Source organism: Polyodon spathula, chromosome 30 (assembly GCF_017654505.1).
Source record: "Polyodon spathula isolate WHYD16114869_AA chromosome 30, ASM1765450v1, whole genome shotgun sequence".
NCBI lineage: Eukaryota > Metazoa > Chordata > Actinopteri > Acipenseriformes > Polyodontidae > Polyodon > Polyodon spathula.
In genome coordinates this window covers 4,165,139-4,308,542 of record NC_054563.1, presented here as the reverse complement: position 1 = coordinate 4,308,542, position 143,404 = coordinate 4,165,139, and the positions used below count along the sequence as shown (strand labels likewise).

General features: G+C 38.4%; 10 protein-coding genes across 18 annotated transcripts in view; 5 read left to right on the top strand and 5 right to left on the bottom strand.

Moving 5' to 3' along the window:
* fam168a (family with sequence similarity 168 member A) overlaps positions 1–24,592 on the bottom strand; it is a 63,892-nt gene extending 39,300 nt beyond the window's left edge. For 2 of the 6 annotated variants that reach the window (XM_041233005.1, XM_041233008.1), the window contains exons 1-2: positions 24,216–24,592; positions 5,854–5,960 (exon numbers count right to left, since the gene is read on the bottom strand). In XM_041233005.1, the coding sequence (XP_041088939.1) occupies positions 5,854–5,924 (71 nt within the window). In that variant the 5' untranslated portion in view covers positions 5,925–5,960; positions 24,216–24,592. The remainder of the gene's footprint in view (positions 1–5,853; positions 5,961–24,215) is intronic. The other 4 variants (XM_041233006.1, XM_041233010.1, XM_041233011.1 and 1 more) reach the window with 4 other exon arrangements.
* A 3,669-nt stretch (positions 24,593–28,261) lies between these two features.
* Positions 28,262–38,551, top strand: plekhb1 (pleckstrin homology domain containing B1). 3 transcript variants are annotated; one of them, XM_041232727.1, is made up of 6 exons: positions 28,262–28,519; positions 28,910–29,062; positions 29,856–29,958; positions 30,306–30,345; positions 34,546–34,822; positions 35,241–35,314. In XM_041232727.1, exons 1-5 carry the CDS (start codon positions 28,483–28,485, stop codon positions 34,816–34,818), a joined length of 606 nt encoding a protein of 201 aa, XP_041088661.1. In that variant the 5' UTR covers positions 28,262–28,482; the 3' UTR covers positions 34,819–34,822; positions 35,241–35,314. The 3 variants fall into 3 exon arrangements, with proteins under 3 accessions (XP_041088661.1, XP_041088664.1, XP_041088663.1); XM_041232729.1 differs by having other exon boundaries at positions 28,277–28,519; positions 34,546–34,648; positions 35,241–38,551; XM_041232730.1 differs by lacking the exon at positions 30,306–30,345 and having other exon boundaries at positions 28,267–28,519; positions 34,546–34,648; positions 35,241–38,551.
* A 4,594-nt stretch (positions 38,552–43,145) lies between these two features.
* rab6a (RAB6A, member RAS oncogene family) lies at positions 43,146–69,130 on the bottom strand. Of its 2 annotated transcripts, none has more exons than XM_041233319.1 (8): positions 68,775–69,130; positions 52,604–52,662; positions 51,667–51,720; positions 50,768–50,873; positions 47,948–48,059; positions 46,632–46,725; positions 45,337–45,403; positions 43,146–44,354 (listed from the first exon to the last, which is right to left on the bottom strand). In XM_041233319.1, the coding sequence occupies exons 1-8, from the start codon at positions 68,842–68,844 to the stop codon at positions 44,290–44,292; spliced, it is 627 nt and encodes a 208-aa protein (XP_041089253.1). In that variant the 5' UTR covers positions 68,845–69,130; the 3' UTR covers positions 43,146–44,289. The 2 variants fall into 2 exon arrangements, with proteins under 2 accessions (XP_041089253.1, XP_041089252.1); XM_041233318.1 differs by lacking the exon at positions 50,768–50,873 and adding an exon at positions 50,582–50,687 and having other exon boundaries at positions 68,775–69,127.
* Positions 69,131–71,411: 2,281 nt separating this feature from the next.
* Positions 71,412–77,851, top strand: mrpl48 (mitochondrial ribosomal protein L48). The gene is made up of 8 exons (XM_041233316.1): positions 71,412–71,570; positions 71,896–71,948; positions 72,421–72,452; positions 72,734–72,822; positions 73,890–74,059; positions 74,933–75,035; positions 76,556–76,645; positions 77,622–77,851. Exons 1-8 carry the CDS (start codon positions 71,550–71,552, stop codon positions 77,694–77,696), a joined length of 633 nt encoding a protein of 210 aa, XP_041089250.1. The 5' UTR covers positions 71,412–71,549; the 3' UTR covers positions 77,697–77,851.
* Positions 77,852–82,643: 4,792 nt separating this feature from the next.
* On the top strand, positions 82,644–87,481 carry LOC121302624 (proteasomal ATPase-associated factor 1-like). The gene is made up of 12 exons (XM_041232629.1): positions 82,644–82,744; positions 82,841–82,881; positions 83,075–83,178; positions 83,568–83,657; positions 84,194–84,292; positions 84,525–84,675; positions 85,304–85,498; positions 85,616–85,707; positions 85,865–85,980; positions 86,263–86,345; positions 86,816–86,898; positions 87,239–87,481. Exons 1-12 carry the CDS (start codon positions 82,698–82,700, stop codon positions 87,314–87,316), a joined length of 1,179 nt encoding a protein of 392 aa, XP_041088563.1. The 5' UTR covers positions 82,644–82,697; the 3' UTR covers positions 87,317–87,481.
* Positions 87,482–88,625: 1,144 nt separating this feature from the next.
* Positions 88,626–92,662, top strand: dnajb13 (DnaJ heat shock protein family (Hsp40) member B13). The gene is made up of 8 exons (XM_041232642.1): positions 88,626–88,848; positions 89,189–89,292; positions 89,694–89,855; positions 90,261–90,418; positions 90,935–91,048; positions 91,229–91,342; positions 91,427–91,503; positions 92,013–92,662. The coding sequence occupies exons 1-8, from the start codon at positions 88,781–88,783 to the stop codon at positions 92,164–92,166; spliced, it is 951 nt and encodes a 316-aa protein (XP_041088576.1). The 5' UTR covers positions 88,626–88,780; the 3' UTR covers positions 92,167–92,662.
* A 739-nt stretch (positions 92,663–93,401) lies between these two features.
* LOC121302632 (mitochondrial uncoupling protein 2-like) lies at positions 93,402–98,363 on the bottom strand. Its single transcript, XM_041232643.1, has 8 exons — positions 98,222–98,363; positions 97,680–97,841; positions 96,349–96,552; positions 95,467–95,677; positions 94,781–94,978; positions 94,540–94,641; positions 94,251–94,431; positions 93,402–93,874 (listed from the first exon to the last, which is right to left on the bottom strand). Exons 3-8 carry the CDS (start codon positions 96,472–96,474, stop codon positions 93,760–93,762), a joined length of 933 nt encoding a protein of 310 aa, XP_041088577.1. The 5' UTR covers positions 96,475–96,552; positions 97,680–97,841; positions 98,222–98,363; the 3' UTR covers positions 93,402–93,759.
* Positions 98,364–100,462: 2,099 nt separating this feature from the next.
* On the bottom strand, positions 100,463–104,795 carry LOC121302752 (mitochondrial uncoupling protein 2-like). The gene is made up of 8 exons (XM_041232913.1): positions 104,667–104,795; positions 103,875–104,008; positions 103,268–103,486; positions 102,572–102,779; positions 102,189–102,386; positions 101,880–101,981; positions 101,186–101,366; positions 100,463–100,838 (listed from the first exon to the last, which is right to left on the bottom strand). The coding sequence occupies exons 3-8, from the start codon at positions 103,391–103,393 to the stop codon at positions 100,727–100,729; spliced, it is 927 nt and encodes a 308-aa protein (XP_041088847.1). The 5' UTR covers positions 103,394–103,486; positions 103,875–104,008; positions 104,667–104,795; the 3' UTR covers positions 100,463–100,726.
* Positions 104,796–105,244: 449 nt separating this feature from the next.
* Positions 105,245–131,462, bottom strand: c2cd3 (C2 domain containing 3 centriole elongation regulator). The gene is made up of 33 exons (XM_041232912.1): positions 131,260–131,462; positions 130,154–130,423; positions 129,611–129,768; positions 129,172–129,383; positions 128,758–128,948; positions 128,222–128,363; positions 127,686–127,844; positions 127,403–127,550; positions 127,031–127,179; positions 126,675–126,899; positions 126,261–126,373; positions 126,047–126,165; positions 125,496–125,621; positions 124,825–125,319; positions 124,425–124,576; positions 124,088–124,331; positions 123,569–123,752; positions 123,058–123,241; positions 122,295–122,467; positions 121,680–121,815; positions 118,960–119,228; positions 118,250–118,330; positions 117,447–118,067; positions 116,745–117,065; positions 116,403–116,541; positions 115,784–115,848; positions 115,078–115,283; positions 114,361–114,494; positions 113,980–114,117; positions 113,263–113,480; positions 112,235–113,129; positions 111,321–111,429; positions 105,245–107,912 (listed from the first exon to the last, which is right to left on the bottom strand). Exons 1-33 carry the CDS (start codon positions 131,309–131,311, stop codon positions 107,772–107,774), a joined length of 6,969 nt encoding a protein of 2,322 aa, XP_041088846.1. The 5' UTR covers positions 131,312–131,462; the 3' UTR covers positions 105,245–107,771.
* A 1,233-nt stretch (positions 131,463–132,695) lies between these two features.
* ppme1 (protein phosphatase methylesterase 1) lies at positions 132,696–142,083 on the top strand. Its single transcript, XM_041233250.1, has 14 exons — positions 132,696–132,940; positions 134,048–134,141; positions 134,679–134,771; positions 135,054–135,111; positions 135,652–135,703; positions 136,212–136,366; positions 138,013–138,103; positions 138,685–138,750; positions 138,872–139,034; positions 139,928–140,054; positions 140,432–140,476; positions 140,755–140,819; positions 141,270–141,337; positions 141,724–142,083. Exons 1-14 carry the CDS (start codon positions 132,852–132,854, stop codon positions 141,740–141,742), a joined length of 1,185 nt encoding a protein of 394 aa, XP_041089184.1. The 5' UTR covers positions 132,696–132,851; the 3' UTR covers positions 141,743–142,083.
* The last annotated feature ends 1,321 nt before the right edge of the window (positions 142,084–143,404 follow it).

Sequence of the window (143,404 nt, the reverse complement as noted above, 5' to 3'; positions counted from 1 at the left end):
TTCGCTTTGACCCAGGTGAAGTCTATTTATTCAGCCATCACCCTATTACTGTGCTTCCTGTCTCTCATATTGGGGCCTCATCTGGGTTCGGTGTGCAATCGAGTGCAGCGTAAAGGAATATCCGCTAAAAAGAGTCCTGAGGGCATCACATGATTTGAAGGCGTTTGCCAACCAGTTACACGTTCACTTCCAGAGCTCGGCAACTCTACGAAATCAACCCACTCTGACCTTAACCCAACCCCAACATTAAGCGACCCCAGCCCTAAAACCTAACCATTAAGAATCATCTGATGCCCTCAGGGCACTTTCTAGTGGATACTCCTTTGTGCAGTCAAGTGGGGTGCATGAGGCCCCAATAACTGCTGCACAGAGGGAAGTGAAAAATAGCTAGGTGACAGGATAAATTGGCTTCACCTGCTGGCAATTGAAAATACTGTGCAGTGTGGGGAAAAACTGAACTATATATATATATATATATATATATATATATATATATATATATATATATATATATATATATATATATATATATATATTTTGTGTGTGAATTAAAAAAAAAAAAAAAAAATACTACTAAAAATACTACTAAAAAATGCTACTGAGCATCTACACCTTTGTTTTTGTTTTCCACAAACAAATATTGCAAACATTGTCCTGGGATTTTGAGGACAAGCTCTTTCATCCAATTATTTAATTGCAATTTTAAGTGGAAAATGAACTCTATTTATAATTATTTTTATTTGTTGGTTTCTTTCTCACTGGTGTTCGTGGAGGTTTACTCAATTACATACGATTCTCTCAAATTTGGCAGAGCACTGTTATCAACTTCAGATTCCATCTTCCAAATCACTCCATGCTGAAATCATGCCAAGCAAAGTCCATGTTCCCTACTGTTGCTTCCTGCTTGCTGCAGTCTGTTGGATCTTGGCAGTCTTATTTAAATAAAACTGTGTTTCAGTGTTACAGTTGATCGGCAGAAATAGTTGGCACATTCACACCAAGATGATAACTTGGATGAAGTAAAAAGAAAATGTATGATCACTATTAAAACATGTGTTCCAAGCTGCCTTAAAGTCAGCATCAGCACTGGCTATTAGAACAAAACTGTAACATATATCCACAGAGTGCAGTTTACTTGCAACAGCCCCTTCGGTTAATACATGAATACTGAGCATCAAAAGACACACATCACTTATATTTGAGCATCAAAAGAAGCGTATTACTTATATTTGAGCATCAAAAGAAAATTATCACTTATATTTGGACAAAATTCACTAGATATGATCGAAAAATGAAACACTCCGTTTTAGAGCAGGTGCAGTGACTTTTTATTGTGCTGATTAACAACTGACATCACGAAAATGCTGCAAAATGATCCGTCAGTCTTGGGCAGGTGTTGTGACTCTTGGTCTCCCAGTTTGTGGCCTGTCATTGACAGTGTCTGGTTATACTGTCTCGCCAGGTTTGAAATTGCTGGCTGTGAGCACCCAAGACGACAAGCCACAGAACACTGCCCTAGTCCAGCCTCCAACATGCCGATTGCACGAAGGCGCTGCTCTCTTGACAGATGTGGCATATTGTTTTTTTCCTGCGATTTTCTTTATTGCTTTGATTCAAGCTTGCAAATCAACAGCTGAAATCACTCCATATCCAGTGTCCAATCAACTGTCTCACTAATTAGGTGATTAAGTGCATGTGCTTCAGTCACAGTCACTCAAGCGTGCCCGAAAATAAATGTGTTACAATAGCAATGAGTTTCTTTTGATGCTCGGTATATAATTGTACCACGTTAAAGTGATTGCAGCTAACGAAATCACTCCATAGGTCTTAACTGTTGTGCACTTCCATTCTTCATATATAGACTGTCAGAACAGGCCAGCTTTGCAAGATACACATATCACTGTAAACATGTTTTTATTATTATTTTAAAACATGGCATCTGTATTAGACTTGGTTAAGGAAAGCTGTCTGATACTTTCAGATAAGCGTTGCACTTGCTTGGTCTTTTCACTTGGTTAACCTGTCAATAACCAATCAGCTGCTTGCACTATTTACTGACAAGCTTTCAGCCAATAACATGCTACAACCCAGAAGATACTGCTGAGGGGAAAGGTCCCATAAGTGCAAGTACAACATATTTCCTTTATCCTATACTAACAGATATGTTTTAAAATGAACACATTCGCTAAAACATGTGTTTCTTTCAAAACTGCACCACTGAGAACTATGTACTTAATGGTGCTAAACAGGCAAGATGTATGGGATTATGTTGTTAGCTACTATTACAATAACTTTTCCTTGTATGCTACAGTTTGAAATTTCTCATAGCCCATAGATTTCATAAACAGTTTCATTTTTTTTTTTATTTTTTTTTTTTTTTTTTAAATAAACTTAGTCGCCACCAATGTATTTTTTTTACCCCATTTTTTCCTCAATTGCGGAATCGCCAATTCTATGTATTGATCTCAGTCCAACGCCGTAACCCCTACGCCTCCGAAACATGCCCTGCCATCTTTTTTCACACTGCAGGTCCACAGCGAAGCCATCATCAGACCTACAGTGCCGGTGGACAACACAGACCTGAATGGCTCCACAGCAGACCCTCAGACGCCCTGCCGGCGACAGGAGCTGCTGGTGTGCCGTGAACCGAGGATTACCCTGCCGACCTGAGCCCTTCCTACCCGGGCCACCCCTGGGAACTCCCGGTCGGCAAATGACGTAGCCTGGATATGAACCTGTGATCTCCAGGTTATAGGGTGCATCCTGCACTCCACACAGAGCGCCTTTACCGGATGCGCCACTCAGGAGCCCTGAACAGCTTCACCCTTCTGAAAAATGACATTAAAATGATATTATGACTGAAGGAGATAAAACTTGTTAAATGGACTGGATTGTCAACAACCTCTCGGTCTTGCTACATTCTTAGACTCATTTCTTACACTGTACAGAACCACAACAGCATCCGGTACTCTGCTCCCCCACTGCGTCACCACTATCTGCTCCTGCCCGCCTTGCATGTTCGCGTCACATGTCTCCCGAGCGCCTGCCTTCATTTCTATTTTACCCATGCATGCCCAAGGTAATTATCTGAAGCCTGGCTGCTGATCGTGATGGCACCAGCTTACTGTACAACTGTCAAGAGACTGCAGTCTATTGGGAGAATGGCAGGATCCAATTTTTTTTTCTCTCTTTCTTCCAGAGGAATACATAATATAATCCCCATCTGGTTTTAGAGCAGTTGTTTATTTGAAAACCATCATAAATCTCCAGTACTCAACATACAAAAAAAAGCAGCAAAAAGCTTCATATATGAATACGTGTGTGTGTGTGTGTGTGTGTGTGTGTGTGTGTGTGTGTGCGCACCAATGTCTTTAAAGCGGCAAAGTCAGTCAGGTGATATAATCTTTTAGGGCAGGAAAGTACTGTATACAAGCTAAGCTGTCAAAAGGCTTTGGTTTCTGATTGGTTAAATATATACACTTCATATTTAACCATTGCATTATTCTCTGAATAAACTACTACAAAATGAATGTCTTGGAGTGCACTTGGAAACCAATGCTGACAAAGCCTGCGCATTAAGGGCACAGCTGAAACAAAAGCACGGTCTGGAATGGCCTGTTAGTGGTCTGGTCCTCTTTCCAGGGGTCATACTCCACATATGATGCTGTCTCTCGCACAATAGCAGATAAATAGCTTTCTTGTCCCTCAGAAGACACTTAGATCATTCATTTTGGGTGGCCTAGTTGCATATCCAGCACAACAGTGACCCTCAGGGACTTACTTTAGCCACCTTTATTTATTTATTTTTGTGTTGGTACAGCTTTAAGTCAACATAAGCAGCAATCTCAAGAGAATGCCATGAGAACAGCAGAGGGCAAACATTCTATCTAGATATTTCCAGTGGCATTACTTGGATACATTTGTGTACAAAGTGATAAATTAGCATTATTCTTTGATCAGAGAAGTGACATTTTAACCCAATTCTTACTACAGTATTAGTTTAATATAAATTAACAGTGTGTGGTTCCTCTGGTACCGTGATTAAACACGTTGCGTGTGTTTTAGGAAACTAGGGTATACATGCAGAAGTGAATTATGTACATCCCAAAGACAACTGTCTTTGCATTCTTACGTGTCTCGGACAACTTTAACCTTTTAAATATATCAAGTGCTTCATTAGTGGCCAACTTTAAACCTGTCTAATGGAGCTGAAATTCAAACCACAAACAGATGCGTGGAAAAGGTTGCAAGGGCAATCAGATCTGCCTGGCACATTCTACACCTGGGTCAGTTACCAAAGCACTCAAGCTCATCTGGAAACCAAAAACATTACAGGAGCACAAAAACGGAGCTGAGCCAATTGTTCACTTCTAAAGGCTATATAAAAACTAAGTTAAAAGTACGGCGAGTTCTATGCATTTTTACAGTAATAAAACACTGTTTAATCTAAAAAAAAAAAAAAAAAAAAAAAAAAGATATGCTAAACTAGTATATTCTGGTCATTAGGTCATATGTGGCATTCCCCATCTTGAACCAATTGCACCTGCTGCAGTTAACACAAACTGTACTGGTGTATCCGAGAACTACAGTGCATTTCAATTCATTCCAGACCTGAAACCTGCACATCCGCGTTGCATACATCAAACTGTGAAGCACATGTCTGTTAATTCCCCGATAGATTCATATTCTTGATAACTGCATAAGCTTCAATGGAATTATTAACAGAATAATCTACTGTAATGAAATTGTAATGGAAAGGAGACATGCACTTTTAAAGTAGTTTAATATATCTGAGAAGACTTCAGCAAAGTCTAAAGCACAGTAAACCTCATGATGACAGCTTTTCAAAACCTCGAGGCGGGTTAATTGACTGAAGCAGCAGCAGTGAGGTCCCGTGGTCCCTGCAGGTGGAGGAAGGGTTAGAATGGGGGGGGGGGGGGGGGGGGGGGGGGGGCAACTGCACATAAAATACAATCAATTTCAAGTTGCAGCGCTGGATGTAATTGTCTCAACAGTTACACATGCAATCTAATTGTTTACTGCACCAGTACAGGTACGATGTGCAAAAAAAATAATAATAATTGAGAGCACAGCACAAACTGGGAGGCTAAATTAGGACCATTCTTCGTGTGTCCAAGGTGGTTTGACTGCCGATTCAAAACCTGGTGGTAAGTTAGCCTCAGTTCTTGCTGAAGTACTTGCAGTGCAGTGAGACCAAATTAGGGAATACAACTTTGCAAACAATTTTTGGTTGGACAGGAAATGCGACACTAAAACATTTTAAAACATTACATCAAACACAGCATCTAATTGTTCAGATAACAATTAAACTGAAAGGGAAAACAAACAACTGCATTTAACACAAGCATAAAAGATAACTTCTAAAAATGTACTGTGTAGTACAGGAGGCTCTTAAAAAGACCCTCACTTGTCAAATCCACCATATGCACAGCAGCATCAATCTGATTCTCTCCCAATTTTCACCAAAAAGTTTCATTTACAGGGGAGTTGACAAGTGCAGATCCAGCAGTCTGACATTCACAATTATGGATGCATTCAGTTCTTACAAGTACCAACGTGTCCTGGCAATACACTAGTACCACCAGAAGAGTCTGGAAAACGCTCCATCTGTGGGGTTTAAAAACTGTTAAAAACAATATAGATGACATGAATCTAATCCCACATCATGTGTTTTGAATGGGACTTTCATACTGGAAATCCACAATATATATTCAATTTTACATTTTCTTGTATTTCAGGGGCATTGGGCAAGGTGGCTTTCCCTTGCATCCTGCTCCAGTCCCATGATATGCAGTGTCGGATATTAAAGCATGTAAGTGGTTCTACACTAACCTCTTCAAGTTTTGACAGCTTTCAGGTTGGTACAAGAAACTGAATTTGTCAGTAGGGTGCCCGCTTGCCATTTTCGGAAAAGCTAATGTAGGGAATGGATATGCAATCTGAAAAATACATCAAGAGTTCATGATTATAACGGGCATCATCAAAATGAACACTTCATATGTTGGTACAGTAATAGCAGTATGACATGTACTGGATAAAGAGAGACGGTATTGTAGTAAGAGCTAAGGAAAACTCATGAAGCTAACCTAAACTAAACAGTGCGTGTTGAAATGAAATACACAAGTAAAAACAAAATGAAGTTGGGATATTTGTTGCTAGTTTTAGGACCTTCCAGGACTGGTTCCACCATCTGTGCTAACCCCCCTCACCTCCAGCCCTCCACCAAGACATTTTAAAACCCAGACTCTTTACGAACTCTTTCAAAGTAGTTTGGATATTTCTGAAAAACAAACATTTTAAATCTGTGTGCTAGTACTGTAAATGATGATTTCTGTCACACACACACACACAATGTAAGTTACCTGTTGGCAAATTGCTTGCATTATTTCAACCAAACTAAATGAATACATTCGTTCTAATTGAACTGAATGTAATCAAATGCTAGAAATACAACATTTAAGTTATTAAAACAATGTACGTTACCATTCCATTCATGGGAACAGATATAAAAATTGACCTTATTTCATAAAGATTAGAACATTTGAAAGAATGTTTATATTCAAAGTATGTGTTTTTGGTAAAATAGTTTTGTGAATTTCAAAACTATTTTATTCAGAAAGAGTAAAAAACATCTTAAAATACAGGAGAAAAAGTTATTTTAGCCTTCAGCACATATATATAGTACATTACAAACCTGGTACAATAAGGCAGCATACATTCAATACTCCCGGGCACTGGCAAACATCATACCCCCCCCACACCCCAAACAGATTAAAACAAGTTCTATAAAGGGTACAAAACATTCATATCACACCTCTTCTCAAAATAAATACATTTAGCTTTGTACACTACATGACACCTAGCCAACAACACAAGAGGGTCAGTGCTGTGCGTGTGCTGTGACTGGGACGACCTTGGGCCGAGGCGTTTATTTGAATAAGATAACCAAACCACCAGAAGCCTTCAGGAGTAGGAAGGCTTAGAGCTCAAAATCCAATCAAGCAGTTACCATACCGTGTTCTATAATGCTATCCTTCCTGTCGGCGCACTCCCCTCCCCCCTTCATAACGCACACCACACCTGCAGCAAGCAAGATCATTAAACCCCATTAAAATCCCATTTGTTTTAACAAATGTTTCATAAAAAAGACAGAAAGTCCTGGTCTCCAGACAGTGATAAATGAAGGACAAGTGAAGTGCATAGCAGCAGCGTCTCCTCAGTCCTCCTCCTCCTCCTCCTCCTCCTCCTCCTCCAATGCCCTGTGCAATCGATATTCCACTGCGTGGATACGACTATCGCAGCAATGCTACATTTAGAGAAACTCAATTGATCACAACTTTGCATCTAAATAAGTCTCTGTGTGAATGAGGTGAAAGAGTAAGATTGTAGAGGTCAGCTTCAGATCACCACCAATTCTCAAAATCAGTAAAAAAAAAAAAAAAAAAAAAAAAAAATACCAAAGAAACAAAAAACAATTACTTTGCAGATTTGCATATGACAATACAGTTGTATTCATTTCAGATAATGCAAATCTAAGTGGTTATGCAAAGTCATGTAAAAGTTTTGATTAAAATATGACAGCAAAAAGTGACCTTCATCTCTGTAGCCGCGGCGCATTCGCTAGCAGAAGCTGGGCCAAGTGATTCACAAATTGTAACCAACAACAAAATTAGAAACAAATGAGACATGGAATTAATTCCATGTGAACCGGCCATATTGTTCATGTAGTTTTTAAACCTTGTTTTTTCTCTCCTTTGGACAGTGGGGTTGATTTTTCTTAAATTTTGTCAGATTTTACACTAAACAAGGCAAAGGCTAGTAACAGCAGGAATATGAAAATTGGACAGTGCTATATTTAAATATCAATGTATTTATCAAACATGTCTTAAAACCAGGGTTGGCTGATTTAAATCAAGTCGATCTAAATCACTGATTTGAATCACGATTTAAAAATCACTTGATTTTTTTTTTTTTTTTTTTAATTGTTGATTTAAATCATTTTTTCATTTACTACCTATTTTATATAGTCAATCAAGGAAAACACATGAAAAGTATGTTTTAACAACCTTTTATTAACTCGAACATCTTAAACTCTTACTGTCTATATAAATAAACTCTTAGGGCTGTATTCTGATTATAGCACAAAAGCGAGTGCACAATTGAACACACTATAAAAAGCGAAGTAGTCCTAAAGCAACAACTGTGTGTGTTCGGACTGACATAGAAAGAGGAAATCAAAGAAAGAAAAGTAAGAGAAGAATGACAGGGAGGGGTGAGGGGTATTTCTCTCTGGAGTACTCCATCGCTTAATTCTTATAGTTCACATGCATTTATGAATTAATTTATCATCGAGTAATTTAGTCTGGTATGTAATATTTCACAAACCACCATTTCCAACATCCTTAAATTTACAGTTGCGGTACAGTAGAGCTACAGCTAACATACTACAAAAAATAATAAACAATAAAAAAAAATGAAATCTGACTTATTGCTCCTTTAAACTGTTACTGTGAGGGAATTTTATTCATGAAAGCATTTTAACTGGATAATGGTCAATAATCATCATTAGAATTTGCACGATAATCAATGTCAAATTCAGGGTTCGATTTACAACTCTAGTATACACATTACAACTCCTCCTGCTGGAACTGGAACCAGATACTGTGTTTGTCCCATACCTTAACTGTGCCCTTTAGATTTAAAAAATATATTCATCTTTATTGAAACAAGCATGAGAGGAATTAAACGTTCACAATCACATTAACATTATTCTGATACAGTATGCTTCAATCAATTGAACACTGTAGTCTTAAACTGTCTATATACTTGGTATATAGTATTAATTGTGGACAGGCTACAGTGCAAAAACAATAATACACAAGGTCCTGATACAATACAGATCACATCAGGCAGCCCGCTAGACGATACACATTGAACCAGATCAATAATCATTATTAACTACAGATGAACTGTTCTGTGAAATCCCAGCCAAACCCACATCAAGTCCTGATTTTAGAACTACATTATTAACAAGTACAGTAGTATTAAAATTATCAGGTGACGGGTGGCAATAATCATTCAATCTATTTTATACAGCACCTTTCACAGTAAACCACTATCACAAAGCGCTTAATATAAAGGTCTTTATAAAAGTCTGCTTATCCAGCCTATAATCCAGATTCATCAACACACTATTCAAATTACAAAACTTTCATTAAACCCTCCAACTGTAGTTCAGCCAATTCAATGGAAAAGAGCCCTGAATGCGACCCAAGACACGGGTTTGAACCCAGGGCTCCGGCAGCTACAGTGCGTCAACCAACTGAGCAAGCCAGCAGCACTCCCTCATTGGTCATTACAAGAGCCTAGCCTAGTGTAAAGTAGGAAGCAAAGGAAGGTTACATTACACAAGGGAGCGCTCTCACTCTCTCTGCTGCAGTAATACGACAAAAACTGAACTGGTTACTACTTTACAGCTTTATGAAATGGGAAAGTATCTCCAATTTAACACCAACTGACCTACTTATCGCCTGGAAGGCTGACAGTTTTAACTTCCATGCAAAAAAAAAAAAAAAAAGAATGAGTCAAACAAACAGAATAAAAAAAACCTCAAAAGCTTAAATAAACACTGCCTGTACACACCAGCTGGTCCCTTATCCACTCCACATCACCACACCTCCAGCAGCCCTCCCCCTTCCCCACCCCAGTGTGCCGCATAAGAACAAAAACTGCAGTGCCCTTGAATTCCATTAAGCAGGAGTTGAGTTCTGCAACGCCCTCTCTCTCTTTTTACAGCACGTGTAGCTCAGAAAGGTACAGTACTGTCAGAATGCACTGGTACAGAACAGAACAAGCTCACCGGGATTCAAATCAGCGTTGTTTTACTGAAGGGTATTGTCATTCTAGGTCACTGGCACACACTGTAGTGGCACTTGCTGACGGATGCACACTATTTCTACCATGTACGATATGTGTGCGCCTGGAAATAAACGACAGATATCCGTGACAGCTTTTCCCCACTGCTACAGTAGACTTCAGTTTCTGGCACTTTGCTTCCAAACAAGATGCTCTAGTGCTGAAATGTCAGCTGGTTTTAGGACTCATACAATACATTACAGATTCAAGCAGTCTAACACACATAGTACTGTTAAAGCAATCTTTAAAAAAAAAAAAAAAAAAAAGTAAAAAAAATTAGTGCTTTTATTGCCTGCCCACACAAAGCAATGATCACGGAACGCCACTGTAATGACGTGCAGGCAGGCAAAAAGAAAGCGAGGTGGTGTTAAATCACAGTATCAGACACACGGCTGCCAGAGAAGGCAGCGGCGGAGCACACTGGTAGCACGCCTCAAATCACAGCAGAAAAAAAACCCTAAGGTCAGCCGCCCCGGCTCGGAGCGACAGATAAAGCAATGATTCAGAACGCAATTACACGGCAACCCTATCTGACAGGTAATAAGCCCCACTGCAATATTGGAAGCTCTACTGCCGTTCAATGGAACAAGCAGAGAAAGATGCTGATGCAATATAATGAACGTTTCCACCGAAATAAAATACAGGCAACAGAGTGTGTGTGTGCACTCGTGTGCACAAGAGGGGGGCTCTTACAGTATAGGAATAAATGCAGAAAACAAGAGATACAACATGCATATTAATCCAAAGTGCCAGTAAAATGTTGAGGTTACAAACACATTTGCAATTATTGATGAATATATTGTAACCCAGCATCGGCACATTTAATTTTCATTAGTACTTCAACAATACATATAGCAAAATCATCAACGGTTTTTAGAGTGAACAAAATTGAATCTGCAATCTGATGGTTTGCAAAAATGATCTTGGAAATAAATCCCAGAATATAGTCGAGTAGCAAGTACGAAGCCAACATCTCAAAGTGTTTGGTCTTTGTCATACAGAAACTAATTAACCACAATATTGCAGCCAAATATGGGGATAATATTTTCCTACAACTGAAAATACGAATTTGGCATCTCCAGTGGTTTATGATACAGTATTAGCAGCTGAAACACAGGCAGCAGACTTGCAACACAATATAAGCTCCTTTCATGTTTAAATACTAAAAAGATTCCCAATCAGTGATTCCTGTGGGTTCACAACTTCTAGTTAGGAAGGACTGCCAATAAACACTCTGCTGGTAGCTACCCAAACCAAATCAAGCTATGTGCCTATACCCAAGTGCAAGCCAAAGGAAACCATGGAAGGCCAATTAAAAAAGAAAGTGTGAATTTATTTCTGAGAAATACTGGAGACTGAATTCAGAGAAAATGAAAAGGTTTGCTTGTACAAGCCTTTTCATAGCAGATTAACACCTAACATGTACTGGCGCACGCCATTTTTTATGTAAATGCAAATTACATGTCCAACATGTATTCTGTAAAATTTGCCTAAGGACAAACTGCAAATGTTTCATAAGAAAAATGTTGACTTTATACACTGTAGCCTTTCTGGAAATCAGAGTTGCCTGCTAATTTTCAGCTTTGGAGGAACTGGAGGTGTTAATCATTGATAAATGGGGACTTGTCCCTAAAGAATCACTAAAGACTGGCAGACTGGTCACTTGAAATCAGTGCCATACTAAGCCCGTTTCACACTGGCACATTCTACCCTGGTCCCGACCAGGTGTCAAGCGGATCGGGTACTCTATTTCACACTGCTTTTCAGAAAGCTGGGTTGACCTGGGTGACAGACGCAAGTGCACAATGCACGAATCAATGCCCTGGAAGCAGCTTGTTAGATGCCTCCATCCAAGCTTCTCTGGATTGAAAGGTCAGCCTACATGTTGATTAGCGCAAATGTTTCTTCATTCCTGCTGCAACCTGGCTCATGCTCTGTCTCAAAATCAACAGAAATATAGCTAACAGAATAAACAGAAAAGTTTCTTGCACCTTCACAAAGGCGTGGCTGTTTGTTACTTCCTCAGCTCACGAACGGCCAGCGTGCATTTAGTCTCAACCCAAGTCAAAGCATGTTGAAGACCCACATCGGGTAGCCAGAACACAGGTAGGAGTACCAGTGTGAAAGGGGCTCTAGATGCACAAACATTTATGCAGATCATCTCCTGTATTATATAAGACTTGCATTGAGATCAAATGTAAGTACTATGAAACAAACTAGATTTAAAAGAACAGGATGCATCAAAGGCAGCAAGAATACTTTGAATTGAGAGCCAGACCCAACACAAACTTTCCTGAGGAATCATAAATAAAATGTACTGGTCGGGTATGCAATTTATCACATCTAAATTTAATTAAGTGAGCGCTGCATGAACATATTAAAATAGCTTTCTCTCCCCACTGACTCCCAGCCCACACAGAAATAACATTAACCATGTAATGCAGCTGGTGTAACTTTTTTTTATAATTAACAAAGCACAAGTGTGACTGTGGCAGGGCAGAGGCCTGCCCCTGTAAATAGTATGTTTTAATTTGCCTTTTATAAATACATTGTTTTGATTTGTTTAAAAATAAAATGTATTACAATGCTATAAAAACAAAGTGCGTGCTAGATGTGGTAGGGCTGGCAGGTTTGACTTCCCTCCCTGCCAAAATGTAATGTGCAGCAGGTGACCAGGTGTCAATTGAATAATCGCTAATCAATTAACCCCACTAACCTGCCTTTAAAAAGGGACGGCCAGCCCTTTGTTCGTTGTTCTTTTGTCTGGTTCTGTTCTTAGTGTAACAGTGTGGAAACTCATGACTATGTGGATATCCAGGGAAAGTGAACCCTCACCTCCCTGTGTAGCGGGAGCAGAGCACGGCCTGAGCCTGGCCACCTTTTGTTTCTTAGTAGTTTTTGTACCATGTTTTGTTTTGCCGTTTTATATATCTTTATGCCCATTGTTGTATATCGCCTTCCGCCCTAGAGATACCACTGCTGGTACCCTAGAGCTGGCAAACAACCACTGCAACTGCCCGTGATAAAACCTGGACGCCTGAGCTGCGTTTTCAATCTGAAACCCTCCGTCTCATCTCTCAGTGGATACCCACACACTAACAAAGCACCCGTTACAGGGATACATCAGGGCCCTCTATCAACAATTTCATTGGATCATTTTTTCCCCCCATTGCTTGTACTGTGCCATTTCCAAAATGGAGCATTATTTGTCAGCCAGATATATACTCCATAAACAGCTTTAAACTAGTGCCAATTACATTACTTCATGAAAGAATAAGGAGCAATATATATTAGGATTCCATTTCCTTTGTAAATATGTGAATACAGTTGCAAATGCAGCGTTTCCATTTTTCTGTGACATCAATTAACCACACCTGACCTTGGTTAGGCAAACATTCCAGTGATCAAGCGCCCATGTACTGTATTACAGGACTGCTGACTCTTTAAAAAGGACAGCGCCAAACAAGCCTCCAGAAGGCTGGGTCTTGGCTCCATTCTGTGATGCTGATCCTAAAAACCTGGAATCAGCTGCTCCTGGGAAATGCAATTTAAGCATTTTTAAAAAATCAGGAACAAATAGGCAGCTTGTTCCGAAACGAGTCCATCGTGGATAACCAATATAAGTGAATGGTGCACTGATCCCTCTGCTGGCAACTGCACAAGACCCTTTCAGATGCTGATGGCAACTAGGCTGGCACAGCCTAAGATCATTCTAATGCAGCAGCAGCAACACCACCATCACTCAGTGCCTGCAAATAAATATTAGAGCAATATTTGGGTTTAACAATATACAAGTACAATTATAAAAGATTTTTGGTAAACGTATGATTTCAACAACCATTATTTAACAATTCTGTTTTTATAGAGCTATACAACTTAGTACTGTACACTTCCAGTCAACAATACAAAGATTAAAGAAAAAAAACTCAACTAAACCAAGGCTGGCAGTATCCACCAGGAGCAGACGTTTAAATTATTCATTAAAAGTAAAACGCGGCGGTCGCCCTGCCGGCTCGGTGTAAACGCGGCAGTGTCAGACATGCACCGCTGGAGCCCGAATCAAAGGCTCTGCTGTTTCTACAAGCACTCTCCTACCACCAAGACAAGGCGTCGCGCGGCACGGTCCACACATTTTCTTACTGCATGAAAATTGAATTTCCTTCAATGGAACCCCCCTCCAGACCTCTACTTTCTTCTTTCTTTACCCAATCAAAGGTGAAACAACTCATCATGTATTGACAAAATTATTCTTACTAAGGTGGTCAGGCATCCGCATACTGTACCTCACCAAAATACTGATGTGCATCCCATCAAGATTCAGTAAATATTTAGTATCATGACACTGAACATAACTGGTGTTTACAGCTAGTCCCTTCCTTTAAACAGCCACAGTTGTGCCCATGTATTAGACTGCAACAATCTGTGGCGACACGGATCACAATGGACCTGGCACTGCCTTTCAACAAATACTGGAGTAAACTAAAGATAGAAGCTTTTCTGATCTCAAAGATTAAAAGCATTAATGCAATGGCTAATAAAGTATAGCTGTATTAACTGGTCAATATACTATACAGTGTTACATGGCAGTATAACACATCACAATAACTACTGTGGTACTGAAAAACCATGATTCCTTACTTTCAGAAAAACAAAGTACTTACAGTAGTATACTAATAGATGCACAAATACTACAATATACCAACAGCAATACTCAATCTCACCCTTTTCTCTCAAAAGAATAAAAAAACACAACATCAAAAGTGCACAATACTTTCTAAAGATCAAAGGCTGTGAATTAACCCGATACCTCAATGTTAAACCATGCAACCGAGCACAGCACATTTTCACATGGCAACTTTGCTTAATCGCAAATGGTAATTCCCAACCAGATGAGACAAACGTTTCTAAGCAATGTCACTACAGTGAATTCTGTATTGGACACACACGTCTAAATACAGCCTATTGTGTCCAATGCACAGTCTTTCTGAAGTTAGAGCTTTCAATCTGGGGAAAGCGCAGATGATGGGCGACGTGACCCAGCATATGGAGTTTATCAAACTAAAGCTCAACCGAGTCACTCTCATGCATGATTGGTGTAAACATAAACCATCCACTATATAAAAACTGAGAGCAAATCCGAGTTTACCCCTCAGATGCGGTTGGTATTGTCGCTAGGTGTGCAGGATTCAGATAAGGAAACGGACAGGGCATTTAAATATCTTGCTCCTACAGTAAGAATTTAATGATGTGCCCATACTGGAGAACAATGCAACGGGGGAGTGTTTAATGTTACCGATAGTAATGTTAGCAGTTGCTTCGCTCTAAACACTGGCATCCCATGGCAAACCTGCGCGTGAGTGACTGCACTGTTGACAGAACATGTCCAGGAATGGCTTGTCAGAAACCACCTGCCCTGTCCTAAATAGAGCACAACGCAAAGAAACACAAAAGACTGATATGTACTGCACATGACAATACTGTACATGACCTAAAGTCATCTACAGGAGGATTAAAAATAGCTAAACAAGTTTCAATTTACTGGTGTCTACAAACAATATTGTAACTTGGTTCAGAAATTGTCGGAGAACTATTGAGTGGGCGCAGACACAAGCAAAGCCAATTTAGTCAGCTGTCTGCATTAAACCTAAAGCAGACTTCATTTTAAAGCAAGACTTATCGTAGACCCAAAGAGTAGATGCATAGACAGCAGATACAAAGGGGTATTACTGCAGAAAAAGAGAGTCTGCTACAGTTTTGATCACTAGAGATTAGATATGTTTTAGATTGTAAGATTCTAGAGGAGTTTTTACACTGTAGCTTCCTTGAATTCACTGTTCACAAGGTTGTTCACACAGCAACACAGAACAGCCAACAGGGACTGGCAGGCTGGCGAGTGGAAAGAGGCCCAGAGACAGACTGCAGTTAAAAAAAAAAATACTAATTTTATTATAAATAACACAAAATAAACGCGCACAAGGGCAAAATAAAAAATCTTCAAACACAAATAGAAAGACAACTAAACAAAACTTACAAAGAAAATAAGGTTTCCAGGCTGGGCAATGCCTTCACTGGATTCAAACTTTCAAAAATACAAACAACAAAACACCAACCTGCTTCCTCAATTCCCTCCTCCTCAATGAGAAGCAGAGGCCTCCTTTTATGTCAGGTGGCTGGGCGCTGATTGATCGTTAATTAAGTTAATCAACTAATCAACTCCAGCCACCTGAACATAATAAACCCAGGTAGGGGAAATTAACCCCACCCCTGCCAATTTAACAAGGGCAAAGCTTTGCTCTGCCACAGGGACATTCAATACATGTTCCCCAAAATCAGGCAGTACCGTGTGAAGTTACATATCAAGGGCCAAGTTCAACTGAGGAAGCAAGACGGTTTCTCATCCTCTATGCGTGCACCTGCAGTTAAAATTCAAATTTATTTTTACTGACCAAAAACGTGCAGTACATTCTTTTAAGCGTTAAACAAGGAGGCTACTGTAGCCCTCGCTAGAAAAAAACATGATCTACACTCTAAGAAATAAAGTTAAGCTTACCACTTCAAACACAGCCCAAAAAAAACGCTTCCAAGCTACTTTGCTTACTCAAATTTCAATAAATGCAGATTTCATTTGGGCAGAGGACTCCTCTGTTTTGATGCAGAAGCAGGCGAGGGAGGAAGCTTTCTGCAGTGACGTCGATGCACCCCTAAGAGGCACCGATCATTATAAAAAGTGGTCTCTCAGTGTATACAATAACTAGGTGGTCTGAATGATGGAAACAGAAAGAATAACACAACTCCGTTGAGCCAGAGGGAAAGTACTCTACGTGGATAAAGGAACAACATGTATCATTTACAACCCTCACTTCATTATAAGCTTATTACCATCTAAAGATATATCTATTAATAGCAATTTAAACCAGTGCCTTTTGACGACTGGAATAAGAACTGCACTATTTTCGGATGTAAATAATATTTGACAATCCCAGCACTGTGATACAAAACAGTCAATTTGTATTAAAAAAAAAAAAAAAACTCCTTTCTATTTACAATTAACAGAATACATAAACGACTATCAAAGGAAACCAATGCATCCATGACATCTGAAATAAACCATACATTCTACAGTAAGAGTGCTTCTCTCCTTTCTTTAAGAAAGGATTTGATCATCCCAGCACTGGTTTAATCCCACTCATATGTGCCCCTTTTCATATTCTAAAAAGACTATTATAAATCAAAGCCTGGCACTCTCACAACCACTACGTCTGTTTAGTAAAGGCCATTACTATGTGAACAATTGTGGAAAACCAACATTTCAGTCAACAGCCAAAATCCCTGAACTCTGCTGAGAAAATGAAGCAAGCATTCTCTTGGGGGCTTTTTTTGCGCATGAAACTTTTAAAAAGGGGCTGGCGTGCACTCTTTGTCCCCACCTTCCCATTCCTTTTTCTAATTCTCTTTTTGGGTTGGCTTTGTCCCGTCCCAGCTACTCATTAAAAGAAAGGTTTTAGTTACTCCTTCCACCACTTCACAGGACTCCCAACACATTCCTGCTTGATTAGTGACATTACTCAGAAGCAACTACTTACTGTAGATACATTCATTGCTTGTTTCTTTTCTTTATTTAAAAAAGCTACTCTGATGGTGATGTTCAGTTTAATGAGATTATATATATATATATATATATATATATATATTATATATATATATATATATATATATATATATATATATATATACACACATATACACACATATATATATATATATATATATATATATATATATATATATACATATATATATACATATATATATATATATATATATATATATATATATATATATATATATATATACACACACACACACACACACACACACACACACACAATCATGTATTATAACTATAGCATATATGCACTGCTTGATCAGAAAGCAGGCTCCATGGCTCCCGAGTGGCGCTCTGCATATAGTGCACGATGGGCCCTATAGCCTGGAGATCACAGGTTTGAATCCAGGGTATGTCATTACCGACTCTTGGTTTATAGGCCTAGGGGGTGGCGTAAACAAGGGAAGGCAAGGGAATCCTTTCAGATCTGTGTTGTCCTCCGGCACTATAGGTATGGTGGCTTCGCTGTGGATTGTGGATGACGGATTAGCAAGAGCACATTTCGGGGAACGCACGTTTCAGCCTCCGTTTCCCCAAGTCGCCGGGGGGTTGCAGTGGTGAGCCGGGATCAAAATAACAATTGGGCATTCCAAATTGGGAAGAAAACCAGGGTAAAAAAAAAAAACATTGGTGATGACTAAATTATATATATATATATATATATATATATATATATATATATATATATATATATATATATATATATATATATAAAAAAAATAAATAAAAAAAAAAAAAAAAAAAGCAGGCTCTGTTGACTGTAGATTTTTCCAAACTTATTACCGGATGAATGCCCTTCTCCCATTCATAAGCTTTAAGTTCTTACGAAACATCACTCTACAGTGAACAAACCCATGCTGCTCGACCTACAGCAGCAAAACAGGCTGCACACGAACAGCCTCTCTTACTGCTCACAAAATAGTGCAGATTTTTTTGTAACCTTGAATATCCTCTCCACAGCAAACATCTGGGGCCCATTTCAATAAAAGCTCTGCGATTGCGCTGTGCCTGCGAGCGTTTCATAAAATACATCTTTTGCGATCTGCATTGAGAATCAGTAATCAATTACCGTATTCCTTCGAATTTAAGGTGCGGCCCAAATTTCCCACCCTCAGACTGGAGGAAAAAATCAAAATAAAGCATTTACAAAGATGCACTAACTCATAAAAAAAAACAACAACGGATGGATACAGTTTGCAGGCATCTGCTGTCACACAGAGCATCACAGTTATGCCCTGCTTCTCATTTCCAGTTGTGATTACTCGCACGTTTTTGTCCCTTTTTGTGAACTGTGGTATTGCTTGGCAAGTAGAAAAATACGGGGGTCTGATTAGAACCGAGCCTAATAACGAAACGCTGCTGCTGTGGAAAACAGGAAGGCATGCTCAGACCTGAGCTGATTGGGAGGTCCTGATTGGCTGGGAGGCGTGCCCATGGAGCCTACATCTACTTAAACACAGCTGTGCTAGTTCGAGGGTTCTTCACCATGGCTTGCTTGGTTTACATCAAGGACGAGAGCGCTCGCTCCGCAGGATAACTACTACAGAACCCTCCAACTGCCACGCTGCTGTTTGTGTGCTCGGGTAGTCAAGTCTTTTGCTGCCGATTTTAATACATGCACCACTATACTATAATTAAGGCCATTTTTTTGAAGAAAATATTGGTTACAAAAAGTGCATCAAATTCAAAGGAACACAGTACGTAATTACATACAATGGCAGGTAAGCCAAGGAAAGCCGGTTTTTCAAAAGAATGGTTGGTCAACACAAATCCCTTCTATTAGGCAAGTTGTCAGGGAGTTTAGTCACAAAGAAAAGTGGCAGATGATCATGGATGCAGTAAACACTGTCAAGGGAGAGCAGAGAACAGTAGAAGAAATGGACAGATCTAGTGAGCAGAACAAAATTAAGAGAGATAAAAACTACCTCAAACAAGGAGGACTTTCTTTTTTTTAATATAATTGGTGAAGTAGCTGTTGCTGGTATTGAGAGACGATTGGAAATCGCACAAAAAGAAATGTAGACAGCGAAGCTCTTCCTGCTGGCTTTAACCCAACGTAAGCAAACACATCTTTTGTTCGTTATCCATCTATCTATCTCATTTTCTGGGCAACTTCTCTCACAGACAGACCGCCCACCTTCAATCATGCCGATAACAACCAGGCGATCTTCAATACACAAGCGGGGCATGGTCGTATCTTTCGCTGTTATTGCGTTAATTAAAATCGGATCTTTTCGAATGGCTATTTATACAGATTCTTAATCACCTAATTTCTGGCAATTTTAACTGAACTCAAATACCAAACACTAAGCACCTGGGGTTTTTATGAAATCACATGACTTGAGCTCAATATTTTGTTATCCCAATTCTGCTCAATCAATCAACAAACCTGTTCACTATTTCAAATGGAAATAACATTGTGGATGTGCCCAATGAGCTATTGATGTAAAACTTAGACTGTTGTGTTTTCATTGTGCTTCACTGTGTGTGTGTGTGTGTATGTGTGTATATATCTATCAAAAGGCTTTTTTTATAGGTTTAATTTTTATTTAAGTTTGCTTAAAATATCTTTAAGTTGGGTAAGAACTGATTATTAAAATACATTTAGATTTGTTTCTGTTTAAAACTAAAAATTTGACCAGCGCTCTAGAGCCCTGTGTTTTTTTGCAAATACGAAATAAAACAAATAAAACGAAATGCAACAGACAAAACGAAAAAATCATTAGAAAAGCAAACAGAATTACATTTAATTGGGAGGTTTATACAAAAAACACTTTAAATAAATACTTGAAATCGTAGTTGTCAAGGCTCAGCCGGTACCGGACACGGTCTGAAGGGAAACGCAAGCTCTGACTAGCACTTGAGCAGATGTATAATTTGGAGCGAGTCGTTTGAGAATTAAAATTGTGATGAAAGAGAAGAGACTTTTGTTTCTAAAATGCCTAAACCGTGCCTAACAATTAAACAACGCTGCAAAGAACTTGAACACAAGGGGGCGTATGCAGTTCACGGTGACAAAACAATGACGTGCATTATTTGACGTGCGGTCGGCTGGAATGCGAGTCGAAAGACATCGTCATTAAGCATTCACCGTTTACTCCTTTTGCGGAAAACATGGCTTGTATTTGTTTGCTAATTCTTTGTTTCATTTCAAGTGCTGCAAACTTTGCATTGGAGCACATGCTGTTCTGGTTTTGAATGAATTTGAATGAATGAATCTGCTTTGCTTAGTGTTTAAATACTGAGAAACTCCAAGCTTGTTCTATACTGGAGCCCTTCAGTGCAATGGGATTGAAATAAAATTTATATTGCGCTTTAAATGGGGGATATTGCTATATGTGCAATTATTATAACAGCCTCACATTAACAGAGCAATATAAATATGTATTATATATATATATATATACACACACACACATATTATTTTATCTTATTTTATATTTAAAAATAGGCTGTCCTCAGCTCACCGTGCACTAGCGACCCCTTTAGTCTGACCGGGTGCCTGCGGGCTTGCCTGTAAGTTGCCCGGAGCTGCGTTGTCGTCCGACGTTGAAGCTATGAGGTGGCTGCATGATGAGTCTGCAGTTTGAAAAGAAGCGATCGGCTGACGGCACACGCTTCGGAGGACAGCATATGTTCAAAAATTGCAAATGAGATCCTACACGAAGCAACTGACAATACATAACAGGGACGGTTTGTTTCATTAGCTAGCCTATAAACCAAGAGAATAAAGTTTATTTTTTTGTATTTTTATTAAAACATACATAAATACCTTGACAACTTCATATCAATGAAACTGCATAGATGAACCAAATAGACCCCCAATATTGTTTTGCGAATGAGATCCTTTAAATCTGTTTGAAATGTTGTTTTTCTTGCAACAGCAGTTCAAAATGGCATACTGGCTTAATATAATCCCGTCTATAATTGCCAAAATATCTTCAATGGCCGCTTATAGTGGACAACATGTCACTTGCTCTTTTGTTCCCCAGCCACAGTTGTAACCCGTAAACAGCAATATTGCAGGATTGGCAAAACTGAAGAGAACTGCCTGAAATACTATGATTGCAAATGCAATTCGAGACAGCCACCAAAAAAAATAAAATAATAATCCCCAGAATGGTTCAACGGCGATGTAAGATCTATAGCAGCCCTTCAACTAACTAGCCTGTATTCTGGTGGGAGAGGCTGGGGTAAATGGAGTTGACCCAGGGTCGCAGAGAGAAAGCTGGGATGCAAGTCAATAGCCTCCCGTCTTTAAAACTAAGGGGGTAATCACAAGCCCACTAACAAAGGGAAGGTAATGGTTGTAATTGTGTTCTATAACAACTGAATGCATGTCTACAGCTGTTTTCCTTAAGATTCAACTGCAAACTCGGTTAGGTCGCTTGGCATGTTGAAAACCGGAATCTATATTAATTACACACCCTCCATTACTTGTGACATGTATAATAATGATGTGGATTTAATGTAGTTTAATTTCATTTTTTAAACTTCATTTGTTTTGTACTCTTGTTATATACCTGTTATTTTGTTTCATGCAACTGGCTTTACTGATGCATTTCAACAGCAGTACAGTAAAACTATTCTATAACACTATGAACCTGACCTCATTAAAGAGAGACATTTTGATCTTCAGGCACAAGACTATCCGAACAAGATTAAATTAGTTAGCTGGTTTAGCGACGAACCTAACTGCAGGGTCACTTGCCCATGAAATGAAATGCCTGGATTCTGTGTTTTTGCAGATGTTTAGGGGGTTATTCTGTAAAATCACAAGGGACATTCTCTTCACCAGTCCTCCCGAATTTCCTATTATTCTGCAAAGGAGGTCAAACATATCTTGAATATGGTGAACCACATGCAATCTGTCAGCCCCTTTCCACAAAAAGGCTTTGTTCTTCAGTGTTTGGATGAATGCTATTGGATATTGCTGCACTGCATGTCTTTGGTCTTTCCCTGCTTGAAACAAACACGCCTACATAATTTGATTAGCAGATCTCCCCAAGTGTTAAAATGAATAGATCATACTGTAAGCGTATATATTTTTAGCTGTCGAAATTGATTTCCAATAAAGTCAAGACAGAAACTCATCTGTCAAGTTTTTTTTTTTTTTTTACCTTTAAATTATAATGAATACAAATTACTATAAAAGTAACGCGCTCCAAATTCATGACGGCCTTATGATGTCATATTGTACCAAAACTGGGCTTGCTTATGTCAGCGAAAATTATTTTAAACACACACACACATATATATATATATATATATATATATATATATATATATATATATATATATATATATATATATATATATATTGAGACTTGTGAACGCGATGAACACTGTTAGCTAAAACCACCGTGACAATCAATATCACATCACTTACATGTACTCTCTTTACAGAGAGATACCAAGGTCATTTTTTTTTTTTTTTTGAATATAAATATGGAAACGATAGCTATCCAAATAATTAAGATTTTTGCATTCTAAAAAAACGTAAATTCATTGTGACATTTACGTGTTAAATGATAAAATGATTACAAAAATAATAATAATAATAATAAATAATAATAATAATAATAATAATAATAATAATAATAATAATAATAATAATAATGTGTTATTTTTTATAATCTCAATTATCTTCATGTGCACCTTCCTAAAATTAAAAAACTCTCTCTAACCTCGTTTCCAGTTTGACGACTGCAAAGTCGACGATTTGTAAAGATCAATAACAGTACGTTGCGTTATATTCATTTATCGTACATTTATTTAAAAAACAAACATGTTTAAGTAAGTTTTTGTATTATAAGTCTTCACAAACTGCCGCGGTTGTTATCGACGCTATTGCTGCAGCGATCTCACAACCATTTATAATCTAATCAGGTTTCCTTTTTTTTTGTTTATTTATTATTTTTTTTTCAATATAAAATAGCACCATTTCCGGCTGTAACTGTCTGTAGCAATGTCTTATTATTAATATAAAATGTATTACCAGTAACTGTATTTTATCTGTTTAAATGGTCTTAGATTCACAACAAATACGTCAACGATTCATTCAATTGCATGCAACTGTCTAAATTAATAGCTTAAAAAAAGGTATATATTTTTCAAATCTGTCCGGACAAATACCAACACGCACAAATTGTTATTCTGTTTTTTTTTTTCAGTTATGACGGCTTCCAACACCTCTGTCCGTTTTTACTCAAACAATATTTACTGCAATTATATATATATATACGCACCAAATATATCGCACACAAAAAATGCACTCCTTTTTAAAATGGTCACGCACAAACTCGCCGACACCATTTTGTGAAGACCCGATCTTAGGATCTATGCATGGAAAAATGTATACAAAAAAACTCGAGGAGTTGCAGTGACATTACATTACACAACCGCCGCCTGCTATGGTAGAAAGAATTGCTAATGAGGAGAAATCCACTGCTGTTACTGCTTTTTGACTTTTACCTCATGGCCCACGATTTGTGCACCATTTGTAATGTGCTCAGGTTTGCAAAAACATCCCATGTTTGGACACAAGCACTGAAGCACACCGTATTTGCTGGGGAAACATGCATTTTGAACACATAACAATAGTAGCTCTTACCAGTGTAATGCAGCTGAATGTGTTGCCTTTATTTCCAGATCACTCACTCACTCCCTCCAGGCTGTTCAACGTGTGTGCGTACCCTTCTCGTTTTCTTTCCAGACCCTGTCGGTTTCCTCTTCTCTCTCTAGCTTTGCTCCAGGATTCAGCAGCAGCAATAGCGCAGATACACGGAGTGGGGGATGGGGAGAGTGGAGGGGGGCAGCATCAACACCACGGGGGTGGATCTGTTCGCGGTGACGTTACCTCAGTGACAAAAAGGGGACAAGACAAGACCCCTGTTCTTCACCGCGCGATACAGTGACGTTTCCAAAAAAAAAGTTCAGTTCAAGTTGTTGTTGATTCATTTAAAATGTCGCTCCGTTTCTTTGTATATTGTTATATTTCCCAGTCCCCACCCTCTCACATCCAGCATCTCACCCTCCTTTAAGCTGTATTCAACAGTAGTGTATTGTGGGTAGAGTTTAACAAACACGCACTATCAAAATAAAGTTTTAGTATTTTTTTTTCCGTGCATTGCTGTTTTGAAATATATGTTGAATATTATTATAGAATGTCATAAGTGAAATGCTCTAAACGGCCTGTAGACATCTGGGAAAACAATTACAGTGCTTCATAATTAATAGATCTGTTTGTAAAATAAAATGTCAATACAACTTTCTTTTGAGCAGGTTGGGCCCAACATAGTTCACAGCCTGGCTTTCTGGAGCTCAGAACAATAAAAACATGTCTGTTGTTCAACAATAACAAGGAACAGCCATGATTTTTTTTTTTTTTTTTAAACAAGCAATACAAATTAATGTGGTCAGCAGCTGTTTCACCTGTCAGGTGAAGGTTAAGAGGTTGGTCAAGGAGTAAATCCATTCACATGACATTCTCTTCATTTAATTTCATGTGTATTATTGTTATGATGTTTACAATCGTTCTGAGTAGTTCTTCTTGCATTTCCTGTAATATTGTGTTGTTTTACGAAGCCTTTTTCACCTGTGGCAGCATTGCACTCGCAAAAGCCACAGTGACGACAGCTCCCTAGCAACAAGCCCTCTATGTTGTGTTGGAAAATGATTAAATGCAGCGGGTTTGTGCATTTGAGAAAAGAGAGGCAAACTCATGAAATTAATTGGAGGCTGAAGTTGGCGAGAGCAATTACCCGCCGCTGTACGAATTAAAACGCTGTGCTGCTTTTTATATGAACAATGAGAAAAAGCTGGTTGTGTAGAGGATTTACATTGGACCCTGACGAACCCGATAAACGAGGGAGTGGCTGTACACTGTATGTTAACCTATTTGTTTTTCTATGGGTCTCTCCCTATATCGCGGCCCTCGATATATAGCGGATATATATTGGACCCCGACACCCGCGATATATCGAGTGGGTGGGGTACTTTTAAAGGCAGTCAGTGTGAACATTGAGTCAAGTCAATGTGCCAGACAGTAGATGCTGTACAGCACTGAATTACACAAATAACAGAAATCCAAGTTCTTTTAGAAGAGTTTATTTATTTTTTTATTTATTTTAAGGTTACTGGCTTGTGTGGCCTGTTTACCTATTGCTTTTTTGGGGTGTATATGGATATATTGGGGTTCTGTAGCAATAATAACCAATATAGGCTGACTGGAGATTTCTAGTGGCTGCTCAGACCGCCCAGAGCTGACAGACCTGACATCGGCATGTACTGTTGTACCTGGCTTGATACAGGATGAATTAGATGGAAGAGACGTGCCATGCTTTAACTCTGGCTCAAATCGGGTTCGTGAAGATGACTGAGATTTCACTGTGAATATTGTTGACAAAAGAGCTTAAGTTTTGCGAGTCTGATGCTATTTTTTTCTCTATTTGTTCTCTTCACCAGAGGCGAACCTTCCACTCCTGGTCATTGTTCCAACCCTGTTCCAAAGTGTTTCATTTAATCAATGAAACCTCCATCCAGAGCTTGAAGTAGTTAATGATCTCATTTCCCACAGCCTGGAGCGTCATTGAACCCCCTGCTCTACACCTTACATGTCTGCTGGAAAACCTCCCAGAATAATAAGAAAGTAATAATAGTACTTTTTAGGCACCAATGCTTTGTATCGCTAACCTTCAAAATAAAATTAAAAAAACAACAATCGTGTGCTGTGGTACTTATATATATTGTGGTGGGCTGTAAGAAATATGTATTTTTTTGTACCTTTAACTTGAAGATATTAGTGCAGAGGTTTGAACCGTGTCTATTGCTGTATTGCATTCAGTCAATGAACTTGACCCTTGTGATAGTGCAAAGAGGTGCCATTTACTTATGGACATAACAATCAATTACAATCAGCAAGCAAAAAGAGGAAGAAACTGGACTGGCATACAACATGAGTAGCAATGAGTGGGAAGTAGAAAAGCAATCATGTGGCCGCATGCCCCTTGCTCATGGCCTGCTCCTTAGTTAAAACACTCCAGGACAAAATGTCTCTAGTGTTCTATGGCAGGGAATGGCTTCTGATACAGTCCTCTTACCCTTGTAAAAAAGGGGGACTGTGCAACTCTGTAAACATGATGTACAGTGCACACACTGGTCTGTTCTCTTACCTAAAACAACAGCTTAATTGCAGTGTTGTCCAAAGTCTGCAGAGTATTACTGGAATATATACAGTACAAAACATGATGGAGACAGAAAACAGTACAAATTAGAATTCTGGTACATAATATTAACAATCCCCTGTATGGTTCAGAAAGCCATGTATAGTAGAGCTGTGCATTCTGTTGTGTTAATCCAGACCTCTGATGGAATGCATTTCAATGTCTCTGGCAGTAATGAAATAATAAGCAAGTGCAGCTGTAAGCATCAGACAATGCCCTCTGGTGGCATGAATGTGTACATGACAAAAAAAAAAACAGAACTGCTTGGTTACGTTTTGTAACACTTTCTGTAGCTTCATCTCTGAGATAAATAAGCATAAACTCCAAACTACAATGCATGCATATGGTTATCTTCCTGTGGGTATTTTAAATGACATATTCAAACAACTGTAAACGAGAATCACATTTAATTTAAGTTGGGATATATTTTACAAAGCAGCCAAAATTAATTTCGGAACAATTTCCAGGCTCGCTGTTGCTGTCTGTTGTTTACAGTGACTTAAACAGCATTATGATTGCCTCCACAGGGTGCACACTGCCTAACATATACACCTAGCAGCCCAATGTGTTGTGATTGGATCACACCCAATTACAGAGGGCGGAAAGGAACTCTCACAGCAGAGGTGTACGGAACCACAGACCCTCAGAGTTGAGTCTTCTTTACCTCTGTGTAAGCTTTATATGTTATGCAGTCAGGGCTAGTGTTAGTATTTTCCCTGGTCTTGAATCACCAGCATGTCCCGATGGAGTTGAGCAGCAAAGTATTATGATAGATCATCCAGGATTTGTGATCAGTTCATTCAGTATCATTTAGTTTTATTTTAGGATTTAAAACCGTGAGACCTTGTTGGCCTTCATCCAGCAGATCAGTATGTTTTAGTTTTTGTGTAACGTCTTCTTGCTTTGAGTTCTAGGAGTTTCTTTTCAATCCAACCCTATAGATAAGCCCTAAGAGTAATCTTTGATAGAAACATTGCTTGTTACAAATTACACATTCGTTTAAATTATTAAACTTTTCTATAATAATCTGTCTTTGTCTACCCCTTCCTAGTTTTCTTATTAAGAAGACAATAAATAGCTAGCAATACTAGTATAACATTAAACAACACTAAAAGGAGTGGGGTAGAACATTCCATTTATTTTAAAACATGTGAAAGTGCAGCACATTGCTAAATCCGCACATCCATTTAGTAAATATCCTTACTTAGTCTACTTAGTCTAGTGCTCAATTGATGCTGCTTTCCTGGGATGGGGGGGTATGTGTGTATTCTGTGCTGCAAATATCGCTGCTTCTAAACTAGACTCTAACAAAAAGGCAGCAATGCTGTCCTCCGTGCTACGAGAGGAGGGTTCCCGACTGTCCCCCCTGCCTGGGTAACAGTGCGCAGTAGCTAATGCAGGTCACACTAATCCTGTATTATCTAGAATGTCAGTGGCGAGATTAAAAGGGGCAGAGCCTGAGTTAGCAGAAAATAAACATTCTGTGTCCTGCCTTCTGTCAGATTTCAGGCTCCTGGATCTGTGAACATACCTGCCTGAGGAAGTGGGATCTGTTCTCCGTGCAGAAGCTGTTGGAAGTTATTGGAAGTTCTAGCCTTGAACCAGTCCTAGATCCACTCGAACATACTGATTTGAATTTGACTGGGATTGACAGAAATGGCTCTGATGAAGTGCGGCTGGCTTTGGAGAAAAAGTAAGCAAACTACATTGCTTTCTGGTTGATGGCAACATGGTTATGTTTAATTCTCCTCTACATTTTACATTTCGTTACCAAAGATTTGATGTAAAATCTACATATTTGAATACTGTCAACCAGTATTAACAATCTATTACAATACTGGCTATAGATATGCAGTCAGGGATTGAAATGGCCTAACTAAATCAAAAGAAAAAAAAGGAATACTCTTGTTGTGTGTGCGTGTCACTGATCTTCCAAAACAAATACCAAAAAAATGAATTCCAGGTACGTAGATCTCTGAAATGCCAAAAGAGTCTTAATTGCACTCAAGCCCCTGGAGGTATTTTAGCGCTGTGCAGTACCGGCACTGCTGCTGTCTTTGAACTGCGCCCCCTCCTCCTGTAGGTTCTGTCCTGCGGCGCTGGAAGAGGAGCTGGTTTGACCTTTGGATGGACGGGAACCTGGTGTTTTACCAGGATGAGACCCGGAGAGACTACGAGGACAGAATCAGACTGAAGTATAAATGCGCCAACGTCAAGGCAGGGTCTGAATGCACAGGTAACACCGAACAATGAATAAATCCCTTGTTGTTTAATGATATATATTGTTCTTTGTAAAACCTATATATGCATTGGTAGTAAGTGGTTAATTGACTTTATGGGCATTATGTAAATGCATAAATGAACGAATAAACGATATACTTTTAAGTGGTGGATGTTGGGTGTGCTCCTCACAGCCGCCCATGTGAATATCTTACCCGCTGTTCAAAGGAATCAGTTTCATCCAGTAATTGTTTTTCCTCATATCACTAGCAGAGCACATCATTATCCATCACAGGATACAGCCTTATATATATTATCTATTCAGGGATAGCAAGATCATGTGTAAGCAAGCACCATGTGACCCACCTTGATTCTGTATTTCTTCATCTCTCCCAATACTTGTTTCAGTTCTAAATAAAAAGCCAAAGATAGCCACCAGGCAGTCACCTTTGACCACAGCTCTCCAAAGTCTAATCAGCACAGCTTCATGCGTAAGGATCATCACTGAATAACATTCGTTTTGGAGCAGTCGTGATATTGAGAAAAAAAAAAAACGTCAAGAAGGTTTCCAAGCAGCCATGTTGGGTTGCAGAGCAAGCTCACTCAATAAATTCCCCATTGGTGGTCCTTCTATATTTCAAATCAGCATTAATATAAATAGTCCCACAGATAAAGTGATGACTAATGCGCCAGGCATTAATCAGACAGCTCTGTGGACAGGCCCCCTGCACAACGGTCTGTTCATACAACTGCTGTTCAGGGTGGTGACCTCTGCTACATACCTGCTCATGATTCTTTTCTCCTGTCAGGTGTGGAGCCCCCAGACGGGATCTCAAGCCACTGCTTAGTGATAATCTATATGAAGAATGGATCTACACTAATCCTCTGTGCAGACAGTGAGGACGAGGCTCTGTAAGTACTTCCAGCTCACCCTTGAATTCATTATCAGAGCTACCGGGGCAAAGGCTCCTTTTAAGACTTTTTAAACAAAGGGACTGTAATGTCTGAAGTCTGACAAAAAAAAACAAAAAAAAACAACAATGTCCTCCTAGTTCAGTTAAAGTGTTATTCCTCCATGGAGATGTATTTTATAATGTACTCATGATTTGTAATCTGCATGTGTACTGTCTCTGGAGAACACCACCACTTTCAGTGGCATATTGGTGCTTTGTGTGTTTGCTTGTAAACAGAAGCAGTGATTGGGTAGGGTTTTTATTTGAAAGATAACCATCTCTCTGTAACATTTTCAACATTTGCAGGGCGTGGAAGCTAACAATGCTGGAAGTGAAGGTCAACCCGGTAAGGAACCTTCACTGTACTTTCAGGTTGCCACAGCAGACATGCCTGTACACTTTATTAGGACCTGTCTGATCTGGCATCACCCTGGTGAGGGGCATGTCCTCCTGATATACCCGGGTGCCTTGCTTACTCAGGAACACCGAGTGAACACCATCGGTTACTTAAGCATCATTGCAGATCAATGGTTTGAGGAGCTATTGAGCATGTATGAGATGAACTTGAGCGCTCCAATTGCAGGAAATGACACCATCTAGCAACTTATGTCTACACTTTGATCAGGGTAAATGGTGGCCAAATTCAGTGTTAAGTATAGGTGCTAATAAAGTGGCAAGGCAGTACACATACTTTTCCCTCAATGGAGGTGAATTATATACACAAACCTGGTGGACATATCTCTATCTATGCAAATCTATGTTACCATGTAACATAAACGCTCATGTCATAATAATTAAGTTTGGGAAGCCATGATAACTTACAAGTTAGATGTAGGTAAAAAAAATCTGATTGATCATGGCGACCCATTATGTATTCTTTTGATACACCAGGCTGTTTTTATTTGTTTAATTGATTGATGGATTATGGTATGATCGTGGGAGTGTTCAAAGCTTGACAAAGGCAGTGCAATATGATTCCAAGTTCTGATTCTAAGTTCTGAAAGCTGTGTGTTGTGAAACCTGGAATGAAGTGTTTGAATAACACTAATCAAATTGAGAGTGTATTTCTCAAGCACTCTGTGCTTTGTCGTGCCCGTGAGCAAAGCAGCTCATACAAAGAGTGCTAGAAGCAGCCATCGAACAATGATGAACATATTATAAGTCATTAAAACTAAAAAAAAAAAAAAAAAAAAAAGCCAGAAAGCTGATATTAATGCACTTAATCTGTTTTTATAGAAGCTGTTGTGATTTAAATGTTTAGAATTCTTTGTCATTCGGAGTGCAAGTTCTCCACTCAGGGATATTATAAGTGTAGTTGTTGATTATAGATTCCAATGGGAACTTGACTGATAATACAGGCCCAGTATCGCCATACACTACAGTGGATTGTGATGTCACACTATTGAGAAGATGTATTTAGTTCTGCAGTATTGACATCCCATTGTGCAGGAATCGGCAGACATCTCCACACGCCCACTATAAATTCACCAGATTTATTGACATACCCACAGATTGAGTAGCAGACTCACGGAAAGACAAAGCAAAGTGCTCGCTGCAGCGTTTATGAGAATTGTTGTATTGATTGTGTTTGGTGAGGCTGCAGTGTTCTGCTGCCAGACTCGAGCGCTGCAGTCTCGCTGCTTGCACAGTCTGCTCCCTCTGTCTAATCTGAGTACAAAGCTAACAGAACACACGTGGGAGCAGCTGTCAGTCTATCCCACAGCTATTCCCTGCTTCTTTACACTGGAGACTTTCAGCGGTGCAACAGGGAACAATGAAGATTCCCATGTCATTAGTTGGCACAGGGGCTTACACGACAGAGTTCAGCTGGTATTCTTACTTGCACGCAGTCTGGAAATTGCCTTGGCTGTATTATCAGGTTAGTCGGTAGCGCTGTGCTCATCTGTAATGTTTTGAATATCCAGCAGGTGGTATTGAGTCTCCATTGTAAATAATACAGTTAATACACAGTATTGCACACGACCCTGGCGTCCTCTTCTGACTTTCTTATTCACTGAGGTAATGATGATAAAAAAAACCCATATAGCATACAAATTCCGTGAACGTGGGCATATAGCGAAGAGAGGAAACACAAATCCCATTGTGAACAGAATGAAGCCCAAAGAGATTTACTGGTTGGGAGTGTCTGACTGCCCTGCAGATAAAGTCACAGCAGGGGGTTATATTTATTGCAAGCATGTACCAGAATTTGAATCACTTCCAGAAGATTCACTTCTACAGGCTGTCAGCAAATTGCTTTCAAATCACATGTTCGGCGGTTTTGTGTGAAGTGCTTTCTAATGGCTCATGCTTCAGGAAACAGAACATGAACTGTAACACAGCCCGTACTCCCCAGCACTGACAGTGGACTGCACGGTGCTAGGCAGAACATCTGCCAGTGGAGCGCTTGTGTCAACATAGCTAGACCCAGAAAGAAAAGCTGCTGTTGCATGTTTAATACGGCATTGCTTTATGGGGTCATTCCTTTATCAGAAGGAATTAAAGGCAGTCATCATTATGAAGTACTGTAGTCAAATATGTCTCCCGGATAACAGAGCGCTGCCCCTGGTGACTCTACTCTGCGTTTCTGAGTTGTGTGCACGGTGACAGATGTAATAGAATACTTCTGGTTTTGAGCATTCAGCCTCCCACAACCCTTATCCAATCCCTGCGATTTTATTTTAGCCTCCGCTCTGCGAACTGGTGTTGTCATGACAATGATGAATTGATGTTGATTCTGTCGTAAATCGAACGAAATCAGGACAAAGGCAGGCAACTTCAATTAATCTCTCATACTGCACAGTCGGGAGCGATATGAAGATTATCGTGATTGAGTCTAATGGCACGTTCATCGTGATTAATAGGAAACGCGTTTAACGTTGTAGGCTGTAAAATGTATACCTGAACCATTGTATATACAGAGCCACTGCTTCGATGTTTCATTTTTTTTTTTGTGTGAACACATTTTTATGTTTTATTTATTGTTAAAAATAACATATAAATATATCATTTCTTTCCAGTGTCCCACAGTCAAAAGGCGAGTCCTAGGTGACGCTATACAACATAGTTCTAGGTTTAACATTTTTCTGTGATATTGATAACAGTTTACATTAGATTTTTGAGCAAAACACAATGAAGGGATTTAATTTAATATTTTTTTTTTGTCGAGTTTGTCAGTTATTTTAATCTCATGTAATGAAAATGTCCAATGTAAAGTCTACAATATAAACCCCCCACGGTTTAAATTGAAGTTGCGCAGAGTACGCACGCCATTTGGCATTTGAATAGTATAATTACCTTAAACAGCACGTATCCATTAGACGTGAAATCATTTATGTCGGTGACAAGAGAATATTAGTGCGGGTTTGACAGGTGCTGTGATTCACGGCGCGGCTGTAACTCTGGTAAGATTTCTAATTAAATTTCTCCTTTGATTAATAATTTATAACGCCTCATTAAAAATTCTTCTCCAGAATAACCTAAATTTAGTGGTCCAAGCCTCTAATGTCGATTCTCTCTTCAAATGGGCACTTCAGTTTATTGGTGTCAGAACTATTAGTTCATTATGTTATGGTGGTTTCATGTAGACGTTATGAAAATGCGTTATAGGTTCAAAGCAAATCATGAATTAGAAACGATTTGAAGCATGTTTAGTACTTCTGGTAATTGTTGAGGTGTGTGGGGATCGGGGTTTTATTATGATTACATGTCAATGGAGACATATAACCTGTATAGTAAATGCTACCGACTGAGCTTCGAAAAGTTTCAATTACATTAGTCCCGTGGTTTGGATTGCTGCAGTAAAATGTCTCCAGTAAAGAGAGGGTTAGGGTTAGGGTTAGGGTTAGGGTTAGGGTAACAAACAGGCTGTCTACATAACACTGATACGGATAATACTGCTCCCTGCTGGTGGGACAAGATAATGGGTTGCAAGCAGTTGCCTATCTATGAAAATGAGTCCGACTCTTTTCTTGGAGGTGTTAGGCAGACAGTTAGAGGTGATGGGGCCCCAGGTTACCACACATTGGGGTCTCTATTGTTTTTCGTGACTGGTACATGCAAACCCCTGGCTTGTGCCTTATGAATCTGATCAGTAGGATGTCTTCAAATTCAACAGCGCCTTCTTACTGAGAACAATCATTTTCAGATGTTCAACAGGTCTGAGCGGAGAATGTATTCCGGGCACCGAAAGAACAGATATAATTTATACAGAGCCTGAAACCAGTGCCTGACATTTTATGTCATGTTTAATTTTAAACCTTATTTCCATGTTGAGTATTTTTGGAACAGCTGAAGTCACAGCTCAATAATTTAGGAATTTCACTTTCCACATCATTGCTTTGTACTGACTAAATGATTGATTTTTTTTTTTTTTATGTGCAACTTTTCCACACATTCTTGCCAGATATCTCAAGGGTTCTATCCTGGTTAAATAAATAAGCTTTAAAAAGCTTTCTCCAATTTAACGTTTAGCAGACTGCCACTCACCTTCATGATCCTGTTCTTAATTCATCACTGTCTGAGAGCTCCTTTCCTGTTTCCTCAGGTGCACGTCTACAACCCTTATGATGATAACTATCACACAGTTCCACTGGACGGCCACAATGCGGTCTACATCAGTCCAGGATATCCTGGTTATAGCTATGGAGGTATTTCAAGATCCTTGTCTTCAATATATTGTACAAACCCTCAGTCCATCCCTCCTGCATCTGGCACAAGGGTGCATTCAACCTCCACCTTCCCTTCTGAGATGCAGCCGTCCAACCTTGACACACACACGAGGTTCACTTTCATGTCTCGGTCATTTACATTAAGCTAAACAGGTGAGTCACATTTTGGATGGAATAGCTTAAGACTTACCTGGACATCCATTCAAGTCACAATACAAAAAGATAGTAGATACTTTTGAATTGGTTTAAAATGGGTTAAATCACTCACCAGTAAAAACATCCCCCCCCATGGCACGCTATCTGAAGCCACATTTCCAAAGCCCAGTGTTGCTATGCTCAGCTGAGTGTGTTCAGATTAGTTTTATTTTAAGTGTTATTATCCACATTTACTTGTATGCAAGTAGAAACCTGCGATCATTTTGAGGTTGTGCAGAATATTAAAACATTCCCTTCAAGATCATTGCCGGATGGCACTGTGTGCTATGTAACAATCCCATTCAATGTAATCTGCAGCACTTGGCAATCCCATTAAAGGGGGCATTGATTTCAGTTTCTGTTTGCCGTCTTGCAGCAGCTGCAGGCGTGCCCCACGTGGTTGTGCAGCAGCAGCCCTGCGGCATGCTGGGAGGGGAGGTAGCGCTGGGGATGCTGGCTGGGATGGCCACTGGGGCGGCGCTACGCACTCTGATGTGGATACCCTTCTGGTGCTGAAGACTTCACCTTCCAAGAAGATCCTTCATTATCCTTCCTCACAGTTACCTTTGCAGGGATCCTCACAGCAGCAGTGTCCCAGTTATGTTCGAGTTGTATAGTAAAATACCATCCCTGGGTGGCTGTTTATAATATTCGTCAGTAGAAAAGACCATCTTGGACTGCCAGTTTGTTTACATGCTATAAAGGCATTGTGGACACTAGTGCTAGCATTGATGCACTTGTTTGTAATGCTTGTGACTACTTCTCTGGTCAACCATAATTGTGTACTTGTTTGGAATTTTCCATTTCTTACAACAACATTCACTACAGAGCAAAGAAACCTGACAGCTGGAGGCACTAGTTCATATTTTTTTCTTTCTTGTTAGAGCCCACTGGTTATCAGTATAGCTTTTTTTTTTTTTTTTTTTTTTAGTCAAAAAGGTACAGTGTATAAATATATACAGTGAGCACATACGATACTTTACAAATTCTAATAACACATTTGTACATGTATTTTCTGTTCTATATTTAAAATGCACAGTCCCCTCTCCTCAACATCGGAGAACAGCTTAGTTTCTGTTAAAGCTGAGCTTTTCAGATGTGCATGGCCACGACCACACAGTTTTCTACGAGTCTGGTGCCACTGTATTGGGAAAATGCTGAGAGAGCCAGACTCCCTCAGACAGCCATGGGACTCACTCTCAAAGCAAACTTAAATAAATACGTTCTTGTCAATTTTTTGTTTCTGTATAACAGAATAGGTTTGGAGAATATAGCTTATAGTATTCATAAAAAAGCACACTTTGCAAAAGATTATTTAAATAATTCATTATTTAAAGCTTTGTTATTAGGTCCAATAGTATCTGTACCGGAGCTGTGTTTCTTGCAGTCCCTATTTTCAACCACCAGGAGGAGACTGTGGTCTTAAAATCAAAACGGTGTACCATAACTGCGGTATTCTTGTGCAGATGGCACATTCAGTTAGTGGGATAATGCTGAGGGATTCAGAAACCAATCAGGCTGATCTTTATTATAAAAGTGTTTTTAAGGTAATTTTATAGTTTTCCAACGTCTTGCTGTAGTGTGCATTTCTAAATACCAGGAAACAATTCTGATCATATCAAGACTGGCAAAAGGTTTTTACTACTCTTGGTGAAATACTTTTTATTCCTGACATTCTAGTGATATTTTCTTTCCCGCATTACGAAAACTAGGGACATACTGCATTCGTCTCTATTGAGAGCATGTGAAAGAGAGACACCTAGTGGTTGTGTTAAAATTCACACTGGATGGCTTACACCAGTGGGGAAACTGAAAGGCCTGGTATTCACAGTTTCATCGTGGTCAGACAGCACAAAGGAAAGCAACCAACAGTATAGCGCATTACAGCGGCACCTCCAGTTTCATGGTATAATGTATTAAAATGGGTTTCCTATCGTTCCAGTTTATCTGTATGTGCACTGTTTTATAGGTTTGTTTTTTGCTTCAAATATTTCACATCTGCGCTACAATTTCTCTAACGGCACAGGCGATGCTGTGAGAAGTATAATCCACGCCAGTAACAGCCAGTTATCAAATACTGCTACTGCTCACGGATAGAAAACTGGCAGCAGGAAGAGATTGATCCTTGGAACAACAGGCTTTGTGATGTATAAACTGCTAAATTCAAACACAAACATGATGTGCGAAGGACTTAAAAAAGAAAATAGTGGTTTATTGTTGAGCTGGCTACAAATGAGCTAAGGACAATCTGGTGTGTGAGTGATTAAGAGAAGCAGAGTCATTAACCAGGGAAGATGCTGCAAGGCTTTGGTCCAGCACAGCGAAGAAAGTGGCATCTATCTGAGTAATACTGATGTATGGAGCGCCGCCTATAGGGGGCTGGGATAATTGCAATTCCATTACTGGAGAAAGAGAAATACTGAAATGTCATTAAAGTCATAAAAACATTTAAACAGAAGGCTGCAAAAAATGACAGTTGCTTCAGCTGCCAATGTCTGGGACCAGTAGCGCTTCTAAATAATGGCACGACCTACTGAATTGTACCTGTGTTTACTACAGAGCAAATAAAGAGGACGGCTGGAGGCACTAGACTATGAGCAACAAGATTCTCTGCTTCCTCTATGCATTGCAGTGGGTATGGTTACAATTCCACTCCATTCCAGGGATAGAATGGAAATCCTAATTGTCTGCGGGGAAACCACTGAATCGGTATATCTGAGACTGAAAAAGCAAATAAAAAAATATATATATATATATATATGTCACACATTGTGAAGTTATTGCCTTAAGAAGCATGCTTATAGACGCATAGGAAATGCTTTCACACACACTAATTAATATTGCAAACATTTACAGAAATGAACGGTGTGATGGAGGCCATTTAGTTTTGCCTGAGCTGTTGGTCACTAAAGCATCCTAAGACTTGATTGCAGCAGGAGCAATTCTAAACCATCTAATATGACTCAGCTGTGTCTGCTTGTAATGCATTTAATACCTGTCTGATTCAAACTGATTACTGTTGACCAGGACTCTGAACTACCATTGTTTATATATAACACAGTTTCATGATCTGCTAAATCATGCTCTTTGGTAGTAATACACTTTTCTGGCTCCACCTGTTCTTCAGTATTGTTTCATAGCAGGTGGTGCAAACATATTTCAAAGGTCACAGCCTCACATCACTTTCTGGAATGAGGAAATCAAAGACAGCGGCTGGACAGCTGCAGCGGCAGGAATTTATCTGGAAGCTGGTCAGAGTGTTACAGAAGAAATACGAATAACACAATCTGAATAAAGCAAATACAAAAAGAAGGGAACTGAGGTAGAAAAAAACATTTAAAATTGAATGGTAAAAATGGAACGTAAATGCTAGATGAAAAAAAATCAATTGGGGGAAAAAAAATCAATTAATAAATCGCTAATAAGAATGTCTGTTTTGGTTTCACTATTATTCCGGGAGAAAGTTATAACCTTTCCTCCTCTAACTGTTCTTTGAGGTGTTCAACGCTGGGTAAACTGCTGTGAAAACGTTTATATTGGACACTGGCCTCATCATCAGGGACCTGCTTCTAATCCAGTCAAGGCTAAGGGGTAGGTGCAAATAATTGCAGATGCAAAATTAAAATTGCACTGCACCCTAAGCTTAAAAGGTACATAAGATGGCCTCCCATGCACCTCTCAGAACTACATTTCCCATCATCCTGCTCACTGGTAAATCCATCTCAGTTACATATGTGGGCAGGAGGATGATGGGAAATGTAGTTCTGAGGTCCATGCAGGTACATGGGAAGCCAGCTTGAGGCAGGCAATGCAATTTAAAAGTTTAAAAAACAAGTGGTCAAAATGTAAAAAATAAAATAATTAAAACAATACACAGACCTTATGCAAACAGTTGTAGCAACACATGGAAACATGTAACACGATAAAATAAAAAGGTCCTTATGTGCCCTTTAAGAGCAATGCAAATTACTCAACATGCACAAACAGGCACTGTATGACATTTGTGGAGCACAAAAATACAAACCAGCCACCCTGAAGCCAATGACAGGTCCCTGCAGGTGTGTTTTTTACAGGTCTTAGTTATTCTCTTCTACAAGGTTTGCACCTTGCAATTAGAGGTGTAAAGTTTCTGGAGGGTCAGCAATTGCCCAACTGCAAGGAAAAATCCTTACATTATGTTTTAGAGGTGTAAAGTTTCTGGAGGGTCAGCAATTGCCCAGCTGCATAAATCCATGCTCTTTTCTTCATTTGAATTCATTGCAATATAATTTTAATGGATTAATGATGGCAAAGTACAAATTTAATAGTGGGAGCAGAACGCCAGGTGAACACCATTCTTTACAGTCGGGGTGAGAGGTTTACACCCGCAAATCCCTTTGCGTGTATCCTTACATCTACCCCTACCCAAAAAGTGTTCACATCTTGAAAACCAAAATCACAAGTAGTACTAAATAGAACTGGCTGCATACGGCATGTTGCTGAGCACATGACAGGAGTCTGCTGCATTGCCATCTGCAGTCCACTGTCTGTCTTTCTCTTCCTCTGTAAAGTGCTTTGAAATGCTTAAGTGGACATTACCACGTTTGAAAACGCCACATCCTGAATCCCAGGATGCAATTACCAAACTCAGTGCTTTTGAAAATCAGGTAGACTGTATAGAAAGCAATTATAAAACATGCTAGGTTTGACAATATGTAACATTTTCTCCTTGACAATAAGTTTAAGATGGCATCTAGTAAAATCATTCATAAATCATAAAACTATTTGTAGTCAGCAAGCTTTTATTCACACATCACTTGGCCCCTGCCACATTATGAGTTGAATGCACAAAGGTTAGACAGACACAGGAATGCTTAGGGTTCTTTGTATGCCTCCCCATGTAGACCAGATACACACAACCAGCAGGTCGCCTCCTCTCCTATTAAAAAGGCTAATTTCAATTCAGACCATGTTTTCACAAATGTCATATTGATTACTTCGCACTAGACTGCCATCTTAAAAAATGTTCCAGTACAGTACATTTTCCAGAACAGCATTGTCTGTATTGTTTCATTTTTTAGCTTGTGTTGCCATTTTTAAGGGTTTACTATTGAGCAGTATCGTGTACACACACATCAATCTCTTTACAAAATGTTTAAAAGTGCAGTTCTCTGGGCACTGGAAAATAAATGTATTATTCTTGGTTGAAACACTGACCTATTCAGTGTTCAGTCAGTACTGGATGTAGAATGGCTACTGTACTTTAGGACTGAACCCTGGTAGCTACTGGGTTCACAGTCAACAGCTCTCAAACAATACAAGCTGTACTTGATCTTAGAGGAACAGACAATCCCCATAAAGGAGGACACTTGCAACAAATTAAAGAACATCTTGAAAGAGTTCCTATCCATCCGTCTTCATCACACAAAATACATTTTTACAATATGGTTTTATAGAACACATCCTACAATGTCAGTACATGGGTGGTTCAATATTCATATGATGGCACGCGTGTGGGAGAGAATTAATCCAAAGGGCTAATTGACTCATCCTTATATCACTATGGTTAAGATGATCTAATTGTGTGGCTTTGTGAAGACCTAAATAAAACAGGAACAAACAGATGACGGACCCCCACTAGAGTTAAAGTTAAATAAATTAAACACATTATCCTCTGTGTGACATTAATTACCTTTCTTCCATTCAACCACAGAAAAGGGGCAAACATACACACTGCAATCACAATTTTGTCACTTTTTTTTTTTAACTTTTTAAAGTTTTTTTAAAATTAACACTTTTACAGACAATGAAAAAATAAAGGATTGTACTTGAATTTTGTATAATTTTGAATGTTGTAATTAAATGATCATAAATATACCACAATTGGAGCGCAGGATGGGAGTTTTTAAAGAATGACGTATGCAAAAGCTAAACATCCATTTCTCTTCAAATATTAATCATTCCTGAAAATTCCACTAGATGGCAGTGTTGGTTTAGAAAAAAAAAAAAAAAAAAAAAAAAACACATTAAGCTATGCATTAAGCCAGACTATTTTCAATATAATAAATGTAGCACAATTGCAAACACAACTTCTATGAAGATATATATTGTTAAACATATACATATATTCTCACCAACACTCCCTGCTCTTGTTCCTGGGAAATGAACTTTCCATACCATGGAGGGTGACGTATGAAAATTACTATCATACCATTATTTTATTAATTTTTTAAATGAAGAACATATATACATTGTTGCTGGTTGAAGGCACACAGACTACATCAGAGTTGCTCTGCATTGCTCTATAAGGCATGTTGGCTTGTGTATTTATTATTTGTACCCACTCAATAACTGCAATATGCATTCTTACAAAAAAAACAACTTGGTGACAAATAACAGCTGCAACTAGCAGAGTCAGTTAACGACTCAGTATCTTCATTACCACTGCGCTGTACTGTATTAAAAATCACTCTGTTATAATACAACACCATTTTTGTAATGCAGCACTTTTTTTGGAGGTAAAGGACAGTATGTGTTGAAATCTGTCTTTTCACGGAAAGGTTATGTTGGTTATTTCATGACATGACATTTACTTTATTGAAAACTCACAAAATGACCTGGACCTACACACATTACATTACTAGATTCATCTGAATTTGACACAGACTAAATATGTAGCTATTTTAGTAGCAGTTAAAACATATCTGGACTCCTTTAGTATTGAACAGAATTTATTGAATTTACTGCTGCTGATTAAGCACTAGAGTATTAGGTGCGTATATCACTGTGTATTGGGTTACATTCAGTATTACAAATGTCAGCAAATACGCTCTCACATATTTCACTCTGTACAGCTAAAGTGTGCACTTATAGATCTCCTAGAAGTACTGCTTCTTAACATGACACATTTGCATGTTGAATAGACTTGCAGTAGAAAACACGAAACAAAAGGACAGGCAACACAAAAAACAGGACGACTAAGAATTTAATAGGCAGGTGTTTATTTTGTTCAGGCTTTGGGTATTAACATTATCAAACCGAGGCCGAGGTACTTGCGGTGTTTCATTGGCAAGACTTTGCTTTTCAATTTCTTTCAAGTACATCTGGTTGGCGCTCCAGTTTTTTGTTCTTTTTTTTGCAATTATTTTTCAAGACATACAGAAGATCATTAAATGGACAAACAGTTGCACTGGTACAACAGTCAAGCCAAAGAGTGCTATAACCTGTTTCAAAACCCCTAGCACTATTCTAAATGCTTACTACTCTAACACAGAAGCCTTGACAGCTCAGCTTATGAGTGAAGAAGTATCCCATACATACTTTGAATCACACATACAAATGGAACAGACGGTGTTATTATTCTGATAGAAATATCTTCACAAGTTTACATTATTTGTTTTCAGTGTACAAGAAGATTTTATTGAGTTGTCATGCTTTAGACTAGGTGGTGAACATTACATAAAACATCCTTTCACGAAGGGCCGAACTGAACAATGATTTTAGTGTTTGCTTGTTTCTCAAAAGAAATGCTCTTTGTACTTGCGTAAGGTTTTTCTTTTTTAAAATGTACAAAAAAAGTAGCAAAAATTTACACAATGATTTCATAGAAGAAACCCAAGCCGTCGCACTATGTATATTGAAATGATACTTAAGAAGCAAAAAGTTTTGGAGAACTTTTTATCGCGTGAAGTGTCAGGAAACGGTATATTACAAGCAGACACCCTGGGATCCTTCAAGAAGCTGCTTGATGAGATTCTGGGATCAATAAGCTACTAACAACCAAAAAGAGCAAGATGGGCCGAATGGCCTCCTCTCATTTGTAAACTTTATGCTCTTAGGATCTGTCAAGCAGGAAAAGCAGCTGTATTTTAGTTTAAAGTAAAGGCTAATGAACTTCCATGTGTAGCAAGCAAGGCTCCTACAAGCATTTGATATTTATGGACAACAAATAACCTTTTTTAATATCATTACTATCATTATTAACAACAAGGATACATCCAGTTGTATAGCAACAGGACATCACAACAGCAATGAAACCAGTCACCCAGGCACAATTTAACACTATTTCAATCTTTACCAAAAGCTATTTTGCCCGTCACTAAAACCAGTTTTATCTATGAATGACAGAAAGACTGTGTGTGTGTCACAACAGATTAAAGCTGTGAAAATACACGCCCTGGGCATTGCTTCTAATAGCTGGGATACCTTTTCATTAAGAACCACAGCAGACTTGTTTTAGGTAAAATCGGCAGCTAATAAAAAAAAACAAAAAAAAAACCCACAAAAAACAAACACACACACATAAGGGATTGAAAGGTTTATGGATTATACTTTCAGTGTTTTAAGTGGTGGGAGGAGCTAAGATTACTTCTGAAAAAATACCAAAACCTAAAAAACATTTTTTGTTTGACAATAATTTTAAATGATCCAGTTTCAGAAATAAATTACAGAAGGCAGGGTTAATTATATAAACTAGTTAAATAACTCTATAGTATATTATCACAGGTATGTTAAATCAAACTATACAAACCTAACAAAAAATAAAACAAACCAGTGGAAGCCCTAAGAAAATGGTCAACTAAATAAAAAGGCACAGCAATGTCTGCATCATTTTTCAGGTATCAAATATGATACTTCCCCTTACTTAAACTTTTTGCATTAAAATAATGACTCTCCTGATGTATTCAAGCTTGCTAACTATTTGTATTTTTAATTAAGGTTTTGCTGTTTGAAAATGTTTGACATGCTGAAACATCTCTGGTTTACAAATATGCATTCAGCAAGTCACTTCATTGATTCAACTAAAGGGATTTTTTTTTCAAATGTAATAGTTATATTCTTAATGATTCTATTACTGTATCAAAACTCAGCACTTAGAATTTAGAGCTTTTTTTAACCCTTCTGTGTAAATAACTGAAAGAGTAAAAAGAAAGCAAAACAAAAAAGTTATCTGTTGTATAGCTGTCGATTCTGTCATTGTTAAAGAGTGAATCAGCGTTCAACACAGGCTCATCCCTGCATGTGTTCTAAAGCCAGACTCAAACTTTTCAAACTGATTATTATTTTCACATTAAAAGTGCAGTATTTTAATAAATAAACCCAAAACAGGATGTACCACTTAAGAGGCAAGCGCCTAAATCTGTTGGAATATGGCATTTTGTTTTTGGAAATATGACAGCACTGACTATCTTCAGTTTTGTGCTTGGGATGCTAATAGGCCATACAACGAGGCCGCCAGCAATAAAACTGCAACTGTCTTTCTTTCTTTTTTATATATTTATATTGACAGGGAAAGTTACGAGCTGATATTCACACTGCATCTGATGGAAATGAGAAGCAGCAGTGGCATTTCATTTGAGAGAGAGAGAGAGAGAGAGAGAGAGAGAGAGAGAGAGAGAGAGAGACACACAGACAGACGAGAGAGAGAGGAGATGAGATACATGATATTAACAGGAACAACCTCCCTCACTGACTGGCTGTTCTGGGGGCTTTTCCAGTTTTATGTCGATCACTGAAAGAAATTCTGTTAAGGAACACATGACAAAAAATACTTTTTTCCTTTAATACAGAGTTGTTAAACTTTAACTCATGACAACTTCCAAAGTTAAAAAAAAAAAGGCTTAATGTGCTTAAATTATCAGTTGTATCTGCAATCTTCAGTTAACTGTTACAGGCTATTTCAAAGTAATTCAGCATGGGGCACGCACAATAGTTTTATATACTGGAATGTTGAAATTAGAATGCACAGTGCATTCTACAACGTCAAAGCACAGCTACATACTGTTAACATTTATTATTATTGCAAGATTGCAAGATATTATTGCATTTAACAGATGCTTTAATCCAAGGCCTTTATTTAGTGTTCCTATTTTAAAAAAAAAAATTTTTAGGATTGTGGGAACAAACTCTACGCTCAGGTCTTTCCAGACTCCAAAATTGCAAAGAATATGTCTACACATGGAGGTAGTACTGGGTAAGTTCATCTTTTTCCTTGTCTGTATGTTTTAAGTAAGAAACTATAGTAGGCTAATTATTTTATTTTTCAAAAAAATACAAAACACAATTTATATCTGTATGAGAGATTCTGTCCATTAAAAGTAATGTATTGTATAATACTCTATAAGAGCATATGCAGGTACCATAGATTGAAAGTATGAATGATTGAGTTTTTTCTATTAGTTTTCAATGGTGTGACACAGTAATGTACACGATACTAGTGAAATGTACAGCCAGGCAGGAATCACTTTACTGTACCCACTAACACCAACAGTATGGTTTTATTGATCTTTTACCAAGATCTGGTAGTATGGTGTTTGACAGGCTAATTGAGAAATATGTTCGGTTTTGGTCTGTGGAAAAGCTGGCAACCCTACCTACAAACCATGCTCATAAGGTTGTAATACAAAAACAGCTCCATATGACGTGCTAGTTTGTATGGAAATGCAAAGGAAAGCAATAGTGGTTATATCGTTAAGAGACTGCTGAAAGGATACTGTCTTCTCTGCTCTTGTCCTGTGTGCTTTCCATCCCAGGCAAGGCAGCTGCTACACGTCGAAAAAGCTACAAGAAAAGTGAGATGAGGTTCAGGAAATAAAGTGGACAAAAAAACCCTTGCATTATTTTACACTTTGTTTCAGTGATCACTGATTTGACACCAACGACTGCTTGTTGTTCTCACAACCTGTACCTGTAAAACTACAATGAGGCGTTTAAAGCACTTTAGGATTCCTGACATTAAAAAGTGTTTTATAAAACGTGTTATACTGCATAGGGTTCAAAAACCTGATTTACAGGATATATTATGGCCAGCTTACAACCAGTCACCACAATCTACTGTATTGTACCACTAAAAATCTGCATCCTAAACTTGCAACTATTTTGCATACAGCAATACAAAAAACAACCCCAATGAAGAACTGCTTAACATCTACAACACTAGCTTCTTGTGTCATGAACATTGAGTCTTTTTTTCCTAAACTTCCAGACCTAAACTCAATAGATTAAGCTTTATTCAGATCTTCAGTGAAACAAGACAAGTCTCATTTCCAGGCAGCGCACACATTTCCTTGTGGTTCTAACAATTCCACTCTGTTCATAAAATGAACCCTCTGAATGATATAAAAGAAACAGTTCATTCACAGTTCTCAGTGTTTTTTTTTTTTTTTTTTTTTTTTAACTAATCTGGTGAATTATAGGTTAGAAACATTATTTCATTCTTCCTAATTATAAATTAGAAATCTACATTTTCTGTACATTTGTAGGGTTCCTTTTAAGGGCTATTCCAGGTTTCACATCAATTCAAGAAAAAGAAAACATGTGGTCATACTAAACATAATGCAGGTGGTTTCCATAGAAAAGTAAAAGTAGACTGATCAATACAAATACAGATCTGTTGACACTTTCTTGAAAACACTGATGAGAAGAGCTGTTTGAATCATCCCGTCCCACACTAAAACAGCGTGCTCTACCTTCTTCCCACTGTAGCATGCCTTTGCACTTGTTTCAACACACAGAACATGCAGTTCTTTGGCTCTCTGCTCTCCCTCTCCAGTGGTTATTTGCCTGTACGGATGGCAAGACAACAGACACCCCCCCACGCCCAAAATGTAAAACCAAAAAAACCCTATAGAACACCCACACTGTCTTCTGCATGCTGCTTAGGCTACATCAGTACATAACACTGGCTAGTATTTGCAGCCTTAACATTTCTTATGCTTTCTCTGAATAGTAAAAACGTACTCCAGCAGCAAACAGAATTCACAGTGCCAACGGTTCCTTCCAGACTTACCTGTTTTACATTGTATCCTGCTTTAGCACTAGTTTCAATAAACATTACATTCAGCTCTTTGGCTTTCCTCTCCCCCTCCTCGATAGATACTTGCCTGTAGCAAATAAAAAGTTAAAAAGTGCAACACAGATGGCAAAACAAGCAAAAAAAAAAAAAAAAAAAAGAGGAGATTCATGGTGTGAATGAAAATGTTCTTTCTGCTATCAATTAGGAACTATATTTAGCTTTACACATTGCAGACTTAATCACTTTCTATATAAAACTAGGTGAAGAAAGAGTTTAAATAAAATGTGGATCTTATAATCTAAATAAAAATAATTACATACTTCACAGAAATACATGACTATTCAATCAAATGGAACCAAAGATAATTCACAGCCTGATGACCTCATCAGCAAGCTTTCACATATACACAGAAAGAAAACGGTGCCCAAATGTTTAAACAAGTAACAATTTAAAGAATAAAGAGCTAATTAGGTCATTTTACAGGTCGCAAAAATCCCCCCCCCCCCCGACACTAATTAGAGAAAAACATTAAACAGATTATAAAAGATTACAATTCTGTTGAGATTTGTAATGAGCTACATTAAAAGGTCAGCCCTTTGACTCCAGTTTCCCACAAGATCATGTATTACATCTCTTTATGTTATCTCTATATTGATGCATACAGACTTTCACCTGAGGGGAGACCTTTGAGGTCTTAAAAACCTTGTGCTTCATTATTGTTCAGTTAGTCCAATAAAAAAGGTATCACATTTCCTTCTCTTTTTCCATCATCTCTGCACTGATATGGCTACCATTTCATCTATCAATGGATTTCATGCAACGGGAAGCCATAGTGGTATCTTTATACACTGCAGGACTTCAAAAAATGTGTTTAAATGGCAGTATCTAAACTCTTAAATGTCGGTCAAGACTACAAAGAAAATGTTAATGCCATTCTATTTCAAATGGGCCGGTGACTTGGAACAGACAGTTGGCCAGGCTCGCCATTATTCTAGAGCAGCACTGAAAACTGCCGGTTTAAATAACGAGAGAGCTTTGATAAAAAGAGCACAACAAACACACACCTATAATGAAAGATATGCATGCATCTGAGAAAACATGTTTCTCTCTGAAGAGGAGAACATTTTCCTGGCATGTTTAATATATACATTTGAATCTAATGCAAACTAGTAATAGGGTGTCTATTCAACTGACCTAAACCGTGGCGGACAAAATTCTGTTGCCAAAATCTCTGCTGGGAACTTCTCCTGGGACTGAGAGGTGCTTAAAAATTCACATGCATTTACAGCCAACAACGAGTGAACTTGTACCTTTTGTCTGCTAGATCCGTCTTATTCCCCACCAGCATGATGATAACATCGCTCCCTCTCTCCGTTCTGACATCGTCAATCCATTTTGTTGTTTGCTGGAAAGAGTTTACATCTGACAGAAAACAAGCTTCATTAAGTTTCTGCTCTGATAGACACACTATTATTACCATGGCTAAATTCTCTCATACATTTTGCAGCCGGATTTCATAAATTGACCTTTTTACTTTTTTTTTTTTAAAAACACCCAAGATTTCTCACACCTATATCACTTTGTAAATGACTGAAGTTACACAGCTATTACAAGGTAAATATAATCAAAGCTCCTCAAAGAAATGACACCTAGATCTGTAAATACAAACACAGCATGTTTGTTCAATTTTACTAATGAAAGATACGATTCACCTTGCAGTTGGTTTTAATATTCTCAAGGATTCTTTATATTTATAGACAGGGTAGCTTAGTCAACATGGAATGCTGCCATGCCTGTGCAACAGAAAGACAATTAGCCCTTTATAATACCCACTGCAGTTTTTAGCAAGTCATTTCAACATCATACCTGAAGCTGCAATTACTTTAATACAGTAACCATTTACTAGACACTACACATGGTAATAATTTGATTACAATAAAGCACAGCATAATTAATACAAACAAAATAACATTACTGTCTAAATGTTTAATGAAGCTTAAATATTAATTCCACTGACAGACAAATTTGGCAGAATCATGTTTCACTGATCTTTTGGCAATACAAACATATTTAAGTATAAACCAACAGATATCAGTATTTAAACCACAAGTCTGTCCCAAAGTGGTCCATATATTCTGTTGAATATTTCTTGAATTGGAAATACATTTATAAAACATTGTAGGACAGTATTATCAAATGAGACCAAAAAAAACCAAAAAAACATTTTTAGTTTCTGCTTAACTTGAGATGCAGGTATAACAATTCAGAATTAGAAACAACTACCAGTGGCACTGAATAGCTGCTTCAGCAAACTGCTGTTATCAGAATACCAACTAAGTGAACTCGGCAAAGACACTAATGTTCGACATTGTTTCCTGACCTTCTGTTAATATCACATTTCTATTCCCCTACTGGAACAAAAAAAAAACTACCATATATTAAAGTAAAACAATTAGTTTTACTGTATATGATTTAGCTAGTATTGTAAACTATTGTTACAATGAAACCTTTTTTTGAAATCATTTATGCTATTCATCTTTTGGAATTGTGTGATGCATTGGTAGGCTACCAAATACGGTATAAACCTGAATTGAATCACGTGACTGTTTGTCTCAATTTATTCAATAAAAACCTGTCCATACTTTTGTGGAGACACTGGACATATTTTACAAACATTCAAATATTTTGTCATTCTTTTAATGTCAGCATTAGGCAATTAGAGAGGTTTATCACCATGAGCAATCACATTGAGACCAAGGACCTCATCATATTGGACAATACATTTTAAAAACTTCTTTTTTACACTGCATAGTGTTTAAAAAAAAAAAAAAAAAAAAAAAGTAAAGGCTGCATCCGACACAAAACATATACAACAGCTTTTCCTGCCGTGGCGTTGTAAATCCATCTGTATAACATGGGAATGTGTCATTAATCCTCCATTTGCTTATTCAAGACAAAAATAGATATTTTCAAGCGTTTTAAACTATTTAGATGCCTCTGGATTCCTGTTGTATTTTTTGCAGTTCCATTTCTGTTTCCTATTCTGCAGAAAGACATCTTGCCCCAGGAAATAAAGGTAATTACTGAATTGCATAAAATGTATCTAATAATGCAGCCTATTAAAATGACAAATGCTTTTTGCTATTCTGATATGGTTTTAATTAAAACAGCTATTTGATTTAAAGTAGTTTGTTAAAAATAATAGAATCCATGCAAAAAGACCAATGGTAACACCATGCAGCAAATCAACACGGCAAACCCACCTAAAGCTGCGTTTCATTTTAGCATTAAAATGACAATCTCAATATACTGGAGGCCTTTACTACAATTTGTATTTTTGACAGGATTACTTTAATTGTATTATGATCTATTTTATACCATATTGGCTATACATCAAATTCTTAGGGAGGAAAAAGGTAGACAATGAATCTATATTCCTTTATTGAATCTATAGTACTTTACAAAGACTTTATAAAGGAACACTCTATATTTTCTATGCTAATCCTGTCTATGAATCCGACAGTGGAAATGTAAATGTGATTAAAAACCTAGTTATGCTTATTCATGCTAAATTATTGACTTACAAAAAGTAAACTTCAGTGTAGATTTTAATTTGAAATAAACCCTGAAGACTTGCTGTAGAGTAGGATAACAGGCATTTCAGTAATAATGAGAAAAAAAAAAAAAGATAAACCCTTTATTCATACAAAGTAAACTTGTATCAATAAACAGTTTATTTTTTTATCAGTTGTTTCCAATGTTTTGCAGTCGGCTTGCAAAATAGAGTACATACCGGTAATCTCTAAACTTCATTTTAAATGACTGATAGGAGACACAGCTTGTATTTGTGGGCCATCAAAAAAAAAAAAAGAAGAGATACAGGGAGGTGAACACATGCCAACCTGAAGCCAAATTGTTAGAACAGCAAAAGGGGCCCCACTCACTTGTTATATCAAAGACAACAACTGCAACAGTGGAGTCACGAATGTAGCTAGGAATCAAGCTCCTGAACCGTTCCTGCCCTGCTGTGTCCCATAACTGCAACCGCACCTAGCAAACCAGGCAGACAACAGCAAGAAAAAACATGTAGGGATAAGAAACGGTCTCACCCAGGGCAAAGAGATACCTACTTGTAATATCGTAAACTACTACAGCTGCGGCTGAATCACGGATGTAACTGGGAATGAGGCTACGAAAGCGTTCCTGACCCGCAGTGTCCCAGAGCTGCAACCTGATCTGTGGGATGTGGAAAAAATATAAAGAACCAAAAAAAAAAAAAAAAAAAAAAAAAAAAAAAAAAAAACACCACCAAAATAACAATGGCAACAAAATATTCCATCAAAGAGACAGAGTGTGAGAAAGAGTAAAAAGGAGGGAAAGAGGGAGGAAGAGACAGCAAGGGAGAGTTTTGTTTTGTTGGGTTTTTTTTACATTTTATTATTAGATAACCAATTGACATCTAATGATTTTTTTAAAATTTTATTATTGTTATTCATTGGTTTCCTGTGATCTTATTTCATGGTCATGTCAATTGCAGAGAGAGAGAGAGAGAGAGAGAGAGAGAGAGAGAGAGAGAGAGAGAGAGAGAGAAAGAAATCAAAATAACTCCATGCAGGGTTTTAAAAAGTCAAGAATGGTATATATGGCTTTAAATAATATATCTATAAGATATATTTATGTGAATAAGTAAATAAAAAGTTAAAAGCTGTAGGAAGTAGGAAGTGGTTTAAGAAATTTGCTATAAAAATAGGTTTGGAGGCGAGAATCCATTCCCACTTACAACAGCGAACGACAAAACAAACTAATGGGATAGTGGATAATGGGATAGTGGAGTAGACAATCTGGGGGAGGATTACTCATTATTTAGTCGAGGCTAAACAGCAGGTTTTAAATACAGCAACAGTGCAGATTACCATCCATTTATCAGACAAAATGCAACCGTACCTATGCAGGCGTTTCATATTTATATAGCAGAAGCAGTCGCACACATCTGGAAATGACATTTAGAAAAGCAGTTAATGCCACTTACTGTTCTGTCTTCCAGGTACATGGTTTTTGACAAAAAATCTATTCCTATTGTTGCCTGAAAAAGAAAAAAAGGCAAACTTAAATATAATCTGCAGTCTAGATAGAAGAGCAGATGTTCTGTGTGACATTCACAATAATCTCCGACACGTATTGGGAATGATGAATAAATACAGATTTACAGGTTGAGGTATTTGATACCAAACTCAGGCTCCTGTCTTGTTGATCCAAGTATATAATTGTCTCTGTATTATGAATTCATAACTAGCAAACACTCAAAATAGAGGTATCTATAGTAATGCTAAATGAAATTCAAAAGGCATTGAGAAAGACTTCTACTCGCCCTTCTAGTGTTAAAAACTCCAATTCTAGCTTCAGTACACAATGAAAAACAGCTTCCCAAAAAGCTCAGAATTACAGGTCAAAATGTTAACAGTGTGCCCAAACTGAAAATGCTATTGGCCATGTGGGGACTATTTCCCAGCCTGTAAATGTCAAGAGGATAAAGGCCAACCAAATTATCCTGCACAGTAAAATCATTTAAACAGGCACCTTCCTGGCTGACTTAAAGGTGCAGCATCCCAGTATTTTACATACTGTCATTTTGAAGCTTCTTAGGACACCGCTGCGTAAATATCAACTGGAAGATCTTCATGCATTTTCTATAATTTTAGTGATGCAGGCTTAAGGTGGAGGTATGTCTACAGTTTTTGGCTTTCAGAGTCACTAATTGGAAAGCAGATTTAAGATGATGTCCCTACAGCTGAAACTACCTACTAAGAGCGGATAGAAAGTTTAACAGTGGAAGGCTGCAATTAACCAACACGGTAAGATCATTATTTCAATCTTAACATAATTGTGGGAAAGCGCAGTTTTAGCATTTTACAACCATGCAACACACTGTGAAGGGTACATAACAGCAGCAAAAAAAACATCCTTACTTGATAGGTGTTGTCAAAACTGTCATACATAAACCTGGTGATCAATGAAGTCTTCCCAACTGGAAAAGAAAAGATTATTGTACTACCATTACTTCATAAACCAATACATGAGTGATGACAAATAAAGTGCAGGCAGTGTCTGGAGCAGTGCAATACCATTAATAAAGACCCCTGTTCCACCGACACATTATCGATGACCAGGAGGATATTTTGCCCAGATTGTGCACAAATACTTTGGCCATGCTGTGTTTCAATGACATTAAAACAAATTTAAAAAAGCAAGTCTGATAATAAATAGACGCACTGTATGTGACAGGCATTGTAAATAGAGTTACTGTCTGTTATGTAATATATGTAAACCATCACAATTCAAGATAGCCTTCAGGTCTATTTTGTATTTTCTTAATTTGCTGTGCCAGCAAGAGTTTTATTGCCACCTGGATGACAAAAATGTAAAATAAAATAAATTGCTCATTTCACATGCTGAACTGAAAAAGTGGTCATTTATATTATACCAAAACATTACTTTGTCATCTTCACATTCAAATGATTAAAGATACAGACTGTTATACAGAATTGTATTGATTTTCTAAGCTTTGTGTTATTACTGGTTCATGAAGTAATAGAAGATTATTGACCTAATGCTCAGTATAATCAATCTGCTTACTTTTCTACTGCTGCGATTATTTGTACCATGCAAACCACTCTGGCTTTTATTTTTTTTAAGTTTTAGAAAAAGTTTACCCAGTACCGGGATAGAACACTCCTGCTGAGACGGGATTCAGGAGTCATGTGAACGTTTTAATTTTAGACAAAGAGGAAAGAGACACAGAAGGGCAGTATGAAAACTAAAAAGCAGTTGGTAAGTCTGACAAGAAAAAAAATGTGCGCTGACCCAGCATGACTTCAGGTGGTGGGTTGTACTGAATTTCTTGGAAAGATGCGAGCTGAAGGCGAGTTGTGCTTTGTGGATGGTAAAGATGGTTGTATCTGAACCCTAATCTTGTCCTAGAGTTTGCATAAGACTCTCTTCACACAAACCAATTCCACCTCCCCAGAGCAGCTTCGATACAGCAGTCTAGACAGCAGTGTGAACTTCCATCAATAACAGCTGCAACAAACAAGGAGTGCAGATCACTGGAACCAGATACAGACAAAGCAGCACATTTCTAAAAGCACCCAGGTTGAAGCTGAAACAGCTGCCAACATCTTTCTGTAGGACTGAATCAAGGGTTCATATACCACTTCACGATGACGAAGGCAAAACTGATTACAAACAAGAAGACCTGACAGCTGTCACTGTACCCCTTGCAAACCATGTACTGATTTCACAGTGCCAGATGCTTGCTCATGTTACAGCACAAGGAGAGGTTCGGTATCGCATCTTTATAGTTCTCTCAAAAGCTCTTTGGCAGTTTCTGTTGACTTCTCCCACCCAACTTTCAATGATAGTGGTCCCAATTAAAAATAAAAAATAAAATCAATAAAATAAAGTAGACATGCCTTGCCTTCTCCCTGTATTATAACCATGGAATCACATTCTGCAACATGCTGAACATCAAACACAGGATCTCTCAATAGGATTCCTACTCATTTCTTTGGTAGTCAGATACAATTTCAGGGGCCAGGTAAAATATCTGAATGATGTAATACACAGCACTAGGACTGACCTTGAACTTTAGGCCAGTGTTGGTGTGGCATGGTACACAGGCACAAGTACACTGAAAACTGTTTAGCCCAAACATGCAGCAAATGTGTTTTACATCAACAGCTCAATACATTATTTTAAAAACTTTAGACAAAGCCAACCCCTCCAAAAAATCATTAAAAAAAACAATGCTAATAATAAATGTGCTGCCCAGTCTAGTGCGACTCCGGTTTTCTATGGGTATCGGTTCTTGAGAACCAGGCTGCAGACTCTTGGTGCCACAGAATTCCCCTTCCAGAACAATTCTATCATTTAAACCCTACAAAGCGCACCCAGTAAAGGCACCCCGTGTGGAGTGCAGGATGCACCCTATAGCCTGGAAATCACGAGTTCAAATCCAAGCTATGTCATTGCCTACCATGAACGGTTCCCAGGGAGCATTTCATACTAATATTTAAACCAATTAAATACAAGAATGTTGACTCCGAACTCCGTTGTAGATTTCAACAAAGACATTTTATTCAATACAGTCGAACAGTTGGGTTTTGCATTTTCCCTAAGCACAGGTCATAACAGAATCAAAAGATTGAATGCACATGTGCGCACTGTTATACCATTTCTTAATGAATCAGAAAAAGACAATGACATACTGATGCATGTTCTTCCTTAAAGATGAGGTTGAAAGGTTATATTTAATACTGAATTAACTAAGCCATTAACTCGCCTAACAGGAATTACAGAGTACCACTTGGCAAGGCTTTGTTAAAATGTAAGTTAATTACTGGTTTTACATGCATTTAGTTGATGTTTATTTTTGAAAACACACACATACTTTGTTTTGTTCCATTCAATTTAAACAGGGTTACTATAGCATGAATAACTGCTAGGTCTATATATAGGGTCATTTTTTTTAAAGAATTGTACAGAAGCGCAACACATCCAATGGAAACAAAGCTCTAAAAGGAGACTTCAGTGTTGGACTGAATGAAACTACCTCTTGAATGTAACAAAAGTGGCCAAATTCCCATCTCACTGAGAATGTAATGAATTTGTTATATTTCAAATAAGATACTGTAGGCACACTATGGTACTGTGAATTATATATATTTTTTTTTATTGAAGTCATGAGCAGGAATTGGTCAGCTTTGCATCTGAATAAAATCAGACAGACTGCAAAAGGTTATCTTGGGGGGGGGGGGGGGGGGGGGGGGGGGGGGGGGGGGGGGGGGGGGGGGGGTGGGGGGGGAATCCTAAAGGAGCACATCCTTTTTCCTTACCATCTACAATCACTGAATAATTCAACAGCAAACACCGAGGTCTGTGAAAAGCCATTACCTGCAGCCGCATTTCTGCACTGCTGTCATCTCAGGAAGCAAGTTTGTAACACCAGCCCACAAAAATAAATACTGCAGCAATTTAAAATACCCACGGAGCTCAATCCCCATAAACACTACCCACTCGCCTATCAAAAAAACCTACAAATCATTCAAATGTATTCATTTACTATTGTTAAACCAACATATTGTAGCCAATGCAGGCATTGCAAGAATGACACTGTACTGTAACACCACTACAACCCAGAAATGGCATGCATTACCAGAGACCTCATGCTGTGTTTTATCTTGTACAGTCCACAGGCTCAGGCATAAATCTTAAGCTCCTCAGAGACACTCCCACTCAGGGCTGTGCGTACAGATCACACTCCAAAGTAACTGCATCAGTTAGGCATATACAAAAAGAGCACCAGGATGGAAGAAGGCTTTCATGAATATTTATTACTGTCTGTTGCAGAAAACGGCACGGAATGACAGCTCGAACCCATAAGCTGAGCTCACGCCCTCTCTCGAAGTACAGAGAAGAGACTGCATTACTGTCAGGAAACAGAGACGACACGACAGTGACACAATTGTAGCTCGTCCTATTAGCAGGAGAACAACAGAAATCAAACACAAGTAATTACACCTGTGATTGTGTATAACGAGTTTCCCTACTCAACATCTTCTGGGATGTTTTATTTGAACTTTCTGCTGAGATATAAAGGACGGCCCAGGAAAGCAGCCTACCAATCTTTTCATTAAGATCCTTCAAGAGCAACATTTCAGTGTTACTAATGTACAGTATATTATTAAAAGTGTTGTTGGCTTCATTAACCTACAGAAGCATCCACAACACCTTTTTGAGCATAACTATCGTGCCAGTATTAGAAAATACCTAGCCTTTGTCAAACCTGTTTTCAGGGAGTGACGCAGCATTTCTGGCTGAACTCTTTGGCTACTTTGTCATGACTTCACACCATCCCACTCCAAAACAATGCTGGTGTTCTTACTCCCAAACCCTCAGAGCTGCACTAAAACTATTTAAATCAGACCATTTAAATTAAATGTTAAATGTCACTACGTTATCAGCACACCAGTCAGACAATCTGCTGCAGTGACCGACTAGCTATAGTAACAAGCTCATACACCAACAGAAAAAGAAAATTAGGAAATAATTATTATTTGAGTGTTTTAGTCACAACACTGTACATAACTGTATTCAGCATTTTATTTTAATGCTATTAATTCCAGATTAGCGTCTGATAATTTCACTTTTACTCCTAATGTTGCATTATTTTGTATCTCCCAGTAAAATAAACAAATTGACCTAAACGGTTTAAATAGTTAAGCAACATTATAATTTCATTGTTATTATCCCCGCCCCACAAAAAGCATTTCTTTTTTTAAAGCTCAGTGCTAAACCTGAGGACATGGTTATTTCTTAACAGTCCCTTAGTTAATGTTTCTTCAATGGATACAAAAGAAGCTGATAATAATGTGAATCAGTTTTAATTGTCTTAAAAGATCCTGGAGAACAGTGTCTGAAACACCTGTATTCATTACGTTCCAGTTGCTAAACTGACCTACTTTCACAGTCCTGCGGCACTTGAAGAAAGAGAGATTTACTTTGCTAGTGCTTGAGGACACAAGTAGCCTTAATAGTTGCTGTTAAAACATTTAATCTTTTTGCTTCCTAAAACAGAACAAGATTCCCTTGATTAAGCAGTTTTAAAGATAACTGTCGGTCTGACTTCCAACAGGTGTTGCTATGAGGCACTGGTATTTGAATACTCCACCAGGAAAAGCAATATAATATTTTGTACTGAGGGCAGGGGGGTCTAAAAATTGAATTGCAACTCACTTTTGAACAAACATTTCCTCTGCAATAGCAGCACGTACAGTTTGGATCCCTATATCAGAATTTACTGGCTGCAATCAGAGAAGACGTCTGATATTCTGATCTACAGTACAGTACAATGCAGACTGGCGTTTATTGCTTCACGACTATGGCAGCGTGCTGCAGATACAGAAGTAGTTCATGCATTTCACTGTAGCGCTTTTAACGAGGCTCGGGAGGGGTGGCGGACACACATCCGAGCTGACAGATGACTTTTTTTTTTTTTTTTTTTTTAAATCTTACTGATTTAGGAGAGTACATTTCACACCACATGCGGGGCGTATTAAAATAAAACCTTCACCTGTTTCTAGGCTACATGTTTCTCCTTTTAAATCTTGCAGTCATTGCTGAAGCCTTAGAAAATGTGACTGCAGCACCACCAATAAAAAATTACAGGAGCAGAAACAGCAGAGTAGGATCTCATTAAAGTATATGTTGACATTCCTCGTGATAAAAGTGCCATAATTGTAGCAAAGACTTCAAGTGACGTACACGACAAGAGAGGGATCTTTTTTATATTCAGACAGTGCAGAACGTTGTACCATAAAGCGGTGTAATAGATGTATTCTTCAAGACAGCAAGAGAGTTATGAGTGGATAAGGTCTGCTTTCTTAGCTGGGTCTACATGCCAGTTTAAATACATTTAGCAGGTTTCCAATGAGGCTCCCTTGAAGTTTTGCATCATCTTAAAGAATTAACTAATTTTGCTTCATAAAGTTGATTAAACCTGCTGAATAATGTTATGTTAACATATTGAACTACACTCTGCTTTGTAGTTTTCCATAAACTTAATGAAAAACTGACATTTTGAAATCTAACATGAAATGGTGTAGACTTTTATGCTATTATTTAGTAGTTTATTTGACTATATGATGTTCAATAAAATATCCAAATTATGTTGATATAGTTTTTCTTTTTTAGATTAGGTCTCAAATCGTAACCCTCTAGCTGATGCAAAACGTTTGGCCAAAACTGTGTATCCTTAGCTGATGCAACACTGAAGAGTTACAGTAGCACTTAAAATATTATGGTTCAGCTGTTAAATAGCCCCTTGTAAAGTGGAGATTGATGTTAGATCTAAGCAATAACCCACGACAGGGTGTGCGGTAAGACATATCTTACGCCTGCCTGGGTGTGAGGCACGAACCCACAGGCAAAGTACCTTCAACCACTTAGAATTTCAAGTAAGGGGCTTTTCAGGAACTATCGCCGTGGCCAAAGATAGAGATTCTGAGATTTTAAAGAAAATAAATCCATGTATATTATAATTTATATGTTTACAATACTACTTAATATTAGTGTTTGCCTATAAAAGAAATATAAAAAATGCTGAATATCTATGAAGTCCTTAAATGCCAGTATGGTGGTGAGAAGTCGACCATCGCCTTTTTTTTTTTTTTTTTTTTTTTTTTTAACTAATTTGCTACCACTGGCAAATTTCTAGGTGTAACTGCTACTGAACTCAAATTTGTCTTGAGGGTGCTAGTCGCATGTACAACTAATAAATCAATAACGAGTACCAATAGCATATTTCAGTGAATTATCTGCCAAATTCTGTTTTCAGAAACAGCAAATACAAGTTGTCCTGGTTTCTCCGAGCTCTCAACCCAACCTCCCCACACACCCTCCCACAAGCATTGGGGCATACAAAACGACACGCTTATCTTTGAATGCCGAGTTGTATTTTACCAGTTAATTAAGTGTCTAGCTGGTACTGCTGCTAATTGCAGCCCCACATTAAATCAGCTTTAGAGTATAAAGAGGTGAACTGTAGATAATGCAGTTTCAGGCAATGAAAAAAAAAAAAACAGAAAGCCTTATCCTGAGACACTAATTTTACTCAAGATACTTGATGACAATTAATTACTGCAAATTTATCTCCCCCCACCCCCCCACCAGCTCCACCTCTCTGCTTTCACTCACATTATGGCAAGCCAGCCAGGTTGAGTGCACAGAGAAGATGGCAAGCCTCAGCTACACTGCTCCCTACTGAATACAGTGAAATATGTTGCTGTTTATTGCAGTGAAGGGAGGTGGTAGCTGCCAGCAGAGCACAGTATCGTTGTTTTTAGTGCATTCCAGGCTGATGTGTTTTAGGCAGTACATTAGGGAACTGACTGAAATACTGGCATACATTGAAAAAAAAAAAAAACTAATGGAGATTTCTGTGTGTCTGTAACAGACAAGAATAGTGTGCAAAGCTCTAGAGCTCGGAAACACTACTGAAGAGAGGTGTACAATGGAATGGGAAAAATTGGTTACTGTACATTTGTTTGAATTTTAGGAAAATGTACACATTTGCAGAGAATGAAAACTGAACAGTCCTTTAGCATCCCCATCGCGACTTGAACCGACCACTTCAAAACTGTACTATCATATTGAACAATTCACAATACTGGTGCATTTTTGTGTTCATTTTTTAATCCAGCAAACCAAAAAAAAAGACAATGTTTAGTATATTGTTCCAAAATGTCTTGCAAGGGGCATTATAAGAATTAAACCGAGAAATGTGTATGGCTACACATCTCACATCTGAGCTTTAATTATTTAAAAGGTGCATTTCCCAAAGGAGTAAGAAACCAACCTGGTCACACTGCCTCGTTAATGGGGTTTTACAACAAACCACCTAAATCAATACTCAACAGCAAGGGTATTGAGAATAACCCATGTAGCTTAATTTCCTATTTGTATCAATGTACTGTCTTCCCCGTTCAACGCTCACACTGAATGATCCAGCATTAAAGATTAATGGACTGCTTTACAAAGAAGTTCATACATTCCAGTTGAAAAAAAGATCCCTGCTATAGTTTCCAGTTCCACAAACGCAAGCAAAAACACTAATCTAAGGTAGGCATAAAAATGGAATTCAATATTTCAAAGTGTGTGTGGTACATATAGTCAGCACTCGCTTATCCCTGCCCTCCTGTCACAGGTTCCCATGACACAAGATCAGAGTGCCGGTTTTATGAAACGTCCACTAGACTGCAATTCTGAACCAGAAAAAAATACATCTAACACCATTATAGCAGAAACAATCACTAAAAACACGTTTTGTATAAAAAGGCAGTATATTCTCAGTAAAGTTACTGTATTTAAATGGTATTTGAAGTAGGGAAAACGTATTAAAACAATTAGTACTTACTGACGTGCGCATTCCTGCAGCTTCCTGTTTCCTTTTAACCCAGGTGCATGTTTTGGGATGGGCACATGAGTTAATATGAAGCTACATAGTGCTGATGTTACACAAGACGACGTGCGTGACGGTTATATGTAGTACTTTATAAAAGAATCAATCTGCTATAATGCTGACCAGTGGATTAATGAGAGGTGGATAAACGGATGCAGACTATTATTCATACAGCACAAGTACTGTCGATTCATCAAAACCCTGATATGAGGAGGACTGTCCATACAAGATATTAAAAAGGTTAGATTAGCTGATTTAGAGGCTATCATCAACAGCCATGTTTTAGAATCAATTTCCAGTAAAGAGTATAACAAGTTTACAGTACAGGACATTCATATATTATACAGGCAACTCCAGAGTCGCTGAACTTTTTTTAAATCCAAATACTATACACATAAGCCACTGTCCATCAGTGATGACACTTGGGTCAATGTACATGGGATTGGCTTGTCATTCTTTCTAGTGCACTCAGTTCTATTCTTGATGCCCATCCTAATGTTGCAATTATAAGCTTCCGTTTTGTTCCTAGTAGATTGAATTATTTAAAAGCCCTGCTTGTCATTACATACCTTCAGTACTTTACTCCCACCATCTGCAGAGCTGCGGCATCTTCACAATTGGGATACTAACCTTCCAAAATACTGTTATTTCCTCTATAACAAAATGCTTCTGTACTACCAGTCCTGCTGTTTGGGCCAAGATAGAGCTGTTCCCTACAACCACTTCCAGTTTACTGACCCACCCTTTGTACACTCCCTCACAGCAACTTGGGTCCCAACTTCTTTGGCAAATGCAAAATTGTAAACAAAAAAATCTTCATCACCTGTTCTTTCAACACTGCAAAATTCTATACTTGAAATGCATTTACAAATAAAAAATGGAAACAGAGGCAATTACATGCATGTAGTAAATGCAGAGGGAGATCCTTTCTCTACCATTTGCATTATTCATGAATGTATAATGCATTGGTGCATCTCCCAAAGCCATCACAACACCAGGAAAATAATATCACATGCACGATAAGTGAATAAAGACATTGCTTTTGCTGTGTGCAATCCACTGTGCAGATCATTAATTGTTATAACTGCTACATTAGGCAGGAAGCTTTCAAGTAGTGACAGACCTTGACTTGGCTCAAAGTGCGATGGAAATGGGAATCTTATTCCATTTCCAATGTGACAGAACGTGTCCCTCGCTATTTTTCTTAACTCTGGGTTGATCAAAACGATAAAAACTCCTCCTTTCACAGGCCTTTACAAATGAGTTAGCAACAAGGACTGTCAGGACAGCTGTCACAACGTTGGGGACCAACTTTTTTTTTTTTTTTTTTGATACCAATGCACTTGTGGGTGGTCTTGCTTATTAAAATCATTCGCCCATTTTAAGAGGGGCAATTACCTACAGTATTTAAGGAAACCAATATAAAGTACTAAACAATTCTACTCGTCATTTGCCATTAAAATCATCTGAACATATTCCATGATAATCGCTAAAAAGTTTAAGTGCAACGAAAAACTAATCAAGTAATGTTTTCTTTAAAATTAGACTGGCAGAAGGCGCAAGCAGGCATTGTTTAATTCTGTATTCATTTTTTGGCTACTCTCATGGCTTAGGTCGAGCCACTGAGTCACAACCTCTGCAACCTGCTGACAGTAAAGGTGGGGATTCAACAAAAGGTCCAAACCTGAGACGAAGCAGGGAAGCGATCCAGGTCTTTAAATTGCCTTAAAACTGTATTATGGTTATGGCTGGCATTGCAAATCATTCTGTGCAATACATTTCAGATAAGTCGGCTAATATATCTGATCTGCATCCAACTGGAACTAACTTGTATCTCCAGCAGCTTGCACACTAAAGCAACACCACACCTCCTTGTCTCTCAACATGAGCAGACTGATAGTGTGCTACCAGCTTTCTTTGATGCATTTCTAAACTAACCCTAAAATGTTTTAAAGAGAAGAAAAACGTTGTTTCTTCTCCATTGTGCAAAGCATCTTTTTCGTCTCTTTTAAATGCTTGATCAATACAAATTCTGCAGCACCAAGCATTTGTTGTTTTTTTTCAAGGATTCTGCTAAGCCTACTACTAAAGTACATTATTGCTGCCAGGGGACTTTCAACCCCAAGCAATCCAGCAGCTATGAGTTACAGGAATCCTTTAAAGCGGTTTCACAGCACAACAATGATACAGTAGAGGGGCTAAACTAACAGAACAAGCGGGGCGAGTGGCCCTGAACTGACACAGTCAGTGCATCTCTTCTACTGTAAATCACAGCAGCATTAGATCAACAAGTTCATTTGCATAGAAAAATGATTGCAAGCTAGGATTGCAACACATTGTAATAATAATTCCCTTTCCCTCTTCATTGAACTGCCAAATTCTGAACATTACTGTGCACTATTAAAGCTGCTTAAACCAGTTTCGCAGCTGCTACATTTCCACTCCATTAGATTTAGTTACAAACAGGTGCATTTTTGTAGCCCATAATGCATCTTCCTAGTTCAGCTCAGGCAATACTGGGTTGCAACACGATGTCTCTGGCATTATTAATAATATTTTACTTTAAACATCACAAAAAAAAAAAGTACTATGGTGAACTTAGCATAGGCTACACTTTACAGACTAACCAGATCTAAAGCTAGCACTGACATTTTACAAAAGCACAAAAACCAATAAAATAATTTCTCACACAACACAGGTTATGTTGTTTTTACTCTATCATACAGCAGTTTAACTATCAAACCCCTTTTTAATCTCACTGTTCAAATGCCTCAGTTTCCTTGCATAGGTATAATCCCAGCTTCCCTTCTCATTTCTGTTATCCTGTGACCTGTCTCCAATCTCCATACACAGGCATCAGCTTGAGTCAACAAGCGGAAACACTGAAAACTAAAAGCACCAATCAGGAAGGGTTTGGGGGAGAGAACCAGCACCTCTGTTGTACACCTTACACCCTCCCAACTTGAATTGACTTGCGTCGCTAAAATCCCAAAGTAATTGTAAGTAGATTTTATTTCACAAATGATTATAAGCTCCCTTGTGACGGCTCTTAAAATCCAAGGCATATGAAGAGTGCAAACGCAGACAGAGTTTACCTGCTGTGAAGGGAATGCCAAAGAAAGAAAAGTGATCAAGGCAGCAGAACATGCGTCCTTTGCCTTTTATTATATTTCTGTGAAACAATACCACACAATTAATGGTCCATTTTTTTTATTTACGAATGTGTAGCTTTGAAGTATACAAAATGATGCCGCCAATAAAAATTCAAATCACGTGCACATGCTACTGTATAATACAACACTAACTAGCACAACCAGTTATCAGCCCTTCTGAGTTTTTAGAAGTGGTAAATGTTTTGCTGGTGAATTGCTGCAGGGAATTCCACATTCTATCCTTGGGCATTGATTTGCATGAGCATTGAAATGAAGTACATGATTTGCATTTCAATAAAACGGTGGGGCTGCAATAATAAATAAAAAAACACAATCTATAATTAATCATTTTAAAATGTACTTGCCATTTAAAGAGGTCACTTGGCTTTAAATAGGTTTCTTTTGTTCAATGAAACTTGGGGCAATCACTTACCTTGGCTGTGTCGTCATGTTATCCATTTTAATGTACATAGAGGGCCTTTAATCTACTCCCTGTCGCTCGCATTTCTTATAGCCTCATTGTAAAGCAATGTCTTTCAATACCTCCTGATAAAGAATAATCACTGACTGCGTCTAGCTTTTACACACAGCCAGCACTCCTTTTTGCCCTCATTTCACTTGCTGACCTTTTCTGTGATTTGTTTTGTTCTTTTCTTTAAAAGGCTACCTGAACACTTTCAGTCGGAACACCCTTCCCCATAGGAATTCTGATCTCAGTCAGTGCTTAAATAAGTTAATTAACTCCTCCTCCAAACTTGCTTCTATTATATCTGCTGTTTGTATTTTTAAACAAGCTGTAAAATGATAACACGCTCTGGAACCATCTCATAAAACCAGTGGCAAACATTCACACCGGCTAAAAACAAGGTGTGAAGGAGGTGGTTTACATTGGAGTTCAAATGCTTCGAGTCATTCCACATTAAATCAAACAAATTCAGGAGGTCTCCCATCTTTCACAAAATGTGACACACCATCAAACTGAAAAACAGAAACGGACAAAGGGTTCAAGCTGATTTTGGGCTACAGTGTAATCCCTCTTTCACTGGGGTACACATTATTCCACAAGGAACTGGAGAAGGAAGACACTTTTTTTTGCAGTTAGTATACTGGTAGAATGTAGATCATTTTGATAATGTTTCATGTCATTCTTAGACGGTTAAGTGGGCACCACTGGCAGACTGCTCGATTTCTAACTATAATTAATGGTACTTTCACTTGAACTAGGAGTAAGTGAGCTTTTTACACAAGAATTTGTTATACTTAATTCTGCCTTATTACATTGTACTGCACAGGTACTAAAGAACATGATCTTGTTTTGTTTAAGACTGCCAAACAGCTAAGGCGTATACTGAAGGCTATTTGATCAAATTTAATTGGGTAGAAATTATAAAGGTACTGCATCATATACACATAAATGGGCAGTAAATGACAATTATTTGGCATTTATATCGTTGTTAGACAACCTAAATATAACCCATGAGTTATGAGGTGGTACGTCATTTAGATTTCCATATCCCACTGTGGGCTGTAGTGTAATGTGGGTGTATCATAAATCACCTATGACAGGTAATCCAAGTTTCCCTTTTCTGTTGCAGTGAACAGTAGTCTTGCGCTTCCATCGGTTTGAGGTTCCCTTGTCCGTTCTGCGGTTACCATTTTTTTGGATGACTAATGAACTTGCCACATTAATAATGGTAACTCCCATCAAGGACTCTCCGAATTAGTCCACTATCTTTACCTATTCTAAATGACTGAAATCCACTCTCCTAATGACCAACAATCCTTCTTTCAATGCATTCCACAGGATTATAACAAATAGTCATTTGCCATATTGAGTTCATCCCTTCTGTTGTGAAATTTCCAATCAGCATTTCCATTAAAAGATAAATAAAGTGCATCAGGAGTCAGGGTGGCGTACAGTGCTACTGCACAGGCATTTTACTGCTGAATGTCTACAGTATGTTACAAGGTCTTATGTCACAATTGAAATGACTTTGCTGGCTGTAAAGACTAAAAAAATCATCACACAATTGGCACTGGACACAAATGTGCTATCCCTGCTCTGTGGATAGGATAGAGATTACCAGTCTCAGTTCAAATGCCGCCAATGCAGAAGCTTCATGACAACCAAGCAAAAAAACACAGGGATTTAAATGTGTAAAAATAAGTGTAAATATTTGAAAAGATGGATACAGTGTCTCCATACACCCCAGATTCAATGACTCGTGCTAGACCTTCCTAACACGTTTCATCTAGCCTTTCTTCAGATATGTGTATGTGTGACAGACATACAAACAGACAGTCAGAGCTACACATACTGACAGAGTCTGAAACTAACAAATGTTTTTAGAAAGTTTCTTTACAATTTAACAAGACAGTCCCTGACAACCAACCACATCCAATCAAAGCCGTGACCCATCCCATTCCCCCCATCCCATACCATCCCTTAACGAAACACCGAAAATGCCAGTTTTTGTACTTCTGTCAATATTGTGACCACTTTTTCAAGTGCCAAAGTCTTGTCAATTTAAAGGAACACCGTGTCGGCTGTCCAAGCACCTGTGTGTAGACAATAATCGTGCTTGTAGTCTGAAGGACAGACATCATCTTCACCAGCCACTAAATATGTTTTATGATGAATCTAAACACAAAGTACTTGGAGGACTTAACTAGTAGCCACTTTCAAAAAATTCCTCCTTTTAGACAGACAGGCAGCAGACCTATTTCTAATACCAGAATGGATTAAAACTCTTATTTTTGGGTTTCAGATCTACAGCAACTTTATTGTATGCTAAGCTTTAACAAATACCTAAAAAAATGAAATATTAAAAACCTCCTAATGCAAGGGAGCACTTTTACTGCATTTCCTAATATATAGGCAGTCTACTTCACCAAAGGAACAGATTAACATACTTGTAAAAACATCAATTGAGACGTGGGAGAATTTCTTCTATAACGCATAAAGGAATTGGGACTAACATGAGGGGGGAAAAAAAAAACCTGTCCATGATTTTGTATTAAAGAGCAGAGTATTTCACTTAAAAAATGTAATCACACTTGGTTTCTTATTTTTGGAATTACATTACTCATTTCCAGGAGGTCTGGATCTAAAGCCTCCAACATCTATCAAAACTAAATAATTCATAATCAATCACATCAGGCTGGCTTGGTTTCAACTGAACCTCGCCTCTCCAATGCGGACAAAAAAAAATGTATTTCCCGATTCTTCTCTCAAAAAGTGAACCTCCTTGAATTTCACAGCAGCTTATCCTTATTAATAACCTGCTGGTCAACTGCATGGCAGGAAAATGATACAGACTTGTACTGTGGATTATGACAGGTAAAAAACAAGACTTATGAAAACTGAGCCAATCACTACATTAATAACTGGTACAAAATAATATATAAAAGCATGTCACAAACTAATAAGATGGTGCCACTTTTGTGCTTGACATTTACATTACAGTATGTGCATGGTGTGGAAGAGAAAATACAGCAAGAAAAATCAATTTCATTTTGCAGCTCGTTTTAAATCACAGGCCTCGAATAGCTTGTAGTGGTACAGTAAATTGCAGTAAGCCATGATTCCCCCTCTTGTACCTGGGAGATCTGGGCTATAATCTTGATTCTTCAACACATAAAAAAATATTTATGCCCTGTGATACAATTTGTTGTGTGCAGGCAAACAATTAAATGCCCCATAAAAGAAGAGGGCCATATTACTGAAATACAGTGAATGGTGAATACATCCAGTATTCTGAATATATTAACCAAAAACAAACAGGAATAGAAGACACAAAACACTGCCTTCATATAAATAGCGAGCATTATAAAAAATAAAAAAAATAATCAAACAAACACCTAAAATCATACATTGGCTTTTTAACCATGTCAATTACACAGATTGGATTCCAACATCTTAGGAAATGAGAAACATTTTTTGGGGGCGTAAGCAGTAATAAGACCTTTCAGAACAAAATGGTCTTTTGATCAGGTGTTTTTAATGTATAAAATGATGCTGCACTAACGTTCTATGACTAGACAGGTAGAGCCAGTAAAATCTAGGCTGTCACAACGCCCTGCTTGGTATTTAGCAACCACGTAGGCTTGTAAAAAAAAAATGTAATTTAACAAAAAAGTCAGTTTAGTGCACAGAATTTTAGAGTGTAAAAACTGCAGCAAGTTCTCGACGATAAAAACAATCCTGACATATTAATCGCGGTTATCTAGAATAGTGTTTGCTGTGACAATCTGTAGATCCAGCATCCAAATCACCGTACGACAATGTGTACAACAGATTGTACAAATTAAACAAAATCTCTATCAACGGAATCTGATTTTCTTCTGCGATTACTACTATCGCTGCTTGAATGGCTCCATTTGTTTTCATTTTAAAAAATGCACAATTATTTGGGTGCCAGGCAGCCTATGCAACAAGCATTTAGTTGCAAAACTGCAACATGGGTGTGAATCGCGATTTTCTGCTAGCAGAGTGTGATCACTGATGATTCTAGGCTTCCTCTAATGTTAATCAATGTGTGTTTTAATAACGCCCTACCTAGGTCATTTAAACGACGAGAATGTTTTTATCCCTACACAGTATTTACAGGATCTGAAGGTTTTAATCTAATTTCTTAAATGACATCAGTGTATACAGTTGGGGGGGGGGGGGGGGGGGGGGGGGGGGGGGGGGGGTTTGTACGGCTGATTTAATCTGAACGCTACCCGGTGTATTATATATATAAAATTTAGGAATCATACAAACTGCCCAAAAACACTGTCCTGACTTCGTTTCCTTAAACCGAGGCAGACAGTTGTTGCTGCGATTCAGGTATTTTCATCTAATGCGACAAAACGCAATCGACACCAGGGACTGCTGTTAGCATTGCATTCAGCGAGAGAGCTATACCAGATGAATACAATCACGAATAAAAAAAAACAAAAAAAACATATATATTATCAAGTACTTACCACTCTGCTCTCCCAAAAACACCAACTTAAATTTCCTCAGCGGGTTCCCGAAATCTCCTCCCGCCGACATGACTGCAATATTCGAGCAGAAGCGAGAGAGCAGGCAGGCGCTACGAGAAATTAGCTTCTAAAGTTCAAACAGTTCGCCTTTTTATGCGCAATATTTACCAGTTAATAACTGATATGTTTAGTTATTGTAATTTCGAAACATTCGCTCGGTTTTAGTTCCTCCTTAAACCACTAATTAATTTGCCAGTGTGTGTGTGTCTCGGTGCAGCAGAATCCTCTCAGAATTACCTCACCCTCCTCCACTCTGTGTTACTAGGGAGCGCGCTACAGCCTACCCTGCTACCCAGCAACCGCTCTGATGGATCGCATTCTCAGCCAATCCGCCGACCGCCGGAGTCAGTTCGGTTACCACCCTGGGTGTGGCAGGACGGGGGCATGGGACTGAAGTAAAACTAGAATCCCATTAGAATGTGTGCCGTTCAGAATTCCATTCTCTCCACCACCCCCCCCCCCCCCCCCCCCAAAAAAAAAAAACTTTCTTTTTATTTACAAAAGATACGTGCTCATAAACAATTCATTGGGTGGTATTCTTTGTCAGAAAATTTGGCTATAGAGTTTAGCTATATTTACTGCTTCACTATAGATTACAAAATTGTACATACACTGTGTAACATTTTTTGTGTAAATGTGAAGGTGTTTGTAACTGCTATTATTATTATTATTATTTATTTATTAGCAGTTTTTTTTTTTTAAGTACTATTGTATCACTTATATTTTACAATGTTGTCTATTGTATCTGAAATAATCATGTCCTTTACATTGTCTTTTCATAATCACTTCTTCTTCTTCTTCTTCTTCTTCTTCTTCTTCTTCTTTATTCTTATTATTATTATTATTATTATTATTATGTTTGTATAGCTACTGTTGATCAATGTATTCATTGTAGTTTGGGTGATGTTGTAGCTTTCATTGAAGCAGTTGTGTTATGCAATGTATTCAGTTTCCTTCTTTAATTTTACAGTCGCTACATTTCATACCCAAAGATGATGCAATGCAATTTACTGTGTGCTTGTAACAGGATGCTTCACTGTACTTGAATTGTTATTGTGCCACAACTAATATGGCAGTTCTCTGATCCCTAAAATTCCACAGCGCACGGAGGCGGGACTGAATGCAACTGTTGATGCTCCAGACTGTGGGGAAACTGTAAGGATATCTGCCAATGATTAAAAGATAGGCGGACAAAATACGCCTGGTCGACCAGTGAACAATATAAGGAGGCGGGACTGTGAGTCGAACCTGTTAGGTTGATCTTTGAGGTCGCCACGTTACCGTCTGAGCCTTTCATAACAACGTCACAGGGAACTTTGGTCAGTGGTGCCACCGTCATCGCTGAGAAATAAAGCACATTGTATTTAGGTACACGTATTTTAATTTAGTTATAATAAATTATTAGGACAACTAATAATAAAAAAACACTAAAAGTTACAAACCAATTGCTATAATGCAATACTGGTACTGCTAATATTACTACGACTACTACCACTGCTCGTGTTTATTTCTTCAGTCTAAATACATATACAGCATTCAATTCTTAGGGACTCTCATATTTTTTAAAGATAGGAATTTGTTTTTTTTTTCATGCCCAACTGTTCTGGGTTCCCACCAATCCACCAAGCAATGACCTTTTTAGACAGTCTGGCATCTCCTCTGACCTGCTGTGGTTTGCTAGTACAGACCTGCCATTACAGTGCACTGCCCTGAGGGAGGCGAGCCGCGGAGTGCCTTGCTTTGTATGTAATTCTGGAGCATGCCGCCTGGCCTCAGATTCACTTCAAAGGTCGGTGCCCCGCCCTTAACCATTCTTAATGGTTAACAAATACATTTCCTTGACCCGACTGATTGCTATTTTTCTATGAAAGTGTCTACAGTGACTTGCGATCATTGTATGAATAATAGCAAATCCCACTTTCCACGAAACAGTGAAATAATTCACCGATAGGCTGTGATTAACCTTCAGCTGCACAAGAAGCTACATGCAATAGCAAATGTTTGAGATGCTTTAGTCCTTACAGAAGTTTACCACAAGAGGCGCTTGCATAGCAAACAATGTTTATACTCTGCGTATACTTTTACCTTCAACCCTCACATGTGCTGCTGCTACACCTGATAAGGTAGAAATTAACGCCTTTATTGTGAGGTGGATATCAGACTGTTTCGAAACTTGTGACAAATAACTTAAATATTCAGTCGAATCCTTACATTACATTATCCCTGTGAGTTTTTTGTTATTAACCTTGTTTTATTTTCCTTTCACAAAAAGTGGTGCATTTACCTTGCCTGCCTGTACTTGAAATGACTTTACTGTTATTTTTGTATACTTACTACACTGCTGCGATTAGAATCTTGTATAAAGGATGCTCATGAAAGTATACAGCAAAGCACTGGCTGTGTGCATTCTCATCGTCAGTCTTTAATTAAAATCTGTTTTACTTTTCATTAAAGACTAGAGGAAACACCCAAAGTGTCCTATAAAAAACAAATAATCTGACCAATCTTATGAATGTTGTGTGTTTGTTTTTAAGTCCCTGGCCTGTCCAGAAGTGGTAGTCTGGCCAGGTTGTGGAGGACGGAACTGAATCTCCTGGACGCTCGTTGCAGACGTTCTGTTTTTGCAGGCGGACATGATAGAATAGTGTATGATGTCGTTTAACATTTAATGTCTGTTTTTTTTTTTCCAGTAATATCTTGAAGGATTTTTGAAAGATGACCCCCCTACTGACAAAGGTAACAACAATGTTGTAGGAGTTTTAACAAATACTTCATAATTTGTCCATTACGTATGATCTGAACAAGGTCACGTTGGAAGGTGTGTTTGTGCTTCACGTTTATGCTTGTTGTATTATTGGTTATATTGTATGAAAACGGTAATATTTTTGTCAGTGAAAACATGTCTGTGTTAAAAATGCTGTGTTTTCGGGGAGCAACAGTACGGTGTTACCTCAGTATTACATAAAGATACAGTCCAAAACAGCCATCGTGTCAACGTATATCTCATTCATTATTCATCCTGAGATCGTTTTACACAAGTACTCTCACATTTGTTTTACAGGCGTTGTTTGTAAGAAACGAAAAGGTGTTACAGCAGGCTGTCTCTGTGTTTAGGTGAGTTCAGTGGACTGCTAAAGTAAAAAAGCCTCATTTGTATATAGCTTCTGCTTTTTAAAGTTGTTTTTAAGTTTGTATATGTGTGTTATCGGATTTCTGCATTCAAGGTTTGACATGAAAATCATTGTGTTTGTTATTCTAAAACATGTTTTCATTGTTGGACATTGGCTAAAATCCACAAGGGTACTAGTGTCCAGCTACAGGGAGTCATGCTTTGTTTCATTTACAGTACAGGGATTGGAATGTGTCTGCCATTGCATAGCAGTTTGCTCCATTCCTGGTTTTACTAGGAGTTTAATAAGACTCACCAGAGCTTGTTACCAATACGCTGTTCTAATCAAGCTTGTATAAAAACCTGGAGCGGGTGAGTCTGCTCTGCAATACAAATCTCATTGCCATCCCTGCAACACCGCATTGTTCTTCTTAACTGTTAATGTATTAACTTTTCTTTTTATTGTTTGTGTTTTAGGCTAGCAGTTTCAAACCCTCGTCCAGTTATAGGTAAGGCTTTATTTTTATTTTTTTATTTTTTTGTATGTCACACATTGCCTGTGATAAGATTTACTACTGGGTTTTTTTTTCCATTTTTTTGGTTATGGTACTTTTACATAAATTTGCATCTGAAACTAAATCAGTCAGATGAACACCTGTGGTCCTTGAGTAATATCCAAGTAGTTGAAGTATTACTTTAGTAGGATGTCATCTATTGTCACTAGTGGGTTTTATTACAGTATGCACTACAGAAGATAAAAACGAACTGCTTCTATTTTGCTTTTCCATAGGATGTGTCTTACAGAGCAGCGAGAGGCAATACCGGTCCATGCCAACCCATGGTATTGGCAGGTATAAGTACCTGCTGCCCAAAGAAGTGGTAAGCAAACAGCATATTTGTATTTCTGGCATTCTGTATCGCAGCCTTTCAGAACAGAGCTATAAGAACATAAGAAAGTTTACAAACGAGAGGAGGCCATTCGGCCCATCTTGCTCGTTTGGTTGTTAGTAGCTTATTGATCCCAAAATCTCATCAAGCAGCTTCTTGAAGGATCCCAGGGTGTCAGCTTCAACAACATTACTGGGGAGTTGATTCCAGACCCTCACAATTCTCTGTGTAAAAAAGTGTCTCCTATTTTCTGTTCTGAATGCCCCTTTTTCTAAACTCCATTTGTGACCCCTGGTCCTTGTTTCTTTTTTCAGGCTGAAAAAGTCCCTTGCGTCGACACTGTCAATACCTTTTAGAATTTTGAATGCTTGAATTAGGTCGCCACGTAGTCTTCTTTGTTCAAGACTGAACAGATTCAATTCTTTTAGCCTGTCTGCATATGACATGCCTTTTAAGCCCGGAATAATTCTGGTCGCTCTTCTTTGCACTCTTTCTAGAGCAGCAATATCTTTTTTATAGCGAGGTGACCAGAACTGCACACAATATTCAAGATGAGGTCTTACAAGTGCATTGTACAGTTTTAACATTACTTCCCTTGATTTAAATTCAACACTTTTCACAATGTATCCGAGTATCTTGTTAGCCTTTTTTATAGCTTCCCCACATTGCCTAGATGAAGACATTTCTGAGTCAACAAAAACTCCTAGGTTTTTTTAAAAAAGAACAGTAAATACTTTCAAATATACACCATGTTTAATCACTTGGCAGCTAATAAACTGTTATAAAATATTTATTGAGCATAAATGTTCTTGGATGATGTTTCTGGTCCAAGAAACATCTTTTGGAATGTTTGCTAGGGTCAGCTCAGTAAAAAACTTAAAAACACTGGAAAGGTACGACAACAACAAAAAAAAAAAAACAGCAAGTTTTAAGCCAGGGTTGAACTGTTGCTGCTAAATACAACTGGATGCTTAAACAGGACACTCAGATACCATTAAAAAAAAAAAAAAAAAAAAGTGATTATGTGAACTATCCCACAAACCCACTTTTCTGTGTAGCCCAAAAAGAAGAAAGAAAAGCTCCAGGTGAAGGCAATCAAAACTGGAACAGACATGGAGTATGGAGTGCTGAATGTGCAAGTGTCCGGACATGACATGACCATTGTTGAGCATTACTCTCAGTATGTTCATAACCTCTGTAACCGGCTCAAGATTAAAGTGGATGAAAGGTAATACAGCACTTTTTTAAATACATAAGAACATAAGAACATAAGAAAGTTTACAAACGAGAGGAGGCCATTCGGCCCATCTTGCTCGTTTGGTTGTTAGTAGCTTATTGATCCCAAAATCTCATCAAGCAGCTTCTTGAAGGATCCCAGGGTGTCAGCTTCAACAACATTACTGGGGAGTTGATTCCAGACCCTCACAATTCTCTGTGTAAAAAAGTGTCTCCTATTTTCTGTTCTGAATGCCCCTTTTTCTAAACTCCATTTGTGACCCCTGGTCCTTGTTTCTTTTTTCAGGCTGAAAAAGTCCCTTGGGTCGACACTGTCAATACCTTTTAGAATTTTGAATGCTTGAATTAGGTCGCCACGTAGTCTTCTTTGTTCAAGACTGAACAGATTCAATTCTTTTAGCCTGTCTGCATGTGACATGCCTTTTAAGCCCGGAATAATTCTGGTCGCTCTTCTTTGCACTCTTTCTAGAGCAGCAATATCTTTTTTATAGCGAGGTGACCAGAACTGCACACAATATTCAAGATGAGGTCTTACTAGTGCATTGTACAGTTTTAACATTACTTCCCTTGATTTAAATTCAACACTTTTCACAATATATCCGAGCATCTTGTTAGCCTTTTTTTTATAGCTTCCCCACATTGTCTAGATGAAGACATTTCTGAGTCAACAAAAACTCCTAGGTCTTTTTCATAGAACAGAGTATTTTAGTCCCCATTCTACATTTATTATTTGTGATATCCCTGTATTTCCAGCAGGGATTACAAAAAATAGCTTTAAGCCAGTGAGATTTGGACAAATAATAGACTTAAGTTGCCTAGTGTGATCTGCCATAATACATTGTCTCTCCGGACATTTTGTTCACAGCTATGCATTACCAACAAAATGCACTGAAGTAATGCTGCTGCAAGAACAGGGCACCAAGATGTTTGCCGATGCTGTTCTCAGCACACATGGAAGAATTGTGCAGGTAAAACAGTCAAGTGAAATGCTAGTGTACTAACCAGCAAGAAGTGCATGGATACCAACTGACTGCTGAGACTGCATCATGTAGCACTGGATCAACACAACGCTGCAAAAGGAAGACCATACAGGCAGCTTTTTTAAAGTTCATTTATCACTGTTAGATTAATTAGCTAAACTGTCCTGGTGAAGGCGGCGTTAAAGTACTAGCTTCCTTAAATCAATATGTTTAGTCAGTCGACATGCCACTGAAGGCCAACATGAACATCCCTCCTCATCTCAGAGATAAGGAAATAGCTCTTTCCTTACAAGCTATCCAGCACTTCAGTATGTAGCTGTATGCACCACATGTGCTGCTGCTCCTGATAAAGGAGGAATTAACACCATTTCAAAACTTGTGACAACTTAATGTTCAGTTGGATCCTTACTTTATCCCTGCAAGTTTGTTATCAGATTTGTTTTATTTTCCTTTTACAAAAAGTAGTGCACATTTAAAAGCTGCTACATGCATCTGTTTTTTCTTTATCAAAACTAGATCAGCGGTCTGTCGCTTCCAGAATGAAACAGATTTGCAACAGAGAAGCAGTCTTTATATATTATAGAATGTATATCAGGGATTCCATTTAGCCTACATGATAAACTAATCAGTAATGTGAGAGACAGCCTCAGATTGTATGCGTAGCATTGCACCTGTTTCTGTATACAGTATGTACTCAAGATCAGTCTTTTATGCATTCAGAAAGGATGAGGTTACAGGTTCTGTTGACGCTTAATTTGATTATAATCTTAATGGTGTAACAGGGGGTGCACAGTATGAGCTGCATAATAACATTGATCTGTTGATTTTTAATTAACCCGTTCCCACTGCAGAAGAAGTAGACTCCTGTTGTTCAGAGGTAGGCAGCTACCTATAGTTGCATCTGCAGAGAGCATTTTGACAGTTTCATTTGTAGGGGCATCTGACAATGCATTGATCAGTGCATTTTCAATAGAGAATAGATAGAATAGCTCTTCAAGAGTTATCTGTAGGGGCGATCAGTAGCATTTTCAGAGTGATTAGTATGTATTGTCAGTAGTGTATAATGTGGTTGCTAGCAGACTTCAGAGTTTGTTCTTAATTAGAAAGGAACAATGTGGGAAACTAGGTTTGACTTGTTCTTGTTCTTGCTTGTGTTATGATATGTTGGTATGTCGCTTATGAACATAATCCTAAAGCCTCCAGTATTCGAGCGAAACCCAATTCTCTTTGAGAGAATGCGATGCCAGCCTGTGTACACCACGCTACATCTCGTCAGTCGGGAGCCGTGCTGTAGGAGGTTGTAAACATGTCAACTTGGGAGTGCACTGCTGCTGGGTAATCTACACACATGCAAAGCAATCGCTTCTTTCCAGGGATTCCAGCAAACTGAAATAAGAGATGTTTCTTTTTTGTAGGCTTCTTTCTATTAAATTAGTCACTTCATCATTGCTTAAGACATAAACAAGCATTGTGCTTTGCAACCAGTTCTTTCTGTTTAATTCTTACAGCTGAGTGGTTTAAGTTCTACTCTGGCTCCGATCTTTCTGGAGGTCCTTCTGAGAAATCAACCAGAGGGAGTGCAGCTCTCTATAAAGGAGGTAAGGGATCTGATAGTCATGTGTACTTTGGTTTTGTAAAGCTACACCCATTAACAGAAAGCCACATGTCAGTGATTCATTAATGGCGTACTGAACAGCCTGATCTCTTTCTGTGGTTCCTTTTTGAAATTGTGTGGCTATAGCATATTCTTCAGCTGCATGTAATATTGACCTTTCGTCTCTGCCATGTGTTTTTGAATGATAACGTTTTATATAAAATAATATCCATTAGTTACTTCACCTTGTATTCTATACCAGCCATAATGGACTTAACTTTAAACAACACACCCTTGCCTTGTATTGACTTTATTACCTAGTTGAAATGTCCTTGTGGTATATGTATAGCCATTGCCAATTCCCGTATTTGACACGCTATGATAGGTGCAAAGCCAGACCTTTTTCACATTCCTAGAGGACTGTTGTTCAGTAATACATTTCTATTAAATCAATTTCAGTATGTTCTAGTCTTAGTTATACTGTTGCAGTGGAACTGAAGTCTTAAAATCTGCCACTGGAGAGTTAATAAATGATGGCCAGCATCTGTAATAATGTCAAGGAAGGGTGTTCAGTTCTTCATAGCCATTCTCAGCCAGGGTCTGTGATAAAAACCCATGTGTTGCTATTGCCTAATAAATTACGCCATGATGTTGTAATCAGCCTGTTATTTTTAAAGGCAGTTCTGTTTTTGCACAGCCCTAATGCACATTCTGGTTGCTCTAAAATCCACACAGTGTCTTTATCAACAACAGCTTACTAATTCATAATACTGTCATGCCACTGCGCCTCCCAAATCAGTGGCAAGTACTTACAAAAACAGATACAATGATAAAAACAGCGTATTTACTGCCACCTCAGCATTTGAACATGTAAAGCATAATCTCAAATGCAGTGCCTTCTGAATCATGGGGTTATGCTGTTATATAATGCGATTTTTATTTTTATTTATTTATTTATTTATTTTTATTTATTTCTCCAGCACACTGAGGCTGATTTCTATGCCCGGTTCAAGGCTCGTCCAGAACTCGAAGAGTTAATAGCACAAATAAACTGAGAAAACGGACGCTGGCAGGTCAGAGTTCAGCCATATATGCTGACCTTTTGAAGGGGAAGGAGTCCATACAATCAATATACTTCTTTTCCAGGATCCATGGCATGTCTGTCCACATGCCAATTAGTTGTACATTTAATAAAATGGGGAAAACATTATGATTGGTCTGTGTGAATGTTTAAGATGACTGATAACCTTTTCTGGCTTTCTAGGTTTTTAACACATGATGAACCACATTATTCTTAAACACAATGCTATTTAAATTATTAACCTGTAGTCCCAATTCTATAACCCTACTTCAGTAACCCATGCTTTTGTGTTTGCATAATACAAGGAAGAATCACAGTTCTTTGTAGTTAGCGAATTCAGTTTCAGTATTGGTGTGAAATTTTCATTAAATTTCGATTTTGTTTTGTATTATTATTAACACGGCTTTGTAGATAATCTGGGAAAAAATTGCATGCAGAATTGTGAAATGGGATATACAGAAAGTAATTATCTCATGCTGTTAGTCTTTCAATAATGAACCATTTTATATTCAAAATAACCCTTTCTTCAGCAGTTTCTCAAAATCGTGCAATGAAACCTACACCATTTTCATTTTCACAGTAGCATACTGATTATTTGGAATTTGTGAATAGAACCTGAATAAATTGTATTATTATTATTATTATTATTATTATGCATATTTACATCCAACCTTGTTGCAAGTATGAATACTATATTCATCAGTATTTTTTTTTTAATAATGTAGTATTATAAAACAACCTGTCTAAGCTTTGTTAGTTATTATGCAGTTACTTTGTTATCTAATAAGCTGCATATTGAATTGACCTTGTCGTTAATAACCTCCTGCTGCTGCAAGCGGAGCAAGAGCGTTCCTACAGCACAGGGAATGTTTTTCAGGAGAGATTTCATTTTTTTTATCCCCAAAGCTGAATGTTACCCTTGGGGAATGCAACTCCATAAGGTATGCTTTCTGATAATCCAGCGCACACAGTGAGCTAAACCAAGGAAGAATGCAGCAAGGAAGTAGACCGTGAATGTATCTTAAACAGCAGCGCATCTTAACTAATGCATTCTTGAAGTCTGGAGTCACTTTGTATCGTTTACCCTCCAGTCTTCACTGGTGAGTTTTTATAACTCAGGTTTAAAGTCTCAATGTCAGCTCAGGAGAGCTCTCAGAAACATGTCTGCTTTAAGCATGTTGTTCTGTGTGGTATTTCTTGCATCTGCTTGGGGCAGGGCGTTACAAAGGACAGTTTAATGGTTTCACTCTGCTTTACCAGCTGTACTTAAAAAAATTAGACATGTTCCTGAGAACTATTGATGCCTCAGAGGCACTTTAAGCTTCTGAGTTTTAAAGTCACGTACATGTGATGACTGTAATAGAAAATAATCTACAAAGTGAAACTAAACAGCAAGCAAAATACGCTAGCTCAGATTAGTTCTATTCCATATCCAGAGCAAAGGAATCTCTAGCTAACAGGCTTCAGCATGTTCATCTAAACAAAAAGTCACTTGTTGATGTTAATATGAACACAATTATTTCTAGCACTCTACTGTTCAGAAGCTTCATAGCTGGTACAACAATTGAAATACATTGCTTCAATTTTGTGGTTTAAAAGCACTGGTAATTACAAATGTGGACAAGGAATTAGTGTAGTATCAAGGGAAGGTAAACCAGACAATGAATATTGAATATTGATATTTAAAGTGTCAGGGAAGTCTCCAGCGGCTCACTGGGCTTTTGTAGCATGACCTTTATGGGTTGTGACAGTAAACAGTGCTTGTTTAAGTCCCTTTCAGAAGCAAACACTGTTGAGACAACATGAATAAATAATAAATGTGTGGCTGTTTGGAGGAATGAAAGCTGATTGTATCACTCTGTAAAACCACAAAGAGAACTCTTGTTTCTGATCTGAACAAAACCCAGTATTGCTGCTGGTTGACAACACTGTAGAAAAAAAAGTATCCTAAAAAAATCTATTAGGAATGTTTTATTAGGAATCAAACCATTCTGTGGTTCAAACACAAAACTAGTTTGGAAATAATATGCAAGCTTATTCAATTGAGTGGATAAAAAGTACAGTACAGAGGGTATCGAAACTAATTAATCTCATTTAAATGAACATGTAACTTTTCATTAGTTTTATATGTAATGCACAGTGCCACTAGGTGGGAGAATTCAGTAACTGCAGCAAGGATCAATCATTTTTTGCAGCCTGTTAACTGTATGCTCTGCACAGCTATGGCCAAAAGTTTTGCATCACCTACAATTTTAGGATTGAGACATAATTTAAAAATCAAAACTATATACACATAATTTAGATATTTTATTTAACATAACAAAGAAAACAACGTATAGCAAAAGTTTACCAGAAGCCTAAAAGTAGTGCAGTATTTCACGTTAGATTTCAAAATGTAACATTTTTCTAAGTTTTTTGTTAAGTATATGGAAAACTACAAAGCGGTACGTAATTCAATATTAACGTAACATTATTCAGCAGGTTTCACTCAACAGTATGAAGCTAAATTAGTTAATTCTATAGGGTGATGCAAAACTTTTGGCCAGAGCTGTACAAAACACATTGTTTTAAAGAAAAATACTAATTACAACATTAATTCTAAAGGTTTGTCAGTATGCAGAACTAAAGCTACAGTGATTTAACAGACAGGTGGCCTTCAATGCCATGTGATTCAACATGATAAACGCATATACTGGGATTTCTGAGAGGAGTTGCTATAGGCAGCACAGATTTAGTACAGGCTAGACTGCAGTCGCAGCAGTTTGTACAGTTATTTCTTTTGATATGTCTAAATAAATCAGCTAAACATGCAAATGTGCTTGCTCTAATGTAGTTGATGCATGCAGGAGAGTGTGCTCAAGTTACATTAGGGCACTTTATGTCAGTGCCTTTCTCTCTAATGCACTGTTAGATTTTATTATGACTTTAATATATATCAGAAACTTTTCGTTGTATATGCAGTGCATTTCTTATGTTACAAAATGTAGACTCTTGCAGTGAATATCCCCTAATGAAATGTCTGTGAGCACAACTTGATAACTGTAAAAAGAATCATACTGTAATGGAGTGCTAATTCCTAAAAAAAAAAAAACCAAAAGAAACAGATGTATCTTCCTTTGGAGCTACTGCGGTGGCTTTGGAATTAACCAATCCTTTTACTTGGTCTTGAAACAGGTTTTTACAACAGAAGCAAATCAACATTTCTAAAGCAGTTAATGTCCTTTGTTCCAGTTCACAGGGTTCCTAATTGAGATTAGTCTTCAGCACCAGCAGTCTGCTAGCGCCTTCCTTGGAGACCCGGGCTGCTACTTAGTGCATTACATCTACTCACAATTTGTTATGTTATGTGACGTTTACTTTTATTTATGGCTATCTAAAAAGCAGAGGATGGTGAACTCATGAAATACATGTGCTGCCTGCAAGAAAATGGAATATGTAATTGCTGCCTTCTAGGAAATGGGAATTTTCTTTGCTAAACCCGTGCAATTGTTTCATTAGAATCTGATAACCAGGATCCTTCCAGTGCACTGAAACAGTAAGACCATCCTTGTGACAGTCAGCCAGGACAGTATGAAGACAAACCCAGCCTGCATTACTGCATACTATTTATTCCCTGAACGAAGGTGTGTGCATGATTCAGAACTGACATAACAGCATCATGGTATATCTTAACATACATCAAGATCAGTATCACGGACCTATAGCTTCACTTTGCTAAAAGCTTAAACACCCCAGTCATTAGATGCACAGTAGTACTGGAAGTAAAACACAAAAGATTGTGACACATCACATTTCTTCTCTAAGTAATCAAAAAAGCAGCAGTGCCATTTTTTCACTTGAAAAATGTATGAGAAACAAAATCCATAAATGGATAGGTTGTGCACTCAATGCTAGAATATATTGTGACCAACCAACTTTACCTTATTTATCTTGCACAGTGCCGCCTGGTGGACGAATATTGTAACTGAGCTGTCATTTTGTTTTTAAATAATATTTTATTGGTTTTTTTTTTTTTTAAATCAAGCACTCAATGAAAAGCTTTCCCTCTTGAAAGGGGGGTGCTTTGTTAAAAAAAAAAAAAAAAAAATAGCCCACGGGGTCCCTTAAATATATATTTTGCACAGAATCCACAGATTTGGTTTGCGTTGCTAAAGCTGTCAGTAGCATTGATTCTCCTGCAGATTGATTCTCTTTCAGATCCCATTGGCAGCCATAATCCCCCCGATGGAGAAAACTAAAACCACAGTAAAGGTGCCTTTGATGTGCAATCGTTGCTCGGCAGGATCCCCAGAGAAACGTTCCTGCGCTTAAAAAGAAAATGATTTCGCGATGAGGGTTCCTGCCACACCGAGATGTCCCCAGCTTCACGTAGTCAGAATACGTAGTGAGCCTCAGTGTGCTCCGGGGAAGATAAGGCAGCTTATTCGAGTTGAAGATGCAGGTCCTGGTATCTGCCTGTTTTTAATTGGCCTGCCAGCTGCAAAGAGCACCACCTTATCTGTCTTTATTACAGGACCTCATTAGCAAGGTCAATGGGGCTTAGAGCTGCAGCGCCCCACAACCATGCTCAGTGATGTACACTCTACAAGGCATGTTTGGCTGTTTTGGTTTCATCTCTCCCGCCTTTTTTTTTTTTTTTTTTTTTTTTTTTTTGCAATGCTGTTTTCATTACGGGTTGCTGACACTAATAAGGCAAAAAATGAATTTTAAAGCCAATGTTATCACTCCTTTGAGCTTTCATTTAACCTTAAGATAATTGGTATTTCTACTCATAAGGAGTGCGCTTGTGGTGATTTATAATGACAAGGAATAAAAAAATAATGCATTTTATTGGTAAAATAAATAAATAAATAAATAGACCCTTCGGAATCTCAGACGTTGTTTTCACTACAAGGCCAGTCCGCCAGGTGGCAGTGGTGTATTTTTTACGCCAGTTGCCAAGCGCAAGTCAGCAGTTTACGTCAGGATCGTGAAGATGGAAGCTCGGATTTTACTTCAAAGCGGCTGGTCTGAAGCTCTACGGTACTAGCGTTTTAAATAGCAGATCTGCTTGGCGTTATTATTCACTCAGTAACATAGATCATTTGTTTATGCATTTGTTTTTGTTTATTTAATCAGGAAAAATGAAGGGGAAGCCTGGGTCGCATGCAAAATACCAGGTGAGATCCGATAATATCTCTCAGGTTGAAAAAAACAATACGTATATTAATGTTTTAATGTACAACCGTGAGTATTACACATATTAAGTTGCAAAATATACATGTCTAATGTCCGCGCCTTCAGATGTTTTCCCCAAAGTTTCATTATATTGTTTTTTAAAGATGCTCAATACACGTTTTGTTTTCTGTGTAGGCAAACCAACAGTGTACGGTACGCTGACTTCTCAAGGCGTTAGTCATGACGGCAGCTTAGAAATCACTGCGTCAGAAGAGTTTCGCGTACTTGGAGTTTCTAAGGTGAAGTGGTGGGTTTTTTGAGTATAATGCATTAAGAAAAAAAACATTTTCTTATAATGTTTAGATATAAACAGCTTCTGAGTCAGCATGGAATAAGTGATCTGCAAAGACACTAGCCTCAGTAAAGACTCAAAGAAAGCTGCCCGCTTGTAACTTAGATAGACCTGTTTGTTAAAGCTAGTTACCTCCTCAGTTGAAGACATGCACTGTTCAGCTACAGGATTCTTTAAAGTAAATCCCTTCAATTAATGGCTGTGCATACACAATAATGACACGCACTTTATCAAGGAAGGCTCAAGAATATCAGATGACACAACACAGTATATTCTAGAGATCGTGGAGTACTCTTCAAGAAATCTGAACTTTTTTCCTTGTTTCTTTTTTTTCAGAGAAGTGTGCACATTTCCTGTCCCTGCGCAAATGCAGCTTCAAAATTCCTCTCCCCATACACATGCTTTCCTGGAATTCATGATAACAGTGTAAGTGCTGCTGGTGTGGTTGTGTGCTTAAGTGTGCTGCAGAGTACAACCCATATACAGAGCAGGAGAAGTGGAAAAGAGGCTCATTCTAAAGATATATAATCTGTACCACACTAGTGTTTTCCCCTTATCAATACCGACAGCTTAAGGGACCGTCAAAAACGCCTTTAGGCTGAGATCGGTGATCTTTTATACATAAAGCTCCCACATGTGATTTATATGTACATTTCTCAGACTGGCTGACACTGAGTGATATGAAAAGGGATTTATCAGAGTGGTCCAACTATACAGGTGGTCTTTGACTCTCTATCTCCCCCCATACTGACTACTTACAAGTACAATCTTTATCTTTTGCCTGCAATTAACATAGGTTATAGTATATTCAAGACTTTGTGTGTAGTGATGTGCATCCTTCAGTCAGAAGATGTATTGTTATAATAGAGTTGAGTTACTAGATTAACCACACTGAAGAAGACATTGTGTAAAATCATTCTGTGGGAAAACCTGATTTGTGTTTTTTTTTTTTAACTGAGCAGATAACATGTATGGATATATCATGCGGTGGGGGTCTTGGCCTATCTACAAGCACAGATGGCACTATGAAGATCTGGAACTGTAAAAATGGAGAAAGAAGGGTAATTCTGTATTTTACCTGCAAACTTTTATTCAATGGTTTTGCTGCAGCGTGTTGCTAATGAGATCTACATATTGCAGTAGATTGTTGGAAGGAATTGGATTTACATTTTGAACGGGAGCGTGCCTGGTATCAGTAATGACACGGGAAAGTTAGACTGTGAGAGGTTCATACAGAGTTCAGCCCGTATTTAGGAGTGTATTGTTCTCACTCCTGTGCTTGTGTTGTTGCAGAGGGAGCTGACGGGCCACGTGTACGATGTGAACTGCTGCAGGTTCTTCCCCTCGGGCATGGTGGTTCTGAGTGGCGGGATGGACACTCTGGTCAAGGTCTGGTCAGCTGAAAATGGGAGCTGCCCTGTCACATTTAAAGGACATAAAGCAGGCAGGTCTTTTTCTATAGCTTTTATAACATTGTGACGGCTTACGATTGCAGCCTCCTCGGTGGTACGTACCGTATCATGGGCATAGGTGCAGACAGATGGGCCAGGCTCTTTACATGGTGCAGAAAGAATCTCGAACTTCTCGTCTGAATGCTGGGACAAAGAAAATTGCTTACTGTTTAAGCCATTCCAGGTTTTGCTGTGAGCTGGCTTGGGCTCACCTGAGCTTTCCTCTTAAGTTTGGCCTAATGAGGCTCACAGTAAAACCTGGATCGGTTCAAACTGCGTCGAAGTTCTATCCACGGAATGTGATGAAAGCAAAATGGAAACATACTTTGAAGACAGTTGTGTGATCAGGATGGAAATAAGACCCAGTCAACCTGCATTATGTCATAAATGGATTTGGTACCACTGCACTTATAGGATGCATTGCTTATTAAAGTATTTTGCAGTGGTGTGTGGGGGGGGTAATTTAGTTAGGGATATTGAGATATTAAATTAACAAGCAGCTATTTGAGTAGGAGGGGGAGAGCAGGAAACGCAGTCTTGCCACAGTCATTAAGTTTCATTGATCTGCTGGAGAGTGATACGAGCGTTTGTGTGTTTCATTGGTGTTTTTGTTTTGTGCAGGTATTCTAGACACAGCTGTTGTGGAGCGAGGTCGGAATGTGCTCTCCTGCTCTCGGGATGGCACGGCGCGTCTCTGGGACTGTGGGAAGTCGGTCTGTCTCGCGGTCGTGGCTGACTGCGGGGCTCCCATTAACGGCTGCAGCATCGGGGTAGCAGACAACACAATAAACCAAGGGTCACCAGAGGAGCCATCAAGTAAGAAATCAAGAAAAGAAAGAAACAAGGAACTAAACGGCCAGTAACATACAGGGTGCTAGCTGAAACCACTGTCCTAGCTTTTTAATGTTGACATGTATGAACTGTTTGCTACAGGCGATCGAGAGGTAGGAACAGAGGATAAGTTACTGCTCCTTGCTCGAGAAGACAAGAAGTTACAAGCGGTCGGGCTTCAGAGCAGACAGCCGGTAAGCATTCTTATATAGGTTTCTTATAGAGGTGCTTTAATATTCCAAAGATTCGGTACTATACTGTGTGTTTATTGTTGGTTTTATGGTAATTGCTTTTTTTTCTAAACCACTGGCATTCTAAGATTAACAGGCTGTGCTCTTTTTGTGTTCCCAGATATTTCTCTTTGAGGGATCAGATGCATTTAATTGCTGTACATTCCTTTCAAGTATATATATACTTGCAGGAACACACGATGGAAACATTTACAAGCTTGACACAAGAAATGCAAAGTAAGGATTTCGGGTTTCAAAACCCTTGATTCTGCTCTCTGTGCAGTTCAGATGTACTCTGTTTGTTCCAGAGTGAAGTTTATCAAAAAAACATTAGCCAGACAACATTCTCTTATTGCTTATATTTTAGAATCTTAAATTATTTTCATATGGACTTAGTAAGTCCTTTGTTACAGGTAATAGGACCCCATCTGACCACATAGAGTTTCCTTAGGACAGCACAGAAGGTTCTCTTGGGGTCATCAGCAAAACAATAAGGGATTGTTTTTTGTACCTCTTCAGGACACCAGTGCAGACTGTCCACCGCTCTGGTGCCCCAGTTTACTCATTGATGCCTTACAGAGAAGGCTTCATTGTAAGCCAAGGTATGAAAAACATTTTTTCACATCGCACTGTGGTTCAGTTATATTTAAAAGGTTTGCCCTCTTTTCATTTTGTTGGCATCGCCAATTTCTACTTCATATTCATATACAGAACAAGGTTTTAGTCACAAAAAGCAGTCATGTCTTTGAACATATTTATACCTTTTAAAAATAGAGGTAGAAGGTTTTAAAGAAGCCGCTCCAGTATTTGGAAAGAAAGCATATGGGATCAGAGTGGTGAGTTCATTACTGGGTCTTCTTGCAGTGTACACTAGCAGCAGATATTTATTGCACTAAAATGCACATATTTAAGCAATAATTGCATTAGTTGCAATGAGGAGATAACATGAACTAGTGGATAAAATCCAAGACACAGTGAAATTCTGCTGGTCCTATAAAGTCTAGTGACATCCCACAGTGCTAAGCCGTTGTTGCCATTTCCCTACCCTAAGGCATTACTGTATCATTTGCAGGTGATGGGAGTTGCTACTTAATTCAGCAGGATCTTGACCATGTAATTGAACTGACAGGGCCTGAGGCTGACCCAGTCTATAAGGTAATATTATTCATGGGCTTGTGGCAGAAAGTAGGAGTCTGCTGCCCCCTGCTGGTATTCTGTAGAAAGTCTGTGTTTGAAAGAGCTGCAGTGCTCATCTTACAATGAATATAATGAATCTGTGTCTGTTTACAACATTTTATTACTGTTATCCTATGAGTAGTTCACATTTGTAATACTTAAAGCTACACACACTTCATTTCAGTTTCCAAGATTACACATTGTTAATTAAACACTAAATAAAACAATTTTAAAAAACTGACTTGCTGTAAACTGTACAAGCGGATTGGTGTCTTGCCATAGTTGTTTATTGTCACGTGTGTTTTTTGGTTTATTTTAGGCGGCTGCATGGGAAAAGTGCATCTTTACGTGCTGCAGAGATGGACTTGTCAGGAAGTATCAGCTGTCTGATCTGTGACCATTCCTGGAACGCAGAAACACTTGCACTGAGTTGTGCTCATCTAGAAGTGTGCATCTTTGCCCACTAACTGCTTTCATTACATTTTCTGCATGTAGTAAAACGTTATTGAACAGAACAGAAAATATGTATAGAGGGGTTCTCTGTAAATAAAATGTAATTTTGCCAAAAAGTAAATCGCATTATTTATTTGTTTGTTTTTAGAAATGCATTAACTGTTTAATACCCTGTTTATAAAAGCCATAGTCAAATGCACAATAGGCACTTTTATATCAGAACTTCAGATTGAATTTGTGTTCAGAGATTTGACAGTGTGGGAGGAATTTTAGTTTTGCTTGATTTAGCAAAGATATATTGAGTTTTAATAGGACAAGCAGGCTCTCTCTGTCGTAGTGTATATCCTGTGAACATTGAACTGAAAGACTCATGTGCAGAACGCTGGCCTGCAAGCTCCCTTGGAAAGAAGAAAGCCTACCAAGTTAAGGGTTGATGCGTCTACAAAGTGCCAGAGAGAAATGATCTCTAAACCTCCAAATATAAAGAGGGATATTTCAGGTAATTGTGACAGGACACTGAGTGCTTCTCCTATCCAGTTTGTGCTCATGCTAAGCAGGTGTGTAAGAAGCCATACACATTCCCTGCAAGAATATAACTAGTATTACATCACTGACATCTTAACCTACTTTCACAGCATGCACAATGACATCTACAAAATAAATAATAGTGTAAACTGTTTTAAAGATATTACATTTATTTAATCAAGCCAATAAGATATGAGAGCACATGCAAAAGTATGTCTTAGAAAGTGAAAGAATGCCCATATAAAATTACCTTACCAATGGATAAGTGGTAGTTGTTTGTGTGGCAGACATCCAAGCCTATACACCTTGACTTTTCACATGTTTGGTTCTTATAGAGATCAAGAAAACTTAAATATGCCCTTGTTACGATTATCAGAAACTAAAAAATGTGCTTACCACGGTTCACAATTCGATAAACTGCCCTGTAGTTTTGTAAAATGTAAGTATGACAAATAGGGGCTGTTTAAGACAGGTGGACGGTCACCTCCTTATATTAAGACCTTACCCTTGCAGATAGGCATTTGGACAGACAGACCCTGTAAAAAAAAAAAAAAAAAAAAGAGAGAGAGGCAGGTATACACCGTAAAATTATTACATAACATGAGACATTTTTATATTATATATATTTATATATATATAATTTAAAAATGCCTCATGTAATATAGTCAGCGTAACTCCCAGAAGTCCGTGCTGTGGAAGGTCCTTAGCAACTTCCCCTAGTAACCAGAGTGAAAATAAACTATACTAGCGTGCTGTTGGGTTGCAGAAAATAAACACTTATGTGTAGGCTGTTGCTAAGAAATATTATCGCTATTGAATCCTTGCTGAATTATTAGTATTTTCTAACAAATAACATTAGATGTAGATATTTTGTTTTAAAATCATGGGTCGGGATTATTACGCTGTTTTGGAAATCACAAGGAACGCAAACGAGGCAGATATAAAAAAGAGGCGAGTAAATTGTTGGTGACTTCGTTTTTATTGTAGGCCTGATACTCTATAAACCTGGTGTGCTGCTCTTACACTGTGGAGGCTTTTGATAATGTAATAGCTGTCTACAGTGTAAACTACTCATCACGGGTGAGAATGTTACTTCGACCGAATACAATAACATCTCGAACCCAATTTGAATTTGTATTTAAATGTGCAATCTGTGTTACCAGCTCACTTTATATCTTACGATTATTTTAATTAATGAAATTGAATCTTCATTTTGTTGTTGTATTACCTATATTATTATTATTATTATTATTATTATTATTATTATTATTATTATTATTTATTATGTTAGCTATCGCAAACTTGCCTTGAAGTACCATCCGAGCACAAACTTGGAACCAGGTGCTCTTGAAAAGTTCAATCAACTTGCGGAAGCCTATGATGTATTAAGTGACCGTGAGTACAACTCATGAGTACAAGATGTTTGCTATATATATATATATATATATATATATCTATATATAATATATATATATATATATATATATATATATATATATATATATATATTCTCAGAATTGTGTGTAAGTGGGGGTGGTGGTGTTAGCAACACACACTGGACTCGATCTGAACAGTCATTAATTAATAATAGAATCAGCACAAGTAGCTATGCTTCAGTGAAAATATGTAAAATAAAATACAACTTTCAGCAGTATGCAAAGCTCTTGGGTGAATATTTATGTCTCTTACCATTGATACAATACTCAGACAAGGACAACGAAAATCAGCAGCATTTAGGAGAATGTTTTTTTTAATGCTGTATATTGTTTAAATTAATCTATGATGATGTCTTGCAGCTAGGAAGAAAGCTACTTATGATAAGTTTGGAGAAGAAGGGCTGAAGGGAGGCATTCCTCCAGAGTTTGGAGGCAGTGGCGCCTGGACTAGCGCTTACACTTTCCACAGGAATGCAGACAAGGTCTTCAGAGACTTTTTTGGAGGGGACAACCCATTTTCAGGTAAAGAAAATACATATGAATATATATATATATATATGGCATGGGTGCAGCTGCATGACCATGGTAACCAAGCTCACCTGTACAGTATTTACACAGATAGATAAAGGACAGAGAAAGCAACTTCTGTTGTAGCCATAGATTTCCATTTGTGGTGATTAGCTGTGTAACTTCACCAACAGAATTCACTGTAATGTACCCAATGACTATTCCATGTCAGTCTGAACCATGCAGCATCATGCTTTAGTCCCTGAGTGTTTCATAGTTTTTATACCTTGTGTAAGCTTATAGTCTCTAACACATACTTGTAATGATCCTCATCAATAACGTAAAAATCAGGGCATTTTATTAGAGTCTTATCCCCAATTATTATCAGTGCATTGTTTTTTGTGTTTTCTGTTTTTGCAGATTTCTACAGTGCAGACGGTGGAGAGGTTAACAGTGGGTTTGGGGGCCTGCGGGGCCGGGGGGTGAAGAGAAGCGATCCTCCAATTGAACGGGACCTCTACCTGTCCCTGGAAGACTTGTTTTACGGATGCACAAAAAAGATTAAAATCTCAAGACGGGTAAGAACACCCAATGTATATCAATGACTAAAAGTGAACCGTGTTGCTGTTTGGCAAAGCTGTTTGTCTGTGATTGTAGGATTGGTTTAATTGAAAACTGTTATCCCGTGTGTGTAGAGAATATCATTGTTTATGTTAGTTTTCATTCACTGAACCTTATCATAGGACAATAAAACTACTTTTTAAATTGATCTGAGAACATAACTCAGGCATTCAATATTATGTTATATTAAATAATTTCCAGAGAGATTATAGGTCTACCATATGGCCTGTTATAAAGGTACACCTTTGCAGGTTGTCATGAAGTACAGAACTGTAAACTCCAACATTAAGTTTACAATTCATTTTTGAGCTGCAGCTGCTTCTGTTAGCAAATAAATATTATAGGGGATGGCAACATTTTGCGACTGTGACCTGCTTTGCACAATAATGGTACACAGCATAGTTCTGTGTTCTGGGGGTATTTTAATGATCATTTTAAGGCCAGACCCAATTGATATTGTGCTTTTAAACCAGGTTATGAATGAAGATGGTCACACGTCAAGCATTAGAGACAAGATTCTAACTATAGATGTGAAACCAGGTTGGAAACAAGGAACCAAAATCACATTCCAAAAAGAAGGAGATCAGGTAAAAACAAACAAAAATCCACGAGCTAATCATTTATTGAAATGTAGCCCTGTTTAAAATGTACAGATGTGAAAGATTTAACAATTGTAGAAATTCTGATTTTATATATATATATATATAAATAAAGCCATGTATGAATAAACAAAAATAATGTTATCATTTTGACATTTTATTTCATAGGGACCAAACAACATTCCAGCCGACATTGTGTTTGTTGTGAAAGAGAAACAGCACCCCCGTTTCGTAAGACATCAGAATGATCTTATCTACACATCCCACATCGACCTGGGAAAAGTACAGTAGCATATATTCTCTTCACACACAGATTAGTTTCTTTTTCTGGCTTTCACTGTTTACAATGAAATTCTTCCTTCCCAGGCTTTGATTGGATTTTCTGTGGAGGTTGAGACACTGGATGGCAGGCTCCTCAACATACCAATCAATGACATTGTCCAGTGAGTATAGCACAGCCATTCTTATCTATACGTACAAGATTCAGGCTTTAGTTGTAGGTCATGGTGACCGAATATTTGTCTCCAAGAGGGTTGCTACAAGAGCTCCCCAATGTTGTGTTCCAGTAGTCTCCAGAACCAGCATGTACAAATGGGTCATGAGTCACATAGAATAATGCTCTGGTAATCTTATATGCATGAATGCCACACCACAGAATGTACATGTTTATGTACCTAACAGACCAAAAGTATGGTCAATGAATTTCACAGACTCCATTGATACTTTCTCATTGAGGGCTATCAAATCAGATTATTTTTCCAGCATTCTAGAAAGTGCAAATTCTGAGTAGGCCTGATTGTGCATACAGATTTTTCCTCATGATACTAAACACATATTGTTCCCACACACACACAGACACAGATAGATAGATATATCGATGGATCCAGTAGAACTTTAGTACAGAAGTGCCCTCAATATCATTAACTTCAATGTTCTTCCTGGTCTCTTCTAGTCCCAGGTACAATAAAGTGATCCCTGGTGAAGGAATGCCTTTATCCGTGGACCCAAATCAGAAAGGAGATCTCATTATTCAATTTGAAATTCACTTCCCAGAGAAACTATCTCCGGAAAGGAAGCAGCTGATACAACAAGCACTCCTGGCTTAAACAGGGAACTAGAACAAATGTGTTGGAGACATTACCAAATGTATATAATCTACAGCATAAAAAACATGGATTTCAAATAAATGTGATCAAAAACAAAATTCTGTTTCATTTACAAATAGGTGTGTGTCTGAACAGAATCATGGCTACCAATTTCACCTAAAAAACAGTTTCAGATTACTGGTCCTCTGTGATTGAAACTTCTTCCACGTTTAAAAAGTTTAATGGGCGTTTCCAAATTACATTTCAGAAAAATGTTATTTGAGGGGGAAAAAAATCCCCACAACAATTACAATTAAAAGTGAAGATGGTCCTACAGGGCACTTCAACCCCTTGAAGTACTGAAAGATTATTGCAATGGACAGCTTTTCAAAGAGAACAGGAACAGGTAGACTAATGGACACAAACTAACTCAACTGGCTTCTGACACTTTTGGGACCCTTAGGCCACACTCCATACCTTCAGGGGGTAAACATGTTCAAATTTCAATATAAAGCTATAAAGATAAATAAAATAAGAAATGCATTAAGTTATGAAGGTTATTTTGATACTATAGGCACCTTTTTTTTTTTAAAGCAGTTGGCTCAGACAGTGCTTTTAGTTGGTTTTGTAGCTGGACTGGGGTGTTTACGCTTCAACCTGTGTAGATTCGAATTTCTTTTATTCTTACTGTGATTGGTTGCAAACACAACAGGGCTTGCCAGGGATTGGCTAATGTTTGTTGGGTTAGTTTTTCTTGTGTACAGTTTACTAATAACTGAAGACATTGTATTCTAGCTGATGTAGTTGCAAAATTGCTCTGCATATATTTATGCATTAAATTAAAATGTATTTCTGATGTGTAAAAATGGCAGGAATGCAGCTTATCTGGACTGCTGTCCTTCAGTCATTGTAACAGGAGCACCATTTTAAATAGGATGTAAACTTAGAATACAGCTGTTTAAAGACAGGGGAGTGGGGGGTATAAATGTGACCTTACATAGACAGACATGGAAATAAGAATCACCTTTGGCCATTACTTGTAGGAAGAACTGTCCATCTTACAGACCCTTGAAATGTTTCAGCCACGCATCTTTAGTGTGGCTCTTCCATACTGCCTGCTTGTTTCCCTTCAACGTTGTGACCAGTGTGACTAGTATTCACCTTTACAGTACAAGCATCTCAGTGTCTTGCAGCAAGCTATCTGGGCAATATCGTTCATTTATGCCCAATGGCTACTCCAAACAGTACAAAACTTCTGCAGTTAAATTTTATTTCTTAGTAGTCAATTAATTACAGTAATGCACAAGATTAGCCAAACAAATTAATTCAGTGCACCTAGCAGACTGAAATTAAAGCCAATTCCTAATGCCTGTAATAACATGGCAACATCTGTACCAAGGTTTATAGCAGATCTTAATACAATCTAAATAAAAATCAGAATGCAGAAGATGCATCGTCTTTAAAAAAGGCCAGCTTTCAGTCTTCTGTAAACATAGAAAGAAGAAGTGACAGTGTAACAAATAATAAACTACAAGGAGGTAGAGGTACAGCACAGGTGTATTTAACTTCAAGCTGCAGTGAGAAAGCACTATGCACTACACACTAGGATGACATTTACACAGGGGTTGCCCAGTTCTGATGAGCGATCATCATGCCACGTTTAAGCTGTTCATAGGTGACAAACATCACTACATTCCAGGAACCCAGACGTAGGAAAGAAGGCATGAACCTGGAGTAAAAAACACATTAAAAAGAAAGTTTTCAAAAGTTGCCTTGCAAAGTAACTTAACCATACATTGGTAACTAATAGTCAAACAAATCGTGAAGCAAGCATACTGCAAGTACCACTGGAACCCTTTGAGTAACTCATGGGTAAGGGGTTGTAACAATAACCAAGCAACCATTTAGCATGGAGAACAGGTTTAACCATTTACAAAAACATGCATGTGAAAAGAGCATTACAGCGGCCTGTAGTACGAGGCCAATAGTCATTATCGTCAGGGTTTCTTCATGTACGAGTCTCTAAATATTTAAAATTGTTAGTTTTACAAATAGAGTCATGCACCTCAAATCAAGGACAGTGTTGCCGATTAGTGCAAGCTTACCCTTTATAGAAAGCAGTGGGTCCCTCCTTTTTCATCATGGTGAAGGCACAGTTCAAGGCACTGCAGTACTGGCCTTGGGCAGAGTTCATGTATCTTGTCTTCACTACATCGACAGGGGAAGCGATCACAGTGGTGCAGAAGCCGGCACCAAAAGCAGAAGTGAAATGGCACGGCAAGGTGTCTGGAGGAGCAAGATGGAGAACAGTCTGCATTAGCCTAGAAACACATTTGATATACACAGAACAGCAAGAACACATTCATAAACTTAGAAGAAAAAACAAACACTTACCACTCATGAGATTAGATTTCAGAAGCGCATCTTTGATTAGGTCATAAGTGACCAATTCGGTGCAGTTCACAATGGCATTCCGAGCAATATTTGGTGAAGTTCCTGTGTAGAAATAGAACATTATAACACCACAAGCACCGATTTCACCCCCACTATACCCAACATTACCTCTCCACAGAGGTGGTGCTATTTAGTAACAGAGCTACACTTGCTAAAAAAAGGTGTATTGATCGTGTATTACCTTTCCATAGCCCCTTGATGCCTTCCTCTTTTGCAATGGTCTTGTAGGCTTGCATGGTTCCCTGGTATCGCCGGTTTCCACTCGACCCATTGGCTTGAGCCTGGAATCTCACTTTGACCACGTCAGTTGGTTGAGCGAGGGCCACAGCCATAGCTCCAGTGGTGCAGCCAGCGAGCAAGCGGCTTCCAACCCCAGCATCTGTCAACAGGAGGTTCGTTCAATTCACTATACTGCCAAAGCAGAGCAGTGAAGTTACTGTGCATCTCGATTTTGTCAAATCAGGGGATCACGCATCTACAAAAAATTGTCCTCTCTTCACATTTTGTATTAAAAGGGTATGTTTTCTGTATAAAAGGCGCTGGCTAATTTAAAGTTTGTTTCTTTAAAAGCTGCTGCCCCTCCCCCGCTTGTGAAATGGTTTGGGTTATTGCTCTGCTAGTTGCTCAGAACTTAATTGTCATTTCATTATTGTAATTCTGTGCAAGTACTCACCTTTGATGCTTGCTAACCACTTTAATTTTGCCTGAAAGCTGTGGTATAAATCACATCTTTACTAACAAACACTCTTATGCAAAGAAGACACAATGGCTCATTTCTGTCTCTGCAAAATACATGCTTCAATAACACTCCCACTGCACTTTAGTCTTACTGCTATCCCATATTTGAATTCTAGAACACAAACTTACGCTCAGCCCCCTTGTTGTAGAACTGCTTGACTGAGTCATAGAGGCCGATTCGGATGGAAGCGAAGCTCATCTGGCGCTGGAGACCGGCTACCAGCCCATTGTACAGACTCCTCGCCCCCTCAGTCCTCACCATGGTGGTGATCGTGCCAAAGACCCCGCTGTATCTGACAGATGTCACACTGGCTCCTGCAGACTTGGACTCTCCTTGAAGCTGTACAGGACAAAAGGGGTTGGGGGGTGGAGTTGAAGCTTAACTGTGACTGGGACAGGGGAGCCCAGCACACTACCATCTAATCAAAGACCCCATCGCTCGATATCCACAGCTTAAAATCTCCTAGGACTATCCGCCATCTGGAAATCTACAAGACTAGAAGCAGTGAGTGTTCAGACTGGAACGATGCCGCCTCTGAAAAGGAATGCATTTAGAAGAGAGGATATTAGGATCTATCAACACCACATCACGCACCAAGCATCATTCATCTCAGAACCAACAATCTCACTTTAAATCTACGTCAACCTAGTTCACTCAGCAGTATGTCCAGCTGGGAAACCTACAGCAGAAGGTGCAAGCATGCAGTCTGGAAAGCTGGAGTTATTGGTTAACAACACTAGTCAGGACTCAATGAACCATTGCCAATAAGTATAAATGTGCAAAAATAGTGGCTAAAGTTAGTTCACCCCTTGATGTGAATGATTTCATACTGAATATTGAAATAAATTAAATCCATTTAGAATTAAAAGCAGCCAGGATGACAGGTACTTGATCAACCAGATCTAGCAGTGCAATTTAAGAATTGCTGCAATAACCCAAGTTTGGACCACTTTTTCTGCACACTGATATTCGTACCATGCTGGTGCTTCTTGGTTTGCTACTGAACGTACCTGAAGCCTGACTTTAGCAGTGTCGAGGGGGAAGGTGATGAGATCGGCAATGCACGCTGCAGTCCCGGCCCCGATGAACTTCACAGCAGCGGTAGGGGCGACATCGACAGGTCTGAACCCAACCATCTTTCAAACGAGTTGAGCAAGAAAAGGGAAATGTGCAACGATGAAGTGAAAACAAGCGCCGATCAACTCTGCCCAAGCCTAAAACAACGCACAGAAAAATGAAGGTTAGCATTGTCAAAGGCAGTGTTCATTTAGGGTCGTTTCATGAATGGTATTAATACAACTAGAATATAAATCGTACTGCATCTAACATTTCATAATTATCTGTACAATGGCACGCTTCATAAATTAATTACAATGTTATGCCAATATTTATTTCATAAGACAATGTTCATAAGGGGAAAGTTTTTTTTTTTTTTTTTTTGGGGGGGGGGGGGTAAACATCTCCATCACATTACATCCGGCTTTTAGCGGTGAAAAACACAAAACACAGCCCCCCGCTTTTCAAGCCCTGTGCTCGACACCGATTGGCTTACTGCCTGTTGCTAGGCTTGTGCTACTGGCCGCTTTCTCCTGCGTTTGGAAAGGCTTGTGAACTCACAGCAAGCTTGTTTCATCTAACTTTTGCTTTCTCGTTAAAACAGCTTTCAAATGAACACTGTTTAGTTGATAATGGAAAATCGGTTACAGTTTACCCCGTGCAAGTTAGTTTATTTTACTTGACATATCGTAAATAAAGTAACTAGTGTTTTGCGTTGCGCCAACAGGCGTTGTTAATGCAAAGCGTCAGGCTGCTCAATAGCTCTTAGGCGCTTGTGCAGATGTGCAAGGCTTACTGCAGTTCAACTACACAATACGGATCCCATGAGGAGGACATTATACAACAGGCTACATTAACAACCATGGTGATTGGTGATGGGTATAAATAATGGAGATTTTGAAGTGCAGCAAAGAAAACACACAAAAACACAGTTTCTTCTCATTTCGACTACAGCGCATCACAGAAAACTTAGTCTTAAGTTATTAAGAATTAAATTCTTCGTTTCCGACACGTCACATTCAACCCGTGACGTTGGAGAACTTCCATTTAGCTGCAGTTCGTGTCACCCACCGACATCTTCTTGAGATCAAAATTGCCATTTTACTACAGCCAAAAAATACTCAACTTGGCAAAAGCCTCATCACAAAAACTACAGAACAGCTTAAAAACCTTTTTATAATCGTCAAACTCTCAATAGCCGCATTCAAGAACACGTGTGAACACAGCCAGCCAGAGTGGTCGGGACTCCGTCAGTTAAGACACCTTAAAAATCAAACAAAATCACCTTTTATTCAAGTAACTCAGAATGACAAGGTTGTGGTGGTGATCAGCATTCTTCTCTAAATGTATCTCTTTCGCTGAAATTACTTTCAGTTATGATCAGATTCCCTCGTGGTTCCATAGAAAGACGCCCAAAAACGAAACGCTGAACAAGCATAATAAAATTCTGGAAGAGAGGAAAATAGAAATATTTATTAAAGTCATTCATTGTCCAACATGAGACTGTTGGTAAACTAAATACATATCCTTTAAACTCATTTATCTATTTCCCCCCCTGTAATTTATATCGGCAATAGAAACATACTAGACAAGGCAGTGTTCAAATAAAACTGTTAGTAATATTGTACTTGTTTTAGTAAAATATTCAGTTCCTTTTTATTCTTAAGAAATAAAAACACACAACAAATGAATCCAGACATGTCTTTGTTCGGTATCGTGTTAGCAAGCAAAAAAAGATCACCTTACATTTAAAACGTGTATTAAGGTTAATAATGACTCACAGCTATACCGCCAAACATTTACAAACACTCAATAGTTAGTAAGTACCTTAATCCAATGGAATTATTTAAATTAAAAAAAAAAAACAACGACTGTTTTCTCCTCTTTAGATCAGACTGATGTACCCGGACTCCTCTCGCCAGTCTAAGTCCAGTTGATCCCGGTTCCTGTGCTGTGAACCTTCCTCTCTGACGCGACTCAGTTTATATTAATAGCCAAACGAAACGTCATCGCTTCCGTGAGGCGGGCCGGGTAAACAGCGCCCTAAGCGGCGTCCTCTTTATCTCTTTGTCTGTTATGTCACTTTCCACAAAAACAACCCCCTGGTTATGGTGCGGTATATAAGCCTGCCTCAGCTCAGGTTTACCTTTGACCTACTTTTTCTTGTGACAAGAACTAAACCCCCACTATATGTACATATATATGTATTTGAAATCAGTTATAAAAATGGCTTACTCAAAACACAATAGGGACTGAGTTAAAAGGCCAACTTGACTGGTAGCACTTCCACGATAAAATCAAAACCAAAACCAAAAAAAAACAAAAAAAACAAGCCCTATACGGTCAAGCCCTGTGCTCGACACCGATTGGCTTACTGCCTGTTGCTAGGCTTGTGCTACTGGCCGCTTTCTCCTGCGTTTGGAAAGGCTTGTGAACTCACAGCAAGCTTGTTTCATCTAACTTTTGCTTTCTCGTTAAAACAGCTTTCAAATGAACAATGTTTAGTTGATAATGGAAAATCGGTTACAGTTTACCCCGTGCAAGTTAGTTTATTTTACTTGACATATCGTAAATAAAGTAACTAGTGTTTTGCGATGCGCCAACAGGCGTTGTTAATGCAAAGCGTCAGGCTGCTCAATAGCTCTTAGGCGCTTGTGCAGATGTGCAAGGCTTACTGCAGTTCAACTACACAATACGGATCCCATGAGGAGGACATTATACAACAGACTACATTAACAACCATGGTGATGGGTATAAATAATGGAGATTAAATAAAAATAAATCTCGTGTAGTCGAGTAAAACTGAATTTTGAAGTGCAGCAAAGAATACACACACACAAGTACAGGAAACGCCCACGGGTATTAGTCATTGCATTTCCGATACGTCACATTCAAAACGTGTCGTTGTTAGAACATCACCATGTTTGCTGAAAAACTTTTATCTTAAGAAAACCGATTTGTGAAGTGAGATAATAATGTTTACATTTTTGTTTTACTTTAATGAGCTACAAGCTTATCTTGACCATATTTACACATTGTACCAACTCTGAAGCAGTGAAAATAAGTATAACATAACACAATAATACATACATAATACATAATTTTAGAATGAAACATTGAGTGTGTGTAATATATATATATATATATATATATATATATATATATATATATATATATATATATATATATATTATATGGCTTAATCAAAACACAATAGGGACCAAGTTAAAAGGCTCAAGAGATATAACTCTGTTTATCTGAAACTACCTTTAGAGAATGTACACAAACTGGCAAGCTAATATGACCTGGCTTCTGAAGAAGAGGAGATCATAGTAAACAAGCACTAGCTGCTTGCTTGCTTGATATCCAAAACTTGTTATACTTGGAGTAGGCACAGACAATGCAAGTTAAAAAGTTTTCCGATTTAAAAAAAAAAAAAAAAAATTCTATAACTGTTGAATCTGAGGTGTAATTTAGGCCTGTGTGATAAAAAGTGAAACAGTGATGTGGCATCAGTAATGTGCTGACACAATGGAAACACCATATCATTTTTTTGCAATCGAAAGGCTTCCGAAAACCAGATCTTTGAGAACATCTCACGTTTCCCCAGCTGCACTGACCAAATCCCAGTTTTACTAAGTGTCTCCTTCTCACTTCTCCTATCCTGTCAGAATAAAGGGCTACTGTTATGAACCTCTGGAATAAACAAACCCCAAAAACTAAGCAAGATTTTTAAATTCATAAACATGCATCACTCATTTGCACAACCGGTTTTGTTTACCAGGTGTGACTGACCACGACAGACTCACATTAAATCATACCCAGGATATAGATTTCACTCCCTAGTAAAACTCCTGCTCCTTGCCACATTCATTTATTTATTTTTTATTGACACAAACATTCTACTGGTATCCTTTCTAAATATCTTCTGTATGAAGTTTCTGAAGAGCTGATTCTTTGTAGTTAACAGGTTCCTAAACACAATCTTACATTTAAATGGCAGGAACAGTTCCAAAGTTAGAGTATTCTTATCATACCAGAAAAAAAAAAAAAAAACAAATCAACAGCTTTGGTAAACATATGTTTTAATTGTTATTACAGTTCTAGTATAAAATATTTACAGCATTACAACACATATATTCTAATTATTTCACAAAATGCTTAACTGCCCTGCAAGAAACACAATTTACTAAATACTTTACAGTACATATGTAAAAGCACAAATAACAGAGTATATCGCACCAACAAAACACTCATGTAAACAGTTTGGTGGTTTTCTTTCACCCTTGTTCAGTCCTTTCATTTCCTCTTCTTCCTTGGTCCATTTCAGTGTCAGTGAGATTCCCAGTTCTGGTGGGCTCTCATCATAGCTCGTTTAACTTGTTCATAAGAAACAAACATCACAATGTTCCAGGAACCCAGTCGAAGGAACGAGGGCACGAATCTGGAAAGCAACACAAAAAGGCATCAGTCACCTGAACCTCCTTAGAACAGTAGCAGCGAGCAGAAGATCTTTACAATAAATTGGTTTTATTTTTCATTAATAGCTTTTTAGTGGTCAGTATATAATTCACACTACACATGTGCAGAATATACACAGATGGTCAACATCTCTTTACTTTCTTGAAAGAGTGCTATTGCCTTTTTAATGTCCCTATTACTAAGCAGCCAAGACCTCAGCTGAAATTCTCATTAGAAAGACAGCACCACCAACAGCACAGCTTTTTATAAAGGTCCAACACCAATACAGTTTAATCAATGATCAGTCTTCTGAACCTGTGAAACACCTACCCTTTATAGAAGGCTGCGAGTCCCTCTTTGGTCAACATGGTGAGTGTGCAGTTGAAGGCACCGCTGTACTGGCCAGCCACAGAATTCATGAACCTGGTCTTCACCACATCGATTGGGGATGCTATGATGGTGGTGCAGAACCCAGCGCTAAAAGCAGCCGTGAAATGGCAAGGCAGGTTATCTGAGGAAAATACGGATTTGTCTTCAGTTCATTTGCATGAGTCAGTAATGAAAACAGAAACCCGCTCAAACAATAAGCACAACCTCCTATAACTTCAGAGGTAAAATGATAGGACTAACACAAAAACAGATGAGGTACTCTAGTTTGTAGGTTATCCGTTTATTCTGTTACTATTAAAAACAATGGCCACAAATTCATAATGAGTTTCAGTGGAAAATATTATGAAATTCAAGGGGGAGTTTTTAGGGATTGTCAATCATTGTTTTGTTTCGACAGTTTAGTTTAATAAAGAATCAACAAATGCATAATAGCCAGTAACCTAGTATATTGGTTTACTGTATTAAGTTGGGTGTGCCTGCTGCAGTGCTGCTTTTGTCGTAGAACATTTGTTATCCCCTGTCAACCACATTCGCTTAATACTGTATATCCTTCTTTGGTCAGAGGACAAAACTAGGTTGATGCCTACAAACGATTCTGATCAATTCTATTCTATTTATTTAAAATCACACTCACCAGTCATGAGGTCATACTTCAGAATGAGGTCTTTGATGAGGTCGTAGGTAACCAGTTCTGCACAATTCACAACTGCATTGCGCGTGATATTGGGTATGGTTCCTGAAAGAAGAATTAGCAGTTAGACTTATCAGAACATAACACAACCGCTTTCCAATCCAAAATCTCACTATAGGCAAACCGAAACTTTTTTACTCACGTGTACTACAATATCCTTGCCTTTAAAAAGTCTTAGAAAAGTTCTGGATTACTATGTTTCTTAACATAAGAATCTTTGCAAAACTTGCACACTAGAAGATTTCCATGTACCTTTCCACAGCCCTCTGAAGCCTTCATTCCTGGCAATAGTTTTATAAGCGTCCATAGTCCCACTGTATCTGCTGCTGCCGTCAGTCAGTCTGACCTGAGCTTGAAATCTAACCTTGACCACATCAGTAGGCTGAGCAACTACCACTGCCATAGCCCCGGTTGTGCATCCAGCGAGTAAACGGGTACCAATGCTGACATCTGAGGAAAACAAAGGAATCAAATCAAAACTATCCACTGGACACAAACAAACTGGACACAGGCTAAGACCTATTCATAGGGCAGTGGCAAAAGTTCCCTTACATTAAAAAGGATCAAGCAGCTCATAGATCTATGAGCAATACGTGGTGATACATGGTGTGTATCGAATATGCAGAGAAACTTACGGTCAGATCCTCTGGTGTAGAATTGCTTCATGGAATCATAGAGACCGATGCGGACGGAAGCGAAGCTCATCTGGCGCTGGAGACCGGCTACCAGCCCACTGTACAGACTCCTCGCCCCCTCAGTCCTCACCATGGTGGTGATTGTGCCAAAAACTCCCTTGTACTTGACAGCTTTGCTGTCTTTCACCGTTTTAGACTCCCCTTGTATCTGTGGGGGGGGGAGTGAATTGCCAGTATTTACTCAAGCTTTTTTTCATTGATACAGAGTGAAACAGAAATAATTAAATGTGGTAAAAATGATCACCCTTTAAAGTGCTACTTTTTACCTTACTTAATGACACATGGTGTTTGAATATTGTATAGTACTTTCATAGAAAAATATATATATACAGTAAATCTGAAATTCTGCAGGGGTAAGTGTCTCCCTTTTAAATCGAAATAATAATATTGAATGAGTCAATTAAACCCCTTGATCCTATAGCACTAAGTCATTCATTTACACCTTTTAATCCTCACTGGAATTCCCAGGGCAACAGGGCCAACTGTGACTATCTCCCTCTAGTGTTCTGAAACAGCAACTGTAACTGTCAACTGGGCCATTCTAAACCCAGACTTTGCCTCCTACTGTATTCACTCTCATCCTCAACTTTAGGCATGTGTGGTGAACCCAACACTTTGAACCACCTAGTAGCTCACCTGCAGTCTCACTTTGGCTGTATCCAATGGGAAGGTCACCAGATCAGCGAAACATGCTGCTGTTCCAGCCCCGATGATTTTAACAGCAGCTGTGGGAGCCAGATCTGCACGCTTTACTCCAGCCATTGTCACACTGGGTGTTCTGTGAATATCTGCAGCGAGGAGAGGATCCTCAGAAGTGAACAGTTTTACTGGATACCAAAAGTGTTCCGTCTCAACCTAGGAAAGGTACACAAAGTACAGTGAGCAAACACGTAGTAGGCCAAGAAATATAACTAAGGATACACACACACACATACTCAAAATCTTTGATCTCATAAAAATCTAAAAATCAATTTCTGTAAACTTTTTATACATTTTAAATATTAATTAAAAACATGTTTAGATCTTAATCAGATATAGTTTGAATTGGTATTTCCATACATATTTCTTTTTCATATCCAAGTATAACTTGCTAAATGCTTTCTTTCAAGTTTAAATAGTATGCGACTATACTTGCATGCAAACTGACACAAAATATTGTTCTAAGCACTGCAACCATTCACAGTGGCAGCTTTGAGTAATAATGGCAAGTAAGGAATCAGGATAAATGCCCCATCTTCTTTACCTGATTTGAAACAGTGAGGCGAAGCTCAAGTCTCTGGCCCTGGGTTGGGTCTCTCTTTGAAATGTTGTTTATCTCTTGTATTGTAGTGTGCCATACAACTACAGTACAGACTCATAAACAGCATCACATACAGTCTGAAAGCATACAAATAACATGAAGAATAATGTAAACGCTACTGCACAAACTGAAAGCCACTGGTGACATGACACATGCAAGGAGAACAAGGCATCCACAACGCTGAGAAGCATGCACAGCTTTGAGGATTGTAAACAATACATAGAATATTAATCATGAGAAGATCACCTCATATCAATACATTCTAATGGCGATCCATATAAACAGATCCTCATTTGAAATAAAAATTGATCTAAAGAGACTAACAACACAGGGAATACTCAGTAAAATACAGATATTTCTATGACAGAACTCAATTATTTTCGTTGGTTTAATTGCTCACATAATTTTCCCAAAATGCAATGCAGTATAACTATTTGTAAGAGAGATCGATTCCCAAAATAACTAATTATTAAATTGAGCCCAACGTTCACAAACAGATTCATTAACTTAAACCAGGGCAAATTTTAAGTTGATAAAGACCTTTATAATAAATTAAATCATCTCTAATAATTTAGGTTCCCCCTCCTCTAAAATGTTTTTTTTTCATATAGCAAACTTTCTCAAACTTGAATTAGCAATATTATATTAAACATAGACCAATGGAACTTAAGACAACTTAAATGCGCACATTATTTAAAGGTCCATCTTTTTTATTTTATATATCATCCCATTTACCTGATTTATATATAAAAAAAGATGTTTAAACACAATATCCTCTTTGGAAGTAAATGAAATATAATCCTGGAAATTGTTTTATCCCACTGCTATCCGTGTAGTATTTTCCAGTGCCGAACTGGACTGCTTGCCTATATTTATACCTTGCAGCCTCCCTTTGCTAGGCTCGGTATTTCATTTCATGACACTGTATAGGCATGGCCTTTTGAAAGTAGGTGAGATCACTGGGTTCAACCTGCTCTTACAAAGTACAAGAAGAGAACAACAATGCATGTTTTCATCCAGGCTTGCCTAATGGCTGCATTATTAGAATTTCTTTCTCTTCTTTTTAAGTAAAAAGTTTAAGTTAAGTGTTTAATTACATTACCTGTGTGCAGGCATGCGGTTTTAAAAACCACACGCTACAATGGTATTCTAGCTCATTCTTTCATTTTAATTAACAAAAATACAGAATTCATATATTTTGACAGCTAACAGTGTTTTGCAGGTAGCCTACATCATGTACCTGTCTACGTATTCTGTATAGCCTATACCGTACTTAAAAGTACACCACCTCTTTTAGGGGGTGGTATACAGGGAAATATAGGTAGAAGTGAGGGGGCTATGAAAATGTTATATTAGCACCTTAGTTTTCCTTTTGCATGGTTAACAAAATGCCCGTTATCCTCTCCCCCAAGTAATTTCTGACCACAATCCCTAACTAAGCGTCCCCTTACCCAGTACAGCAAATCAACCGGTTTCATTCTCCGAATATTTGAATGTTTTCAACAGCCCGGACCTAGTTTCTTTAAGGTAAATCATGAAAGCAGATTGTGTTCAAGACAAATTCTTTTATACCCACTAATCTGGTGATGCAGCCGAAACTACGTTAAGGTAATGAAGGGGCGGCAATAATGTAACAAACCGTAAAGTCAACGAACGCATTAAAAAGGCGGTGGACAAAATTATGATCACATTTAAGAAATTGAAATATTGCTTGTTTCAGTAGACTTTCATAGATTTTACTGTACATTTTGTGACAAAAAGAACAATCAAAAGACTGTTACATTTGGAGGTGCAAATGCAGAACAACTTGGTGACACATTTGTTTTTTAATGTTCCATCCTGTGCAGCTTTGTTTTTGACACAATAATAATATAGAGCCTTATAAGTTATCCAGAATGCAAAAATAATAACCTAAGAAACCTGTACTGGAGACACTTTAAATGGAAACTTTGTCGCAGGCAAAAAAAACATGTTGTCAGACTTTTTTTTCTTAATGCCATGAACATTTTTCTGGAACAGAGCCAAAGACACTCGGGAGGCTCCTCCCTTCCTTTTGGTTACAGTACTTTCTATTGGCTAAAAGCAACTTCAGCCCGTCGGGCTTTGTGCTCATTGGCGGCTTTGGATTTCAGACAAAACAAGAACATAATGTTCCCTCAGTGCTGTTTACTCAAACCACAGACACTCTGTATTAAATTGCAGTACTGTATAAAATACAACCACGACATTGTTTTAGACAGAACTATACTGATTTGTTAGGTTTACTTTCAAGTGTCTTTACAATGTATTGTTGTAATTCAAGCAGTACACATTAGCCAAAGTAATATCCACTGTGTTTATTGTAGTCTATCCCCCTCTGCGTCAGCTCACTCAAACACACAAGGATTAACTAACTTCCAACAACAGTTTGATGGCCAGAGGCTATTCTATTCAGCACATCCTATACAGTAAATACATATTATTGTAACAAGTAAGCAGACACATACACTGACTTTAATCCAGTTCACCACCTTATTAACACCTTAGCATTGGCATGACATTCAACAGTTTTATGTATTGATCATTTAAACAGTTTTCACAAATACATCAAATGAAGTATTGTATATTATGGACGTAGGCTGAACGAGAAAACTGTAACACACACTGATGTAAATAGACTGTGTCTGCTGATATGGATGGGCCTCAAGCAGGCTGTCAGAGCAAAGCACTTGAAATATGTACCAGCACAAATTTATGTGCGCTTAATTAATATATGTAACAGCGCGTAAACACTGGAAATGCCAACCATATATAGCATAGCCAATCAGTCAACTGCTTAGTAGGGGTGTGTTGCCATCTGTTAACATTCACTTCTAGATGTGCATCATCTGGTTTGTGGTATGGGGTTAGGTGTGCAGAGTTGAGTTAAACAGAATGCCAATCTACAAGCACTGCGCCAACAATACGGGCAGACACATGACTTGGTCTGAAAAGGTGTTTACATCATAAAGGTATCAATTATATATTGCACATCTTGTTTTTGGTTTCAGTTAAATCCTTGGTGTTTTACATATTGTTACATACAAATATATACTGAAGAGACTAGTTAAAAAACAGGTGTGGGATACAAAAGGGCCCAATTTGAATCATCTTTAGATCCGAATTTAGATCTTCCACAGTTTACATTATAATACAGCAGAGTGTTGGCATTCTTATATCTCAACTAAGACTTTCAGAACTGCTAGAATAGCCACATCATTTCAAGGTGATTTATAGATGCTCAGCATGCACACCTAAATTATTTGTTAATTATGTACCATTATAGTTTAAATATTTATTTTCTATACATTTATTTTTTAATTAGCTGTGCTCCCCAAGCTACAGTGGAAACTGGATATGTTGCTTACAACGTTCCTGCTGCTGCAAATCACACCAAGGCTAAAATTATATTTTGGTGATGCAAGCAAAGTGGTTTCAACAAATGTTGCTTTCTAGCACTTAGGATGACAGGAGTACCCTTTTAGAAAAATAGTTTTATTTGCCTATGAGGGTTATGAAATCAATGGAACTTTAACATTGTTATTAAAACCATTTATGCAAAAACATTAAAAGCTAACAAAATATTAATTTTATTCAAGAAACTTGTACAAATACAAAATCATAGAAAACTATATATCTTTTTACATAATTAAATACAAAAAAATACAGTGAAGCCAAACATTTTGTAGCTAGTCATTTACAAATATTTTCATTCAATAGAAAACAGTTCTGGAAAATTCACTTACACACTAATTTACACACACATATATAAATAGACAAACTGACACGGGCAAAACCTTGTAGCAAGAATATGAAAATACATTACTGATTCTGTGAAAACTGAGCTGCAAAGATCTTTGCAATTCTTTTTGTTTCTTCTCTCCTGGTCGAGGGTGATGGAACACTGGGCTTTTGGCGCTTTGCTCTTCTAAAAGGAATTCCATTGGCAGCACCACTTTCCAGCTAAAAGAAGTAAAACAAACAGGTCCAACATGTGATTATATTGTTTCTTGTTTTAAAAAACAGCTGTTCAAAAAGGATACTCCTATTTTGTTTTTTTCATTGAGCCTGAAAACATTCAGTATGACAGTAAAATGAATAAAATGTGGCACAGTGATACAATTCAGTTCTCTCTCTTGACTGAAATGAGTTAACCAGTCTTAACTTAGTCCGAATCACAAAACCACCACAAGCACATAATACTGGCTTCACAGGGATGCATCTTACTGCTGCTGAAGTGGTTCAAATTTTCAATTTAAAAGAAGCTATTCGTTTAGGTCTCGGAGATGCCAATGTCACAAAATGGAGTTCCAAAGAAAGAGCAACTTACAGAAGTTACAGAATACAAAAACAACATGAGAAGTATTTCAAATGTAGCCTTTGCATAGTGTGAAAGCGTTTAGCACTTTATAAACCACACTGTCCTATGTAAACACAAACTACACAGCATCTACATAAAAAAATTACATTAATAGGTGGGACTTTGCACAGATAGACATGCACCTCCCTATATCCCTAGACTGTGATGCTCTTAATAAACTGTGCTAAAGGATGTGTTTACTAGTTTTAATCAAAATTGGACTAATGGTTCTCTAGGTATAGGATGTGCTATAGAAGCACTGGGTCCTCTAAAATAATATAATCAATGCAACACTGACGTGCAAATAAATGTGGAAATCTAATCACAATCTTACTAATAAAAGATACTGTTCTGTCTTTCCCCGTCACCCTTGTGGGAATTTCTTTCTCTGAGGCCATGGTGGGGTGGGGGTGGGGGTGTCAAGGCCTTGCCAGCATGTTTTGCAGCAGGAGACAAGCCAGCAAGAACCAGTTTCACTCACACACTGCATGACCTTTGTACAGAGATTGGGGTAAGCAACTGCACTGCTGCACTGAAATCAAGATCACAGTGCATACGTAATATTCATCACACACACACACACACACACACTTAGAAAAACAAATGGTAAGGTTTACCGATTGCATTAACTGCTTCACTAATTTAGGCATCCAGTGATTGCCCCCATTAAAGGGTTTAACATACATAGTGTAGAACTGAACAGAAGCATGGGGCCCTACAAGTTTGAAACGGAACACAAATGACACCCTTTAACATGCTACCATTGCTAGTTTCCTACCAAAACCGCTTTAAAAAGTTATTTAAAACATTACAGCACAGAAAAATTATTGCATCTGAATAGGATTATAGTTCAATGAAAGAACAGACAATACGCAGTAGGCAGACGCTAGATGCGCAAGCCAGTCTGGTAAATAATCTGTTTAAACAAGATGTTAGGAGCATACAGTACATCCATATCCCCAGTCTAGGATATGAGCTGAGACATTACATTGCCAGTACCATAAAAAAGCTGCTCACCATGACCGCCACCCACATCTCAGCCCATGCATCATTTGTAACAAAATATACAAGCTATCAATAACTTAACCGATTCTACTATCATACTTGCAAATCTCAAGACGGTTAAAAAATGTATTCTTGTTATAATCTACATGATCCTTTGTGTAATGTCTTTGTTGTTTTGGGGCTTGGGGAGTTCTTCTGTTTAGAGAAGTAGCCGATCTCACCAGTGTCTGGATTGGGCTGTAACAATTTTCTTTGACGTCTGTGGCTACATACTGTACAAGCTGAAACGTAAGCGATACTGCTGTGAGAAGTGAACAATAAAATCATGAGCTGGGAGGTGTTTGGAAAGATCACACCACTTACGTAGGCACTGCTATGTCCTAAATTACCCTTTAACAGTTCAAATATTGGGGAGCTTTGAAATATTGAACTGCTCTGAAACAGGAGCTCTTCCTGCTTACTGCCTACTAAAGTTCCTCTGCTGTTTAATTTGATCGTGACAGCTGATGGAAGCCCAAGCCCCACCCCTCCCCCCATTTTTTTGGTGTGCTGCCCAACAGTGCACAAAGGGTTTTCTGCTTAAGTGGATTGATGTGGAAGAGACGTTACACCCTACCTAACTGAAACTGAATATGAAACGTATAGAAAAGGCAGTCAAGCATTACAGTACGGGAAAAAATTAATAACAAATGTACCAAAACATACAATGTACATACGAGTTTAATATTCTATACTATGACATCTCCAACCACGACTTGCTTCACATCATTTTTCTCCTCAGAATAAGCCTATACCTTAAAGGTGGCAGAAGTATGCCATGCTTAACCAGTTCTGAAAGCTGGCCAGGGGAAAAAAACATGTCCATACAGTTTCAAGGAATTAATATACCGTGCTAACATTATAACTACCAATACCACAATACTCTGCTGTAAACCAATACAGAATATACAATCTAGTTCTTTCTCCGGTCACTTCATGTGTGTCTAAAACACATTCCCCAATCCCAACCTGTTCATTGGTAATATATTTGTTCTGTTTTGTATACCGGATTTATTTACCACAGTTAACACCAAGGATAACATTTGTTCCCATGGACCCAATACAACTGGAGGTGCGACAATAAGAAATTTCTTGCATTTCTTCTCACATCAGGATCATTATAGGTTAGGCATTTGTTTTGTTACTGAACAATTTTTGATGACAAGCAACCAAACTGGAAATACTTGGTTTTAGTTCTGCAAAAAAATTCTGTCTACTTCCTCAAAGAACTTTCAAAACCTTTAAAATATAACCAGCTCTGATGAAAAACGCTATTAACAAAACGTCTGTTATCAATGCCAATCTAAAACAAAAGGACAGGCTTTCTCAAGACCCATTGGACGGATTCCTCCAAATGCAATTTGCTTTCTCCTCTAAAAGCTCTTGCTTTTCATTGGTCAATCATTTTAAAACAGGTTACACTACACACATAGAACATCTACAATTTAGCATGATGCAGGAATTACATCAAGGTTTTAATGGGGCCACTGGTAATAAACCTGAAAATGGTTGTCACAATGTTACTAGTCACAAACAACTTTGAAAGTTAATTTAACAGAGACATTAAAAGTTATATCTTCCTTTTTATAAATGAATGGTACAAATTCAAGTTTTAAACATTGGTGTAAATATGCATGAAGTAGGATAGGTTTTCAATTTAAAGCTGAATTTTGCAAACACTTTTTTCTTTATAAAAGGTTTATACAGCCTACAGCCTTTAAAATCATTCAATATATGAATCAGAATATAGCCAACAGAAGATAATAGTGGTAGATTTTGTTAAGATGCAATAGGAGTAAACTCCTAAAATGACATTTCACATCTCTTCAAAAAAGTAGTCTGCCCGAAACAGTTTGGATATAAAAACGACAGGAGGCAATATGTCTGTAACTGCCAGACTGCTGCAACTACGTCATGGGGTCAACCTATTGGCTTAAGAAAACCATCTGGATTGCTGCAATACTTACAGTATCTGAGCTGGACGAGGGGAACACAGGGGCTATGCGGAGGGCTCTCATGGATGCTTCCAGATGTTGAGTTGGTAAGAAAAAATTTGGGAGAACCTCAGGCTCAGGTCTGAACACAACTGCTTAAGGAATAAAATTTCAGACTCAAAACAAACCAACATACAGCATAACCCAAACACACATTGCACCACTGAAACAATAACATGGCCATCTACAGCACTGGTTTGAAACATCAATAACTTTTCTGGTACTCTTTCTTGTGCAAGTAAGCAAGGTTGAGATACTTTACGATTCATTCAGGTTTCACAGTACAGTACATTTTTTCTGTAGTAACCTTGTTAGACCGATGTGACAGGGTACACCCCACCCCTGTGAGTATTTTGTATTATTATTTACAAGGTATGGTTTAGTGTGTTAAAACACAATGTTTTATTGTTAATTACTTTCCAGCATGGATGGGGTTAAAATTCCATGCTAAAGATTGATTCATTTACTGCTAATCTGGAGACAGTCACATATATAAAAACCCGCAGCTTTAGCTGAACAAGGTTGGTGTTCAGAGTTGAGAACGAGAGACGCGAGTTGTGATATAAAGAAAGGAAGAATAAAAATAATTACTAGTTTTGTATTTGTTTGTTTGTTTTGGCCACCGTGCCGTTTTCTTTTGCAAAGGGTTTTGTTTAAATCTTTTATTTTATTATTAAAACGTATGCATCAGCGCTTCCATACCCCAGTATTGTTGTCTGTCTCTTTCTGGTCTGAAGTCACTGCAAGCCACCCAGGTCACAGACCTCCTGTACAAATGTCACCCAATACCATTCGACTACATATCTAAACACTTAACATTCTAGTTAGAATTAGTATATATTTATAAATTCTACTGCTAGCAAAAGGCTAATAACATTCAAGGATACAATGTGACTGGAATGGTCTCCTCATCAGCTTCATCTGAATCATTCCTGTCCAACTCATGCTGAAATGATTCAGAAGAGATAGACAATCTTCTTTCAAGACAGAGATTCTCTCTGTGTAGATCTTGCGGTCTGTTATCAAGTCCTTCCGCTGTGCTTGGGTTTCCTGAATCCAGTGAGAAATCTAACCTGGTAATGGCTGTGGATTCTTCAATATCCCTATCCACCTGAACCGGAGCTTCCCCTTCACCTCCTCCCAAAGCTGTCTCTGTGTGCCTGCTTGAGACATGGCTGCCAAACCAAACGCATTCCCCCCTAGTCTGCGACTGTGCACCACTAGGCATGCTGGAATGGCTGTCATGCAAGACACCTGGTAATGGACTGCCCTCAGCTCTCAAGACTTCCTGTGCTTCTAACCTTTCCTGCCCCAGTGATTCCACTTCATCCAGCTCCTCCACAGAAGCCATATCAGGCTCTGACAAGATGCTGGACCACGGACTGGTTCTATCAGTCATTGCAGTCACATCGTTCAGGGCTCTTGGTTGGATTACAGCCTCTTCATATTCATCCTCAGAGCAGGTGTCACTGGTATCATTATCTCGTTGTTCAGTAGCATTGTCCATGGCCAAATCACTCTCAGAACTGACACAGTCCTGAATTAATTGCTCATCGCGAGTCCTAGTGCTTAAGTTTTGATATTCTGTTGGGAAACAGAGAGGAGAAGAGATTCCCTCTTCATCTGCGGCACCAGTTACAGGATCTAGATATGCTACATCTGTTGCCTCAGTTAAATCTCTTTCAAGCTGGACCTGTTCCTGGAGCCTTGCGTTGTCTTCGCTGACTTGAGGCACAAGCTGAGGTTTCTCAGGAAACAAATCTTCAGTTCTTCCATGATGACCTGTTGTGAACAGAAAAGAATAAGCAACTGTTCATACAGCCTCTTTTGTGAATAATTCTATGTAAAAAATTGAAAGTAAACATGTTGTAAAAAACAGTTTTTTCTAATGATCAAATGGCAGAGCATGGCTTACCGCTAAACAGGTTGTTTACTTCACAGACCAGCCTGCTTGACTTTGCCAGAAGCTGTGTGGCTTCAGTGTTGTGAGAGTTGCTTTGAGGTTCTCGAATGTGAACTCCATTTTCAGAAAGTCTTGACGATTTATTGGGGTCAGAAACATGTGGAAACGAAGGGGTGGACAGCTTCTGACTGAAATATCTCTGAATATCATCCAGTTCACCGAGATTTTTTCTGCAAACGCCAATGCACAAAATCTTTAGTTTACCAAGCAGAAACAGTATTAATTTGAACGAAAATGAAAAGATAACAGGGCCAATTCAATTAATTTAAACAGAGGTGAATCTAAATACCATTGTTGTATGGTCCCTTTTTGTAAATATAAAATCGCTGGTGCTATTTAGGTCTGCCACCATTTAGATAAACTAATAGACTGTTTTTTATTCAACTGAAAGAGACAGCCCTATTATTACTCCCAAGTATAATCCATTGAGTCTAACTTTAAATGCATGTAAATGTATGGGTGACATTATACATTCAATAACATCTAGCCTTGTGGGAGGAATAATACTATCCTATTGTTTTGTTTTTTTTTACTCAAGAAACAAGACTTGTTTAGAGCATTGTACTGTAAAAGAAGGTTCTGCATTAAACAATACCTACAACAAATGTAATTCTGCATGTACCAGAGCAAGCTGTTAGGGACAGAGAAGGGTGTATAACTCTGTCTTACCTAAGAGCTGTGAAAAGTGCAGAACGAGAGGATTGTGCTTCACTGCTCTGAGCACTTTCCAAGGTTCTGTCCCCTTGCTGTAAAGACTGGTGGAATCTGCGCACATTGCCCACGTGCTCCTCATGTCGATTGGAGGGTCTGGATGAGTACCATAAAAACATTCAAATAACAAATTAGACACAGAGGACTCACTAACTAAGAGAACTAGAATAATCTTTTGTAGGAATAAAAAAGTTTTATAGAAGACATTTTTCTCTTATTTAAAATAAAGGTTTCTGTATATACACACACACAATTGTCCGCCTACTGCATTTTTTATTTCAAGATATTCACATGCTTTTAAAAAAAAAAAAAAAAAAAAAAAAAACAACAACATCTTACCTTTCAGAGACCAAAAAGTCAGGATTTTCTGAGGTTGACTTAATGATTTGTTCTGGATATCTGGTGACATGAGTTGGAAAAGAACTGTACATGGCAGTAGTCCTATATGACAGAGGGAATCCTTGAAAAGAAACCTGTTACAGGAAAACACATCACAATGATTTCCTTCACTTGTATGCCTGGTATAACACACAAATGAAAACCTCTGCTAGTTTGTGAGGTTGTTGCCCCTCACAAATTGCGTGCTTACTAAATATGTCGGTAACTCTGATAATGGAAAGTTGTCTACTTTTTAAATATACACAAATATTTTTTAAAGAGCAAGCTGTCCACAGGTTCTCATAAAGGCTTGGTATCCCTGAACAGATTTATTAACACGAAACCATACAAGTGCAGTAGAACCCCAAATGTTATGCTTTTAATACCTCTGCAGAACTACTGGGTGCGATAATTGTTCTTCATTTTACCTCACATATTTCTGCCAAGACTGCTATCACATTGAATGTGTGCCAATCTTGGGATTAGTGCCAATATTATGAAAAGGCATTGTCTTTTCTCGATTTGCTGGACACACAATCTTATTTTTTTAAGCCATCAACAAAGCTTAACAGGTCTGACCTCATTGGGGCAAAAATCAACTTCAGTTCTTGTTGAAATATAGTAACACATTGTATACATGTATAATGGGATGCTATTATATTTCAACAAAATACGTACATCAGACTCCTTTGCTTTGTTCTCGCTGGTTGCCAATCTCTCCTCTCGGAGGCCATGAACCGTCCCTAAGGGAGTGATGGACACTTTGATCTGTCCTTGGCATTGCCCACTGAAGTCCGTAATGTTGTACCACCCACACACCGACTGAAAACCCGACAGCAGGGGAGAGAGGTCCACAGAAGCGAATCCGATTACTCGCTCAACATCTGAAAGAAACAAAACAAGCACATGTTTAAATGGTAAACAACAGAATTTGAATGCATAAAGCAAGCTATGGTTGCATTGTCCACAAACTAATAGGTTAAACACTATATTTATGATATTAAATTAAAAAAGGAAACTCATAAGTTAATATTGTTTTGAAGCTGACCTACAAACATCTGCTACACTGTCTAAAAAAAGTAATTTTGCATAGATGCATCATTACATTTAAGTAATGCACTTGTAAAATGTTAATAGACAAACACTAGTTTGTAGAAGAAATCAATAAACTACCTTTGCTAAGTCATAATGTTCACAATCTAATTTTAAACCTGTGTGAAAATGTGTTAAAGACACATTCTTTGATCTGCGTGTATTATACACTTGACAAAACAAACTGCACCCGATTGGTGATAAAGCTCTGTTGCCGTAATCAAGCAAACTCTACACTGATACTATTAATACATTTAATATAGACATGTTGTGGGAATTAGGTCAACTCTACCTCCTTTATGCCAAACTTTGAAGACCAGTGTCTGTCGTGGATCTACTAAAATCTCCTTGGAAAGCCTGCAATTAGAAAACAAACAGCTCAGTTCACCTTAAACTGTAAAGCAGTGTGTTTAGTAACCTTACCACTTGAAAACATGAAACCATATGCAAATGTAACTGTATGATAACCAAGAATACAACATATACAATACATAATTAAAACAACCCGGGGCCCCTGGTTAACACTACAAGATATCCGAGAACCTAACAGCATCATCTTTGCAACTGAAAAGTTGTACAAAGGATTTGTCAGAGACCAAGGTGGTTTTCTCCTGGGAATGAATACTTTTTCACTTGATAGATTAACATCTGTACATTCAGTACTGTACATCAGATATCCTGAAACCCGATACAATGCTAATCAGCATCTACCATTTAAGCACTGTGAGAATATTGGGCATTCTAGTGGACTGCCACGTCATGTGCTGAGGTAACTGTGCAGGAAGACAAACCTGTCAATAGCTAAAGAAGTGCATCTCAAGTACAGTGTCTTATCATTTTGCTTATCAGTTTTATTCCCTGTAAGAGTCTCAAGTGAAAAGCGCTGCTCTAGAAGTGTGAGCCTTGCTCACCGTGTCTGCTGCTGGTGGTCCCACACAGGAGAGTCTGTGTTCTCAATTACAGCTGTTGTCACAGGACTGGCTGCATCTGCAGTGGCATAAGAGACACAGCAGCTTGGGCTTACTCCAGTGCGTTCTATCAGGGGGCTGCCTGCAAAAACAGAAGCTGCAAATTATATGCAAGTCTACATATAGAAATATATATTTTTAAAAGTACAAGTGGCATATCTAATTATTTAACTAAGCCCATATACACCAACACCTAAACACAGAAACAATCAAATACTGGATATTTGATATAATAAACAGCACATTAAAAAAAACAAAAACAAACAAACGTTAAGCTTGTTTTACCTTTGAGGCTAAGATGCATAGCTCTTTCCACGGTGATGCTCACTGTGAATGTGTTTTCGACTTGTGAATCTTGGCCTTTGCAATCTCCTGAAGTTTTTCTCTGTTGCTGGATTTCTACACTTTGATAGTAAGAGTCCTTGGCATGTGCAAAACTTTCGGCTTCCCTAATTTCAGCATCACTAACATCCTCAAGGTAACTTTCTACAGGAGGGGAAAGCTGCTCTTGAACAGGTGTCAGGTGAGCTGGGGAGAGCGTGATGTGGACTCTGACAGCAGCCCCAGACAAATCAGGGGCACTGCGTTTAAAAAGGGGGTACACTCCTGGAAACAGAAACAGATTGCTAATAAAGGAAGCAGGGATTCAAAAACATGGGGTTAAATATATATATATATATATATATATATATATATATATATATATATATATATATATATATATATATATATATATATATATATATATATATATATATATATATATATATATATATATATATATATATATATATATATATATATATATATATATATATATATATATATATATATGTGTGTGTGTGTATATATATATATATAAACATGGCTTTCTGAAGATATTCTAATTACAGTATCTTACACTAGTATAGTAAAATAAGTGTACCCTCCTTTATAAAAATCAGCCCCATATAATAACATGTTAAGGCCATCTTATTTTTCACCTACCACTGATGCATAGCTTCTGTAGAGGCTTCTTTGCCAGTGTGGAAAGGTCTACATAAGCCGAACCAACTAGTCGATCCGTATCGTGAGGTCTCGGCCTCTTCTCTTTTCCGAAAGCGACCCAAACCTGTACTTCCAGCCTCTCCTCTCTCAGGTACCAAAGCAGGGGCTGGCTGCTCCTTATCTCCACAGTTCTGGTCTCTTTGAAAGTCACAGTGGTGACGTCTTCATCCTCCAAGGACGGGTGCTGGAGAGATGAGCAAAAAGGCTCTCTGTCGTACAGTCTGTACCTAATATAACAATAGGTGGACCTCTCCAGATCTCTCCTTCCTGCAAGCAGCAGGCAGTGCAGAGGGAGCCACAATCGAGGCGCAGCAACAGAGATCGACAAAGTCCGCTCCCTGGCCTGCCATTCAACTCCGTCTCCATCCTCATCATGCTCCTGTGTAAATTCTCCATTCACACCAGCATGCCAGCCCAAGGCTTCTGCAGCGCTTACAACCCTCTCCCTGTCAGAATGGTGAGCAAAGCTGATCGAGATCTCCAATCCACCACCAGTGTTCTGTAAAGCCTCAACCGAATCACGCTCTGCTGGTATATTTACTGCAAACCAGCCTGTGATTCCTATAAGAGAACATATAAATTGTTATGACAGTTAAACTACTAATACTCAATCATCAAACAGGAGACGGCAAATAAACACATTCATAATACCAAGGATTAGTATAATTTGCATTTGTTTTGTTGGCCTCAATTCTAATTTTGTATTTGGTGTTAGTTTTGATGAAGCTGGTCCTTTACAATACCTGTCCTTTTATTCAGCAAATCTGCCAACTGTACTTTGACGGTTCCCAGTACAGTGTCCTCTGATGTTCTACCTGTAGAGGCTATAACAGAAAACGAAAGAAAAGTATTGTTTGATGTTGTATCGAGTACTGTAAATCCTCTTTTATTCAGGTGACATTCATTTAATTTGTTTAATTATTCACTTAAACGTAATTTCTAAAAACTGCAAAATGTAATCCATTTCATAATTCATAGATTGAATGTGACTAATTCAGAGTTTCTTCAAAGAAAAACAAATAAAACAGATTGAAAAAGCAGCTTATAGACGGCACTCACAGCTAAATCAACACCAAAACATAGTTTGAAGCATATATGACATTTGTCATATTTAAGTGATTTCTAAATATATTCGGCAACGAAGAGCCAAGGTGTAGATGAGATCTAGAAGAGATATAAATGAGAGGAATGAACCACTCCACTGATGTTGCTGAGGAAACCTTTTGACCATTAAAGAAGTGTTTGATTATTGACCAGAAATGTTTGGCTAGATTTCAAAAGGTACAGGCAGGTCATTCACAGGTTCAATTCTTCTATTTTAAAACACACACAATTAGTTACAGATCTATTCAGTTTGCATGTGCACATTAAATATGAATGGATTAAATAAAACATGGTTTAGCATTAGCTGACCATTAACAATTAGCTACCGGTACTAAACTCTACAGTATACCTTGCTTAGCACCATGGTGGTAGAGAGTAAATGTAGCTTCTGCAGCCTGTAACAATTCAGCCAGGCTACAGGTCTCCCCACTGGATCTCTGGATCACTAGATTACAAGAAAACTCTGTGTGATGATCAAACTCAGGGCAGAAGGTGCGGGCGACAACTCGTGTCGTTCTCTTTTCACTCTCTGGGAGGAAAGAAAGCTGCATGCTGACAGAGGTGTTCACACCTACATCTGCGTGGTATTGGAACGAGCGGTCCCTCTCTGCTGCACCTCTAATCGTGAAAAAAATACATGTATCAATAAACAAAACCCCTCCTTTCAGATACAAGCAACAGAAAACAAACAATTATAACTAATACAAATAGAAATACAAATAAAAAAGTGCTACTTGGTGTTATACTTGGAGAAACATATTGACATTGAAACATTATTTAAAAGTACGTATTGTAGTCCCCTTTCTAAACCCTTACTACAACTGTGTGACTATTTTCTTTATAAGCCATCAGACCTATAGTGCCGGAGGACAACACAGACCTGAATGTCTCCACAGCATACCCGCAGAAGTCGAGGGTGCGCGGTGAACCGAGGATTACCCTGCTGGCCTGAGCCCTCCCTACCCGAGTGGTGCTCGGCCAATTGTGCGCCGCCCCCTGGGAACTCCTGGTCACGGTTGTCAAATGACATATCCGGTCAGTAGATAAGCTTTTCATGTCACATGTGTTTGCAAAAGCCAGGTTTATTTTTATGTATTTAGGATTCTTAAACTAAAAAAAACCCACATATTTCTACTAAAGAAAAAACACATATTTCAACACTGCAGATCAGGAAAAACAAGGCTCTGAACTGAAGACCACTTAAAGAATAAGTAGCGGGGTTCCGAAGAATATAGCGTTGCACCTCCCCACGTGCTTCTACAACTGTTTAAATAACGTACCTGTCATTTTCCTTTTCATTGTGAACATCCTGACAACTTTTTACACTTATAACTTGTCTGTTTCAAAGTTCTTTTCAACATGTCTGCTCTAGTGCACTGATAGTGTAAGGATTATTGCCCGCATTGTCAAACAGGAAACACAGCAATAACAATCCATGATGTGGTACTGAACAGAAAAGGCAGAGCACTTGTAATCTTTATTTATTTACTTTTTTTAAAATCACCTTCCAGTGATTTAGAGGATAAATCTCAAAGCCCAGTCCACTAGAGCAGACATTTTTAAAAGAGCTTTGAAAAGTTATAAGTGTAAAATCCTGTCAGGACGTTAACAATGAAAATGTGGAGATGTATAATGCTGTATTTTTTTTTAACCCAGCTATTTGCTATTTAACCGGTCCCTGTATCGCTTTTGTATTTCCATATAATAACTGAAAATAACAGTATTTGTAATTGTTTTTTATAGGGTTGTATTTTTGCTGAAAGGTTACTTTGAAAAGAAAACATGTCTTCCTGCAGTGCAGGCCCCTGTGCTGCAGGGTCAGGGCTATGGGAGGGCGCTTGGCATTGTACAATTCCAACACTAAGGAAGCAGATGCACAGGCTTGCAAACCATGCATGATAAGGAGTAGTGATGAGTTGGAATGGACTTACAAGCAGCCCATTAAGCATTAACACACACCACACCATTAGACCCTAGGCAAAACCCAATTGTTTCTTAAATGACATAAGCCCTGTGCCAAGGATAGAAACTTGAGTGGTTTGCCTGTTATAGACACTATTCAGGATTTTAAACATACTTAAAATAAAACACTGCTTAACTGTTAAACCAGAACAGGTTTAAGTTTGGTAGATATTTAAGCCTGTTATGGATGTGGAGCATGTCAAGTCACAACTATTTACTTAGAGCTGTCAACTGAATGAAATAGTATATCCAAAAAGCAATAACAATATCAAGTGGGGAATAGTCTACTAAAAAACACAAAGTGTTCCATACAGTTTAAACATATATACATACATACACATCCATGTAAACCAATTGTCATTTATAACTATCTCTTGATCTACCTCTGCTACTATGCACTGGACTTGCCTGACCTAAGCACCACGTCACTAGATCCTCAGCTAATGCACTACTAATATGTCATTGTAGACAACTTTTTGCATCCTTGTTCACACTATTTTGGTAGTATTATTTGCACTTATTGTAAACTATACTGGATACTATACTATTAATATCTTGCATTGTAACACTGTACTGCTCTATACTACCTGCAAGTTGCCTTGGATGAAAGCATCTGCTAAAGAAATGAATGAATAAATAAAAATAACTGCTGCATGTATTCCATCATAAATTAAGTTAGGGTAATGTAAACAACCCATATATTAATGCTCAGATGGTCGAACTACAGACTTACTGTTTAACAAATAGTACTGTAATAGTGGTTTTTGTGTTCATAGCATACAATGTGTTACACCAATGTCAAATGCACCTGAGCTTGTAGTTAACTGGAATATATGAAATGAAGTTGTGAAATTTGTAGAATTGAATGTGCTGGAGCAACATGTGTAAGGCAAACTAGTGGTTGTTTTGTAGTACTGAAGCCATCTAAGATTGCTGTAAAGCAGTGGTCGGCAATTCAATCTGCTGGCGGGCCAAGTGAATTGATACATGTATTGGTCAATTAAGTGTTATTACTGTAAAAGTGAGCATGTTTTGAAGGGAAGGGTGTATCTTCAAAGTCGATCCTGTGACAGCATATGCAAATGCTGCTCTTAAGCCTCATCTTACCTTGCTGCAGCCTGCAGGCCTGATGCTCTGTGAACCTGGACTGCAACAGACACGACACGCGATGCTACAGCTCCTTGTCTGGAGCTTTCAGCTGCCTGCACTGAGTGCTTGTACAGCACACACACATCAAGCAAACCTAATCAAATTCAAAAAAGAAACAGCAATCTTAATAATACAGAAAAAAAACACACTTTCTATGTATCTGAACAATAGTGTGCAAGATATATTTAAAACAATGTGAATTCAACAGTAGATGTTATCAACATTTTTACTGTCAGCTCCCAGCCAGATCATTGAAACCCACATGCCAAAATGAAGCAGTCAAAGTCCATGCCATGATTCAAACAATTATTTATTTGATTTCCCCTCAAGTTTCAAATTACTTTCTCATAAAACAATAGTGAGGTTGGTTAGTTACCTTTAACGTGTGGGTATATCAGTCTAAACTGAAATTCACTTAAGATCATTCAAACTTCATATAATGTTAAAATGGTCACAAATTGACTGTGCAGTGCTGCAACAATATAATCAATCAGCCCCCAATATTATCTCAGGGCTTCAGTACAGGGCAGGGCTGCAATCTTCTACCTTTACAGAGCAGCTGTCTTGGCATACCTGAAGGATGTGGGTGGTGCCCCTCTGCGCTGTCTGTTCTGGGGATCAGAGGGAGGCTGAAGGTCTGCGTGCCAGCGTGTTCCTGCCGCTGCATGGTCACCATAGCACACAGCTTGGACAGGGGAAGGACACCTCGGGCCACTACCTGGTCTCTGACATTTGGGTAATAATACCTTACAGAAACATGCAGCACAGTTATATACATTTAAGGGTTAAATGAAAGGTTTAGAGAATACTGTAGGCAGCCTTTAGCACCCAAAGATTATAACTAAAAGAAGCACAACATCAAGAATTGCTTTAGAAAATAAGCTTAACAGGGATTGAAATAAGACTCCTGTTGCATAGCAGTTTTTACTTCAAGCTCAGACAAAGCTCAAATAAACACCTGGGCTGGATCAAGCTGTGTGCAAGGAGTTTTTCTGGCTAGGTATCCACATCTTGAGACACAATCACTAATCACATGATCTCAAAATGAATTGTATACTATTACATATACAAAGATGAAATAGAACTATGAAGTACAAGTCAATGTGTTTTCTGAAAATGTTACAATAGTTTCATTGGTAAACATTACAGGTTTAAAGTTTAATCTAATAAAACATATTTACAGTCTTTCTACTAATCCAGCAGATTTTGTAAAAATATATCTAATTTGAGACAAAAAAAAAATTGTTTGCAAATCAATCCAGCAATTCTGCTGTAGTCCCCTAGTCTACACAGAAGTGCCCTTTACAGCTAACAACCAGAACTACACTATATTTACCTGCACCAGACTTCAAACTGAATGCCTCCACCGCCTGCCAACCCTTGGCTTGAGCAAGCGCTGAGCAGCAAGCGCTGTACTGGAACATCAGCTGGTAGGACCAGAGTGTGGCTCTGACTGTCATTGAAAACAGGGTCTGGGACACACAGAGTGGTGGTAGTGCGGAACGGCCTCAAACTCACTCCTGAAGAAAACAATCACAATGTTCATGTTTTACACGAAACACATGAACATGTGTACAGTAAACAGGTAAAGAGCAAGTCACTGAGATGCAACATGTTTTCAGAGAGGTCCTGTGCCCCCTTTTACATGGACAAGGATTTTAACAATGAAAAAAGAATAAATCACAAGATTTCTTGTGGTTTCTTTCTAGTACTTCTACAAAATTAAGGACGTTGTAATAGCTTTTCTACACTGCACATTTTAACATGAAGGGAATTTGACAAAAACCACTGTATTAAAAACCAATAAAAGTGTGAGCTAATTCATTCAAGTGTTGATTATATCTTACCGCTTTCTAGCGCCTGGGAGTCCAAGTTCTTCTCAGATTCTGTGTCCTGGGTTGGGAAACTATACTGTATAAAGCAGTCTGCTTCTCCCCAGACAGTGGACTGTAATGGAGTCAGTCCTTTCACACGTTCAACTTTGATCTCAAATATGTGTTCTCTCATTGAGTTTCCAAGCCTTCTGTTTATCTAATTATTGTAGAAAAATAAATAAATAAATAAATAAATAAATAAATAATAATAATTATTATAAATATATTAAACTTATCAAAAACAAAGGTTCCCTCTTTGTCATAGCTAACAGCATGCTGGGCCACATCCTACTATATGGTATATAGAATGAACACAACTGAATCAGATAATCACTTGGGTTGTACAAATAGCAATCCAGCAATATCCTTGATCTAAATACTCTACTGCCCTCTAGAGCTCATACATTAAACTACAGTATATTTACCTGCCAAACCAAATATCTCCAACTCCTATACGACACACTTAAAATCAGCGAAACACAAAAAAAATACCTCCGATGGTGTACTTGGCATTTGATCCAGAAAGTGTGTTGGCCTTTGAACGCTAGGAGCTGAAGTCCCTTCTTCACTTTTTAAACGTTGCAGTGACAGAATCTGTTCTCCTGAACCCATAGCTAGTAGGACCCGCAGGCGGCCTTGGATGCTACCTGTAAACACATCAATGACCGGCATGTAGCTGTCCACTCCCACCACTGGATACTGAGCCTGCAGCAGCAGGTGAGAAATCTTGGGGTCCCTGGATAGTAGCCAAAACAACAGTATTTCAAAAAGGTGTAGTGCCCCATAAACAATACACTTTACAAGACATTTTACTACAGGACATGCTCACCTAAAAGACATGTAGAATTGGTGCAATGGGAGTTTTGCAAGTCCCACCAGCTTGTCCTGTCCTGGACTTGGCACCTTTTTCCACACCTCGATCACCATCACGTTGTTCTTCATTCTCTCAAGCAGTCCGGAGGTCATTGTCACAGGGGCCACCTGAAAACAAACATAAAAACATGACCATATTTAAAACAGTCGTCTAAATCACAAAATTGAGTTTTAAGTTACTATGAATGCCTTTTTTTTGTAAGGCATTCTACTACGAAATAAGGCACTTTATTGGTAATCGCTATGGCGGATATGTAGACATATAAACTTTTCTGAGCAATGGCTCAATGAATATCTTTATTGAGTTGGATTGTTTTATAATTCACATGCAAATAACTATGCTTTCTAAAACTTACTTGTGCGAAGTTAAATGCTGGCTGATTTTGCCCCCAAATGACAGAAGACCTTGTTGCTTCATCCGTACCAAACAGCTTGCAGTTTAAATACAAATTGCATGGCTGCACTGTTCCTGTGCTAAAATCCTTTCCCTCTGGTACCATCAACAAAACATGCAGCAAGACTCCATCCTCCTCTTCTGCACGCAGTGCACTGAACTGTCTGTTTAAATTATGTACTGCTGCAGAGTAAGGCGGGTTCAGCTGAATCCCATTTTCTCCCTTCAATTCCTTCATGGTTTGAGGTTTCATGTTTCTGACCTCGCTGTGTGCTTTGACAGGGAGAAAGGCACTGGCATCATCAGTGTCCGACTGTTGACTACTCTCGTTATCAGGAAGAGATACGGTCTTGTGTCCAGGGCTGGTAACAGCGTATGAAGGGGTTTTAGAAACTCCTGCACATTGGGCCCTGGCAGTAGAGAAATCCTTGTTGTCTGCAGCCAGCTCAAAAGAAACCTTATGTAGAAAAAGGTGTGTTTTAATTTGAGTGAAAGACAAAGACATATTTCCAGCAGTGTAATATTGGGGGTTTTACTTTCTGTTGATTACAAGAAATATAGTTAATTGTATATAAAGTAAAAATTAACACAAATGTAGATGGCAACCCCCTGATTTAAAGAGTGAAATGTTACCTTTAGAGGCCCAAGTTCTTGTTTTTCTCCATCCAGCCTGAAGACAGACAGCTCAGTAGACAGACTCAGGAGTTCAGATCGAATGATTTTCCGTAATGGGAAATGAGCTGTTCCAATTGGAACAGGCTGATTAAATAAAACAAATAGAACTGGTTAGAACATTCCTTGTAGTACCTTGCTAAAAACAAAGGAAGGGAAGGGACTGCTCAAAAAGCAGTGTACTATATTTACACTGTGATACTGCAGCAAGGGACCCACAATGCGCAAGGATGGAGATCGGTAAAGTCAGCTGTGACTATAGGGAAGTCAGTTGTTAGTTACATTATTAACTCTGGCAACACAACATACAATTTGGTTGATTTAGATTAGAAAAGTTAAGCTTTACTAGGAACCATTGCTGTAAATAAAATAGGATAGCAACTACATCTGGATATATGGCCCAGGTAACAGATATTGTTTAATGGATTATGTTCCAGAATTTTCATTGGCTATTAGCAATTTCTGTCTAAATGCTGCAAAGGAGAATCAAAGATATAGCAAAGGTTCAATACCTTCTTCTGTGTGCTTTTTCTAGCATAGATTTTAAATTCAAGGTCCATGTTCCACCATTGCTCTATCATCACACCACTGAAATGCAGTGGGAACACAAAGCGCTGCTGAAACTTCACAACTGTTAACAGAAAACAGAGAGCATTAAGAAAGTCAAACTTCCTTATACAAACCGGAGTAAAAAGTTAAAAATGTTTACAGTACTGAGAAATGTACCTCCTCCTATAATTTTACTGGAGGCTACCCTTACAACTTCAGTTTTCATGGACACCTGACCAGCCTCTTCTCTTGAAGATGCCACAGGGAAGTGGTACTCCACAAAATAGGTGCTGCATGAAAGACATTCAATTTTTTATTAAGTAATTCCCCAGTGCTACCTAACCATGTAAAGCACATACATAACACTGAACAATACAAATTATTGGAAATGGACTTGAGGATACCTATTGAATATTTTACCAAAAGGTTTATATTAGGTTTAATAAGGTACAAGGTACAGTATAAGGTTTTACATAGTAAGGTAGTCCTGCTTCTTTGGAGCTTTACAACTTTTTTTTTTAAACAAAAAGCAAAAGATACTTTTCCAATTTAAGGATTTTAAAAAATATATATATACCCACACCCACACACCATTTTCTAGTTGAAACAGGTCTTGGTGGTTTTCCTTTGCCAGCTTTTTTACTTGGCGTTGTCTGGGTGCTGTCTGGGGGGATTTTCAGAGTTTCAATTATAACCCTGGCCAGGTGTATCCGACCCAACAGTGTCAGTCTGTCCACGCTCAGGTCAATAGACCTAGATTGCTCTGCATTGTGTGGTTCTTTTCCAGCAGTCAATGCGGCTCCTTCTGGGAATGAACTGTTTAAAGAAATATTTTGTTAGCACTCAGTATGAAATTGGTAAAATCAGTGAGTCTTATCTCTTTTACTAATTGACACTTTTTAGAATGGGGGCAAACTCTGCATTCACATCCACATGGATATACTGACCATTCATTTTTGCTATCAGGAGCCCGAAGTGACTGTCTGTGTCGGACTGGATTATGTCCTGCGTGACCTCTAGAAATCTTCTGCTTTCCCTTTGCAGATTTGATTTCATCATCTTCACTACTGAAATCACTCAAGCTGGTATCAGATTTCTAGAGCATAAAAAAGAGCACAAAACATTTAATTAATCTCCTGGAACATCTAGAAACACTTGGTTTTATGCATCCCCACCCCATACTGTAGAAATAAAAATATTTTTTCAATACTATTTTCTGGGGGAACTATGTGAAACTGCTCTTTACGTACATAAAAAGTCAAGAGTGCTTCAAAATTCCAGCTCTGATGCAAAAGCATAAAAATAATCTGTACACTTACAGGAGCCTTATAGAACAGGTTCTCCAGCAGGCTCTGGTCATAATGTGGATCGTTCAGTTCACTTTCCTCATTGATACTGCTGCCGCCAGACAAGGACTCAGGAGGGGAACCTGTTCCATCCCAGTGTTGCAATGGGGAAGAATTTACACTAAAAAAATAAAACAGTGAGCAGAAACATGTGGTTTAAAAACCAATTAACAATTATTGTAGATATAATCTGCAAAATAACACATACGGTTCTCTATACTAATAACAAGCACAACACAATATGCAAAGAGCTTACCTGCCCAGGAGCAGCTGAATTGCTCTGTTCTCTGTGTCGAGTGTATATTCTTGGTCTTGGTATTCTGACAAAGGTAAGAGCTTAACTTGCGTGGGTTTGAGATTTGGGTCAGGTTCTAGCAGATTCTCAAGCAGCTTGCCTGAAGAAGGCATACAGGGCCTTTGGAAAAAAGAAACAATTGTATGTTGAGCAATTGACACCATTCTACTTAAACATATTTCTTTAACTGTAATTATCATTGCAACATTGGGCCCTATTTAAAACTATACTTTTGGTCTTTATTTATTTGAAAGTTAGAGTAAATTTTTTCAGTGTTTAAATACAAGTATAAATTCCTTACTCTTTCAAGATTTTACTTATTTCAAATCTGATTGGAATATGGCGTGTTCATTATTAGAACTCGGATCTCCTAATGTGTGTTGTGTTCTCTTTTCTTAAGGCACCTTTTAATAAAATGTCACTTGTTTTACTAACTTCAGTAAGAAAATTAAAAAATTATAATGACAGAAAGAACAAATAACAACAGCAGAGCTTACAGAGATACTGGTTTCCTAATAGTATCATTTGGCAGAGGCAGAGGCAGGTGAATGTCCTTCCATGCAGGTTCAGCATCCAGGTCAGACTGCAGAGCAGAAACCACCATAGCATTCCTGAGTTTGCTACCACGATCCAAAAGCACTGCAGGATACAATGCACACCATTCTTTATTTACTTATTCAGCAATGCAATGCATTTTCCATGACAGAATAGAATAACTACACTACCTCATACATTCATATGGATTTTTTATGTAATACAAATAACCTGCACCTTCCTATGGGTTTTAATGTGCGCTGCTCACAGAATAATGCAGATCTTCTAATGTTCATTAGAAATTCTGAAGATTCCACAAAATGTATACATTTCCTACTTATATATTAACTGAAGATCATTTATAATACTTCTACTGTGTCAGAAGGATACATTTGTGCACATGTTGGCTGCATGCAGGACATGCTCACTGTTTACAGTAAGTGAACCCTCTTGCTACTTGCTAGACCCAGCTAATGTTATAAGTCTGAAGTTTAAAAACCTGAGATGAGGTCCTTGGATGCTTGGCTGTTTGCTGGTAAGACATGAGTTTCTGTCTCTTGAGAAAACTGTACAAGCCTGTGATGGGGGGACGCTGGTCTCAAGCTCTCCAAAGCATCTTCTGGTCTTGCACTGGAAGAAGTATCTTTTGGGACTCTATTGTTTTCTTGAAAGTATAAGTGGTCTTTACCTCTGAAAACATTTTAAATAGGTTTTAAAACAGACTTTGAAATATGCAAATTGAGAGGGTATAAAGTATACATTTAAGTTCATTAAAATCCATTGTAAATATAATAAAAAGGTGCAAGAAAATAAAAGGACACAGACAAAAAAAATAATCCACCTAAATAGTAATGTATTGCTGCAGGATGAAACAGGTTTGGGTCTGCAAAAGCATCAGATAGAACACAGTTACCTTGGGGTATTTGATGCACTGCTTCCCACAGAATCCCTTCCACTGGTGCTGTTAATAGAAAGCCGAAGTGGCTGAGTCGGCACCACCAATTGGTTGTCACGAGAAGCACCCTTTGACAGCGCTGACATTGCAGTGTCTATGCTCATGTCAGTGGTTGGAATAGAGCTGCTACTGTCATATGTTTCAGACAAGGGTTCCAGAGCAAGGGACACCTGAAACCAGACTGGATTAGTTGACATTCCTTGCAATGTGTGCTCCAAAACTTACATGAGTAAAGCAGCAACTTGAATAATAAGTATTACATCAAATGTTTCGAGAAACAACCAGATTTTAAAAAGACTGGATTTAAGGTTGTAAAATGATATCTGTATTTGTGTTAATACCAACTAAGAATTAGCTTGAAGAAAACCTTTGTATTTATAACCTGGTCTGCTAATACCTGTAATTCTCCAAGCTTCTCAGACGTTGGAGACACTAATGTGAAAAACCCACTGATGGAGTGGGTTGGAGAGAGCTGTGATATCCCACTGATTTGGACCCGTCCAATAGGAAGATGGTCCGGTTTGGTCACTACATCTAGCACCAACATACCCATATCTATAAAGGAGGAAAAAAAAAGGCTATAAACTTTATAGTACATTAGCAACCAGCTCTAATCAGAGCTATGACAAGAATGCGACAGTCAGCAGTCACTTATCTATAACTAAGCACTCAATCGAGTTATCACACTGAAGTCAACTCTATTTAGCTTTGATAGAAAAAACCCCCACAGCATCTGTTTACTGTTGTGGTGAAATTCAATTACGTTTTCCACATTGGCACAGTTGGTCTTTGTGGAAAGTTTTGCATTTCTCAGAACACAACATAATAATGTTCCTAAATCTAACTTCAAGAAAATCCCCATCGAGAAAGAAAAGGTTGGCTGCAGCGAGAGTGTTGCTCGTTCATTCACGCACAGTAACATTTCAGACGCTTCTTGTACCTGCAAGGTAGGAGGTGAACTGCTTCGGGCCGCAGCGAATAGCGAAGCGTGCCGTTGTCTTAACTCCTTTCTGCTCCTTCTGACAGCTGTCTCTGGGGCGGAAACAGGTCCCATCCGACAACTCACCCCACCACTTCAGTCTGACACGGGGTGCTGCTGGTGGTCTCTGGATCGTCCATAAGATTTTACTGACTGTCACCCTTAGAAAGCAGCGGAGCTGGCCTTCTACTAATGGTGGGAGACCAGTAGATGGGGAGACATCGCTGGCAGCTGTGTAATATAACTCAGTTATCAACTAAATATGTTTTGGGGTCAAGATTTTAGGTCTATACGCACATTTCACCTGGAAGCTTTCTAGCTGCAACACAAGCCTTGAAAATGTAACTAACTATGTCCCCATATACTCCATGTGTCCACAAATAAAAAAGTGTTAAATACTTAATGTTCTGCATGCACAATATCCTGCAATTCTATTAATGCTACCTAGTTAAATTTGCCATTACCTAACAACATGAAAATGTTTGCCTTTTCTTTATTAAAAAACAACAATTGTATTTTATTTTACTTACAGGTTTGTTGAATGTCACCGTTTACATTATTTCTAGTTTGAAATGTATGTCACTATAAATATTAGACACATGAATAGTTAGTGTGTACTGTATGTATTTTAACGAGGTAATTCATGCTATCGTGGAGTGTGAAAACTCTAGTCAATTCAACGTGCTATCTGTCTTTGTGTGTGTGTGTGTGTGTGTGTGTGTGTGTGTGTGTGTGTGTGTGTGTGTGTGTGTGTGTGTGTGTGTGTGTGAATATATATATATATATATATATATATATATATATATATATATATATATATATATATACGTACACACATATTGGACTCGCGTGCATTTGCAGTAATATTAGTTCCGAGTTCAAATAAAAAATGTTGCATTTTCGTAATACCAAAACGGCCAAAGATACAAAACGTAAATGGTCATGTTCACTGAAGTACACATTAGTAACTCTACTACTACTGACTGTACTTGCAAAATTGGCAATAATTTCCAGGCCATGTCCGAATAATTTACATGAACAAAATCAATGCAATAAATAATAAATACCTTTCTTTTTCTTGCTGCCTAAGTTGCTGGTCTTAATTTTCCTATTCTTCATAGCAAAAGTATATTCTTGACCTACAATAAATGCCCCAGTTCTTCATGAATCCTTACTAAACGCCATGCTAACGAGTGCCCGTTTCTCTTGGTAAACAGTGCGAGCGGCCGATCTGTTTCTGGGTAACGACGACAACAACAACGCTCTGACACTTTTAATCCCGCCGCCAATCCCCGCAGCGCCGCTTGCGCCCATAGCATTGTGGGATACTGACGGACTAAATCCGGAGCCTAATGCTGTTATTGCATGCTGAAATAATATTCCCTATAGTCTATTTATATAGCATGGAATGAGTTTTACATTTGAATGAGATCCACTTTATTTGTTAAACACACACACACACACACACACACACACAACACATATATATATATATATATATATATATATATATATATATATATATATATATATATATATATATATATATATATATATATGATATGTAACTTATACTGCTACAAGTAGCAGTAATAGCGCTGTATTTGTCTCTCACAAAGTTAGTTCCAAAAGAAAACCCAAAATGATATGCTTTTGCCCAGTTGTGCAAAACTACACTTCTCTGAACTAAACGATTTTTGAGTCAATTTGTGGATTATATTGCTATCTGCTGGCCAGCAGCAAAAAAAAAAAAAAAAAAAAAAAAAAAAAAAAAAAGCTGTATTAAGAGGCGCGCCCAGTTTAACCAGGCTTGACTCAAACTACATGACTACATTGAGATCATATGAGACGGAGCTTATTTACTCAGTGTGCCATGGACGACGATTAAGCTATATAAACCTCATCAATAAAATGGGGTCAGAATGTTTCTCTGAACTGATTTTATTAATCAGGTTTTCTAAATTATGTTTGTGTTACACTGTGATTCGCGTTTAACTGTTTTTTTTTTTTATCCCCAAACCTTTGAACTCACCAGAACACCCTATTTATTGTCCAGTTTGTGTATATTAGCGAAAATGTAGTTTCAGCTGAAGCCTGGCATACAAGTCTTCTTAACCCCCTGTGCAGCAACAGGAGGTTATACTTTTTTTTTTTTAAACTCCGTGCACCTTTAATTGATGAATTTAATTTAACAAAACATATTTTTACACATTTCTGTGCAGAAATTTCTGTAAACGTCTTGTATTCCTGAGGGTTTTTTTTAAGGTAATTAGTTGCATTTGAACGTTTAAGAATTACTGTTGGCTGCATCGCTTTGATGTAATGATACAATACTGTACTGCCACAAATCTTTGCCAGTTACATACATTACGTCAGCTTTTTACGTCGTCACAACCAAAACAAGAAATTTCCGAGGGAGGCCGGTAGTTGTAGTGTTTTATACCTGAGTCGCTTCCTTTCAGTGACGAGAGTAGGACCAGTTAGAAATACATCTCCCAGCATGCTGCGCTTCATTACAATGTCGCTGTAGGGACCGACTGTGGCTTGTTCAGGAACATTTTTTTTTATTTGATCGGTGTTTGCTGTCTACACTGCGGACGATTCGGTCTGTATGAGGGGTGGATCGGTGGAGGGGAAATAGCACTAATAACAGCCTGATATGGAGAAGAATTTGCATTTGAATCGGTTGCCATCCAGACCTCCACTTCCTGCAAGAGGAATTCAGTCTGGCTCTAAAATGAGAATGGGGTGAGTTTTTATATTTTTTTATTTATAATAGTATAGTCTTTGTATTCTGTACCATCAAAAACTCGTTTACATCTGTGGTTTAATGGGAAACACGATTTGACAGTATTTTATCTGTTATCTGAACACGTCGGCAAACCACAATTTTAGAAAAAATAACGTTTTGTATACTATTCTCATCAGCTGTACAAACCAAACGTTAACTTAACCACAGATATTGCAGAGATGTGTTTTACAGAGATGTTAACTTTGTTTCTGCTGGTTATTGCCTTTAGGTGAGCTAGATTGTTTAGTTGCATTCACAACGAAGCTGTTATTTACAATAATAAAACAACATGCACACTCTTGTTCCTGAGAAATTCTTCAGTGCTCCATAGTTGATGGCACAGCAGGTTAGTGCCCTAGCCTTTTCAACTCTGGCGGAAATGTCTGGTGGGATCAATAGCCCCGCATGGACAGCATTCAACATTTAAAAAAATTAATACATTATAATTATACAGTTTCATTAAGCTCCCCGCCTCACCTTCCACGATACTGCAGTCAGATTGGCGGCCCCCCAGATAACATATTACTATTCCTGACCCTTTTATGGGTATTTATTTTCTTGTTTAGAAAAGGTAGTTATTATTTTGTACCAATAATAGTCTTTCAAAAGGTGCAGTAGTGATGACTACATGATTAAAACACACACCTGAGCGTTATTTATTTAGGAATTACGTCCGGGTGCTGTGTTGGGTCGTCACTGCAGTTTATTTCTTACGAATAAAAGTGTGTTTGGCAGGATCACTCGCAGCACCTGGATGTAATCGCCAACAAGTCAAGCTTCTGCCCTAGCAACTGGTATCAAATCTTCTCATAAAAAAAGAAATCTCCATAGAACCCTGTTATTTAAAAAATAAAATGACCACGATTAAAGTACAGTTGAATAAATAGGTATAGCTTAAGGGAGGAAACAATTGTGCGCTGGCTACAAGAATGGTTAAACTTGCAAGATCTGCATCTTTGCTGAAAAAAACTACCTCCTGGGAAGGCAAGACATAGACCAGCAGACTTTTTTTTTTTTTGTAGTTGCTTGTTTGAAATGATTGGATAAATCTATATCTACTACAGGCCTGGAAGAAAAAGAGACTTCTCCCCTGTTCCTTGGAGCCAGTACTTTGAGAACATGGAAGATGTTGAAGTAGAAAATGAAACCAGCACGGATATATCCTTTTATTTGAACACCTTTACTGAGGTGGGGTGGCACATTTTAAGCCGTCATCTGCTGCAGCTGTCTCGGGTAGATGCGGTAATGCAGCAGTGTGATGTAAATAGGACTCCTATTGCTTAACAGTTTCACCCATTCAAGCTTGATTATCTACACTGTATAGGTAAAAGCTCAGGTTTGTCTTATTAAACTCATAGTGGAGAGCGGCATTGAGGCCACAGGGTGCTTGAAACTTGTGAGTTCTCAGATATAATTGGGATGTGACAAGTGAAACTAAATGGCAGATCTAAACAATATCTCAACGTACCAATTTTCTCCTTCAGTAGTTCCAAACGCTGTTAATGTACGTTGCTGACACCTCAAGGTACTGACATCTGATTGGCTGGCTGGAAATCTCTTGTCCGATTTTGATGAAAGAAATCTGGAGAGCATGGTGATCTACGTGTAGTTTTTTGTTTTTTTTGTTTTCACCTCGTTATCCATCTTTAGGAACTGTTTGGTTATCTCTTGGTTTGCTCCTTCACGGGTTCACACACTTTCAGAATCTACAGCAGTGGCTCAGAAGGGCCTGTTCTGCTTCTGTTACACGGAGGAGGCCATTCAGCTCTTTCCTGGGCAGTTTTCAGTGTAAGTGATAATTGCATATGCCTCTTCCCCCTCACCAGCCTACATCTGTGTAAAGTTGAAGAGAGGGCAGATTTTGCAACGATTGAGTGCAGAATTCCTGAGAGGTAAGGATATGTAGCTCAGAGCAGGACACCCAGTTTCTTAATTGATTGCTTAATTAGAAAATGTATTGCACGCTTTGGCTTAGAGAGGTGCAGATGGTCACAATCTCCAAAAAAGCTTGTTGTTTTTAAATAGAGTATTCCTCTAGCTGTCTGAAAGTCATCTTTATTCTTTCTTTAGGCTGTTATATTTAACTGGATCAAATGCCGGGTAGTAGCTGTTGACCTGAGAGCACATGGTAAGAGATCTATCCAGTAAATGACTATTCATAGTTTCATGGGGTTAAGTTAGCATAGTCCATGTTCTCTGTTAATAGAGCACGGCTTTAGACTAGATCATTGCTTTTTGGAGTTGAATTAGATGTTGCATAATAGCAGCAGTAACAACTGAACAAAGTTCAGTACTATTAAAGATTTTATTTTACCATCAAAATTATGATGTATTTTCTTTTTAAAGCTAAGAAAATATAAATGGTCTCCACCTGCACACCTGTTCATATCGGTCTCAAATGTGCAGTTTTGAAAGAAACACGTTTTAACAAACCTGTATTTTAAAACATGATGTTTGATACATCTAGAGGGTGATCAGATTCGTTCTGGTGAATAACCAATCAGCTGCTTCCCCTACTGACTGTCATGCTTTCAGTAACACGCTTTGACCCACGTATATTTTTGTATTGAAGTTCTAGAAAAGGGTTTTGTTTTTAAATGCTAAAATCAAAACTGCTTATTTATTTTGAGTAGAAAGCCTTTTTTTATTTTTTTTTGTTTATGTATAGGTGACACAACAGTGAACAGTTCTGATGATCTTTCAGCAGACACTATGTCCAAGTAAGACATTTAAACATTGTATCTGAGGGAGGGAGTGACAGAGATGGAGAGATCTGATTTCAGACTCTAGTGGTGGTTTATTTTTTGCTGTCAAATATGTGTTCGTCGATGAAAAGTTGTTTCTAAAACACACAAAAAATGATACGCAGCAATTGGAAGAGGATAGAAATGACACTAAAGCCAAATATATCTGTATATGTAAAGAGATCAGGAGTCTAAGGCTTGCTTGAGCGAGATTCTGCAAAAAAAAAAAAAAAAAAAACTGTGTTGGAGCTTGACACCTCTTTCAAGGTTACTGAGACCTTGAGACCCCTGCAGAACTCCAGACAGGTGCCAGCAGAACCATCTGGTGTGCCTGTACCCTGATGTGGCAGCATTTCTTCTGTCTCATTTATTTTTTTAGTATTTAACAATAAGGCAGGCAAAATGTGTCAGTAGGCGTTCTAATTTAGTCGTTAGGCATCAACCTTAAAGGACCACTTTCTTGACCTCCCCTTCTTCCTCCAAGGGACATCGGAAAGGTGATTGAAGTGTTGTACGGTGAAAACCCTCCACCAATCATGTTGATCGGTCACAGTATGGGCGGTGCTATTGCAGTCCACACAGCGGCAGCCAATCTGGTGCCATCGCTGCTGGGCATCTGCGTCATCGACGTGGTGGAAGGTAAATTGAACATTGTCTTTAACCATACAGCTGGGCCTTCATGTTGAATACACCGTGTAACAATTTTTTTTTCTTTTTTTTTTTTTGTTCCTGGGTAGTAAGTGTTATTTCCTAATTGCTTATGCCTCAAAAGTATAGAAAATGGCTATTATTCCCCACAAACTTAGCTTTTGTGACCAGGACAGTGATGTTTTGAAATTTACCTATTTTCCAGAACATTCCAGATAGATTCAATGCTGAGTAAACTTGGAGTAACTTCTAGAACTTTCTAGAACTTTCCAGTAATATAAATAGTAGTATAAATACAGGGGCCTTAAGCCCACCAGTTCAGTTTAGTTCCAGCTGCCTAAGTGGATACATATCTGCATTTTTCTGAGATGGCATCAAGAGGCTGCAATGGTGGCATTCCTGATGGGTCTCCAAGGCGGTTTTACCAAGTTTCCCTACTATCTTTGCCTTTGGGACAGCAGGGACACCAAGGCGCACTACCACAGGCGGGACTGGCCACAGCGGACCGAGTTCTCTGTGGGGAGGAACAGCGTCAAGTGGGAGCCACTGGTGGACCCCCGGAAGGTGCTGATGCCACCACTGCACATCAAATTGGGCCTTATGAAACAATTTTTCAGAGCTGTAGATAAGGAGTCGGCAGCCTTCAAGTACCTTCAAGACTTCTTCCCTAAGCTGTCTGAGGCAAAGGTGAAAGCCAGTGTCTTCGTCGGACCACAGATAAAGAAGATCCTGGAATGCAATGAATTCCCCAAGAAGCTCACTAGTAAGGAGAAAGCGGCTTGGAACAGCTTTGTTGTAGTGGTTTTGGGCTTCCTGGGCAATCACAAGGCCGAAAACTATGTGGAGCTGGTTGAGACTCTGGTGAAGAACTATGGCAGAATGGGCTGTAGGATGTCCCTCAAAGTCTATATCCTTGATGCTCATCTTGATAAATTCAAGGAGAACATGGGAGCGTACTCGGAGGAGCAAGGCGAGCGCTTCCACCAGGGTATACTGGACTTTGAACATCACTACCAAGGACAGTATAACGAGAATATGATGGGAAACTACATTTGGGGGCTGATTCTTGAAAGTGATTTACAGTATAATCGTAAATCCCGAAAAATTACTCATTTCTAAATCTTTTGTAGTCATTTTTGTATTACTTTAGTATAAATACATGTTAATTTGGATTCATATGTTGTTTTTTTCTGACTTTATGTGAACGAAAAGACCGTTTTCTCACTGGAAATAGGTAAATTTCAAAATATTACTGTCCTGGTCACAAAAGCAAAGTTTGTGGGGAATAATAGCCATTTTCTATACTTTTGAGGCATAAGCAATTAGGAAATAACACTTACTACCCAGGAACAAAAATTGTGTTGCATAGTGTACTCAATAGGACAATAGGAGGTCATTCTAAAAGAATGGAATGCATCGAAAGAGACTCCTTAGACTGGTTTGTCGACATTTAAAACAAATCGCTGTCTACAAGTTTCTTTTGTTTTTAATCTTGGTTTAAAATGCAACTATAAGAAATGAAGTAGACCCATTTCTACACAATTGCCTTCATCAGTAATTTACAATTGCATTGTGTAGATTAGTGGCTAATTTGAGTGAGCCACCTATAACTACAACGATTCTTCTTTTGTGTATAGGCACAGCGATGGATGCTTTGAACAGCATGCAGAATTTCTTGCGCAGTCGACCAAAAACCTTTAAATCTCTTGAGAATGCCATTGAGTGGAGGTAAGTGGAAACGTTGCAAATGTGCCTTTTTAAGAGCAAATTGCTTTGGCTTTGTTTTCCTAAGAATTTCAGTAGTGAGTGAGTGTTCTTAAATTCCACCAAAGTCTTGTGCATTGAGCTTGGAGGAACCTGTATGGTATGTAAAATGAAACACTGCGAAAACATATTGGCTTCCTTACATAAATAATACCCACAGCAATGATGGAAATGAGGACCCCATTGCATAGAAGTTTGATCGATTCCTGGTTTTACTAGGAGTTTAATACAACACGCTTGAGCTTGTTACCTGTACACCATGGCTAAGCAAGCTCCTAGTAATACCTGGAATGGACTAAACGGCTTTAAGTTAGGAGTCTTATTTCCATCCTTGCACAGCTCTTGTGCCACTTTTATTTCAGTGTTTCCTGTATTGAAATTCTGTTTTGAGTAGGAAGCAGAGCTGAGCCTACTCGGTTCAACCTTCTTGAAAATCAGGCTCTTATGTTGTAGTTACTTGAGTACCATTTTGTGAACCATGTGTGAGTTTGACTACAAGGCAAAGGAACGTTTTAAAGCTGTTGTTTTTTTAATGATCTTTTCAGTGTAAAAAGTGGACAAATCCGAAACCTTGAGTCTGCAAGAGTGTCAATGGGCGGGCAAGTGAAAAAGTAAGTTCTTAAAGTTCGCTGTCTGCTAGCAGTCTTTCAGAGCCACTTCTCTCTGCCTTGTCCTCGGTGTTTCTCCTTCTGTTTCTCTGTTTCACATTGCCCTCCCCGTCTCTCTTTCTAGATGTGAGGATCCTGTCGGCAGCCCTGGCATCTCTAAAACGATCATCGAAGGGATCATCGAGGAAGAGGAGGAGGAGGAGGAAGAGGCAGAGAGAGAAGGAGGAGGAGAACGCGGGAATGAAGGAGAGTCAAACAACAAAAGGAAGAAAGAAGACGACCTGGAGGTTATTACCATTTCCTTAATTCAGCCAAGGGACACACTGGGGGGAAAATCTCTTTAAAACAATCCTGGTAATAGTATGTGACTCTCTTCAGATACCCCAGTCGGATTCAGAGTTCTGCCTTGGTGTTTTGGTAAGGAGGAACCACAGGTCCTTGTGTGTTCCTTGCTTCATAGAGCAAGGTTTCTGTAAGGTACTGTAATGTAAGGCTGGCAACATTGTGTCGATGAGTCTGCATGTATAAAATGTCTCTGCAGGAAAAAACCCATAAAAACAAGTGCTCTGGCTTTTCTGTTCCGTTTCACATCGCGGATCGTTATTGCTGTGTTACCTGTTTGACAATGTGGCCAGCAATCCTTACACTATCAGTGCACTAGAGCAGACATTTTGAAAAGAGCTTTGAAACAGAGTTTAAAGTTATAAGTATAAAAAGTTGTCCTGTTAACAATGAAAAGAAAAATAACAGGTACGTTATTTAAACAGTTGTAGCTGCACGTGGGGGTGTATTATGCTATATTTTTGGGATCCCCGATACTCTTCAAATTTGTCTGAAGACATACATTCTTGCAACGGGCAATTAGTTAGCTTCTCTCTGGCTTGGTACATTTGTAGAAAGTGTATAATGAAAATTAGAATTGGAACCCAGTGGTAAAACAGAGCTGTGATTTCGGTCACAATACTTGATTTTTGCTGCACATCTAGTATCCTTGGTCTGGTGCTGACGCAGTAAGACTCCGGGATTCCCAGGCAAGCAGTTTGTTACTTAGCAATTTGTTACTTTATCTTATTGTCCACGGTCCCTTCTTTTTAAAGAGAATGTCTGATGCATTCATTCATGCGCTTGTCATGCTGGATAAGCAGCCTTGCATTCCTTTCTGTTTGTCTTTTTCTTCTAGGTGAAGGAGTGCCCTTACACCTGGAGGATTGAGCTGGCTAAAACTGAGAAGTATTGGGACGGCTGGTTTCGAGGGCTGTCCAGCCTCTTTCTCAGCTGTTCTGTACCCAAACTACTGCTTCTGGCAGGTAGGTGTAGGCTGCCGTTTACTGAGGCCAGGGGCGAGCGTACATGATGCTTGGCTTTAACATCAAGTTCACCAAATAGTTTTATAAATACGGTGCTGCAAAATATTGATATTTGTGTGTCACACGAGATGTGACTTTTCAGGTTTCTGCATGACGAAGGCTGCACACACTGAGATACTGTCTTCATATTTGATATACAGCTGTATTCTATGATTTTCTCTGCCAAGTTCTTGGCCACATCAATGATTCAATTAACAAAACCTTTCAGATGAGGTTTGGTGTGGACGCTGCGTTTCAAATGCCTTTCAAAACTCTGAGCAGATTTTTGTGTTCTACCAATGTCCTGTAGCTAATGTTGCACTCTGCTGATGTTACAGGTGTTGACAGGCTGGATAAAGATCTCACAATCGGACAGATGCAAGGTAACATAGTCTGCTTCCTGCCCCCCTTTATCATTGAGCTCTTGTTTTGTCATAAAATGTACACTGATGCTTCTGATGACTATTTGTGTTCTATTATGCCAGTAGCTGTGTTCTGTATTGTGTTATAGCTCTGTTCTGAATTAGTTCCTGTTAGGTAGTAGACAGAAACAGGACATTTAATTTATGCCTGTTAAATGAACGTAAAGCTTTCTTTTTCCTGCAGTCTCTCTAAACACACAGCAGTACACTTGTTCTCATGGAGGCTGTTATCTTTTCAGGAAAATTTCAAATGCAGGTTCTGCCTCAGTGCGGCCATGCGGTACACGAAGACGCGCCAGAGAAAGTAAGGCATGAAGACGTTTCTAAAGCAGGAGGGGATAAAGCATTGTTTTCTTCCTGTGTTTTGAGGGTTTGCCATCGTAAACAGATGTCTCTACTCACAGACAGGTGCTGCCAACAGCAAAAACAAATAAGCAACTCTGCTGAGCCCATATGCTACAGAGCAGCATGTGACAAAGATATTCCAGGGTTAAAAATAACTGGATTACAGGGCAATGTGGACATTCTGAATTTAACAACATGTACAACACACACATAGTGGTAGGTGCTTCATCATTCATGGCTGATTTCATGTATCCATAGCTTCTAAACGCTCAATCAGGATTCTAAGGGACAACTCATAAGAAACTGCAGTGTTGATCTCCTTTAGCTGCCATCGTGTGGCCTTTTACTCCATCTACGGTCATTGTGGCCACATACTGGTATGTCATCACTTTGTTTCTTTTTGCTATAGGTAGCTGAAGCTCTTGCAACTTTTATGGTCCGTCACAAGTTCACAGAAACCAAGGGGGGATTCCAATGGTAAGAATGCAGGTTTTCATTACATATGCATTAGTACTTCACTAAACATTCTTGACACAAGCCTGCACGTTCTCAACCTTGGCTATTCTCTATCCCAGGCACACCTCCAAGGCTGTATTTAGTAAACTGAATTCTATGAACACCTTATTATCTGTAATAATAATAATACAAGCTGGGTAGTAGCAGAGTGTTTGCACATCCTTGATGCAGTTCCAACAGTGACCATCTAGTTTCCCTGTGTGTTCATTTCAACTGTAGTGTTTCTCTGCGTGCAGGTGTTTTTCTAGTGTGTTTATATTTTAATTAATAACAAAGAATGGAAAGCCACGAAGTTGCTCGTGGTCGTGTCACATACTGACTGTGATTTTCTGTCTGTTCTGTTCTAGCATGTTTCCTGCTTGCTAATGGGCCTTCAGCACTGAATTTCTCTGTAAATAACTTGAACCAGAGGCTACTGTGATGTATCTCCATCTGCCAGTTTATTCAACAATAAAATACAGCAACTAAACCTCTAATGGAAACCATTAATGCTCTGATTTTGATGGGCAAACAAAAAACACTGCTGATATTTATTGTGGGCTCAAATAATATGCTTTGAACTTATGGGTTTTGTATTCTCATTATTGGAATTATTATTATTTGTATTCCTATCTGTTCCTGTTGCCTTATTTAAGGTTAAGCGTTTTTTAGACCCATTGTGTTCCTCGTGGCTGGTTTTTAAAAATAAAAATGCAAAACTCCTGAAAGCCAATCTCTGTTTACTTGATCTTTCACTCCTGCATAGATTTGATACACTGAATGGTGGCACATGCATTGAAGACCAGGAGAGAAAACATCTTGTCTCAACATTTGTGGTGGAATTCTGTAACGTTTCTTTAGTTAATACTGCTGAGTTGCAGTTATCCCTCCTGTTCTGTAGTTTCTAAAAATAGGAAACTGACTTGATTTGAGTGACGGCGGTTGCCGCAGGGGAGACTATAGATAAATCTATGCTCCATTGTCTGTGTGCATCGGCTGGGCTTCGTGCAGATCTCTTTGATCTGTATCAACGTGACACCCCAACCCCCACCCTCTCGTCTCAAGTCAGTCGCTAATGCTTCGTAGCTTTCGTTCTCAGGAACCCCACAAAACAAAGCTGCCTTCATTAGAACATACTCACTTAGACCCTGATAAGCAGTGAGCTGCCTTAGCGTGGTGCTCATTTGTGAAACTGGCTTTGAGAATCTCTTCTGTGCTTACTGAAATGAGTAGAGCTGTGTTGTACTTTGTGTTATATTGCAGAGGGTCCTGCAATTTGGTACTTTGGGGTCTGTTATTTTAAAGGCCTGATTTTAAAATGTATTTCTTTGTGTTTGCTTTTTCTTAAGTTATAAAAAATACTACAATCGGTGCCTCACTGGAAGAAATGAAATGATTATTTGAAAGGACTGTGGTTCATAATATAAAAACACATGGAGTGAACAATAGAAAATATAGGCAACTGTCCCTTTTTAATTTGAAGTGTGTTTAGAAAAAGACGAATGTCTCTAGAGAGCACTGGAAAGCGTGGGATGCCAGTAGGTTGCAGATACTGTGGAGAACTTCACGTTGTATTGCTTGCCATCCATCCTTACTGACGTGGCAGGCGCACTGATAGAAGGGAGCAGATTCAGCAGTCTGTTCATTTCTCTGCTTGAGTCTTGAGACACAAACCTTGAATCTGTTCCAGGCATTATTATTTTTAATATATACTGAAAAGATAAAGGTCTAACTTTGCATGTAAATATTTATTAATACAGTTTTGCATTGAAGATTGTTTGGATCCTGTGTTTGTATTGCAGCTATAATCCCACAGAGTGCATTGCAATGGTCTCCTCTTTACAGCTGAACCATTGTTTAGATCTGAAGGTACTATACGAGATTGGGTGAACATGACATACTAGATTATAATGAAAGCTAATAGAATGCAAGGTATCTCATGCCGTCTTTGGCAGACCCTGATATTTTGTTTTTTCCTGTAATATCTGAATGTTTTAACTGTTCAGATTGACAGATTACACATTCTAGCCACAAGATGGCAGCAGCAGT

Excerpts from the sequence above, each read along its gene's own strand:
- ppme1 (XM_041233250.1), top strand. The coding sequence starts at position 132,852 with ATGGAGAAGAATTTGCATTTGAATCGGTTGCCATCCAGACCTCCACTT. Across the intron at positions 135,704-136,211 it reads TCAGCAGACACTATGTCCAA|GGACATCGGAAAGGTGATTG; the intron begins GTAAGACATTTA and ends TCTTCCTCCAAG. Across the intron at positions 136,367-138,012 it reads CGTCATCGACGTGGTGGAAG|GCACAGCGATGGATGCTTTG; the intron begins GTAAATTGAACA and ends TTTTGTGTATAG.
- dnajb13 (XM_041232642.1), top strand. The coding sequence starts at position 88,781 with ATGGGTCGGGATTATTACGCTGTTTTGGAAATCACAAGGAACGCAAAC. Across the intron at positions 89,856-90,260 it reads AGGGGACAACCCATTTTCAG|ATTTCTACAGTGCAGACGGT; the intron begins GTAAAGAAAATA and ends CTGTTTTTGCAG. Across the intron at positions 91,049-91,228 it reads TCCAAAAAGAAGGAGATCAG|GGACCAAACAACATTCCAGC; the intron begins GTAAAAACAAAC and ends TTTATTTCATAG.
- plekhb1 (XM_041232727.1), top strand. The coding sequence starts at position 28,483 with ATGGCTCTGATGAAGTGCGGCTGGCTTTGGAGAAAAA. Across the intron at positions 29,959-30,305 it reads GACAGTGAGGACGAGGCTCT|GGCGTGGAAGCTAACAATGC; the intron begins GTAAGTACTTCC and ends CAACATTTGCAG. Across the intron at positions 30,346-34,545 it reads TGGAAGTGAAGGTCAACCCG|GTGCACGTCTACAACCCTTA; the intron begins GTAAGGAACCTT and ends CTGTTTCCTCAG.
- LOC121302624 (XM_041232629.1), top strand. The coding sequence starts at position 82,698 with ATGGAAGCTCGGATTTTACTTCAAAGCGGCTGGTCTGAAGCTCTACG. Across the intron at positions 82,745-82,840 it reads GGCTGGTCTGAAGCTCTACG|GAAAAATGAAGGGGAAGCCT; the intron begins GTACTAGCGTTT and ends TTATTTAATCAG. Across the intron at positions 84,676-85,303 it reads ATTTAAAGGACATAAAGCAG|GTATTCTAGACACAGCTGTT; the intron begins GCAGGTCTTTTT and ends TGTTTTGTGCAG.
- rab6a (XM_041233319.1), bottom strand. The coding sequence starts at position 68,844 with ATGTCGGCGGGAGGAGATTTCGGGAACCCGCTGAGGAAATTTAAGTTG. Across the intron at positions 48,060-50,767 it reads AGTAGTTTACGATATTACAA|ATGTAAACTCTTTCCAGCAA; the intron begins GTAGGTATCTCT and ends GTTTTCTGTCAG. Across the intron at positions 45,404-46,631 it reads CAGGATACAATGTAAAACAG|CTTTTTCGACGTGTAGCAGC; the intron begins GTAAGTCTGGAA and ends CTTTTCTTGTAG.
- c2cd3 (XM_041232912.1), bottom strand. The coding sequence starts at position 131,311 with ATGAAGAATAGGAAAATTAAGACCAGCAACTTAGGCAGCAAGAAAAAG. Across the intron at positions 129,384-129,610 it reads AGAAGCTTGGAGAATTACAG|GTGTCCCTTGCTCTGGAACC; the intron begins GTATTAGCAGAC and ends GTCTGGTTTCAG. Across the intron at positions 127,180-127,402 it reads ACCTGTTCTATAAGGCTCCT|AAATCTGATACCAGCTTGAG; the intron begins GTAAGTGTACAG and ends TTTATGCTCTAG.
- mrpl48 (XM_041233316.1), top strand. The coding sequence starts at position 71,550 with ATGACCCCCCTACTGACAAAG. Across the intron at positions 71,949-72,420 it reads CAGGCTGTCTCTGTGTTTAG|GCTAGCAGTTTCAAACCCTC; the intron begins GTGAGTTCAGTG and ends TTTGTGTTTTAG. Across the intron at positions 76,646-77,621 it reads TGCAGCTCTCTATAAAGGAG|CACACTGAGGCTGATTTCTA; the intron begins GTAAGGGATCTG and ends TTATTTCTCCAG.
- LOC121302752 (XM_041232913.1), bottom strand. The coding sequence starts at position 103,393 with ATGGCTGGAGTAAAGCGTGCAGATCTGGCTCCCACAGCTGCTGTTAAA. Across the intron at positions 102,387-102,571 it reads CTACACCAGAGGATCTGACC|ATGTCAGCATTGGTACCCGT; the intron begins GTAAGTTTCTCT and ends TGTTTTCCTCAG. Across the intron at positions 101,982-102,188 it reads CTTCAGAGGGCTGTGGAAAG|GAACCATACCCAATATCACG; the intron begins GTACATGGAAAT and ends TTCTTCTTTCAG.
- LOC121302632 (XM_041232643.1), bottom strand. The coding sequence starts at position 96,474 with ATGGTTGGGTTCAGACCTGTCGATGTCGCCCCTACCGCTGCTGTGAAG. Across the intron at positions 94,432-94,539 it reads GAAATCTAATCTCATGAGTG|ACACCTTGCCGTGCCATTTC; the intron begins GTAAGTGTTTGT and ends TTGCTCCTCCAG. Across the intron at positions 93,875-94,250 it reads CCCACTGCTTTCTATAAAGG|GTTCATGCCTTCTTTCCTAC; the intron begins GTAAGCTTGCAC and ends TTTTTACTCCAG.